This window comes from Cryptomeria japonica, chromosome 10 (genome assembly GCF_030272615.1).
Source record: "Cryptomeria japonica chromosome 10, Sugi_1.0, whole genome shotgun sequence".
NCBI classification, from domain to species: Eukaryota; Viridiplantae; Streptophyta; class Pinopsida; order Cupressales; family Cupressaceae; genus Cryptomeria; species Cryptomeria japonica.
In genome coordinates, this window is record NC_081414.1 from 392,165,938 (window position 1) to 392,310,116 (window position 144,179).

Genomic DNA, 144,179 nt, shown 5'->3' on the forward strand with positions numbered 1-144,179 from the left:
TTGAGTAAATTAGTTTGGAAAGAGGTGCATTCAACACAATATTCGAGACACCAGGGGTTACAAAATTAGTCTTTTGAGATATAGAGGTTGTATATGTGTGTCAGAATCAACAAATTTGAGTAAATTAGTTTGGAAAGAGGTGCATTCAACGCAATATTCGAAACATTCATGGGTTACAAAATTATTAACAAATGTCAAGCCCCTTTATTTTTGGAAAGGAATGAACAAAGATGTTGCAAGGTTTGTGGGAAGTTATTTTGAATGTCAAATGGTGAAGGTAGAACACCAAGACCCAACAAGACTTTTGCAACCTCATGTCGTTCCAGATTGGAAATGGCAGATTATTAGCATGGACTTTGTGCAGGGTTTACCCATGTATAGGAACAAAAGCAATGTCATTTTGGTAGTGGTAGATAGGATTACCAAAGTATCCCACTTCATACCTAGAAATTTGATGGATGGAGCACCTGTCATTGCCCGAAATTTTGTGTAAGAGATATTTCAATTGCACGAGGTGTTGGAGAAGATTATATCAAGCCAAGATGTTAGGATGACATCAAGGTTTTGGCAAACCTTGTTTGTAGCTTTAGGAACCCAATTAAACATCAATTCAGCATACCACCCAGAGACAGATGGCCAACAGATTGAGTAAATCATGTATTAGAAGATCTTCTAAGAATTTATTACACCAACAATACAAAGCAGAAGATTTCTTATCATTGGTGGAATTCATGTATAATTCTTATTAATCAGCCATCAAGATGGTGTCATTTGAGACATTATACGAAAGGAGGTGGCAAACTCCTATCAGCTAGGATAAGATAGAAGATAGGATTAAAGCCATGGTGTTGAGATGCTCTCAGAAATGGAAGAACAAGTTAAGCTAATCAGATAAAGGTTAGCAAAAAATAACGATCGATAAAAGAATTATGTGGATGGAAAGCGGATTCCAAGACAATTTATGGTAGGAGAGAAAGTGCTCTTAAGGGTAAAACCACAAAAAAGCTCCATCAAGTTTGGGAAGTCTTCCAAACTAGCACCAAGATATGTGGAACCATTTGAAGTCCTAGAAGTTACCAACCGAGTTGCATGCAGAATAATTCTCTACCATCAACTCTCATCCAATTACACGTGTTTCATATTTCCTATTTGAATAATTATGTATAAGATTTTGACCATATGATTGATTGGAACTCTTTGCAGGTGCAAGACCCAAGTGTGGTCTTAATTGAGCCACTCAGGGTGCTCGAGGTACGTAATCTTCGCTTGCATAATCGTGAGGTTAAACAATGTAAGGTCCAATGAGACCAATATACAAAAAATAGTGCTACCTAGGAAGACTATGATGAGATCCATCAGAAATTCCCCACCTCTTTAATGTTTTAAATGGTTAAAGAACTCTATGATATGTTATGCTTAAACTTGATACTTTAAATTTTGTGTTGATACTTAATCATTGAGGATGACGATTATCGAGGGGGAGGATATTTTACAAACTTCTCTCATGAAACAATTGCAGCTTTTCCTTTCTTGCACAATAGTGATGAGATGAATGTATGTGAAGCTTTGTGAATACATCAATTAAATGAGTTGCATTGAAATGAATGAATTTTAATTCAAATGAACATGTGATCTAATGCTTTGGTATTTGTATTCTTGATATGGTTTTAAGTTACAGCCTAACTACATTTGTGAATCTAAGTGGATGAAGGAGACTTCACTACCCTCCAAAAGGAGAGGGAGAGTATCATTGGGGAAAGAGGTACAAACATGAGAAGAGGTTGTTGCCATAAAATCCAAATTCAAACCCATTATGAGAAAAGTTGTCTATTATGGTTCAATGATGTTACATAATGGCTTAGTTTGTAGTATCAATATTTTGATGTTTCTAGTGTCAGGACCTTGTGTTCTCTGGATAGACATGTTAGAGTCATCACCATCTTGTTAATACCTTCTATCATCATTTTATTTTATTTGACATGATAATATTCCCTATCTTAGATCATCAATATGAATATAAGTGTATGATGAACTACGTAATATGCATATACATACACTCACATACATACATATAGATATAGATGTGAATATGTGTATATACGTATACCATCATATAAGAACATTGGTATTGATAAATTAAGGTAAGACGTGAATTTAATTTAACATGACAAGAATGGTTTCTTCTCTATTAATATATAAGTCCTAACTCTTGGCCAAATAAGTATCGATGGCCATAGTGATTTGATATAGCCTATGCTAACAAGAGGTCACACAATCTTTTGTTACCATGCGCTATCCATTATAAAGCCAACCCTAGTTGGGTCAAGACAACCAAATGTAAGCATTTAATTGAATGGGACAAAATCTATATCGATGGTAAGAGCTTGATAAGCTCATAAGCATCGCATACCTTAAGAAAAATATCGATAAATTATTCTAGATAATAAATATTAACTTGGTATTAAGGCATACATATATTGTCCCTTGAGTTTGAATAATAGTAGCTCACACTTAACCTCATCACTCATATAACAAATTCTTGATTATGGAATTATATGATTGTTTTGGATTTTGACTGGATAAGGAACCAATATTTGGTTCAATCAAGAAGTTACACACACAAGAACTTCTTTCGGGTTTTCTTTTGGAAAGTAGTAGTGAAAAGTTGGCGCAATAGCAGAGCTAAAGGGCTACTAAAGAGTGCTACAAGGCTTGGGGCTCGCACGAATTGAGCATAGCAAACTTTGAGGTTATATCATCAGTTGCAAATTCAGGCATTTTAAACTATTATATTTAAATGGATGTTTCATTTGCATTGTCGACTTGGAAGCTTGCTTAGCTCAAAGAAGAATTGATAGAAACGATTTCATTAAGATATGTCAATGACCATATAAGGGTCTTGTCTGCACTTATTTTCCAGAAAAAAAGAAAAAAGATTTTTGTGTTTGATAAACCAAGTTGCGAATAGAATAGTTGTCTGTAACTATATAATAAGAATGGGAAATAGTGTAGCGTTGAATTCTTTAATTCTAGCAATCAATCTTAGATACCCCAAGAAGAAGAATAGCTCAAGCTGTAGCAGATAACTTATTCTTATATTAAATTTTCTCGCAACTATGTTCTCGATGTAAAGTGCAAAGAAGTCTGAGTATCTTTTAAATTCTCTTTTCTTTGGAATCTATTCAAGACTCAACTTTAAAGTTATTTTACACTTAGATTGAAACTCTTTGAGCAAGTAAAGAGTCTTTTCTTTCTTGGAGAAGATTAGTAGAGCAAGAGAGAGTATGGTAAACAATCACTCTCAGAATTGAAATTAACAGCTTAAATTCCAGAAGTAATTGGAAGCTTAAATATCAAAAGAACCAAACTACATGATTGTATATTATCCTACTTAGCATAATGATGTATTATCAAGATGCACGTATATGTAGGCATGTAAGTGGAGAGATAGCATGTATATGTATGCATGTAGTATTGAGAGAAGGCACGTACATGCATACATGTAGAGTGCAGATATAGCTCGCATATACGTACTTGTAGAGTAAGAGATAGACTTACTTATCTTATACATACCAAGTCTTAATAGTGCAAAGAATTGTCAATAAGCTAGTGAGCCTATGCTAAAAGAAAATACAATATTAGCTCTGCAATTTGTAAACCTTTTCTGTTCAGGTTCCATGGTAAACTAATTGAGCTAGAAATATCTGATGCTGTGGTGAATGTGAACAATCTATAAGTAATGTAGCTAACTTAAACCCAATCATTTTCATACACTAAATAAGAAAGAAGAATTTGAACAGTCTTGTGTTTCTTAACCGGTTAATGATTGCTCTATCTATCCAGTTCATTGTATGAATATCTTCTAGCTGACAAGGACGAAATGCAGTGAGAGCATGTCCTTATGATGTTATCAAACTTACAGATGACTACACATATGACATGCTTAGTAAGCATCAATAAAACCTTTGGTCAAGGTGGTGCAAAGTTCTGCTTGCACCAGTTAGTTCACTGAGACCAGATACATAACCTAGTTAGAGGGTCATACAAGTTAGCAAGTGTCTATAGTATGTGACCGACTGGAATTGTGTAGGTATCTAAACACCAAACTCAAATAACAACTAGACCTAATCTTGTGTTTGCACCCTTGCGAAAGGTAAGACTACTCGCTGAAAAAGAGGTGTGTTGGGGACCGCTAGATCTGTGGTTGGAGGAAAGGCATCCTAATGATGCTCTCCCTCATTCAAAATATACAGGACTTAAACTTCTATAACGCCCAACATAACTCTCTAGACTCTAAACCTTTCTTTGTCTTTTCTTATTTAAGGTTGGCACGTTAGATTACACTAGAAGATCGTGTTAGAAACTTTTACATTCATATATACTTTCATGTTATCCTTTCAGTTAATACATAATGCTTTCTTGTCAGTTTATATGCAAAAATTTTGATTATGCAATTTTAGATAGCTTCTCCTATATTAAAAATGCATGCAATTTATTTATCTTCTTGCTAGTTAAAAAGTTACTGTTACGGTGAAACTCTATTGCCATGTAGTTTGCTGATTTCAATTTTTTCTTTATTATTTACAAGTTAATTATTAAAATGTTGGCGATTGTAATGTGTTGCAAACAATAATAACAAAAAATTATCAAGAGCTCGAATAAAAGGATGGTAGACTGTTAGAGCTCAATGATTGACACGGGATTTTCCTATCTTGAATACATTAATATTCTTTTTGAAGGTGATTCACTCATAAATCACTTGCCTTCTTGATTCTGGTTTGCTATTTGCCCCTCTCCTCAATTTGATTCACTACAATGAGACTAATATAAAAAAAAATCATCGAAACAATGAAGCTTGTAAACTAAAACAAACTTCAAGCACCCCAAATTAACTCATGTCTAAGTGACAAATCTCTTCACCACCCTATGTAATTAGGTGCCATTTAGATTTATTATAATAAATTATTGGCATGCTTTCCTACCACCCATAATATATGACAGGTAAACTATGATATTTTGTGTAATAAACACAATTAAAAAATTAAATAATGCATTCATTGGCATGGTGGCAAGATTGCCACTACTACTAAATGAGTTTTCATTTAAATCACCTATTAGTATTAGTGCTAACAAACTCTAAAGAGGAAGACCATACTATCCGGTGCCCTAAGCGATGTCGTCTACGTCTGCATCTATCGCCGTTGCCCTAAGGCTGCCTGTGTCTGCCGCTGCCGCTGCCCTAAGGCAGTTTGTTGCTGCGAAACCGTCGTTCCCTGTTCCTCCTGGTGCGGCTGGTGAGACTGCTTTGCCTGGTGCTGTGAATGGGGGCTCTGCGGGGGTTTCACCTGGTGTTGTGAAGGGCTCTGCGGGGGTTTCCTCTAAGGATGGAGATATGGTGCTTCCAACGCCCTCTGCTGCTGATCGGGATGCCTGTGGCTTGGGGCCTGTGGCTGTTACTGTTTGCAAACCTCTGGTTTTCAAGGTGTCTGCTGATACTGATATGGAGATCATCCACACTTCCTCTGTGTTTGAAGCTCGTGGTCTGATTTGCAGGTTTCGGGGTTTTTGGCCAAGCCTTCCTCAACTGCACACTTGGATTTCTCAAAGCTGGGAACCAATCATAAAAGGTTCTGTTAACATTTTTCCTTCAGCCAAGGGTTTTTTCATTGCCAAATTTGAATATGCAGAGGATAGATCGAAAATCTTAGGTATTAATCCTTTCAACTGGGAAGACAAATTTATTTTGATGGTTAAACCCTGGTTCCCGAGTTTTAACCCATCTATTGATTCATTTAATGAGATTCCTATTTGGGTTAGGCTCCCTAACCTTCCTCTTCATCTATGGACGGACTCTTTGCTAGAGGAAGTGGGGGAGGCTTTAGGCGAATTCCTAATGATTGATAAGGATTCTTTCCAAATTTATCACTCTACTTATGCTCAGATTTTGGTTAACATTGATGTCTCTAAAGTGCTTCCAACTGAGTTAGAAATTGAATCTTCCTTGGGATCTTGGGTCCAACCCTCGACTTTGAAGGTATCCGCTTTAGATGTCGAAAGTGCTTCCAGACTAGACATGTTGCTACACGGTGTGAAACAGATAAAAAGAAAAAAAGATCTGCTACTTGGTGGAAGGGTGCATCCTCTGAACACTATTTTGTTAAAAAGAAAAGCTTCTCCCAGGTGGTGGCACAGGTTCAAGCCGATGAGCCTTTGGTTGCTGCCTCTATTCCTCAGGAACGTGTGGATGCTTATGGTGGCATCCTGACTGATCGTTTGAAAAATGTTGGATCTTCTCCTTTAATGGATGACTCTCCCGCATCCCAGATTGCTGTTGGATCTTCTGCTGGCCCCGCCTCTCTGGATGTTGGCTTTGTTCCTCCTGATGATGGGAGGTCCTCTATTCTGGATCCGTCCTCTTGGCAAAAGGCTGCTGCTAGGGTTGAGGAGGGATGGATTACTGTTAAAAGTAAAAAATCTAAATTGTCCCAGTCCTCTTTTGATATGACCCTTCGATCCCACAAGGGTAGGACAAATTATTGATCCTTCCTGGTTGGGTTTGGGCTGCTGGTTTTTTGCAACCTATTGGTTTTTGGTGGGGGTATTTGTTGTTCCCCTTCTTTTGATTGGCTGTGCCGAGTCTCTTTTGTGTTTTGTTTCTTTGAGTGGACTTTCAAGTTCATCTTTCGGTTCGGGTTGCAGGTCCTTCTAAAACCTGTCTTGTAAAGGGTTTCTGGTCCCTTAAAAACTTGTTTTTCCTTAATCAAAAACAAACTCTAAATATATAGCAATAGTCGTTCATAAGGAAAGTTGTCTCCAATACCTAAGCTAACATCAAAAGTGATTTGCTAGAGCTATTTCGGGGGAAAAAAAAAATGAAGGTAGAGAATTTGCTCAAGATCCACTATTGAAGTCAATTGCATGTTAATCGGTTCAAGAATAATCAACTTTTTGCAAGAATTTAATGATCTAGTTCAATGATGTTATTTATCTAATATAAAGCCTAAGAAACGCACATTCATATCAAATAATTAACACAGGATTCAATTATATTGTGAAACTCTCAGATATTTTTGTAAGGCTCCTTCACTTGTAATAAGTTTAGATCATTTTCTATTTGCTTGGAGGTAGAAGAAACAATAACTACCAAGTATCCTTTCCAATTTCAATTTGTAGCTAAAGCACCCTAAGTTCTATCAAACAATGAGAATTGATGGGACATGTTTGGGGTCCATCATTCATCTACAATGTAAGGCCGAATTTGAAAATTAAATAGCAACAAGCATGAGAAAATAGAACAATGAAGGTTTTGGCAACACATTTGCTAGAAGAATGGTTATTGTTAAAGCTTGGTAGGAGAATGCCTATAAAATTCAAGTTGATTGATTGAATAAGGAGTATTTTGATAAGGAAAGGGACCTTCTATGTCAATAGGACGCACTTCAAAAGAGGTGAATTATGTTGGGATCAAAAAGCTAGAGATGAATGGGTAGAAGCTAGTCATAGAAACTCTAAATATATGCATGCATTTTCTAAAGCCAAAGGAATATCAAAGTGAATTAGTCATAAATGACCAAAATGGAAACAACAATACTTCTCAAGTGGAAATTGCAAATGTGGCAGTTAACTTATTTTTTTCAAATTGATGTCGATTGGAAGAGTATATGCAAGACGGGCCTAATTCCCTTCTTGCCTTCATCCCCAAGCTTACTTCAAATGCCAAAAAATTGAATGTTAATGACCCCATTTTCTATTAGATGAAGTTCAATATATTAAAAAGGTTTGGTGAAATGTTCACCCCTTCTATTTTTTTTTGTTTGATAGAATAAGATGGAGATGCAAAAAGTGTTTTGTTTTTCAAGTTCATTCACCAAGTTTGTTGCATACATTGAATATACATTGCAATGAAAGAGAACAAAGAATTCATTTGCATTTAAACCACATATACCATCACTACAAATCAGTAAGCAATTAGCTCAAATAGCTTAAATCATATTGTATTTCAATTTTCAGACCTCAAATAGTCTCCAAACTTGAAATAGAACAGCACCAAACTAGGCACCAAAATGCGACAAGGGTGCTTCTTAGGAAGATTTTCTAATCCTCCAAACTCTGTCAATTATGCTCAAGCATTACCAATATTCAATCAGCTATATAAGACTAATATGCTTGTAGCTTTCCAGCACCCAAAATGCAAACTTAAACTCAACTTCAAAACCCATGTGTCAGAAGGAGTGTACGACCCTTTAGATAGGGTGATTTGCCTTACCAAATCAGCTCTCCACCAAAAATCTCAAAAGAATACTCAAAATGTGATGGCCAACTATGAGGAATACAATGAAACGATACCCATAATGAAATCTATCACTCCCACTGAGTTGTGAGCAGTACTATGATATCCAGTATCTCAGAAAAAGTACACTAGCCACTAAAAAAGCACCCAAACACTACCAAATTCAAACAACACCCCAAGAAAGCTCACACCACACCAAAAACTATATACCCATATCAAAAATCTTCATAAATCTTCAAAATATTCAAACCCATATCATCGAACCAAGCCAAAATCACTGTCAATCTCAAAACAAGTACACCAACCAGTTAGGGTGTATGTTTCACCACCAAAACTAGCAACCAAGAAGAGGGTTTTGGTCCTCAACCAACAAAAGAAGAACTTTGAGAGCCCATCCCAACAACATCTCCTTAAGTTATCAAATCCAATATATACAAATGAGAGCTCAAACTCTATAAATAAGAAGAGAGAATAAATGGGGCAACTCACATTTGAATTTGAATCTATTTCCCTCTCATTTCACCTTTTGAAATAATTTGAAATAATCCCTTCAAGTTCGACCCCTTTTGAGCTCATAAATATTAGCTTATTAAAACATTTTATTCACTCCCAAGTCTTGGCATCACCTTTTTCAGGGGATAAATGAACCTTTAAAAAAAAAAATTTAAAAACCTTGACCTTTGCCTTGGCATCACTGTTGAAGTCTAACTTGCTTTTTCTAAAACAACTTAAAGTGAACCACTTCCCTAGTCGTGAGAAAAAGGCAAGAAAATTTATGAACACATCACCCTTCACTTAAGTCATAAAGTAACTTTATAAAAGAACATAATAAATCAAATATTATTCTATCAACCTTAGAGCACACCAATGCACTGAATTGGAAAGCATTGCACTCTCTAGTGAGAGAAGATAGAAGCCAAGACCAAGTGCTAAAAATAGCATGCACTTACTAGAAATAGTCATATGCTAAAAATAGACTCTACCAGAAAACACTAAAAACACTTGCTAGAGCTTTCCTTAAGACACTATGACGCTTAACCACATCCACTTAGCCTATAGGGACCTAGGGACTAGGCTAATGGAAAGTCAAATTGACTACAGGCAAAAAAGGACATTACAATTGGATTCTCAAGGATTTTAGTATTCCTAAAAGTGTGAATTGCATCAATACTTGTGGATTTTAGGCCTTTAGCTTTTTGTACTACAATCACAAAATCTCATCTAGAGCAATGGCTACTAGAATGAAGCCTATGATGCAAAAAGGTTATATGCCAAGAGCAAGCAAGTCTTGTTGCAAGTAGGCAAATTTTGGATTGCATAATTGTGTATCATGAAACACTACATTCAATACAATAGTCAAAGCAACCAACAATGGCTACAAAACCGGATACTTCAAAACCTTCTAAATACATAAGATGTTGCTTCCTCAAGGAAAATGTTGATTTCATTAGGTTTTAATGGGTAATGGTCTAATGGGATATTAAAATGTGTGACTAAATCATGGCTTTTTGTTTTGGTAAATGAGACCCCTATTAGTTTATTTAGTCATACTAGAGGCATTAGACATGCAGATCCCTTGGCACCTTATTTATATTAATGGCCAAAGCTTTAGGCAAAAAAATATCAAAGAAGCTTGTGAGATAATAATGATACGAGGTTTTGGGTCTACAGCTCAATCTATAGCTATAGTGCACTTACAATTTATGGATTATATATCACTTAATAGATGCTCATTAGTTCAAGAAGAAAAAGAATTTCATGAGATTTTAAAAGATTATGCTAGGAACTTGGGGCAACACATAAATGTTTAAAAACCCAAAACATATTTTTACAACCACTATAAGAATTCAAAAAAGTGCATTATATTTTGGGGATTAATGCAATCTTCCATATAAATATTTAGGTGTTTTTCTTTTCACATGAAGAAGTACTAAAATTCTTGGCAAGATAGTAGAGAAAGGACTCAAGCCAACCTGTCCCTTGGAGTGATAAATGGCTCAGTTTATCTAGTAAATTGTTTAAAATAAAAGCAATCCTAAAAGACATTATATATTATTTTGTTCCTACAATCCCTTATGTAGTTAATCACAATATTGTATGTCTACAAGAAATTGATGTGACATTTAGGAGAAGAAAAGAAAATTTCCCTAGTGAAATAGAGTTAAGTTTGCAATTTGAAAATGCAAGGTGCAAAAGTATAGGAATTTTTGGTACATAATATAGCACTTGGAGCTAGGTTAGCAATTCTTAAAGAACCCTTCATTCTTATTGTGTCATATATTAAGGATAAGTATATGGCCAATTCCCTTCCGGCATAATTCTTTTAAAAGAGGATTTAATAGATTTTTCAACAATATGAAATTTTATTATTGATTCTACAAACATTATAGCTTCAAGATTAACTTGGAACATTAGAAATGGGTAAAAGGCTAACTTTGGGAAGAATTCATGGGCTACTAATGCTTCACTAAGAAGTATTGCAAAGTTAGAGTTAGCTAGATCAACTCTTACATAGGAGTTGGGCCATAAAGTGAAAGACTACTAGTGGGAATCTCACAAAGATCACTTTCTTCTACATAATTGGCATTATCTTTTATATTTTTAAAGGAACAAAACAATTACTAAAATAACATCTATGTTCCAGACATCCTTCAACATTACTTAGATGAAGAAATATAATAGAAAAGTACTTACAAAATGAAGTTGGGATATTCATTAAAAAATGAAGTCCTTATGTGAATAAGGAGCAATTGGCTAGCTACGCTCATATGAAATGCAAAGGCCCCCAAAAAATGTCGCACCTTTACCTAACTTGTCTAGGTATAAAAAATCTTATTTGATGATCTCATAAAGTATAGAATTTTTGGTCCCCCAAGATGTCAATCCCTCACAATCCCTCAAGATGCCCTATTTGTCAAAGGATTTGAATCGATTGAGCACTTACTACATTGTGAGTATATGGTATGCATTTGGTTGCTTCTCTATTCCAAGCTTAATATGCAATCGAGAACCCCTAGACTTTGTATGGTGGCAATTATGTTGTGGACCTAATGGACCTCCTCATCTCCATAGCCTACTAGCATTAACAATAGAAAGACTTAGAACACAATAGAATCAATTGTCAAAGGTGTCTTTTGAAGTACAAAAGAATTTTGGGAAACTATCTTCCTTTAAGAAGCTTATTGTTCAACAACGAGGTTTTAGCTACAATCCTCTCATTCAAGGGGTATCAACTATATTTTGACAAAGCTTCAAAAGGTATCTTGGTTTGGTAGGTGTTGGTTTTATTCTTTGAGACGAATGACGATTTTATAGTAGGGGGAGTAGGGGGTTGTGATTCCTTTGTAATAAGTCTAACAACAATGCAAAGTAGGCAACCCTTCTACCAAGGATCCAAGCCACCTATAAAGCAAGTTATAAGAGGTTGAAATTGGAAGAGTCTCATGAAAACTAATAAATGCAATTACCAAAAGATTGTGTCTAAATTAGCAACTAGTGTAATCCTAGAAAAGGTATTCATGTAAAGGATAAATTCAATTGTGTGAAAGTTTCACATTGTGTCAAAAACAAAACAAGAACTCTAATTTTTTATCTAACAAAAGTGTTTTTCTTAAGGCCTTTTCATTAGTCAAAAGTATTGATGCAAGAGATAGGAATAACCTACATCAATTTATTGAGGATGATCCCCCCAACTCATAATGATATTAGGAAATGACAAGAAATTTTATAATAGTTTACAAAGGCAACGGCTAGTTTGGTTAGCATCATGTTTTTATAGCTCTTTGCATGTATATGATTTATTGTGTCGTCTATAAAAGGGACAAGAAAGCTATCATTTCCCATGCAAAATAAGATATCAAGCAAAGCTCTTGCATGTTTGTGTATAGATATTGGTGGTGCTATCTAGCATGTAAATGATACAACAAAGTATTATTTGTTGTTGGTCGTCTTAACAAGAATCTTAGCTCTCGTTGCACATGGTTCCTCTTCACAAGACCCAATCATTTAGAGCTAACCTCTGATCACGAGCTTAGGAAAATCTTTAATTGTAAATCAGAGGCTAATCTTCGAGCACTAGTGTACTGTTGGCCTTGGCAAGGGATGAGGAGGAGACTTCAAAGGAAACGTAGGAAAAGATGAAGGAATAAGTAAACATATAAGTAATAAATATTGAAATATATGAAAGAAGATATTAGGGATTTGAGTGGATGTGAACATAGATGAAAAACTACAAAAAATCATTTAACTCCCAATTTACCGCGAGTCATTTATGGTTACAATTTAATCAGCAAAAAACTCTTGGGCGAGTTTTTTGAAAAAATCGAGACGATTTATTGGAAAAAAAATTGCAAAAAATTCGGAGAAAAACTCAAATAACTCTACAGTAATGATTTGTTGAGTATTCTTTTACTAAATACTATCATGCAATTGATTACATAACCTTGCACCTCCCCATTTGCGAATTAATGTGTAACTGTGTACCTATTCAAAACAAGTTAAAAATAGGTGCCTTTAAGGGATAGGGCATCTCTTTGGGAAGAATGTGAATCCTTTGGGTGCATTTGTGAGATAAACTTCAATATGGTGTTTTTGCATGATATGGTAGTATCATGTGAAAGTCTCATACTTCAACCATGTTTTTGAAGGTATGGTGTGAAGGCTGACAAAGTTCATCAATGTGTATGAAATGAGCTGAAAATTTGAAAGGCTTTGTGTGCACGTGCCAATGCCAGCTATTGAACAAAGTATTCATTTTATGGAAGATGTGAAGTAGAGGAGAGCTTTAATTCTACAAAAAGGAGATTCAAGGAATGCAAATCCTCTATAATATGTATTGAACTCAAATTCATTTAGAAGTTGCACTTAACTTTTGGTATATGATATGTATTTAACTCAAACTTTGATTTATATATGATGGAAATCAGTAATATGTTCCACAAATTCGGGTGTATATGTATGTTTTTCAAGAATATTTTAAGAATTATATATTTTCAAATGTTCGATAAATTTGCTGAGTTTTTGCAGATTTTTTCCTGATTTTTTGCTTCAAAAATTTTGGGCCAAAAGAGTTATTGCCGAGTAAGAGTTTTTCATCTTTGGATGTGAAGATCTGAGAGGATTTTATGTGGGAAATATGGTTGTGTGGTTCATAAAGGAACTCTTCACCTAACTAGAGTTACACTCTTTCCTAAAGAAAAGCATGCCAATGCATGCAATATAGAGATTGGAGGTGGTTCAAAGCATCAAGTTCCATGGACTGGTGAAGGCTGATGGTACAGCAGTGGATGCAAAGGTGGAGCTCACCCCAATTTCCAGAAATAGAGTTCACAATAGAGCCTTTGAGAACTGGCATCTTGCTACTTTGCGGAGTGATTCAACAAGAGGGCATGAGTAGCATGGTGCTTCAAGATCCCAGTTACTGTTTTGTTAGTGTTTTAGAATGCCTTTTGATGTGGCTATTACGTTGTAGTAGTCTTCTGTTAGGTAGGAATGGTATGGAGTTTATACTTAATGCCATGGTGTTTCTACACTGCTATGCCATCTTCCTAGGTTGTTCAAGCAGTTTTAGTTTCTCATATGTTCTATCTTTGCTGCGCTGCTCTGTTGGAGCCCTGTATATAGAACCCCAATACTCTATTTTCAAAATAAATAAAAGGGAGCAATTATGTGCTAGGATTCAGAAAATCCCAAAGTGCATGTGTAAGATGTCTAATACACTAAAATTCTTGATATTCAACATTCATAAAATTTATATACACATTCAGATAGAAGACACATGCCCCCTATTGCTGACACCAACTACTATAGTAGCACTTACGTCTACACCCACACCTGCAGCTAGCTCCATCTGCACCAGTTATTTTCTAATCCACAAGATTGCAGTGTGACATGCAACTGTGTCTGTGGAAACAGTTCTACATTCCACTGTCCAGACAATTCTTGCCCATACAACTATTTATAATGTAGCACACAGACTCGGAGTCCCTGAGTCTTCAACAAAATATGGATTGCAAAGACGGCACAATGATTTTCCATTTTTCAAGCATAAGAAATCCAAGCTTATTCATCATAGAACAGCACAAGACAGAAATAGAGATGTACAGGAAAAACAGGAGTGCAGTATCAATGTACTAATAGTCCCCGAGGCACAAAAGAAACATACTAAAATACACCCACAGTTCAATCATTAAGTGCTATTTTGATCTTTTCAAATATTTAATAAATGTATGGATATTACACACACAGCTTTGTGCTCAATAAACAAAATGGTAAGGTTCTGAACATGTAGTGCCACTTGTCATCTGAGGTTTGAATACATTGTAAACTCAAGCGAATTAAACTGGAACTCCTGGAGAGGAACTGGATTTCTATTTCAGCACAAGACAGATACATGATGAGAAATGATGAAAATGTTTATGTTTCACTAGCAAAGGATATAAATACTAAAGAAAAAGTGCTATCATTGCATACTAAAATGGACTAAAACAGTCTTTCAAAATATTAAGGCAACAGGAAATACTTACGGATAGGGACCATAAACCTTTACTTGACGAATATGGGTATCTCGTCCATTTTGATGATTAGATAATACAGCAAGCTGCAGCATAAAAGTTTGCACAAATACTTCCCTGAAAAGCATTAACAAGGGAAAATCTGTAAGTCTAAGAAGAATGGAAAACTACAGTATATCAAAATATGTGTTTAATTAAACAAGATCACCATCACAGGTAAAAACCATTTTCAAGATTAATTGATAAGTAAACTAAAGTGTGTTGTGACCACATCACACATCACCCCATCAAGATGGGGACCCCCCTTTTTTCTTAGGATTTTGCCTTCTCTAGGAGTGGTCTCTCTATGCTCTTTTCTAGTGAATGGAGTGGACTAGGTCATCAAGTGTTGCAAGAATGATTCGTAGATGAAGGACTTGAGGATTGAACAAACAAAGCAAAGCCAGGTGAAAGAGCTAAGTGAAGAGTCATTCATAAGGTTGTGTACCTTGCCCCAACTTGAGAGCAAAATTTTCATTAAGACCGTGCACGTTGCTCCCTCATTGGAGCGAAATTTGCCTAAGTACCTTGACCCCGTACCTTGCTCAGGTCTTAGAGTGAATTTTTGATGTGCCTTCCAAAGGATCAAGAGCGAAATTCTTTCACCAAGTTGCGTACCTTCCGAAGGTCCCAGAGCTACTTTTTGAGATCATGTACCTTGCTGAGGTCCTAGAGCGAAAATTTCACCAAGGGCATGTACCTTCCAAAGGTCCCTGAGCGAATTTCCTCCATAGATGTTCTTAATGGTCAAATTGATGATGCTTTCATGTGGAAAGATTGGAAAAACTTTAGGTCAAAACCAACCAAGTGAAAGAAGATTTTGAAGTCATATACCTTCCGAAGGATCCAGAGCGAATTTTTTTATGTACCTTGCAAAAGGACAGAGAGCGAATTTCATCTCCAAGTCATGTCCTTGCTAAGGTCCTAGAACGAATTTTTTCATATACCTTGCTAAGGTCCTAGAGTGAATTTCACCTCCAAGTCATGTCCTTGCTAAGGTCCTAGAGCAAATTTCATCTCCAAGTCATGTCCTTGCTAAGGTCCTAGAGCGAATTTCATCTCCAAGTCATGTACCTTGCTAAGGTCCAAGAGTGATTTTTTTGTACCTCCCAAAGGTCCAAGAGCGAATTCATCAAAGGCAAGCATTTTTGGCACCAAAATTCCATTTAAATTTCGAATTTCTAAAAGGGAGAGCTCTAATGTGTTAAGTCGGCCAGCATTAAGGAAGACAATTTATTATTTTGTTTTTGTCAAAACAAGTCGGCCTTATATCCAAGAGACACATCCTTTACCCTAAGCGCATATATAAGGAAGGTAAATTAATCATTATAATCATCAATTCAAAACATTTTCCTTTCTCCATCAGCAGCAGGTCAGCGAACTCCATCAGAATATTGGCAAACCTCATCAAGCAATAGCGAATTTCATCAGCATAAAGGGCAAATTTCATCATTAGAGATGCAGGTCTGATCTTTTGAAGCAGGCGAATTCATCATTAAGCATCAAGAAGCAGCGAATTTGCTTAGCAAAGAAGCCTATCAGATAGCGAATTCATCTTGAAACAACCCAGATTTGCCTTTAGATGTTAGAATCGCATTCCAAACAGTGAATTCATTAATCAGTATCAGTCCTTTGATTGAAAGGAAATCATCAAAATCAGAGGTAAGGACTGCATTTAAGATCAAAAAATCAGGTCTGATTAAAAACAGAAAATCATAATTCATTCAAGTTAGGATGCATGTGAAGAGTTAGATCAGTCTTATTAGGCATTCGATTAGAATCATTTGAGTGTAGGACTGGTTTAAATCAGTATTTCACCTACATTTCTAAGGTTTTGCAAGCCTAAAATCAATAATTTTCATAACCTTGTCAAGATCCTAACTTGAACATCTTTAATAGGTGAATGATGGCAGCGCCCAAGGCAAGTGGATCGACCTCCCAACAGGCTCTCATCAAAGAAGATCAAAAGAACGATGACTTGGAGACTAAAATCACATCCCGGTGGAGCAACATTGGAGATACAAACCTTGGGAACTTCAATGTGATGAAGTTTCGTGAGGCACCATATATTGGCAAACCATCACCTATAGCCAAGAGGATAATAGAAAGGGGCATCATCAAGGCAGCCAGCTTCCCTCCTACAGTTAGATGTCATGAACTAATGATTGAGTGTGCCAAACACTATGATTCACACTCAAGGACAATTGTGGCCGAGGATGGAACCGTTCTTGCTTACCTATCAAAAACAGCTATAAGTGAATCTTTCCACCTACCAAAACAAAGGGACATGATCTATAGAAGCTTGGAAGGAGCTAAATCAATTTATGAAGATGATCCTAACGCATGCCTAGCAGTCATCAATAGGGATTGGTTGCAAAAGAGTAGACCTCACCTGAATAAGAGATACCTAATGGACCACATTGAATGGACTTCAAAGAAGAATTCATGGATTTGATCACCATGCTTAGCCGAGTTATAGGTTCTTCTCAAGCCTTTTGTTTTGATAAATGGATGTTCTTCTTCATAAAAATAATCATCCAAGGGAAAGGAATGATCAATTGGGCAAGAATCATTAGTAATAGCCTAGATGTACAACTGAGAAGGTTAGTTCCCACCAAGTCATTCCACATAAGCTCATATGTCATATATTCTCTAGCAAGGAATTATGAATATGCGGGACTACCACATAGAGGCGGAGTCGGAAGGAGGCCCAGTGAGATAAGGGTTTGTGATTCCTATAAAATATTGCATCACCCACCTAAGCAACACTATAGAACAGTCAATGATACTTTCACAATGCACATCACTAGGACTCTACAAGGTGGAATCCATCAGAGATTGTCTCCGGAGGCACAAGCACTTGTCAAACAATATGGTGCATGGTTCATTCAATTTCCCAAATTCACATACATAAGGATCCAAGGATGTCCTTCTCCTCCTTATATGTTGCCACGTTATCCAACAAACAGGATAGTACTACTTGAGGTGGCAAGACAATTGTTATCATGTACCAAGTAATTAAGGTACAAGCATGGAGGTGTCATCACTAATTCCATTTCACTTGGAAATTCAATAGAAGTTTGTCCTTCCCTTCAAGTAGCTGAAAGTGCCAAGCAAGAGTTATCTCTCTATTCATTTACACCATTTGCTTCTAGAGATAACTTTGATCCCTATGGTAATGTAGAAGAAATGGCTGGAAGAAAGCATAAACATGTGTTTCAAGTAGAAGACTTTTGGATGAACGCTCAAGATGACTTGGAGATAAAGAAGAAGATGCACTCCTGGTTGCCTCTTGATCTCGTCAGGAAATGCAAAGTTTATAGAGTGGCCGATCAAGCACAAGATAGTGGTAGATATATCCAATCTACCTATGAGATGGAAGATAAAGGAATAAAGATTAATTGGGATGAAAAAGAAGTCATAGATTTGAGGGAATTGATGAATCAAGTCTTAACTTGCACCAACAGATGGGTAGATATCCAGCATCAAAAATTGAAGGAGCAAGATGTAACAATGACATTCAATTTGGAGACAAGGACAGAATAAGAAGAAAGGGCAAGTGTAAGTGAGAGCACTTCTCATTCTAAAGGATCAAAGAGGAAGAATGAACAAGGAAAGAAAGAGGCATCCAAGAAGAAGCAAAAGACAAATTCTGATCAGCCTCCTAGCGCTTCTTCTAGGCATGAGAGAGAAATAAATCAAGGCAAGGATCAAAGGATAGATGAAAGCATGGTCCATGAGGTGGATGTATCAATGGAGTCTACAATACAAAATGACAGGAATGATAGACAAGATAAAGGAAAAATGCCACAAGAATCATCAAACCCAGCCCTTCATATCCAGATTTGTGATGATGAGGAACAGGGAGATAATAATGAAGCAACTTCCCCTCCCAGAAATGTGCCATTGCCTGAAGAAGTGCTAGTAAAAGAAGGAAGATCTTCTATCCTCGACTAGCTCAAAGAAAGCCTTGCCAAGGAGGTAATAATGGAAGAAGAAGAACAAGCATTTGATTTGGAGAGTCTTTTAAATGGACCTCAAGAAGTCATTGAAAAGAAAAAAGCTTCAAAGATGTTTAAAGTAATAAGAGACGATACAGGCTGTAGGAAGATACAGATTGCCATTCCCGTAGTAGATAAGTATGAGGATGAGAATACGGCAGATGAAGATGATTTGGAGACATTTGACTTAGGTCCACTTACTTTTGAGCAAGCCATGGATAAAGCAACCGATTCAGTGAAGGCAATCAATGGGAAGCTAAAGGCTGAAATAGAGAAGAACAAAAGTTTGAGAAGGTGATAAATGCATGGAGAAGCTATTTCCATCTGTTCAAGGAACCATTAAGGCAACAAGATCTGGTTATCACACCTCCACCAATGCTTCCTTATGAGTCGGTGAATCATATGGAAAAGATAAAAAACTCAGCACAACTCTTGGATGCATGGATCAATAAATCTTTCACAATGGCTAATGAGTTTGTGAGAAATGTGATGAAAATACTTGGTAGAGCCATTCGTGTTCTTGAGATAGTTCATAACCTCATGGTAACAGTTGATGACTTGACTCATACTAAAGATGTCACCATCCCAATATTGCAAGCAACAAGGAAGACACCTAGACAGATACTAGCACAAGAGGGGGTAATTAGAAAGGAATCAACTCCTAATCTGTTACAGTGGTCAACTTTGCTTCAAATGAAGAAACTCCTTTTTGAAGACATTAGTAACAGATGTGATCAAGTTGAAGATATCGTCCATCCTATTCATGACAAGGTAATTGAGGTGATGTGCTTCATTTTTGACAAAAAGGCAGAAATTGAAACAAATGTTGACATTCAAGGATTGGAGGACAGGATAAAAGTCATCTTTCAAGGAGAAGGTGGACTAATCACAAAAAAATAGTTGGATCATATGTATACCACTATGTTCCTTATTGATAGGACAAAAGAACTTGAGCATGCATGGGAGACAACACTTCTTGCAGCCTTTGATGAAGTAATCCACCTAGAAGAACGAATGAAGAATCTACCTGAGATTCCAATTTTTGAAGTTGAAAGTATGACGTCCAGATTCATTGAATATGCCAAAAAGGAAAAGGAGAAAGGGAACAAAGTTCTAGAAGAAAGTTTGTTATGATCCCACTTGGCATTTCATTTTCCTATTGGAGGATGCTTCCTCGATTTTCGTGTTGGCACATGCTATCTTCTCATTGGTTGATTCATGATGATGATTATCTTGATAGGGTTTTCATTTGTATCAAACCCTAATTAGGGTTTAGGTGGCAAGATCTTGGCCCTTGATCTTCATTCGATCTCGGCCCTTCATTGTATTTGGGAGTCTTATATAAACTCCACTCATTTTATTTGTAATGGTTAATAGCAATAGCAATAGAATAGTACAAGAATAGAAGAGAGAGTAGAATAATAGTGCTAGAATAGTGGCAATAGAAAGACTTGAAGAACTGTTGTTGTTTGGCTATTGGATCAATAAAACATTGAAGTTATGGTGTTTTTATTCAATCTTTGAAGTCTATTGCATGGTTCCTTATCTTCTCAAGTCAATCTTTGATGTTAGATTTAGTATTGAGATTGAATGATGGCATGTTATATTTGACGTATTGTGAAGCTCGTTATCCATGCCACTAGCTTTCTTGCTGATTGTAAGCAAGCCTTGTGTGGTCAACTGGAACTCTTAAAATTGCTTAAGTTCGATTATTGCTCAATCATTGATATGCATTCAACTAATGGTGTCTATGATTAGTAGTGATTTGAAAATCCCCAAACATCCTTAGAAGATTACACTAGTTCTAGTGCAGTTGTTTGTGTATGGCGATGCTACAACTAGTTGAGTTTCACTTGTGTCATCCTTCATCCATCCATTCTTAGGATAGTTTAGAACTTCTCTAAACCCCCATCTTTTGCCATTTTTTTTAATTATTCAATAGTGTTAGGAAAGAACTTCATTGCATATCATCTGCAAACCACTTCATGAAATCTTTTCGAACCATAAATGCCCCTAGATGAAACAGCAATCACAACGACCAACAAAGTTTATCCACACGTAGTGATCCTACATTTATGAACCTTGGAATCTTCTCGAATGATCCTTAAGCTAATCTTCAGCATCCGAGAGATTTTGTTCAAGATAGGATAAGATACTCTTGGGTATTTTATTTTGTGTTCGCATGTGCCTAAAAAACACATCAACAAAGTGCATGCCAATAAAAATTCTTGGTAAATTCATTGCAATGATAATTGACAAAATGACATCTTTGACATCTATCAACGTCATGAGCAGCCAAACTGTATCCAAGTCTCAATCAGAGGTGTCGGCATCTATTTTGACTGCAATGAAAGCACAAATCCTAAGTCTGATAATGTCCTTCGGAAATTGAACTAGAACTAGAGGATCACACTGCACAAGGCTTAGGAAATACAGGCACAAGGAACTCCTCCTGGCTCTTCTAACATCCAAGGACAATGTGTTTCTTGGAATAAGAACAGGCTGTGACATAGAACTATCATCAAGGTCTAAGTTGGGAATGACAAATGGTAACCATCCAGATATTACTGTGGGAAGAAATAAGTTGGGGTGTCTGTGTGGTTCCTCACCTTGGGAGAACTGCTTCTTTACTGAGCCTGTGACTAGAATATCTACAAGGTGCTTGATGCCCTTGAAAGGCTGAAATGAACTACATAAAAACCAAAAAAAATTATACTCTATATTTTACCCTCTATGAATCCTCAATAAAATGTGTTAATATTCAATGCTCTAATAACCCCACAACCAAAGTAGCCGAAAACTCCTTTATCCCTCCCTGGGCACGCATATCCCCGTATCCGTTCTCATATCTGAAATGGATATGTATTTGATACATCCCAGATACACGTCGAATACTATACCCACAAGTGCCCAAAAAACCTTGATTTCCAACCATGCTAGATACTATGTGATTTGATTTTTTTTAAACTTGATGCAAATCTTCCTAAAATTAATTTTAAAAAACTTCATTCATGCCTTTTTTTTTTAAAATTGGTATAGACAAAACCTACACCAAATGAGAAAGACAAATGAAATGTTTTTCTATTTCAGTGACCCATTTTTTGGGTTAACTATTTCAGTGACCCATTTTTTGGGTTATCTTCCAATGCAACTCTACTATTTTTGCATATTGTAAAATGTTAAATCAACATATCATTATTTGTGTAGCAATTATGTGTCTATATTGCTTTTGAAGTAATGAAAATCTCCTTGAATAACTTAGAAAATTGTGTTAAATATATGTGTATGTGTTTTTTATGAATGGCATATCCAGCCATATCCATATTCGGTCTTAAAAAATGGTCGTATCCATATGCGATACCGCATCTGTCTCCATGCAACTTTGCCCACAACTAATCCATCATTTATACTCCAACCATTTAAATCGTACAATTTACAGAGCAGAAGATGAATTCTCCATCATATTACCATGGCTAGAACAAAAATTTCTAATCTCAAAAGTAAACACATATATTTCATCTGTAACATATCTTCATTTGAATTATTTGGAGTCAGAAACTAAAGTGTCACAAGGAAACAGACAAAACAAATTTAGATAGCCATCATGGAATATATTAGCTCCTTATGTCCAAGAGAGATAGACAAAAGGTTTATGCCTTGTAAGGAAAAAAATGAAACTATTGCCTACAAAATATTTTATTTTTCCATTAAAATCAATTTTCTTGTATTTAGCAACTTCCTAATATAAAGCAAAATCAAGAGAGGAAAATATAGGCAACATAGAAAAGCCAATATCGTAAGAAATAATCATGACTTACCTAGATTCACTTGGACACAATGATATATATGTCCAACCGGTAGGCTCCACTAGTTCCACTGATTTGATTTCCTGCAAGCTTCAATATAGAAGGTTACCATATATTTGAGATGAAATGAAGAATATCCTGAGCCAAACGAAGAAACAAAGAAAAGAATTATTAATGCCAAAATGTTAATGAAAAATCTCGCATCATTTGGTTGATTGCCAATTGCAACAGTCAGAGAAATAAAAGAACTTCAAATTCTAAATAGATTTTAAGATACTTGCTGGTAGATTGCAAGTGTGTCAAAAGATCTTATCATCTTACAGTATTCATTATTCCTGTGTGGTTGTTTAGTAGCTACCAAGTAAATGACATCCAAATGAAGATCAGGAAGTTCCTTTGGTCAAAGATAAACATAAACAGCACTCAGTTAAATGGGATTGGTGCTGCCTTGATAAAAATGTGGGGGGGGGATGGGCTTAAGAGTTTTAAAGATTCAAGGAGTAGCCCTAGCAGTTAAATGGATAATTAAAGTGTTGGATGGAGATGGATCCTGGAAAACACTAATAAGGAACAACATTAAGCTGGTTGTCCCAAAAAATGCTAAGACCTGGAGGTTGCTTCCTTTTTTGTGATCTGTTAGTGGGTTCATTTCCCTGTGACCCCTGCAGGATCCTTGATATTCAAGAGTATCTGGAAGGCTTGGGAGCTTGTCAAATCCAGTATCAATAATAAAGGCATGCTTTTTGGCAATAACCTGATTCACTTTGGAAGATCCATCTAGTGGAATCTTTTCCACAATAGAAAGCCTCTTGCCCTTCTTCAAGGGTGCTCTGCCAAAAATTGGGCATCCAAAGGCATTGAATGTTTTGAGAATATTCTTAGTGAGGGTCAGCTGAAAGCATGGGCTGCCTCTAACTGGCGTACCTACTCCATACTTAGGAATTCTTGTAATAACCTGCATCTTCCCAGGAAATGTATTAAGGATAATGAGATGTTTAAAAAAATATTTGGGCTGATGATTCTAATATTCTAAATGTTAATGCTAGATTGGTTTACAAAACAATGTGCAATAATGATTCTTTAATTCTTTATCTTAACCATGTTTAGAAACTCTCCTTGTCTAATAAACAGTGGCAGGATACTTTTCACAGGCTGTGGAATAATGTTGCTGAGCCAAAGAAAAATTGTTTCAAATGGCTACTAATATTACAAAAGTTACCATACAAAATGAATCATTCTGATATTGATATCTGCAGCATCTGTTGACAGCCGGAAACAATAAATGTCATGCCCCTGCAATGACGCCAATATTCGCACCATTCCTAAGTGAATAAGGTACATCCACGAACAGAAAATTGTCTTATTTAAGACTTCACAATTTTCTGAGATTCTGTTGGACCAAGACTGTCTCTATTCTATCAGATTAACTAACCCTGCACCAACGCATAGGATTATTAACACTGCAACCTTAGTCAAAGACCTTATAAGGAGTGACATTATCAATATGTCAGTATATGATATATATATTGGGGCAGCAATTTATTATGCTAGAAGGCTGTGATTGCATATAGGAGTAAGATCTGATTAATGATTAAGGAGCAGCAAAGTTGTCTCATTAAGAAGCAAGCTTATTCTTTATAAAGCTGCGATCTTGATAGTGATTAAACAACATCATTAAGTTAACAAGGTAACGATTAGGTTTGGTTATGCAGAGGTATCATCATTAAGAAAGGTTGCAACCATTATTAAGGGTCAACATCTCTCAAAAACAAGCATTGATCTAATAAGAATTGTAGACCCAGAAATTAATATATTTATATATTTATCACACAGCAGTACATATCTACCAGATATTGTGGTATGAATTTAATGAATTATCATAGGATTTGGATAGCTCACTATATGTTTCCACTTGATGGAAGTAGAAAGATAAGCAGTTGTTAAAAGCCAAGAATCACAGTCTCAGCAGTATCGAATTAAGACAAAGTCTATATATCGATCTGAGTATTTTGGTATGAATAATAATATGCGACATTCTGATTAGGTTGAACTATTACTGTTTTCTACAGATATGAAATAGGCATATTATTTGGATAATACATGATTACTGTTATATATATTTATATTTAAATATGGTATTATTCTTGTTTACTGTAATCACTGCATAATTAAATAAATACATTGATTCCTTTAAAGCTGCATCCAATCTACCATACCATTATGGAAGGGAGATGTGGGCATATAAGGAAAGCAAGTGGCTGGATGGTCCATTCGAGTTAAGCCAGGAGGCCGAATGACGGATGTACTTCCAAGCCCCTGAACTTGATGGATAGGCTCAAGGCACCTTGTATGATCTCCCGTTGGCTTCATAGCATGGATGAGTCATTGGGTAAAGCCTCAAAGGAAACCCACACGTATTTATAGGATGATGAATAGGGTTCTATTTGTAGCTTGTTAGATTATATGTTTATCTTTTGATAACTAATTTGATTACAGGTTCTACATCAACCTCAGTGTTCCACTTTGCTTGGGTTTTTCAATTTGCTGAGTCTTGGCCGAGTTTTTGCCAAATCCGGGCGTTGAGTCCTAGTTCGAGTCAAAAATCAGCTTGCTGAGTCCAAGCCGAGTCCGAGTCTTCCAACTATGGTTTGGGAAATGTTTGTAGTGCATTTTTTTGTTTTGGGAACTTCTAGAGCTTTGTCCTTGCACATACAAAGTTTATTTGAGTGTTGTTTTTTGAGAGTGGAGCATTTTTTCTGCACTTCACAATGATGCTTACATTTTGTTTCCATTTTGCTTTAGAACTATACTTTCAACTTGTGGACCTTGTTTGTAAACTATAAAAATGCATTGTATATGCACTAATTATAAAGTGTCGTCGTTTTTTTTTTGCTTGAGAGTTCTTTGATGGAGATTGTGTATTTGAGCTTTATCATAAGTTCAAATACACAATCTCCTCAATCTGAAGACGGGATCATCAACCTCAGTGTTCCACTTTGCTTGTGGATCAACCTCCTCTAAAGTGATAGGAGATGTGTTAGTGCCCAAGATCTGTTTGTGATGGAGGTGAAGGTTGTAATGAACATACACAAGATCATTCAACCTTTGCATCGCCAACCTATTGCGCTTTTTGGAGTGAATATGCTTGAACATGCTCCAATTGTGCTCACATCCTAAAGCACTACATGGCTGGCTCAAGATACGAACTGCAATCTTCTGTAGATTTGACACCTTATTGCCAAACATCTCCCACCATGCATCTGAAACGAAAAATAATAAAAATCATTTTTATTCTATATCTTTGAGTTTACAATAATGGTAATAGAATCATAGATAGAAAAGTTTATGATTTAAATTTTAAACTATGCCTTGAATAGATTACCTGACATCATTTGTGTTCGGTTATTTTTACTTATGTCTCATGAGAAAAAGTCTCCTTGTGCATTCCTAAACATCTCTATCTCACAGACTATGTGTGCTCCAAGCCTCCAATTGATGAATCAGATGACATTCGCTCTACAACTTCATAGAGCTCACTCCACACCTCGTCATCGGCCTTGAAATTTGGGCGAAATTGGAATGTCGGATTAAGGTAGTAGGCAGTTGCATGTTTAGGCCTATGAAGCAGATTGTACCATCGTCGATCAATGACCTCCCATATGGGACCATACTTAGCCTGATTCCCTGAATAAATGGCTCCAATGGCCTCCTTCACCCTATCCATGCCCTCATAAATGTAGCCCATTGGAGGCTTCTCTCCATCAGCAACTCGTAGAAGAGCAACAAGAGGCTCTATGAACTATGATCACAAGTTGAAAGTTAAAACATTAACCTTTAAGTTTTAAGTTTAACATAAAAAAGTGTAAATAAAAATAAGGAATATGAAATGGAAATCAGAACAAAAATATAATAGATAACTACCCGCACAATCTCTTTGGCCGGTTGCCAAAAGCTATGCTCACCAAAAACCCGATCAATCGTCTCAATCCTTGCAGTGGTCTTTGCATATGATGATGTCATCCACTCCTCACTTACAAACATGCCTTTCAATCCGGCCTTGGACTGAAGCAAGGATTACATGATAAAATTTGTTGCAAATCAAGTAATTCCTAGATGAGCCAACTCTTTCGTATTTGTGGAATTTCTCATAAGGTTGAGGACCTGTTGGTGTCTGTTTTATCATCTACCAAACATTAGGATAGGATACCCGAAGGTATTCTATCATCTCCTGAAAAATCACTACTGATTCCAAGGTCTATATGTGCGAACAAGCAACTTTAGTGGAATAGCTTCTTGGGTAGTGTATGCTGAAATTTCAAGGGGGACTTACGTTTGACAAGCATCTTGAACTACTGGACTTAGATGGATTTAGCAATTTTAGGCTCTTCTTTTTTGGGGGGAATTTTCTGGGATTTAGACTTTCAAAGAAAGGGAAAAAGGGATAGGGTTTAGGAAGGCTAATCTAATCCTACGAATTCTGGAGACAGTATCAATTGGGTGCTCTCGAGAAACCAAACCTTGCTTCGCCACACTAGGGACAACTACACAAGGCCGGTGCAATCTTCAATGGGTTGTGCTTATGATCGAGATATTGGGATGCACAGGGGATGGGCTCAGACTAACTTTGCACGGTGAGATGGAAATCATCCATACACGAAAAGTATGAGCGGAGATACACCATCAATTGACACTTATCAAATCCTTCATTCGAATTAACAACAATGAAAGCAAATCTAAGTTAATTTTAACTAAGTGTTGAGGCAATTGAAACCATGCAAATCATTCAAATAATTGAGATTCCAAAGCAGCGCACATGCAATATATTATCTGGAAATGACCTTAAGCAACAATACATCAAAAACCTCACACTTTTCAAATGAGAGGAGGCAACCTTATATAGTTTCTCAAAAATAAATGAATGGCAGAGATCAAACAGTGATCAAGGGCCAAGATTGAAAGTCCTAAACCCTAATTAGGGTTTCCCGAAACTAACTACCTGTTGACGTGTATTTTGTACACAATCATACACAGAATAAAATACCCAAGGGTACCTTATCCTCTCTTGAATAAAGTCTCTGATTGCTGAAGATGTCGCAAAAAAAGGATCAATCAGGATGACTCCAATGTTCTTTTATGTAGGGTCTCTACGTGTGGATAAGCACCAGTGGTCGTTGTGATTGCTGTTTCATCAAGGGGCCTTACGTATCCGAAATGCAGGAACAAGATTTCCTAATACTAATGAATTCCAAAAAAGATCAAAAGGGGTAGGGTTTGCAAGGGATAAACTCTAATCTAATCCTAAGAACAACACAATGTAGGCTAGACTTGGCAAGATTCTACCAACTTCAGTATTGCCAAGGAATTACAACTTTACTGAAACTGATGCGATCTTCTAAGGTGAATAATGATTTTCAAATCATCAAGAATCATAGGCACTACCATGAAGGTACATATCAATGACTCAATAATGAATGAAGGTTTATGCAATCCAAATATTTCCAATCGACCACACAAGGTGTCCTTACAATCAGCAAGAAGCTAGTGGTTTGGAATGCGAATCCCACCAAAGATCAAGCCCAACACTTAGTCCTTCAAACTTAAAGACTACTTTGACTGAGAATGATTTAAGAAAGTAAACAACCATGAAGATAACCACAAGAATTGCAATAAAACACCATAACTTCAATATTTTATTGATCTCAAAGCCATCATAAACAACAATTGTTTGAAATTCCTTCTTCCAAGCTCAATCTTGCTACAAAATAACTTGCTTCTCAAAAACTCTAACTATTTCTTATTGCTCTCTCTTAATTCTATATCTCTATCTATCTATCTATATCCCTCAAAATGAAAATGAATGAGGGTATAAATAGCATCCTCAATTACAATGAACGGTCCAGATCAGAAGAAGATCAATGGCCAAGATTATGACACCTAAACCCTAATTAGGGTTTATTACAAATAGCCCCCCTTTTATTGAACAATATTAAATGCATAGCCAAATATTAAATTTGGCACAAAAATCTAGGAAACATAGACCAATGACAATTAAGGTGCCACATCATCTATAACAACCTTTCTTCTACAATCTTATTCCCTTTCCAATGCTCCTTTTTAGCATATGCAATGAATCTAGACACGATTCCTTCGATCTCAGCAATTGGAATCTCGAGAAGATTCCTCATTCGTTCCTCCAAGTGTATGACCTGATCGAAAGCCTTGAGAAGAGCAGTGTCCCATCCAGGTTCAAGTTCTTTGATCTTCTCAATCAGGAGCATGGTGGCAAACATCTGATCCCGTTGCTCATCTGTAATAACATTCTCGTCTTTGCAAAAGATGACCTTGACTCTATCCTCTAATTCTTGCAAATCCACATCTGTCTCAACTGCAATCCTCCTGCCAAGAATAGTACATACTTCAAACACCTTGTCCTGGATCGGATGGATAATCTCTTCAACTTGATTGCATTTGTTACTGATGTCCTCAAAAAGAACTTCCTTCATCTGGAGTAAAGTTGACCATTGGAGTAAACTAAGAGGTCCTCCACCCATTATCTTTTCTTGTGCTAAGACCTTCCTTGATGTTTGTCTGATTACTTGCAGGACAGGAATGATAACATCCTTAGTATGAGCAAAAGCAGCTACAGTTATCATTAGGTTGTGGATGACCTCAAGAACCTGAATAGCTCGGTGAATGGTCTGCATCATCCTTGTTGCAAATTCAATAGCAACTGTATGGGATTTGTCAATCCAAGAGCTCATAAGCTGAACCAAACTCCTGACTCTCTCTGCCTCGCCAACTGATTCAAGGGGAAGTGCCTGTGCAGGGGATACCGCTGGATCCTAACGCCTCAAAGGCTGATTGAGATGGCTAAAGTAGCCTCTCCAAGCACTGACCTCTCGCTCAAGCTTCCTATTCTTTTCCATTTCTTCTCTAAGCTTGTCCTTAAGTGCCTCAAATGAATCAGTGGCATCATCCAACGTCTGCTCGGCTGTGGGTGGACCAAGCTCAAACGTCTCTACATCATATTCCTCTGCGAGGATCTCACCTTCATACTTGTCCACTGCTGGTGCAGCTATCTGCAATTTCCTGGATCCCGTCTCATCTCTGATCATCTTGGACATCTTAGTAGCCTTCCTCCTTTCTGTCACTTCCTGAGAATTTCCAACAAGGCTTTCTAAATCAATCACATTATCCTCGTCCTCGATCACAATCACCCTTGTTCGTCTCTCTTTTAACCAATCTGGAATGGCAGATCTTGTTTCTCTAACCTGTATCTCATTAGGCAATGTTTCTTCTTCTCTGAGAGGAGATGTCACTTCGTCATCGTTCTTGTCTTCATGTAGCTCATTGACTTGGAGAGATTGGCTTGATGAACGTTGAGGTGCCTGTCCTTCTTCCTGTTTATCGTTCTGTACCATTGATTCCATAGATTCCTCCATTTCAAGTGTCCTCTTCTCCTGTCGAGAAGATGTGCCGGATGAACGATCTCTGTTGGCTTCTTGCTTCTTCTTGGAGGATTCTCTTTTCTCAGGTCTCTCCTTTCTCTTTGAGCCTCTAGGATGGGGGTTGCCTTCACTTACGCTTCAAAGGTTGCCTTCATTTGTGTTTCTGGGATTAGGATTACCTTCACTTACACTTGCTCCTCCTTCGGATGGCCTTTCCTCCAAAGTAAAAGTCATAGATATGCCCTGCTCTCTCAACTTTTGATGTTGCACATCAACCCATCTGCGAGTACAAGACAAAACTGGAGCCATCAAGGCATCTAGATCCAAAATTTCAGGTTCATTCCAATCTAGCTTCACTGCTTTGCTCTCTCGGTCATAAGATGATTGGAGATGTCTGCCACTGTCCTGAGCTTGGTTGGCCACTCTGTAAATTTTGCATTTCCTGATAAAGTCTAAAGGCAATCTGGAATGCATCTTTCTTTTCACTTCAAGATCATCTGAGAGATTCATCACAAAGTCTTCTACCTGACATTCATGCTTGTATTTTCTACCAACTGTCTCCTCTATATGTCCATAAGGATCAAAATTCTCTCTCAATGAAAAGAATGAAAATGAATACAAGGCCAACTCCCTTTCTGCATCATCCATGGCTAGAGCATTAGGACATACCTCAACTGAATTTCCTAGTATGATAGGAACAGGAACTCCATTTCCATGCCTGTGTCTGAATGCCTTTGCATACGCTGCCAACTGTCTAGTTACCTCAAGTAACACTATTTTGTCTGTCGGATATCTTGGCAACATGTAGGGAGGTGAAGGACATCCATGAACTCTAATATATATAAACTTCTGAAATTGGATGAACCAAGCACCGTACCTCTTTACAAGCTCTTGTGCATCTTGAGATAGCCGATTGTGAATCCCGCCTTGCAATGTCCTGGTGATGTTCATCGTGAAGGTATCATTGACCAACTTGTAGTCACTTCCTGGAGGATGATGCAAATGAACATAGGAATCACAAACTCTGACTTCCCCGAGCCCTCTCCCGATCACTCCTCTGTGAGGCAGTCCTGCATATTCAAAACTCCTGATCAAGGCATATATGATGTATGAACTCATGTGGAAAGACTTGGTAGCCTTCAGTCTTCTTAACTGCACGTCCAAGCAATGGCTAATCATTCTAGCCCAATGAATTGTTCCTTTTCCTTGAACTATCACTTGGATGAAGTAGAACATCCACTTCTCAAAATAGAAGGCTTGAGGAGCCCCTGTAACTCGGTTGAGTAATGTTATCAAATCTCTGTACTCCTCCTGGAAGTTGATCCTATGTGGTGTGTTCGGAATCTTGCTCAAGCGAGGACGACTCTTGAGTAACCAATTCTTGTTGATGATGCTCAAGCAAGTGTCTGGATCATCTTCGTACATGGACCTGGCTCCTTCTAAGCTTTTATAAATCATATCTTTATGTTCTGGCAGGTGAAGAGCTTCACTGATAGCCTCCTCTGAAAGATAAGCAAAAGTGTCTCCCTCCTTGGACACTGTCGATCTGGACTGTGGATCATAATGGCGAGCACACTCGATCATCAACTCATGGCACTGGACTGCTGGAGGGAAGCCGGCTGCCTTGATAATGCCACTTTCAATTATTCTTCTCGCGACAGGTGATGGCTTGCCAATGTAAGGGACCTCTCGAAACTTCTTCACACTGAAGTTTCCCAAGTTGGTATCTCCAATGTTGCTCCATTTAGACACGATCTTGGTCTCCAATTCTTCGTTCTTCTGATCTTCCTTCATAAGGGTTGGACGACTGGTAGATGCTCCTGCCTTCGGGGTCGCCATCGTGACACCTACACAACATTTCATAATGAGTAATGGATTTTGCAATATAGAAATATAGATTAGATTAAAGATTGAATTTAGGAAACTTCATGATAAATCCTTGAATTATCATTTCCTAAATATAACGATGTAATTTTGGAATTCAAGATTCAAAATTCAAAATTCAAGATTGAGGCTAGGATAATTCAAAATTCAAAATTTGGACAAGGGAGATCTTGCCATACCTTACTTTGAGAGCTAACTCTAACAAAAGGACGCAAAATTAGGAAATTCGCCTAGGCAAAATGAAGATTGAAGTCTTCAACGTGAGCTTCCTCTAGCAAATGCGTCTCCTTTATTAACTTCACCACCTTGAGGGCAAATTCGCTCCACCATAAACAAAGTTCGCACTCCTCTTGATGAGATCTCGCACTTCCTTATTCGCCTCTCCAAATCGCATATGAACAATGATTGAATGATGGTTAAAACATGCTCACATACCTTCATTATATAGGCACTCACCTCTTTGCAATCCCTATAGGCCGACTTGGAAATAAGGCAAATAATAACAAAATTTAAATAAAAAGAGGAGGCCAACTTTTGTAAAAACATTAAAATAAAACCCAAGCGCTCTCTTTTTATTTAATTTAATAATTAATTAATTTTAATGCCTTTGTATTTAATAATTTCGATTTTTAAAAAGGCTAAATTAATCATTAAATGCCTCATGCGCTATTTTTAAATGCTAATTCAATCAAATATTTCAAGTTTTATCGATTTTTAGCATTTAATGCATTTCGAAAATATTGGCAACTAATCATGGGAGGATTTTGGAATATTAACAATATCGCTCTGGTCCCTGGGAGAGGGACAGGAGCGAACTTTGTGTTTGAGCTCAAAATTGTTGACTTTCGACGTTAACCCCTTGTTCATCATCTTCCTAAAGACATTTTCGATCTTGCATGTCCTTGCCTTGACGTGGTCTAGGAAGGAAATGATTGTTTCAATGAATATCGCCCTGGTCCTCCAGTGAAGGACAGGAGCGAACTTTTGTTCCTTGTGCTAATCCTTGATCATATCAACTTTCAATTGCTTTCAAAATGTAAAATAGTGTCTCTTACTCCTTCTTGAACGTTTGAAACGGAAGTGACACCTCAAAATTGGACACACTTGCATATTTCGCTCTAGTCCCTTGGAGAGGGACAGGAGCGCCTTAGTCATTTCTCATCACTTTTCGTGGTCTCTGTAACCTTGCTTTCCTTCGAAGCACCTCCAACATCTTCGCCACCTTGTGCCTTGGCTTGGATCTGACCAAACTTGGAAGGGACGACTTGATAATCTATATTTCGCCCTGGTCCCTGGCAGAGGGACAGGAGCGATTTTACCTCTATAGGCTAAGTCATTCATTTCCAACGTTTAAAACTATCTTCAATGGATTCATTATGCTCCCCTTCACTCATCTCCAACATGAAACTTGTTCTAACTTTGTGGGAAATTTGCTTCATGAGGAAATCGCTCTGGTCCCTTGGAGAGGGACAAGAGCGCCTAGGACAAAATATGTTTCACTTTGCGTCTTGCAACCTTCAAAATTATCTTCAATGGAACGACTACGCCTTCTTTTATTTGCCTCAAACTTAAAACTTTCTTCCCCTTCGCCAAAAACTTGTCCTCTAAGAAAATCGCTCTGGTCCCTTGGAGAGGGACAGGAGCGCCTTGGGCAATTTCATCAAGTTCTCGAGTTATTTACAACTTCGTTCTTTTTTGAGGCATTCCAAACATCTTTACCATCCTGCCCTTTGGCCTGGACTTAACCAAATTCGGAAGGGAATGCTAGATAATGTATACTTCGCCCTGGTCCTTGACTGAAGGACAGGAGCGATTTTGTATTTATTAGCTCAATTGTGTTTCGCCAACTTTCAAAATTCATCTTTGACGGATTGGTTGGGTCGCCCTTCATTCATCTCTAGCTTGAAATTCGCTTTTCCTTGGTCCAAAACTTGTCCTTTGAGAAAATCGCTCTGGTCCCTTGGAGAGGGACAGGAGCTATCTTTAAAATTCGCCCTGGTCCCTGACAGAGGGACACGAGCGAACTTGACTTTTTGGGTAAATTTTCTCCTTCGGGATCCATTCAAGTTATATTCAATAGGCAAAATGCACCTTCCTTGATCTCTTCCACATTGCGAAATCATTTAATCCTGCAAGGATAAGGCAAACTTGGTGTTCAAGCTCCGGTCCTTCAGTGAGGGATAGGAGCGATTTTGTCATTTTAGCATATTTCCTCGCTTGCAAATTACTTCAAACTATATTCAATGGACAAAAGATGCCCTCCTTTATCTCTTCCAATCCAAAAATCGTCTTGGTCCTGCAAAGACAGTGCAATTTTGAGAAACAAGCTCCGGTCCTTCAGTGAGGGACAGGAGCGATTTTTGTCCTTAAGGCCAAATGTTCAACTTTCATTGCAAATGACTAAGTCTGGATGCTCCATTAGGTTGATTACATCTCTTATTGCGTCCTTGATGCCTTAATTTTAATCAACTAAGACCAAAAATGGTCTAAGTAGGCCATTTCGCCCTGGTCCCTGGCTGAGGGACAGGAGCGATTTAACCTTAATCCTTGAAACTTGCCATTTTTAAGTCTCAAAATCTTCAAAAACCCCCTATTTATGTTCAACTGCATCTCCTGGCGACCCTGCACAAGACAAATGAAACAAGTTAATAACCAAGAGGTATAAAATACCAACTTCGCCCTGGTCCTTGACTGAAGGACAGGAGGGATTTTGCCTCTATAGGCCAAAATATCAAGAATTTAGGCTTTCGGTCACTTCACAAGGCATAATTAGGTCATCTCCAAGGCCAGGGGTCACTTATCAAACTTTCCAAAATTTGGTCAAAATTCACTCAGACAAAATTGCACAATTCCATCATCAACACTTAGGTAAAATTTGAACTGGCTTTCAAAATTCCTACTGGACCTAGTCAGACACACCTGACACCCTGACAGACTCATCCTATTTCAAAATTGCAATTCACGCGAGGATGCTCAATAATCTTCAAAATTTGACTGGACTTCGGCTTGAAAATATCAACAGGAAACCCTAAGGCTTAGCCCTAGTCCAGACGACTCACTCACTTACTCAAAACCCTAAAAGCAGAGAGAAGAACAGGCAAAACCGAGCAAAAAAGAGGGGGTCCCCATTTCAATGGGGCGATGTGTGAAATGGTCACAACACTACCCTCGACCAATTACATTTGGGACACTTGTCCTTCTTGCTAAATATGAACCATCAATGAAAATAGAAGGTTGTTGCATTGTGAAGTGTGCCCTTCTAGAAGCTTTTGGATAAGTCAGGTTCATTGAACCTGGACATGCTGACTTGGAGTGATCTGATTGGCTGGAAAATGACGAGGCGCCACCTCAACGTGTTGGATGTCTTTCTTGAATTCTCCAATTTGTGTCAAGAAATCGTCTAAGTATGGAAATTTGATTCCTTCTTGTCGCCATTTGATTCTGCTTGGGAGCTTGTCTTTTTTTTTATTTCCTTCAGGAGATGAAATTCTTCAAGAAGTTGGAAGTTTATCTAACTTTTCCATATTTTCACCAAGTCTGAGAACTTTTCTTTCTTGATGCCTTGAGATTCTTTCAAGTGCCTCGAATTCGGAGAACAAATCCCCTCATGAAGTTTTTCTCATACTTAGCCAAATTTTGGCCCTCTCTATACTCAGACGAACCTTGCTTGTGGTCCCGTCTTCAATTCTGAATTTGGCTCGAAACTCCATTTGTGTTTTCTGTGATGATCCTGCCTTCAGTTGCCAATTTCTGTTGCGTGGGAGGAGGGTAAAAGCTCTAGATAACCCCTTGCAAATATGAAAGGATGGGATCAAGTTGTTCAGGCATTCGTTGTGATCATGTCCTTCTTCTCGATACCCTGACATGCCTTCATTATGATTGAGGAAATTGGAATTTTCTTTGTGAAACATTTCCCATACTTGGCCATATTTTGGCTATCTTCACGCCCGGATGCACCTTGCCTGTGAACTTGTCCTCAATCTTTCGTTTGGCTTGAAACTCCACTTGCGATCTCTATGATGATCCCGCTTCTATTTCCTCCTGCGACCTATAAAACCAAAGGAAAATAAGTTAGAAATCTATCTTGGATTAAAGAAAATTGAGGCTGCAAACGGCTAAGTGTTTGGAAAATTTCACTTCATTTTCATACTTAGCCATGAGATTGGGATTTTCACATGTAAATTCTCCAACCTTCAAGATAACTGTGATCACAATCCAACACCAAGTGTTATAACTCCAAAAATTTCTTATACTTAGCCAAAAAAATGATTTTCCTCCCTTAGAAATTCGAACAAATTCACTAAAAATCATTTCTCAAACTCTGGAAAAACTCAGAAAATACATAAATCTGCATCATGAATTTAATTTCACCTTCAAAAATACTCAAAAATTCAGGAGAGATTCAATAACTCGTCCTTATACTGGTTGTCTTTCTCCAAAAATCTGTGAAACTTTTGTCAAAAAAGTTTATCCAACTTCCAACAATATCCAAAACTTTCTCCAGATGAACTCCAAACTGAAAGTATTTTACTATGCTCTCCTTAATATTTTCGAACTTCTTGGTGTAGAAATGAAGTTTACAACGAAGTATTTGTAAATAAAATTAAATCCTCAATCAGAAACCCTTAAAATCTTCCAAATCATGTTTCCAATTTTAACTTCATTCTTTTGGAAAGTGTTGTCATGTTTCCAAATTCGAAGAAAATATCTTCCAAAAGTTTCCAATTTGGCTATAAGTTCGAAATATTTATTAATCTTCCAATATTCTCTTTAAAAAAACTTTCCATTTTGGATTTAAGTTCGAAATCCTTATCAATCTTCCAATATTCTCCTTTTGAAAACTTTCTATTTTGGATTTATTTCGAGGATTTTTAATAATCCTTGGATATTTTCTTCATTTTGGATTTAATTTTGAAATCTCAGTGGATTTTGTGACATCACTGGCATCTTGTTGATTTTGTTTGACTTTTCAATGTGTAGGTGGACTTTTGAAATTTATCTCCATCTTCTCCAAGGTATGGCGGACTTTGGAGACCTTTCCTCATGGCTCTCTTCAAGGCGAAATTTTGGCTAAGGCATGGGGCGGACTTTGAAGGTCCCTCCTCATAGCTCTCTTTACCCTTGGCGGACTTTAAACTTGGCACCTCCTACCTTGCTCTCTTACCTTGGGCGGACTTTGGTGTTAGCTACCCCATGACCTCTCTAGCCTTGGCGGACTTTGGTGAGTGCTCGCACATGACCTCTCTAGCCTTGGGCGGACTTTGGTGAGTGCTCCCACATGACCTCTCTAGCCTTGGGCGGACTTTGGTGAGTGCTCCCACATGACCTCTCTAGCCTTGGGCGGACTTTAGAAGGCTCTCCACCTTGGGCGGACTTTAAGCATAGCTCCTACATAACCCTCCTAGCCTATGGCGAACTTTAGAATGTTGGCCACCTTGGCCTCTTTAGGCTGGGCGGACTTTGGAGAGTGCTCCCACATCTTCTTTTCTCACTCCACAAGGCATAGGGCGGAGTTTAAGAGGCATGACCACCAATTGACATGCTTGGGCGGAGTTTTGATGTCCTTACCATCTTCACCAACAAGTTTGGGCGGACTTTGGAGAGTCCACAAGACATGGCGGAGTTTTGAAGCCTCTCAAGGCAGACTTTAGGAAGGTCTCCTTGAGGGCGAAGTTCTATGCTCCCTCTTCATAGCCTCTCCAACACGCATGGCGGACTTTAGACACCTCTCAACATGGCGGAGTTTTGGTCTACCTCCCAACATGGCGGGCTTTTAGACATCTCCAACATGGGCAGACTTTTAGACCTTTGCTCTTCAAGGCGGACTTTTGGAGGCTCTCAAGAGGGCGGACTATATATGAAATATAACATTTAAGTATAAGTGGTATACTTTAAGTTATATTTCATATATATTGTCAGGATGTTTGAGAGTGGTTTCAGGTCTCTAGGACTTATAATGCAAAATCTAGTTTTTGGAGGATTCTCCAATTTTCCAGACTTGGTCAAATTTCAAGATCAGGATGACATTCCAGACTTAGCCAAATTTCTTAGAAAAAATTCAAAATTTCACAGCTTAATCAAATTTAACCGGATTAACTTAAAATTTGAAATCCATGCCTAGGTGGATCATCTGAGGCATCACGCCCCCTAAAATCTAGGGAATTGGCTTTTTAGGTCAAAACTTGGAATTTTTGAGTTCCGATCGAAGTTGGTCAGTGGTATCAGTGCAAACCCTAGGTTCCCATTCCGAAAAAGCAAAAAGCCTAAAATCTAGGGATTTAGCTTTTTAGGTCAAAACTTGGAATTTTTGAGTCTCGGTCGAAGCTAGTCAGTGGTGCAAGTGTAAACCCTAGGTTTGCATCCTGAAAAAGCAAAAAGCCTAAAATCTAGGGATTTAGCTTTTTAGGTCAAAACTTGGAATTTTCGAGTCCCGGTCGAAGCTAGTCAGTGGTGCAAGTGTAAACCCTAGGTTTGCATCCTGAAAAAGCAAAAAGCCTAAAATCTAGGGATTTAGCTTTTTAGGTCAAAACTTGGAATTTTCGAGTTCCGGTTGAAGCTGGTCAGTGGTGCAAGTGCAAACCCTAGGTTTGCATCCTGAAAAAGCAAAAAGCAGACAAATAGGGAAAACTTTCTAAAAATAGCCATACCGGGGATCGGGCTAAAAATGCCAAAAATGAAACTTCCTAAAAAATACGAAAAAGCAAAAAAGCAAACTTTCTAAAAATAGAAAGTTGTCCAAATTCATCCAAATCGATTGCGATCTTCGTCCTTTGGCCTTTCTAAGCACTCTGGTGGTGTTCACACTTCAAAATCACATAACTTGCAAGAACTAACTTTCAATCGTCAGGGCCTGAAATGCTCTGAATTGGACAAGGCTTGGTGAAACTGCAGCAAAGAGGTCACAAGACACCAAAAAAACCCTAGAAAGCAAGAAAAGAGAGGGTCCCCATTTGCAATGGGGCGATGTGTGAAAAAGGTCAAAACAGGACCCAAGCATGATTATATCTGTATTTACAAATATTTCTTCCAATCTCTACACATGTTTTAATCCATGGAATTTTGCCAAGATCATCCAATATGAGGTCAATGCAATGAGCAGCACAAGGGGTCCAAAACAAGATGGGGTGCCTCTCCATAAGAAGTTTACTTGCAACAACATAATTTGTTGCATCATCTGTCACTATTTGCACCACTTTCTCCTCACCCAGGTCCTCCAACACCCCACAGAGATACTCGGCATTTTTTATATTCCCTGAAGCATCAATTGGCTTAAAGAACACTGCACTACCTAAGAAAGAAAAAAAAAACGATTTAGTAAAATAAAAATTTAAAAACTTAATCACTAAATCAATAATAAATAAACTTTACAAAAGACAAAGTACAATTACCTGATAAGGAGACAAGAAAATTCAACAGTGTTCTATTTCTTTTGTCAGTCCAACCATAAATCATGATGGTGCAACCCTTCCTCCTCCATATCTCACGTTGCTCAGCAATTTTGGCTTTAACATCAGCAACCTTTTGACTCAAAATAGGGTCTTTTATCTCTTCATCATTAGAGGCTTTGAACCCCTAACCACAAACAGTAATAGCATCTACCATAATTTGCTAATATGGAGACTAAAACAAATTAAATAAATGGAATAAGTATTTACTATTAACTATTAAGTTTTACTCGTAACTTTTAAAATTAAAATAATTAATGTGGCATACTCTTAGAATCTCAATTTCTTTAAAGCAAAAAAATTAAGACATAGAAATCAAAATATTAATGAATACCTCGCTGCATGAAATGAAATGTTGTTGTAGAACCAAAAGTCTCCAATTGTTGTTTTTTGCAGCATCATGCTTCTCCTTATTCCAACCCATGCTCTCAAACGATGGTTGGGCACCCAGAGTCGTGCATAGAACAAAAAGTGAATCTAATGTGGATTTATTTTTACAAATCCGAGGCCCAATGCTCACACAAGCACTACCACTACTTGCAGATGCAAGAAATGGAGATCGAGGATTTGAAGAAGCCTCTCCACCAATGGCTGCCATTTCTTCCATTTACTTCCTCTTTAATTCTTTTTTCTCTTCAAATTCCTCTATTTGAACTTGCACTTCACATATAGCCTCAGGGGGTGCTAGTTTGCATGGTTTGGCATCATGGCATTCTATTTGTGCAATGTGATATTTCAGCCGGTTAATATCTCCCTCATTATATTTTGTTTTGCAATGAATACATGTTACTTCTCCTTTTTTTGATCCAGAGACGCCATGTTTCCAAGCCTTATCCTTTCTAACTAGGGCTGCCTTTGGGGCACCACTTCTACTACCAAAAGGCTGAGACATTATGCTGCAATATATTATAAATGAAAAAAATCAGCATGATGTCTCTTATTCTAATTAAGTTAAAACTTAAAGTTAAATAATAGAAAGAAAAAACAAAACTAGGATTTCAACTTCATATTTTTTCCATCAATATAAAATAAAACAAATGTAGAAAAAAATGGAAATATGAAAGTAAGAAAATCAAAAAATAACAAAAAAATGTAACTTACCTCTTTAAATTTGCTGGAAACCTCTTCCAAATCCTTCTTTAACTTCTTTAAGCGCTTGAATGCAAGCTACTAACTTGCACAAACAATCAACAATTGCAATCTCCTCTTCAATCTATCTGTTGGTCTGCTCTTCAATGCCTCTATTTTTTTGCTCAAAACCCTCTTTTTCTCGCGTCCTTGTGTTTGCAAACAAAAAAAATGACTTTTTAGGGTAAGAGTGAAAATATATTCACCTTTTGTTTCACTTAAAACAAACTCTTTAATTTTTTTTTTCTTTTTTTATTCTTGCTGGGCGGCCAAGTCTTGGGCTCGGGACTCGGCGAGTCTGCCGAGTTTGACAGACTCGGCGAGTCTGTGCAGACCCAGCCAGACTCGACCGAGTCTGAGTCCAGGGTCCTCTAGCCTCGACAAAGGTGACCCACCTCGAGACTCTCTGAGGCTGGGCTAGACTCTGCGAGTCTTGTAACTTTGTCCCAAACCAAAGAATTGCACTACAAACATCTAATACAACCACAATTTCTAGAAAGCAAGGCACCAAATTCAGAAAATAATCTTACCCTGTGTAACCATCAAAAAAATAGCTAGAATTAAAAAAATGACCCTAATCAAAGTCCATACGTGCAAGAACCAGCCCTCTAATATGAGTCGAGCACTCATATTTCATATACTCGTATAGCTTGTTGAGGTGGCAATACATGATATGGAAATCTATTGGTTTGCTAATTGGACATGTGGCATGTCGCATGGCAAAAGAGGTTGTACTTGGGTCAATGTTTTACTATTGACTAGACAAAGAGGTTTGTTAGTAGGTCCAAAACGGAGTGTTCAAAGTACAAGTACAGCTTTCAAGTCAAAATTTAGCCAATACAAAGGTGAAGCACACTATTAAAGTTGAGCGCTCATGTAAAATAAAACTGTTTTCATGAAATATGAGCACTCAACAAGCAAGTACAACTCTATTAATTAAGAGAGGTACTCCTTTTTTTTAAATGTACATGCTTTGACTTAAATAGTCATAATGGAGGATTTAAACAAAATTGTTCAGCTCTTTAAAAAGTTCTTGTAAAATATATAAGTCAAAAAGTTTAGACTTATTTTAATCTTTTAAAAATCACACAATCTCTTCATAAAGAACGTTAAACCTTTATTTTGTTGTGCTTCCTCGTACATTGTGTTCTATGCCTCAAAAATCATGCATGGAACTATGTGCAATAATGTTGAAGACTCATACAAGCAAAGAGAAATATTCAGGCTCCAAATAGAAATGTTGCAACCTAGGCACATTCATGGTCAATCCTACAGATTGACATTTTCAGAGCATAATAACACGAACCATTTTTCAACAAGTTTCTTCCTGCAAAAGATACTTGCAAAAAACAATGCGAACCCTAGTGACCCCCTTAGCAAGCTTCTAGATATGTAATCCGACTTCCTAGCTAATTTGACACTTCTCAATACAATGGTGACCTCAAAATGACTCCACCATTCACAAAAAATGCATGCATGTCATGTCCCCTTCTCAAGGTTAACAGCCTTGCGCACTTTTTTGGGCCCAATCATTGCTATGTGTGGGCGACTTAATGATAATTAAGTTGTCCTTTGTAAGACCTTTTTGGCTTTTGTATTAATCATTAACAGTACTTTCTATTTATTTTAATTTTTTAAGGGAAAGTAAATTTGAGGGCCCAAATTGTAATGCCTATAAAGGGAAAAGCCAACGCCCTCCTCTGGTATCCATTATCTCATTATCTTCAAACAAATTTTCAAATTCAAACTCTCAAGGATGAAACCCCTTGTTGATGTGATCTAGAGGACAAAACCACTCTAAGATTGTTGAGTGGATTGAGGACAGAAACCTTCAATTCCTCTATTTTTGGTTGGATGCAATTTTGTGACGATTTTATCAGCTGCTGGGCAAAATTGTTGGCTTGCTAAACCAGCGCACTCTCTTTCAACTGCTGGCTGTGAACCGTAACATTCATTACAAATTATCCCATCTTCTGTACTGGAGTGATCTGCCCTCTATTGCAATTAATGTTCACTATTATGAGCCTGACAACTAGGTGAACTGATTTTTTTTTTGCTGCTCATATATTTCCTGTGCACTATATTCTTGTTGATATTATGGACTACTATATCTGTTGGCTGCTACTGTGATTGCTGGGTTTTTCCTAAAATTCTGAGTTATTGACTGATTAATGTATTAAAGGACAATCAGGCCTAAGGGCTGCTGCTACATAACTTAATAGCACTTATTGGATAATTATATGATGCACCTATTTTGTTTACTAGCTATTATCAACCTAATCATTGTCACAGCACCCATTTCAGGTGCATCATTCCAATAACAAATACATAATTTAGACCACGCTTGTATTCAGATCATACCTGAGACAATTAATTATTTTTTCAAGGGTTAACTATTATGAATAAATGCTGGCATTGCTGCTAGGGTATTTTCCAGTCATTCTGATTTGATTTCATTGAGTAGGGTATCATACTTATTTTATTCCAGCTCTTATACAATTGATGCAGACTTACCTTAGGGTTTTCAGTTTCTTTTCATGCCATAAATTATCTAGGGCTGGCTCCTAATTTGGCATTTCCTCAGGTTTTGTTAGTTTTTTGTTTCCTTATTTCAAGAAGTCAAAAAAAAACATATATTTCCGAAAATTTATAAAAAGGGACATTGCAATGCAACTAAGATATTTGTGCTCTCAACACGGAAAATAAACTAATCCAAAAGCATTACTACTCTAATACCATGTTAAATTTGCAAAGAAAACTTGCCCAAAACTAGAAATGCTTAAAAATCAACCATATCAAGCAAGTGTCCAAAATAATAAAAAGACACAACTTAGAAGCAATGGTTGTTATATTCTCATTTAATATATGCAGCCTCTTGGATGGAGAATGTCATGGGGACAATTGTCCAAAAGATGAGTTAACTCAATCAAATGAGATAGCAGTGACAATTAATTAGGCAGAAATGGCATCTAATTGCCATCAATTAAGAATTGACGAACCGAAGATGACATTTAATTACCTCCTATCAAAGATGGCATGTCATTATTCCACCTAGGAGAAAAATGTATTTTCCTAGGTAAATGTCACACCACGTTTTTTGATCAAGTTGGCTGTGCCATTTTTTAACTAAAAGTTAGATACTTTGATGTGTTTCAAATTATGATATCAAAACTACAGTTTGCGGACATTAATACTGTGATTTTTCTACTTTAGTTATGTTTGAGTAAAAGGAAAATATTAGTTAAAAATTGATTGGAAAGATATAGATGTAAATTTATTATTTCTATAGTTAAGCATTGATGAAGCAAAGATGAAATTTGATTACCTCCTATCAGAGATGACATGTCATTTTTCTACCTAGTTGAAAAATGTATTTTCCTAGGTAAACAAAATGTCACAGCACGTTTTTCAATCAAGTTGGCTGTGCCATTTTGACTAACTATAAGTTATATACTTTGATATGTGTTTCAATACTGCAATTTTTCTACTTTATTTATGTTTAAGTAAAAGGAAAAAATAAGTTAAATATCGATTGGAAAGATATAGATGTGAATTTATTATCTTTATAATGCTTAGTGAGTGATTTATATTGTGTTATCATAGTATGATTAACAGACTAACTACCTTGTTGGTGAATGAGGTGGATGCAGGAAATTAGTTTCCCCTCCAGAACAAGTAGCAAGAGCATCACCAAAAAGAGGGAAGCAGATATGGGAGAATGACATGTACACCATGACTACGAAAAGTCATGCACACACACACTAAATGATGTCTTGTTACATATATTGTTTGATGTTTACCCTGAGTCCTAGGTGAAATGGTACCTTGTGTTGTAATATCATTTTAGTTTTGGCTATTCTTTGTTCACTTTGGTCATATTGCCTTGATAAGTCCTTTTTCACTTCTCATCTTGCATATTTTATTGTCAATATGTCATAAGCTTTATAGGATTTCATCTCAAGAAGATTGCAAAATTATTCAATTATGAAAATTATGTAAATATGTGTATAAAATTATAAATATATAAATAGATATAAGAAGGCAAACACCTAATAGATGAATATATATATATATATATATATATATATATATAAAATGGATGGCATATGTATATACATATATATGTACACATATATGTACGTGTACGTATATACATGTATATGTACGTACGATTACATATATGTGTACATGTACATATATATATATATGTGTGTGTGTGTGTGTGTGTACGTATACACATATTTGTACATACATATATGTACATATGTATATATATGTATATATATGTACATACATATACATATATATGTACATATATGTATATGTACATACATATATGTATATATGTACATATGCATGTATATGCTGAATGTCGCAAATTTGCAAGTGATCCACATTGTAGCATTGTTGACAAAAAAGCAAGAATGGTGGATAGACAACAATAGTTGTTGTACATGGTCTTCACTGCATCAACATTACAAGTACTACTTTGAAAATAAGACAATCAAATGGAGGGCTGCCAAAGAGGTCCAAGGCACCTACTTTGAGGACAATGCTCCTTGCAAGGCTCTAGGAACACTAGCCCCAACAGGATTGAGTGGCAACACCCTAGACGCACTCCTTGTCATGATACAGGGCAAGATCATGGAGTAAAGCCCCCACTGCCAAGCTCAAATTAAGAACTTTAAAACCACATAGACCTTCATGGTGCACATCAATGCAACCTAAGCATGAGTACAATCTAACCATAAACCCAAGGCCATGCGGTGGGAAGTCGGTGTATGTTTGGAAGGAGTGCTATCTTAAGTCTTCATACAATACAAACAAAGATCTTCGCCAGTCGTACGAAGTGAACAAGGACAAGCAAGGGTCGTACACTGAAGGGATGATGTCATGCAAAGTTAATAGGATGTTGCATGATGAGATGAGTTTGGTGTTTGATGTAACCACTGATCCTTGTCCGTACAATTAGGAAATGATGTTATCAAAAGATTTGCCAAGTATATTGTACGTGATGGAGTTGGTGCCCAAATTGTACAGTGTTAACCTTCCCTGTCTTGACCACTTGTTGTACAATGTGCCGAATAGAAGGATGCTTAGGGGGTACAAGCTAAACAAGATGTCATGTGATGGGGAATTTTAATTGTCAAACAATGCAAATAGGTTGTCGTACATTGCGAGGAGCCAAACTTGCTAGCCATACAATGAACTTACGAACACAAGGTCATACAATATGAATGATTACTGCTTTTAACTACCCTATGATGGAGGAAGAGAGGAAGCATTGTACAATGAGTAGAAGCAATTAATTCTTTGGTTGTACAATGTAAAGGGATTTAGGAACCCATCGTGCAATGTAGCTTGGTCGTATGACATAATCTAACCATTTAATATAGTCGCATTGTGTAATTAGGCTCTTTATGTAATCGGTCCTTATATTATTTTCTCTTTCAATTGCTGAATATTTTTGCCTCTTCCTTTCCACTGTTTCTTTATTTTCTATTTGCTTTTTCCATTTTGTAAATCTTCTATGAAGTTGATTTGACTTGACCAATATTTGTATGCTCCACATTAAATATTTTGCTCTTAGTACTCTAAGATGTATCGTTCTTAATTTTGCATTCTTCTGTAAAAGTCATATACCACTATTGCAATTGTCATCTTTTGCAAACCATGGACTGCATCCTGCACATAAACTGTCCAACTTTGTAAAATTATTTTTTGTTGGTTGCTCTTCACTGAGAGTCATAACTTCGAGAAAGTTACAAGTTGACGAAAATACTTGATAATCCTCCATTTCCCAATGAAATAGGCCACAAAGAAAATTTAACTCTACACTCAATATTCTTTGAAGTCTAGATCTAACGAATCCAAGGAAGCTGCTCCCTCACCGACTAATTGGTTTTTTTAATTGATTATATATCTCCCACCCCTATTCTCAATGGAGATTGTATTCTTTTTCCAGTTGTGATCAACTTTGGCTACTACCAACCCACCTTGACCCAACAATGCATAGTACGCTTTTTTCCTTAACAAAATAACCACAAAGTTCAACAAAAATGATTGGATTCCAATGTCCAATTAAAACTCCAAGTACCTTAATACCTTTCTAGTTTGCACCCACCAATTAAAAAGTTGGGGGCCAAATGGTCGACTTGTCGAGGCTTCTCCACAATGTCTTTTGGAAGTACATTCACGCCAAACCCACCAACAATTGTATTGGTGAGATTCCTTCCAAGTATCTCCACATCCACCACTTCTAGTTTCTTTGGCGTGTTAACTATTAGTAAGGTTGGATCAATCACTTGGTCACCCAATAGAAAAGGTTCAATCATTCTGTCTTCATTCTCACTAAATTCCAATTGGGTTGTAGCATGCACTGTCTAATTATCCCCCTATACAATAGCATTTCGAAGTTCAGAAATACTTTGTAATAAATCCACTACTATAACTAGTACGGTAGTTTGAAGCATAGAAGCAAAAATATTTTGGGGGAAAAATTGGCGAAGCATAAGACTTTATTAAAAATCAAATATTTAAACGGGAAAAAATCGGATCTAAAAAAATCAAAAAATGTTAAAAAAGAAATAAAAACTACTTGTATTTGAAATGTAAAGGTATTTCCTAGCATGGAGATATAGAGAGCAAATAAAATATAGTTTAGCCCATGAATTGTCCAAACGAAAAGGTTGTCTAAAATAACAGAATGCAGTTTACCATGTAAGCTTTGCTACTAAATGATTCTTAGGTAAGTTTTGTATGAAATTGATAAAGTTATTGCTAAATTAACAATAAAACAGCTGAATGATATGGAAGTAGACCTCTAGTCTTGTTATATAATGTGAGTGGATGGTAAAATGTTACAACACTACATTCCAAATTATTATCAAAATCAAAACAATGTTCAATCATAGAGAGTGCACTATCAAATCGAACTCCAAAAAACTTTGAAAACTTAGTAAGACCTTAAAACAACTACAATAAAAATGTTTGCATTCCAGCAGGATAAAAGAAATAAACATTTTATCACTGTGAAATTTTGAAATAGGAAACTTTAAAGAATATATCATCCAAATAAAAATCTAATCAATCGATGAAAGAGAAAACCTTGTCTCATAACAGGTAGAGTCAAATGGGCATGACATATGCATTTTCAAAGATTCAAGGTATAAAATCAAGTCACATTCAAAAGCTTTGCTACTAAACCAAACCTTCAAATTTAGTCAAAGTACTAACTCATATATAAAGTAGAAGTAGAAATAGACATAAAACACATTTTAAAATAGATATGCACAATATCAAAATAAGCATAAAAATCACAATGACCAAGATTTTGATACACAATGATTGGACATCTTGGTGAAATACTAAGTTACATATAAACTTAAACATCATGCTGATGTTTTTATGCAGCCAAGCGTTTCTGTACTACAACTTGAGAGAACGCTAAAATGTTACGAGGACAAAGATGATCTACAAACAACATTCCCTCTTCACTTTTAGTAAATAAGACTGTAAAAAAATGAAACTATAGCATTATCATATTCATCAAGCAAAGCAATGATATAATAGGGAGCCTAAATTAGCATTAAATTCAAGCTATTAACCAAGAATATGGATTATTTCTTTCTAGAGAACAAATTTACAAGGCTATCACAACAGAAAAAAGATAGACCATCAAATGTTGTTTGTTCCAAATAACCAACCAATCTTCACAAAAACAATGTAATTGTACAGAAAATCAAGATAAGTAGACACAACATTAAACCATGATAAAGTAGATATAAATTGGGAAGTAGACACAGTGAACTAAAATTTAACCTCGGAATATAGACCATTCACGTGTCATTAGAGTAAAATACTCTCTCCTTGAATGGAAGCCCCACCAAAATAACATAGATTTAACATTTTTTATCTTGTCAAATTAAATTGAAAGATCCTTGTGATGTGCACATTGAAAATTTTATTTAACATTCAACATAGATAAATAGACACAAAATTAAAGCGTGTTTGATAGTGTATTGACAATATTTACAAAAATCTTAGCATCTAAATATAGATAAAATTAAACCGTGATAAGGTGGACAAAAAATATGAAGTATGAACAGTGAATGAAGGTATAACCTTGGAATACAGACCATTCACTTGTCATAACATTAAAATACTCTCTTTGGATGAAGCCCAACAAAAATAAGATAAATTTAACGTTTTCTTTATCTTGTTAATTTAAATTGAAAGATCCTTGTGATATGCACATTGAAAATTTTATTTTGTATTCATCTATTTGTATGTGTTGGTTGTGTAAATACTATTTATATGGCATGAAGTTATGGAATATATTTATAGTAGTGTTACAGCAAAAAATTGTCTGCCTTTGACTCAAATGCACGACTTCTCAACTCCCTGCAAATTTGCGACTAGTTGTGCCTTCTATGCATGTCTCGACGAGCTCCCGTTTGTAGTTGTGCCCTAAAAATATCGCACAACTATGCTATTCATAAAATATTTCACCATTTCACATGTTTGGAGGGTTTCTCAAGTTGGCGGGAGATTGATTAAGGTTTCAAATGCAATTTAAATGCGATTTTTCTATGACTTGAATGAAAAAAAAAATTGTTGAAAATTGTAATCAGCAATTTTTCAAAAAGACGATTTTTTTTTGGTAGGGGGTTATCATCCATAGGAAAGATTTGCAAAACATCGGGTATGATCAAGATTTCTTGGAATGTTTTGCTTATTTGGATTTAAGTACTTTCTTGTAATATATTTCTTAGATTGTAACCAATTTGTTATTGTACTTGCATTTGCATTTGAGTGGCAATGTTAGTTATCCATAGCATTCCCCACTTTAACCCTTGCTTCATGAAGCCTTTCTTTTAATGTACGTGGATCCACCTTATTTGCTTGGGCATGAGTAATGTCCAATACTTTATTTTGTCTATCAACACCAATAATTGTTCCTTTGTCCTATTTGTTTTGGCAATCTCTTATAAAGTGTCCCCCATTCACTACGTTGCAGGCATTGTATTATAGGATGTCCTTTGGAGTTGTATTGTATTTGATTTTGCCCTCCTTGCTTTTAATTATCACCTGGAGATGCATTATCTAGTTTCAATGGAGTGGACTGCTCCCCCTGCATAAAGAGTACTTGTGTACCCTTACTCTTCAAATTGTATGGGTACTCTTTATTAAATGACCCATTACTTAGCAAATCTCACAAAACATCTTTCTAGGGCAGTTACCTTTTGTGTACCCCTCACTTTTACACTAAATATGCCATAGTTTGTTAGTTATGTTTTTGTTTCTTTCTATCTTCAATTCTTTCATCATCCAAAGCATGTCCCTCCAAAGTTCTTGTACCATTCCCGATTCATTGTCACTGTTGTTATTTGAACTTCCATCTTCCTCTATTTTTCTTTTACTGCACAAGGAAATGTTATCTTCACTTTCTATGTCCATTGCCCAATAGTAGGCTTCAAAAAATAAGACAACGATGTTACTACCTTTATTCTTTTTCTTAATGACTGAAGTAAATCTTAATGAACCACTTCTTTTTTAGACCGTCGGTTGATTTTGTTTCAAATTTTACTAGCAATTCTTCAAGTCTACAATTTTAAGCTCGTACATTTTTGTCCTTCCCATGTTTTGTATTGTAAATTTCTACTACTATTTCATTATCATCACGAAGCAATTTAAACTCATCTTCAAATAGCCCCTTTAATCTCTACCATGTATGTATGGAGGCTGGTCAATTTTTGTGTTACTAATCAATCTTGAAATGATCATAGCCAAGTTGCTTTATCAACCTGCCCATTTGCTGTCCAAATTGTTTCACAAGTCTTACAATACCTAACGGGATCCTTTGTTCCATTGCTACAAAATTGGGCAACTTTTGTTTTTCACCAATAGGGATTACCATAACTTTTCTCTAATTTAAACCTAAAGCCTAGAATCTGCTTGCTATGGAGTTTTGGTTTGAATGTTCCAATGCTTCTCTCGACCATGTAGGATCCACACCTCTTCCCTCAACTTTAGCCTTTAATGCTCTTGTCTCGCCTTCAAATTTTCTTTTATACAATTGAGAACCTTTCAATGCCCTAAAGGCTACTTTCATACAATTCTGTGAAAAAAAGTGACTTCATCTCCCAACTTCCCTTGCTTAGAGAAGGTTGTCTTGACTTTCCAACTTGACTGCATTCTTGTGAAGGGCTCCAACATGGGAATCATACAATTGTACATTTTCCTCAAGTGTTTCTCGTAATCTTCTCCTTCATTCCCTTCACTCAATGATCCTTAAAGATCGCCTAATCTCATGGTCTTGCCCACCTTGTGGCCTCTTCTCGCCTTTATTAGGATCTAAGGGCATGTATCGCTCAAATCTGACCCAATTTATTTGAAGGCAACAATGCCAAATGTTTTTAGCTCTATCTAATAAAAATAAATACATGAATTAATAATAAAGATGACAATGGATACCTACTACAAGAGTAAAATATATATTTATTTGCATATGAAATTACTACAAAAGAAGACCAAAAGTGGTTAGCCAAGGATCATGTCGATATGACTAGATCATATTACTTTTCTTGACAAAACACAATCTATTTAAAAGACCTAATGACTGCCAAGAGGAACACAATCGTCGACCAACCAATATTATCAGAACCTAGGGGATCACCTGTTAGTGTAACGGTGAAAAGGTTGCATTGTTTGTGGTGCAACCCAGGTTCATGTCCCTGCCTGGACCAAAGCGGTATGTTAATATGCCGGTTTGATCCCACCTTGGTAGGAGATATTGATGGCAGCTGATCTTGGAGGACGTACAAGTGATCTTGGCGAACGCATAGACTGACTGACCGTGCTTGACCCCTGCTAGGCTAGGTGTGCTCGCGGACCCTGTTCCTCATAGGTGTGTGCTGCTCGCGGATCTAGTTTCTCGTTGGCGTGTGCTACTCGTGGACTTTTGTCGGACCCACACGGGTCTTTCATGCCTAACGGTTCTATATCGGGCCCTTGCGAGTCTTTCACCTCTACTAGTTCGTGGTCCCTGTTGGGCTACCCTGCTCGCGGTTCTACAATGTTGGTTTCGGAGATATAAGGTTGAGGAAGGCACCAAGGAGAGATAATGGTGTAAGAAAAATGCCATAAAAATTAAGAATGAGGCCCCTCAACAATGTGATCTCACTGGTTCAAGCTCCAGTCAAAAGCAATTACCAACCAAAAAAAAATATTATCAAAACCTAATAATAGACATTGTATGTTGACTATGTCATCTTAATAATAAACACAGTACGATCACTACAATGGAGACACAATAATAAACACAGTACGATCACTACAATGGAGACACTCATTATTGTATTATTATGGAGGATTTGTTTTTGTATAAGTTGACAATACGAGTACGAGATTGGGATCAAGTACACTAGTACAACAATTTTTCTAGATACAAGTACAATTATGTGTGTATATACAAAAAAAATATTAAAATATAAAGGTAATGACTATAGTGACTATACAAAATCTAACATATATAAAATTATTTGATATTTCAGACTAGAAATAAGTTGAATAACAAAATTGAAAATACAATTCATAATTTATTTAGTGTTATATCATATATATTTCTAAGTCAAATCATCGCAGAACTTGAAAATAGTAAACAGGATCAAAAAGATTATATTCCTATCCATTGGAAATGTATAGTATGAAATGTAACCAGGTAGGATACAAGACCAAGATCCACTTTCATACTAACAATGGAATACGAAATCACCTAGAGGAGTTATCTTATTTGACTAACTCTAGTAGAAGAGAGTCAAATGACACTTCCAAGGTTTTTATTCCTTCACTACTATGGAAAGTGAATGAACTATAAAGATATGTTGAAGTGATGCAAAACTATGGCTAAGGTTTGAAGAAAGTAAACACTTAAGTTGTTGTAAATGACTGACAGATAATCAAAAATGTTGTAATAGACACAAAAATGGATAGGGAATCTGACTATGCACCTTTGACTAAGATCTAATGTTGATCTGCTAGGACCAGGACGCCCCAACACCTTGGTCTTCTGAGGCTGAGCTACTATCGAACTGCAAACTAAAGCAGTCTAAAAGCCACTTGTGAAATTTGATGAAAAATGTTGAGGACCAGGGCACCCTAGTGCCTTAGTCTTGGGACAAGGGCGCCCCAGCGCCCTAGTCCTTGAAAACCAAATCTAAATTCTGAGGTTGGATCTATATCAGGCTCTTGATGTTGTCTAAGGTCTTCCGACTCTGTCGAATACCTGTAGCTGCACACAAGAGGAAAGAAAGGGGGTTGTGGATAGGGGTTTGCCTTAGGTCAACCCTCGAGTTTGGAATCAACCCTAATTGAAATAGAAATTGAACTCGAATTGAATTGGAAAGCTTGCCTTTTTGAGAGCAAGGCTAGATCTGGAACTGAAATGCTTGATTGTAGATGATTATACCTTCAATAGGTGATGCAATGTTCTTAGAATAAGAACACCATGTGTCGATGCAATAACATTATAAATCACATAAAATCCATCATGAAATCATATATAAAACATAAATGGAAGATGCCTTGATGTAGTTTGTTGCTCCTTGAATCAAATCTGCTCTTGAGGAAGAAGAATTGCTCTTCAATTGATGATAATGTTAGCATAAGATGTAATAATAAAAATGAATTGAGAGGGATGCCTTATATAGGGATTTCATAATTAAAATCACCTTTAGGCCAACTTAGCTTTGATATATTTTCATGCGGAGCGAGATTTGAATTGGATAGGACCGCCAAATTATCCTCCCAGAATTCGAGGGAAAAATTGCGGGACCAAGTAGCTCCATTGACCTAGTCCTATCAACTTTTTTTCAAATTTCTAAGGATGCAAGATAACAAGGTTCTAATGCCAATTCAGCATGGTGGCTCAAACCATAATGTATAGATATGTGGAATGCATCTTAGATGTTGAAATTGGGGTCACATTAATGATAAATCAAGATAAACTGATAAAGGGTACACCTAGAATTAAGGGCCCAAATGAGAGTGTGGTAAAGTAATAAAGTAAAATAAGACCCATAATATTAATTTAAATATTAATTAATTACAATAAAGGTCCCATACTGCATAGAGGAAAGGGAAATACTAAAATGAGTGCTAGGAGAGTGTGAAATTGGACACACTAATGAAGGTGTACAATTTACAACACTACAAAAAGCATCTAGATCTAAGTAATCACTTGGTTCAACTTCATTTAAACCACAAGCAACCATAGTGCCACTCACATTAGCTACATGAACATCATTTTTACGAGCCTTGTCATCATCTATATTGACTTTCAGAAGATCCAAACAGATGCATCTAAGTTGGCACACAAAGGGTATATCCCAATTCTTCATCACCGCTTCCTTGTAGTCAACTTTCTCATGTGATAGGCAGCACAAGTTAGAATTGATGTAGACCTAATCTTCTTTTTTTTGCAGCCAACCAATTGCACTTTATTGAGTGCATAAAGGAGTGTCTTTCAATTTTACTCAGCAAAAGAAAAACTCGCAACCTGTTAAAATTGGAGACAAAGTCAATACAACTTAGAAACGCAAAAAAATGGTAATAATGTTTACAAATTAAACAGTAAAAAATGCTTATCTATGATAGAATTTTGAGTACAAAAGATTGGAGGAAGATATAACTTTGACCCCAAAGGTACCACCATCTATGAGCGTTCGTCTTGTAATTGTTCAAAAAGCGCAAATAGTATGATCTCTGTTGAAAAATATAGCTAGAATCGGATTCTAACCTGATTAAATTTTAATGTTGCCTTTGGCAATTAAAATTTAAAATATATTGTGATAATTAGAGCGATCAATTATGTAATTGGGCTGGGCCCAAACTCATGTAACTTGTAGATGGGGTAGGCCGAATTTGGGCGGTAAAACACATATGTATTTGAATTTTGAATATTCATAAGTATTGTTTTTGGCGGCAAGATACAAGGCCGACTTGGGAGATAAGAAGACTTGTGTCTTGTATATAACAAAGGCATATTGATGCCTTACAACATAATCACAATCAGCGAATGATCTCTGCATATATGCGATCTGCCATTAGCAAATTTGTAACATTGATTGGTGAACATAACAAACTTGTTATCCGCAACTCAACATCAGCGATCACTAGCGACTATACCTTGCACTTCAGCGAACATCATTGGAGATTGCCAAATAGTTACTTGTCATTATTCGATCAGCATATACTTCAGTTCTGGTTGGGTCATTGTATTGTTGATTACATATGTGCTGAGCGTGGATATTGAATAAGTCTGCCCCTATATTGATCACCTAAAAGTTCCAGATCAGATAATTTTATTTTCTATGCTCTAAGCGAGCTGAATCGTACATGTAACACTGTTGATTATAATTATTTTGATCTGGATCTTTGTTGCTGGCTTTTTTTCCTCCAAGACGGAGGTTTTCCCAGGGTAACCTTGTGTTCGTATATGTGTGCATTTGTCTATTTCTGAGTTTTGTTAATTCTGATCACTAAAATTAACAATCTCGTCATGTGATGAACCTACCAAATTCAATCCCAACCTTATAGACCACTTCAAGACAAGACTAGGTTCTTTGAAATGCTCTTTTGTACCCATCAACAACTTCATTGTCTCTATCTCATATCATTCTCTTACGCAAATAGAGTATTCCCATGCTATAGTATTTGGGAGATAATGCATATGCAAAGAGATGAAAGGCCATGGTCATCTTGTTGTAACAATCAAGAATTATTTTTTTCACCCCTAGAAAAAGAAATTCGGGTAGAAAAAGAAATTTGGGATCATTCTCTTTCTCTGCTATTATAGCCCTTGTTTTTCTATCATGGAATCCATACCATCATCCTCACCTTTGGCTACCCATCCACACCTTCCAGCTGGGCAGACTTGGATGTTAACTTGGATATTGCTTCTTTGTCTTCTAGCTGGGCAGACTTTGATCATGCTTTGCCAACTTTGTTTAGGAGGGCGGACTTGGACAGTCTTATGCCAACCTTTCTCAAGGCTAGGTTGAGTTGGAAGGTGTCTTGACATGTCGAGAAGAGGGCGGAGTTTGATGGTGTCTTGACATTGCTTAATTCATTTGCTAGGCGGACTTCATCTCCCTCTTGCCACACTCTTCTTGTCTAAGCGAACTTGAAGATGCCAAGCCATGTTTGCTTGGCTTAACCTTAACCATATGTAGGAGTTTGCTTGACTTTCGTCATCAGTTTCTTAACTGAAGGTAGGAGTTTGCCAATTGTTTGCCAACTTCTCCTTTGCTTGAGCAAACTTAGAAGACTTTATGCCAAGGCGGACTTGGCAGCATGTTCAAGGCGGAGTTCATGGATAAACTGCCATCCTCTCCATGGCATGGCAGACTTGGAGTAAGTCAAGACATGGCGAACTTTGATCACCATCAGCCATGTTCTTTCCTTGTGCGAATTCTTGATCTTCCATGTCAATGTTCAAACTTGCCATGTCCAACTTGGGTCTGCCATATCAATGCTGGATTATTTGAAACAAAACCCTAATTAGGGTTTTAACTTGCTTTTTGCACTGGGAGACATAATTTTTCAATTTTGAGGACATGGGCACTGATCAAATGGCCTGAGGAATAATCTTCTGGAACAAAACCCTAATTAGGGTTTTTACCCTGCTTTTTACACTTGGAGGCAAAATTTCCCAATTTGACAACATGGGCAGTGATGACATGACCCGAGGAACAAAACCCTAATTCTACTTTCAAAAAAGCAGAAAAAAGCCAAAAAGCCAAAAAGCAAGCCAAAAAAGTTGCTTCCCAGATTGAAATCCGCCCATGATGAGGGAAAGATGGCAAAGTTGGAATGCGCAAGCTGAAGATGCCCAAGCATGTGTAAAGTCCGCCCACTCCACGGGCAAGGCAAGGACAAACTCTGCCCTAGACATTGCACATGAAGTGTGAAGTCCGCTCAACATATGGAAGGCATAAATAAGACAAAGTCCGCCCTGCCCAAACAAGACAATGTTCAACCAGCCTCAAAGTCTGCCTAGGCATAAAAGGGGTCCAATACGAAGTAAAATCCACTAGCAATTACGAAAGATGGCAAAGATGATGCCAAGTCCGCCTTGGCCTAACACACTTCAAGTCCGCCTATGGCATGGAAACATCAAAGTCCGCCTAGGAGGTATAAAAGGCATGACATAAGGAAGGTAAAATTCGCCTAAGTCCAAGCACCATCCAAAGTCCGCCTTGGCCCAACTCTCTTCAACTCCGCCTTATCCAAACAACTCTCAAGTCCGCCAAGGTTGCAAAGAAGAAAAGCAATACACATGGAAAGAAGTTAAGATGGACGTCCAAACATGTGCCTATCCCAAGTCCAAAGAAAACATGAAAATTTGCGTAAGGAAAAATTAAAATTTCCCAAGGTAAATTGTCCAAACACCTTGAAAGTTTGATAAAACACAAGTTGGCAAGACGTATTACACAAAGTTTGCCAAGATGGATAGACACAAACATTCCAAGTTTGCTTAGGCATAAATGGAATATGTGAAGATGCCTGAGAAGGACAAAAATTCACCTATGGCTCAAGGATAAGACATGAAGATGATCAACTTGCCATGCCGAAAAAAAAAAAAAAGACGAGAAAATGGCTAGAGGAAAAACAAATTTGACAAAATAAGCACATGAAATCAAGGGTCAATCAAACGAATGGGTTGAAAAATAAAGTTTGACACATGAAAAATGGCTATGGAATTTTCCACAACAAAAAAAATCAGATTTTGACTAAGTGTTGGAGAAGAAAAAGGAAGAAAGGAGAAGAATAAAGAGGAAAAGTAAGGAGAAGATGAATAAAATCCTTGTCCAAGGGCAGAGTTTGTTCTACTCAGCACAAGCCAGATCCAAAATTGAAGGCAAATCCACAGGCAAAGTGTATCCAAGCATAGAAATGGTCAAAAAAATCTTGGCTAGGTGTTGGAGGATCCACATGAAGGTGTCACAAAATAAAATTGACTAGCCAAAATTTGGCTCTATGGGAAATAATTCACAGAAAAAGTTCCAATTTCCTTCGCTATGGCAAAGGCACAAGGGAATTCTTCTCCAAAATTCAAGAAACTTGAAAGAGTTTACACGCATCAAGAAAAGTCTTCAGGCTTGGCGAAAATTCTAGACTTCTTGAAGGATTTCATGTCCTAAAGAGTCAAAGACAAGCTCCCAATCAAGATCAGATAGTGGCAAGAGGACTGTTCCAAACAAATTTCCATACGCAATTTTTCGGCCCAAATTGGAGAATTCAAGGACATTCAACAATCAGATTGTTCCAAGTCAAAATGTCCAAGTTCAATGAACCTGACTTATCCAGAAGCAACAACCTTCTATTTTACTATTGGTTTATATTTAGCAAGAAGGACAAGTGTCCTTAGATGTAATGTTCTCATTGGTCAAGAGCTAATTAGTTGTACCAAACCCTAATTAGGGTTTTACTTTGTAATCTCAACTGTTGATTTGAAATCAATCCTGGCCATTGAATTGTAATTGGGGAGCCTATAAATTGAGCTCGCCCCTCATTTGTAAATCATGGGAGCATGTTGCAAAACATGTTGAGATAAGTAAATTGTTGCTTACAACTGCCAAAGTAAAAAGTAATGCATTGTTCAAATTGATGGTGATTACCTCTCTTATTTTGGAGTTGGCATGGTTCTTATCCCTCATCATTGTTTAGATTTTATTTCATGTATGTTAGAAGAATGCAAGATCTGATTAGTATTGATTTATTGTGAATTTTCGCTCATACTTTTGATGAATAGATGATTTTTGTTTATTGTGTAAAGTTAGTCTAAGCTCATTTTGTGAAGATTTAACTTCTACTTTGAGTAATATTGTTCAACTATTGGTATTATTCATAAGTATGAAAATCATAAAGCACGTCCCTTGAAGATCACACTCACTTTGTGTAGTTGTCCTAAGCGTGGCGAAGCAAAGTGTTGTTATTAAAGTTACCTAGTCAATACCATCTCTTGAATTCTTAGGAATAGATTAGAATTTCTAAACCCTTGTCTCCTTTTCAGTTTTCTTGAAATCCATGATCCAAAACTCAAACGATAAATCTCCATTGTGAATTGAACTAGCCAAACGTATGTCCCCCTTGTATTTCAGCATACATAACCAAGGTAGCTATCCAACACAAAGTCGCTCGTTCGCACATATAGACCTTGGAGTCGCCTTGTGGTCTTTCTCGCAATCTGGGCACAAGTAGTGATTTTGTTCAGGAGAGGATAGTATCCTTGGATATTTTATTCTAATGTTCGGTATATGATAAAACGTACACCAACACTACCCTACAATTTTGTGCATTGTTTGTTATGACTTGGACAACATTCTCACCACCCACCATCTCTATGGACTCGATGAGGACCTTGGAATTGAAGTTTGTGTCATTCACTTGCACCTCACAATTAACTGCCTTCAAAAACATTGCCCCTTCAGAGAAAACTACAATGCTATTCATTAAAGAATAAAGTTTACAATCTTTCCATTCATCAGAAATGATGGGCACTCTTGTTTCAACCCATGAATCTTCGATTGGTGATGTCTCTACAAAAAAATAAAAACTTTTTCTAATAAGACGGTGTGCACCTTCTCATACCCAAGATGTAAGTAACCAAAGGGTGTTTGATCAATTGTCATCACCATTCCTTACCCATATGGAGATCTCACTAGATTGAAAGGAAAACCATTGTCATAGATAGAACATGCCTTATTTTTACATTGTCCCTTGCCTTATTCCAAAATGCCTTCTCCAATGGGCCCCTTTGCATGAAGAAATAAAGTAATCTTCTTCTTGGGTAGACAATGTCTTCAAGAAAGGATATGGGGCAGCTACTATTGAAGAAGACCCTATAGATGGCTTCCCTAATCCTTTCTTGACTAAAATGATGAGATTTCAACTTTGCTCTCTCATTCACAACATCAACTTCTTCTTGTTCTCTAATATATGCCATAATTTGTTCCTTTGGCAACCCCTTGTTTGCCCCTTGACAAACTCAATTCCTAGGTCCATAACAAAGAGGTGATCTTTCACTCGATTATACAAGCTCTTATACTTGATCTCACAATGACTACAATGCCAAAAACAAGCCCTACGTCCTTAAGTTGTTCAATCACCGTAACATATTTCCATAGAGGGGATTCTTGATCACATTTGAAGTGTCTAACTATCTCTAGGGCCATTGGAGATTAGAAAATAATTTAAAATTTGAAAATGTAACCCTTAAAATATGTATAAACATAATAAAAACAAAAAACAATTTAAAATCTGGCTAGTCGAGTAGCTATTGTTCAATTTCTCATTTAATCTCTGCTATGACAGTTTTTTTATGTTTTTTGGTGGACTTGGTGGCCTACTTGGCACCAACATCATGGTGCTATAGCCTGTTTTTGTTTCCATAGTTCCTAGCCATTACCAAGTATATTATCAAAAAAAACATTTTAAATGTTTTTAAAAAAATCTTGATTTTTGTTGGGGGGGACAAGTTGAAAAATTCCTCAAAAAATTGAAACAATCTGACAAAATACTTGCCTTTCATTAATAAATCTCCTTTGTGCAAGCTACCTTCTTCCCATAGCTCCTAGCAAGTGTTTTTGGCACCTTTACAATCCTTCACCTTTCAAAAAACCTGGCTAGCTTCACAAATGCAAAAATGGCAAAGGGGAATGATCTCGACCGTTTACGTGCTTTGTGATTGTGAAATGAACATTCTTGGTCACTTTAAGGGTTGTTTTCATGGTCTACAGTTCTTTAGGCTTTTAAAATGTATTTTTTAAGTTCAAAGAACTTTCTTTGTTTGAAAATGGTGTTTGGGTTTTGGGCTTGGCTAGAAGCACCTACACATAGCCAAGGACTAATAGGATGCTCAAGAGGGCAAGGGAGTACCTTCCCATCTGGTTCTATACCAGAAGCGATACATGTCAGTTCTAGTAACATAGATTCTTGTATTATTGCCTTTCTTACATCAATTATGCCATACCTATTTGACAATATCACAATATTTCATTATGGGAATACCCATAGAAATAGCCAAGCTAAATCTTTGTGACTCTAATCAAAACATTCTTTTAGACATACAAGTGATTGTTAAACAGAAAACAAATATTTCTACACTTAAGTCATTTCAGAAATGAATTCCCCTATTAAGGGACTATATGATGATTCTCTTGCATATTCTTTCCATTCTTTTTTTGAAACTTTACTGAATATCAAGCTCCCAACTCAAAAGGGGATTGTGACCAAGAAATTGGCAGAATTAGCATAAAACTAAACTGATATAACCTTTCTCGAGAAATTCACATAAAGATCCATATAAATCAAATGGTAAAAAACACTAAACTATTAATAATTGTTTTCCAGAAACAATAATATCACATCCGAATATATAATATGAACAGACATATTATGCTAGGAAGCATTGCAAATGGTTGCTTCTCAAGAAAGAATATTACAAATTAAATTTGATGGAGCAGCACAAGCCAATCATGGTCTTGTAGGAGCAAGTGTAGTGCTAAAGTTGGATAATGGGAAGTTTGTTAAAGGCAGTTTGTTCTTTTTAGGAGTAAGATCAAACTATGAAGCAAAGGCAGTTGCTCTCTTGGAAGTATTAAAATTAGCAAAGACAATGTTTTGCCTGAAGTTGGAGGTAATAGGGGGGTTCAAGATAATCACTAACGGATGCTTGGGTGGTCGATGTGAGATTGAAATTCAAAGAGTATTATAGAAGAGAAAATCAGTAGCAAAAATTTTAAAGAGGTGAGTTTTTTGCATTGCTATAGGAAGAAAAATGAGGTGGCAGATAGGTTTGCAAATTTTAGCATAGACAGCAAACTTTTTCAACAAAGGTTGGCAATGATTATAAATGGTGGAATATAGAAGATCTTTTAATTTATAATAAGCTTCACGCCAAATCATACTTGCCAACCAATTTTAGATTTCCTCCATAAATATTATGTGATATCACTTGCTCGTTAGATTTTTGTGGCTTGAACAGTTGTACTATCAGAAGTTGACAGCAAGTGAAGAGATGGCCAGGCATGTGGAAATGATTTCAATATTCCTGTGATGTTTTATCAATATCAATATTAGAAATCACAAACCAGAAAAACCAAGCGAGCGAAATGGCGGCGTTGGAAGGCAGCTGGATCGGCAGTGGCGATAGGAGCTGGTCTACCGATGTGCGAAGTTCTAGCGCTCAAGCCGCAAAGGTTGGTTCATGGAGCGATGAAGCGGATATTGCCTTTCCCATCGAAACAGGTAGATTGCAATCAGCTCAGAAACCGGTTAATGCTGGGAAAGCAGACATGTTCCAGGGTAACAGATATTCCAAACCGCGGATGAACTATGGAAATCCGTATTCAAGTGGTAACCAGTGCCCTATTGACCCGCATAAATGGAAGGAAAATGGTTTTATTTGGAATAAAAAAGGCTGGTTTCGCAAAGCTAAGCATCCTGCTTCCGAGGCCCCCCGAAACTGGTATCCATCGCCTGAATCTAGCATCTCCGGTGTGGCAATTGAGAGAGGCAACCCTCATTTTGAACCTACTCTGGTCCCTCCGAAAGCTCATGGTAATTTCCAGATGTGGAATGGGCGCTTTGGGCAAGATAACTCAAGGGCGGACCATGCCAGGTCTTGGAGATCCAACTTCCGTCCTAAAATTCGGAACCCTTGGTCGAACCGAGAGAGCTACCCTGACTTCCGAAGACGGTCCTTCCTCCCTCAGCGACCCCGTCATCCTAAACCGGTAAGAAAAACCTCAAGACCTACCATCTTTTTGGATGAAAATAAAATTAATTCTACTAGGTCGAGTTTGCTTGAGTTTTGCCTTTTCATCAAGTGGGGTGGTGGAAAACGAGTTAAGGACAACTTTGAATCTTGGTGTAGAGCACAATGTGGAAAGGATATTAACATTAATATTCTCCCAATTGATTTCTATATGATTGAATTTATGGGCAATGAGGAGAAATGGCAAGCTAAAAACAAAGGTCCATATATCTTGGATGGCATTGAAGTTCACATCATTGATTGGCAGCCCAATTTCAATCCCCGTATGCATGTATTACCGGAGAGCAAGGTATGGATAAGATTGTACAACTGTCCCTCGGATTATTGGCACATTGATGTCATTAAGGATATGTGCAAAAACCTTGGCACCTTTGTATCGGTTGATGACATTTTGGAGGATAAATTATGGGGAAGCTTCCTCAGAATTTGCATTAGCACAGATCAAATCACCAAGATCCCCGATGAAGTCAAAATTATTGGTGCTGGGAAGATCTGGATCCAAAAGATTGATAGAGAAGATCAGTTGCATATTTGTCCTAAATGCTTCTCCTTGGATCACACCGGCATTAGTTGTGATGTTTCGGCTTCGATACAGCAAAGTTATTCCTGTATGCAATTTCCTAGTGAAGAAAAGTTGCCACTGGAACCTCCTAGCTCCACTGATACCTGGGAAGATTTTTGCAACGAAACTCATGATAATGAGAACGTTCCATTGACGGAGGCAACTCCTTTGAACATAGCTCCTCCCTCCTCTAGACAAAGCGAGAGCCAACAAGATCTTCTCATGCTTTTGGAAAAGACTAAAACCTTACAGGCCGATATTGAATCCAAATTAGCGGATTCGCTTCCACCCTCTCCTCTTGTGCCCAGGAATCAACTGGTAATTGAAGATTGCAATTTTCACACTCAGGGTATGGAGGCTAGTACTCTGGGGGAGATGGGAGGGAAGATTTGCTCCTCGATAGGTATTGAATTGGAAGATGGTGTAATTGAATCTTCCTCCTCGGAGGGTGATGAAGACTTTGAACCTGACTCTGAGCTTATATTGGAGGTTACTACAAAAGGTTTTGGGATGTCGGATTCAACTATTGACAAACCAAATTTTAAGCCAAAAGGTGTGCGGGGGCACAAATCAAAAAAATTTATGCTAGCAGTGGCTGGTGCTGCCAGTGGTCAAACCAAACTTAATTTAGGGAAGGGAAATGCCCTTCACCAGGAGCAATGAAACTCTTATCTTGGAATGTTAGGGGCATCAATGCCCCTGACAAATGGCGCTTGATTAAGCGCCAGATTGATGACACCAAAGGAGATATTTGGCTACTACAAGAAACTAAGTGGAGTAAGGCTGAGACTGATGCTAAAATGAGAGTTTGGAAACAGTGGAATGGGTTGTTTAGGCAATCGGATGGAGCCTCTGGTGGCTTGGGAATCATTTGGAATCCCATGATTGTTAGGATCTCTCTTGTTGGGGAAGATGGGTATTGGCAACATTGCCTGGTAACTATTCTTGGTCAGAATGAGAATTTCAATCTTTTCAATGTGTACGGACCATCTTCTGTTGGTGATAAACGTGCTCTCTGGGATCTCTTAACCATCAGACTGAATAGTATTACTGATGGCAGTTGTGTGGTAGCAGGGGACTTCAATGCGATCCTTTCCGGCATTGAGAAAAGTGGGGGTATTCAGAGGACTGGTACGTCCTAGAAGGACTTTTTGGAATTTGTTGAGAAGAATCACCTTCTAGACATTATTCCTAAAAATGGAGTTTTCACATGGACGAACAGGAGAGTGGGTTTTACTAATATTGTTGAACGGCTTGACCGGTTTCTTGTTACTGGTGAGTGGCTAGGACAAAATCTAGCTTTAGAGTCGTCGATTCTCCCGCTTATCGGATCAGATCATTACCCGATCTGTCTGGAGGTCGCTTTGGGACAAGAGGAGGGAGGTACTCCCTTCCGGTTTGAGAAAATGTGGTTCGGAGTGTCTAAGCTATATGATCTTATATCTGTTTGGTGGAATGAACTGATTCTTGGGAACCATTCGAGATTATTCATTCTCAATAAGAAGCTCAAGTATATTAAGGTTAAGATCAAATAATGGAATAAGAGCCATTTCAAGAATATTCATATGGAGAAATTAAGAATTAAGGCTGAGTTGGAAGAAATAACCAACTCTGTTATTACTTCAGGAATGAGTGAGGATTTATTTATCAAAGAAAATACTCTCAAATCTGATCTGAATGAAATTCTTCGGTGTGAGGAAATCCATTGGCGTCAAAAATCAAGGGAGTTATGGCTAAAGGAAGGTGACAAAAACACCAAATTCTTCCACCGGTCAGCCATTGCCATTCGAAATAGAAACAGAATATCGAAGATTATGAGACCGGATGGAGTCACTGTCAGGAACTATGAGGACATTGCACAAGAAGCTGTAAGATTCTTTGATTCCTTGTTGAATGGTGATCACCAAATCGATCATGAAGCAAGAGCCAGAATTCTCAACTCAATCCCATCTATAATATCTGATAGTCAAAATACAGCTCTCTGTACTCCTATTTCAATTGATGAAGTAAGGAAAACTACCTTTCAGCTGAAACCTGATAAGACTCCTGGCCCTGATGGCTTCCCTGCTGCTTTTTTCCATCATTTCTGGGATATCATCACTCGAGATCTACATCTTGCCATAGAAGAATCAAGAAAGAAAATGACTATGTTAGGTGCTATTAATCACACCTTTTTTACTATAATCCCGAAGAAGCAAAACCCTCAACAGATGAGTGATTTTAGGCCCATTGCTCTATGCAACACGGTATATAAGATTGTAACAAAGATCATAGCCAACAGATTAAAGCCCCTCCTTAAACACATCATATCAGATGAACAAAGTGGTTTTGCCCCTGGAAGATCCATTGTGGAAGGCATTATCATTGCTCATGAAACGCTTCACACGGCCAAGAAAACCAAGGATTCCTATATGATATTAAAACTGGATATTCTGAAAGCTTATGATATGGTGGACAGGGATTTCTTATTTGATGTTCTTAATAAATTTGGCTTTTGCAAGGAATTCATCACATGGGTCACGAGTTGTCTATCCTCCCCCAAATTCTCTGTTTTGGTTAATGGCTCATCTCATGGCTTCTTTTCCTCGACAAGAGGAATTCGACAAGGTCATCCAATATCACCATTTTTGTTTATCATAATGGCTGAAGCCTTAGGTCGATCAATCAGAACTCTTCAGCTAGATGATTGTTGGATTGGAGTCAATGTGGCAACAAGGGTTGAAAAAACGACTCATTTGCAGTTTGTCGATGATACCTTTATGTTTGGTTCGACTTCCAGGAGGGAGGCAAGAACAATTAAATCATGCCTCGATGATTACTGTATGGCTTCCGAGCAGAAAATCAATTGGCACAAATATGAAGTGTTTTTTGTCAATACTCCGATTAACTTGCAAGGTGTATTATCAAGGTTTCTTAATCTCAGAGTTGCAAACTTCCCAGGGAAATTTCTTGGAACCCCCCTCTTCATTGGCAGTAACAAAACTCACTATTGGAAGCATCTTATTGATAAGTGCAAATCCAAGCTTGCAATTTGGAAAGGCAAGTGGTTATCCTCTGCTGATAAACTCACTATGATAAAGTCGGTCCTTTCTGCGCTATCGGTTTTTTCCATGGCTTGCCTAAGATTACCGATGGCAATTGAAGATGAATTGATCTCTCTAATGAGAAAGTTCCTTTGGAATTCGGATGACAAAGGGAAATTTCCTTTGGTAGCTTGGAAAAAGATCTGCCAACCAAAACAGGCAGGGGGTGCTGGCATTTGCCAAATCTCGATTATGAATTTAGCTATGGGTGCAAAATTGGTTTGGGAAATTTGTAGTGGTGGGAAGCAAAAATGGGCAAGGCTTCTGAAACATAAATATCTGGACTCCATGGAGCCAAAAAGGATTCTCACTATAAACAACCCCTCCAGAGGCTCGGCCATCTAGAATTTTATTGTGGATAGCAGGGAAATCATAAGTGATCAGGTTACCTGGGATGTCAGGAATGGTAGGGATGCCTCCTTTTGGATTGACTCTTGGGCTGGTGAAGATGCCTTATGTCTCAATCCCTCGCTGCAACCTATTATGGTAGAAACCTGTCACCTTTGGGGGCATAAAATCTGTGATTATGGTTATCCTATCCAAGAAAATGGTATTGCTAAGTGGAAATGGATCTCCTTGGATCCCCTAGACCTGGATCAGCATCAGAAAGACTTGTTTGCCAACATTCTCAGCAAAAGGATTATTTTCCCTTCCCCTGAAAAGGATATTATTAGGTGGTGCGGTTCCTCTGATGGTAAATACAAAGTATGATTTGGTTACAAACTGAAAGAAGCAGCCATAGACAAAAAAGATTGGCCTGTTAATCTTTTTTGGCATCATCACCTCCTTCCCAAAGCAGGCTCTTTTGCCTGGTTGGCTTGTCAAAAAAAGATCTTAACCAAAGAAAGGCTCTATTCAATGGGTATCAATGGACCCAGCAGATGCACTCTATGCCTAGAGCATGAAGAGACTGTGGATCATCTACTTCTCCACTGCAAATTCTCCAATCACTATTGGTGGCATTTCATGGGAAAATTGAGAATCTTCGGCCCCTTCCCATCAGGGTTGGATAAGTGGTTTTCACAATGGCCTAAACTGGCAGGAAAGGCTATTTTTACTGATTTGCTTAATATCCTACCATCGCTTCTGATTTGGAAAATTTGGAAAGAAAGGAATCGTAGAATCTTCCAGGGTAAAGAGATGAGCTTAATGTCTCTTTGTGGGAAAATTGAGATCCACCCGACTGAGCTCCTAAATGAGGCTGCTGAATCCAAATCATTAAAGAAGAATTTGTGCACAGACTGGGATTGTAAGATTAAGCTGGCTCTCCCAAATTTACTCATTCCACCGCTTTTTGGCTTGGGAACCCCGGTGGATCAAGTCAATCCAAGAGTGGGGGTGAAATGGGATGCGCCAAAACCTGGGTGGAGCAAGGTAAACTTCGATGGTGCTTCTGCAGGAAATCCGGGTCAAAGTGGTATTGGTTGTATTTTGAGGGACTCTGATGGTCTCTGTATAAAAGAAATCTTTGAAAAGATTGGAGTTGCTACTAACAATGAAGCTGAATTCAGAGCGGCTTTAAGAGGTCTTCAGTTAGGGAAGGAACTTGGGGTGCAGAGAATTCATCTGGAGGGAGACTCATTAAATGTGGTTAATGCAATCCGTTGTAATAACATCCCCAGTTGGCGCCTTAACCAGTGGCTTCAACCGATTTTGGTGCTGTTAGCCACCTTTGATGAATTTCGAGTTAGCCACATCTATAGGGAAGGTAATGGAGAGGTTGATAGACTCTCTAAATTGGCGCTAGCCATTGGTGACCCCCCCTGATCTTCCACCGGTGTTATGGCATGCTTATCCTGCCAAGTAATGATGGTTTCCAGTTGAGTTTGTCGGCAGTGGTTTCTACCGCTCCTTACAGATGATGGTTCTCTGTTGGGCCAGTTGGTGACGTTGTATTGCCTCCACCGGTTGACATGGCATCCTCATTATCTCATTGAGGGGAGGTGTTCTCCGGTTGGGTCTCTTGCCGGTTGCGCTCTCTTTTTCCAATTAATTTTCTCTCAATCTTAGTCACCGGTTGTGGTGCAAACTGGTGCATTGCTCCCCGATTGCCGCTTTACTCCTTCTCAACCTAATGGTTGTGGTTTCCGGTGGATAGACCGACTGACTGACTTGATATCCTGTTAAGGTTTCTTCTTGTCACCGAGATGTGACTCATTGCCGTCATCATTGATCTGTGCCGGTTTGGGCCTCGTGGCATTTGGAAATAAGTGTACTTTAATTAATATCTAGTTACGATTAGATCCTTTCAAGATTTGCTCATAATCACCTGATGGTTAAAGTTGGTCGACATTAAGTTGACGAGCTTTGGCTCAGATGCTGTTTGGACACTGGCATTTCACGCGCGTGTGTATTCAATTGGCATTAACTACTTGCAGGGTGTCGTATTCTCTGGTTTGATGTCTTGCTATTTAACAATGGAATGCCCTCTTTTTTCCATCAAACAGTTGCCTTCTTTTCTCGGTGACTTGCTATGGAGACCCCGATTCTCCTCGAAGCTACTTGTCGCCAAATGGCTTTCTTGGGCGAAATCGCGGACAGGCGTCTGCAGGAGGTCCTCTTCTCTCGACATCCTCTTATTCTCCACAGACTTAAGAGGATTCTGGGAAAGGAATTCTTTATGGCTTATCACAGGTACAGAGCCAATGCCGATATCCCGACGTTTTTCCTTGCAATGATATTATACATGGGTACTAGCAAGCAGAGAGCAAAACTGTTAACTCAAATGATGTTTAAACATCGCCTTTTGGGGGAGATTGATGCTATATTGGATAATATTGATGCCAATCTGCGAATTCCGCTTCCCCAAAACTACTATATGACCTTAGGCAACGGGGCAGAGGTGAGGAAGCTTGTGATTGTTAACTCCCTGGACTTTGACTCTCTTCAAGCAACCTGGCTTGTCATTACCACGAACATTGAATTCCTTCTTAAAGCGGCTGGCATCCAAAACGGCTTCACGTCGAAATGGAGGGCAAAATTTCTTCGTGATGAAGAGCTAGCAGGTGCTGATGATTTTGGAATTTTGGAGAATGGAGACTTGGTGGTTGGTAATGACTGGGGGTTTGGGCTTGGTGAGGAGTGGTTCCCAAACGACAGAATCGGCAGCTCACTCGAACTGTGGCACTGAATGCCCTATTGTCCTAGATGCGGCTCATGCTCCTGTGGATAGTGCTTCTAAAGACTCCCTTTGACTCCGGTTGTCATTGTTTTCTCTGGTTCCTCTGATTTTGTTATTGTCTGTTTTTGTTTTAAAGCCTCTGTTATCTACCTTTAAGAGGTTGGTATTTGATGTCTTGTACTCATCCATCCTTCATTGCTGGTTTTTCTTTGTTTAAGGAATAGAGCTAAGGTAGGGGGTTTTCTTCCTGGTTCTTTCCCCCTACCGCTCTCACTGAATTAGGCCTTGTATTCTCTTTTTTGATTAATACAAGGGTGCTGCCCCTCTGCAGCTATTTACTTATTAAAATATATATATATATATATATATATATATATTCAACTGCATAGTTTCTCATCAACCCATGTGAGATCCCCCTAGCACTCATTGCATCAGGACTTCCCAGGAGGTCACCCATCCCAGTGATATTCTGACATGGGCATGCTTAACCATGGAGTTTACCCAAGATCAGGACCACTTAGCTTGCCCCAGTGTTCTTGAGGATGGGAATTGTTAATAAAAAGAGCATTTTTCTATCTTTATTTCTGGCTGTTTTGTAGAAGTGGTTTTCTTTGTGATGGCAGATCTTCATTCTCAGTTGTAGAGGAAGAGTCACATTCTAGCAATGGTTAAGGGAGAAGGGTTAGAGTCAGTTGTTTCCATAGCCTTCAATATTGTGGATAAGGAATCATGTCAATATGTGTTGGAGGTGTTTGGAATCCTGGTTGAGAAATTCTTGGATGGCAGAAGGTGGTTTGTCTTGGCTGCAGTCTTCATCTCATGAGCAGTTAGTTAAGAAACTTCATCTAGGGTTGGTGACCCAGCTACTGTTGACTTGATATTGCAAATGTTCTCAGCTTGGCAACTTGTGGTGGAGGTGGCAGATAGCTCTGATTACAAAATGCCTCATGTTTTGGAAATGCAGGATTTTCAGAAAATTTTGATATTTTGGGGAAAGGGATATTTTCTGTGGTTAAAAGATAAGAAAATTATGTGTTATTTGGTGTGGATTTGGCACTTGCTATGTATTACTTAGAGTTATCCTGTGAGAAAGGAATTTAATCATCTCCAACCTATTTACAATCCCTTCATTTCTTGTGATGGAATAATGAGAGCGGAACTGAAAGAAATGGTGGAGCCACATGCAACGATTGTAGAAAGGGGTGATGGGGCAGTGGTTCTTCCTGCTATATTTTGATTTCCTGGTCATAGTGTATGCTAGTAGAGTCTCTTATGCTGATAAGACATATTGTGAATATTAGTGTTATTACTTTATAAGGCCAATTTTATATGTTATAGTTTATCAGCTTTAAGCTAATCGTAATAGTGTTTCACGGGAGTGTACCCCTATAACCCCACAACTAAATTATCTGTAAAAAACATTAACAGATACTATTCACACCCTTAAAAAAGATTTCATCCTGAAAACTCTTAACAAAAACAATGTAAATTGTCAATTTGTATTTTCACTGTCATGTGAGTTCTCAATTCAGCTCTAAGGTAATATAATATGGTTATGTAATGAATATGGTGATTGTATTATCATATGTACAATTGAAAATTTTATATATTTTTTAATTTTCCCTACTTTTTGACTGTCGTCCCAAAAAAAGAGTCTTCCCATCCCCTGTCATCCCTGAAACATGTCTCCGGGTTTCCTACCGTCCACATCTCTGAAACACAACAGAACATAGGTAGTTTTTATTTATAATTTTTTAACCAATGTACCAATGAAAGTAGGGCCATTGATGTAAAGGATGTCCAAAGAATCAGAGGTAGTGGTCATAAATGGAAAAATTAGGAGGAATACTGAAAATCACTGATCGCATGTGCTATAAAACTTTCTTAAAAGGTAACATCCCCATGGATCCAAGAAAGATGAGAGAGGCATTCCGCATTATCCTTGGTAACAGCACAAATAACATGGCTGACGTGATTGACCTTGTAGAGGGTCTAGAAATGGAAGGGACTTGTTAATCACTATCAAAGCCATGCAATTAGATGTGAGTCCCAATTAGAGGAAGGGCAGCATCTTAAGTGAAGGGCAGCATCTCCTTTCATTCTTTGATGAAGTCGTACGAAAGCAATCCTTTAAGGAAGCAAATAGGGATGATGGTAGGTAGGCCAACCATGGGGCAAATTAATTAGGCTAACATTGCCTTCTTCAAACTCTAGGGAAAGGTTGAATTGATTGATAATGGGCATCTTGGGAACACATGGAATTATGATTAAAGAGCCTACACACGCCCCTTCCCCAATTACTTCTCATAAGCTCTAAATATTAGATGTCACACCAATAAAATCAAAATGATCCAAAGAGAGAATAAGTAAAGCACATTCCATAAGTTAGAACATGTGATCATCTAGAACAGTCGCATCCCTGAGGCCACCTTAGTCTTACCATATGCATCTTAGCGATCTAGTTGGCATGTCATTCTGCTTCTCTGGCCTTTTCTTTGTATTCGGCCTGAAGTGTGTGGGAGCTATGGTGTGTGCTCCAAAATGCAAGACCTTGCAGACTTTGGAAATGAAGGGACCGTTATTAACCCCCACCTGCATACCTTCTCTTCATTGGAAAATCCTAAGACGCATCATTTACAAAAGGTATATTTATAATGCCATTTATAACCTTTTCCTAAATAAGTAGGGTTATTATTTAGAAGAAAAACACAAAGGTATACCATGACTTGTTTATGGTATAAACAATTTGTAGCTGGGGAAGCAAGAGAATAGCCAGTGAAAAGAACCTTCAGCTTTATAACCGAGGGCATGCCTGCTGAGATTTGATCCTAGCTATTAACTTATTTGCTGCAGAAAGTACCCCAGCTTACACTATAACATATTCTAACAAACAGCATTCCTATACCCTATTTTAATGTAGTAATTATAATTTCGTTTATTGTGATAGCTATCCTACAATCCAATTTGTCCTTGAACAGGGATCTAGAAGTTGGACCCAAAATATTGGTCCTTAAAAGTAGATTGAATACAGTTGCAACCAAATATTGCAAATTTTGGATAGGTTCTTTCCAAGCCTTTAACATATTTTAAGACAAGTTTACCCACAGTCAATATTACAATAATTATAAGTAGTAAATACACATTAAAAAAGCCATATCATTATCACACGCATTTCTCTACATCTACAAATACAATTCAGACACAACAGAAGTGTATTTTAGATGAATGAGAGATAAGAGGAATCTGCAATCTTATCTTAAAACATAAGATTTATGAATGTTGCAGAATTTGTTCTATGGTATATAAAAAACATTTTAACTAACATATTGGCCCTACTTATTTACTTCAAATTTCTCTATCAACTGAAAGCAAGCTATCTTTCCTACCTATCGGTTTCAAAACATAACAACTCTTCAATTTTCTCAATCAAATTGTCTCCTAAATATGTGCCAAATTCTTACAATGAAACTGAACAATGGTGCATATCTTAAAGATTGATTGGACAAATAAATAAAGCTTCCGATTTATAAAATTTATGTCTTCTTACCTTTAAGTCACGAAAACCATTACCAACTCGGATGGAAATTTTACTTGGTGTGTAACTCTCATCATGCTTAAAATCTACATAAAGTGCAAGAAGCTGCAACATGTCTCAAGTCAAATTACTACGATACAGTACGATAACATTGTCTATCCATCCCACTGGATGCTGTAATAAGAAAAGTAAAAAATCTTCAATTCCAATATTTAATTAGTGATCAGTATCAGTACCTGCAGTTTGACCTTCCTCTGAAATTGTATATTTACTAAATGTGGTTGCACGCCATCTGACCTGTGGTTAAAACAAAGAAGAATACTTAAAATAGAAACCAACAAAACTAGAAACATGATACATAAAGTCTTTGGTTTTTCAACTTTATGTCTTGCACATAGCAAATAAAAATCTGCTGAAAATTAATACATAAAATATTTACAGGTTATTTGAAAGTTTTAATAGATAGAACATAAAAAACTTATGTATTCGAGTTCAAACTTGAGAATAATGAAATTAAAGCAGAAAGTAAAATTTATTTAAAAACTGTTGCATTCTGTAAAGGTTTTTTCTACTGGTTGGAAATAGCTACATTGGTTGTCAATTTAATCACACTGATCACAAGTTCCCATCAGAAAGAATGGCCTGAAGAATGCAAAATCATTAAAAAATGAGAGAGACAAAAGTAAGAAAAATCAAACGTTGCATTTTTTGAGAGAGACAAAAGTAAGAAAAATCAAAAGTTGCATTTTTATATGGAATCATTCATTAAAACCAACATTAGCTCTATGTTAACAGTCCTGCAACGGGATAAATTGGGGAACAAATCAAACAGTCAAGATTCGAATCAGATAAGTTGATAACAACATAAATAATCAAATTTTATGACTCAAAGAGGAAAGCTTAATGTGCTCCATATAGCTCAAAGAAAATCAACAATGTTTTCAAAATGAAATGTTTGAGCCATAGCAACAATAATCTTTTGGGAAAAACTCAGAAAACTGAAAGATTAAGATTTTTTCAAAAAATTGGGGAAAAAAATCTGATTTTTCCAAAAGAAAAAGAGAAAAACTTATTGTTTTTTAAAATTAATAGCATTTTAATAGCCTAGAGATACAGTAGCATAAAAACATAAGATTTTACCCCACTAAACGTGGAATATAAACTTTCTCATTTATGTTCATATCACTAATTACATTGCATTGCACAATGCATGCTACAAAGTGCATAAATGTCATATCCCCGTTCCAGACACCCATGCCAAACCATAAAAGATTGTCTTGGAACAAGACTTCGCAATCTTCTCTAACCCAACTCAACCAAAGAATAAAAACGGCTAAGACTAGTGTATGGTTGACATCCTCTTGGCGCGGTGAACCATTAAACATGGATGGACCAATCAGATCGGTGGACACACAAGATGGTCAACAATATGAAGAAAGAACCATGTAATATTTAAGACATAAGACATTATCAATAAGAAAATGGATAGGCCGATCAATTAAGGCAAGCATATAAGAAGATTACATCAAAACAAACATTGATTCAACATATGGAAGGCGTCTTTGAATATTAATTATCGATTAAGATCAGAAGAAGGCATTGTTCAAATGGAAAAAGACGTATAGCCGGTTCCAATCAACAAGTAAGAATGATTATAAGTGGCCAACGTAAATAGCATAAGGAACGTAACTAATGATCAACAATAATACAAGACAGCATCAATAATATTAAGCATACTGATTAATGAATAATAAATTGATTAAGCATGGAACGTTAATCATCCACTAACCAATGTCCAAGCTAATGCAAACACACTTAGCTAATGAATGTTAAACGATTGATCATAATATTGATTAACGAAGAATGATTAAAGAGACACGATATTAAAACAACGGTTTTACCTTGTGATAAGTTAACAACAATTAAGCAAAGGTGACTAATTGGTAAAAACGACTAACCAATGTGGATTATGTATGCGATGATTAGAGATGGTCATAACAAAAAGTGCGATCTGAAAAGAACGGGTTGTTTAGTAATACAACGATTCTATTAACAAACAAGTTTATAGTCAATGAAAGGGCACGCTTGTAAAGGACATGTCTTTTGCAAGAAGTAGTATAAGAAGGCCTGTAACCATTGTGGAGGGGCCATGGATGGGAAAAAAAAAAGAATAACAAGCTAGGAAGAAATAAGAAAGAATTCGAGAGGGAAAAGATCATCAAGGCTGCCAGCAAGGAGATTATCAAGACAGCCAACAAGGATACGAGACAGAAGTAAGACTCAGTGACAGGTACATATATGAACGATTTCTTATTTAATATTAGAATATAAGAGTCATTTTTTTCTATATTTTTTTTTGATTGGTAAATATTTTTACTTTATATTAATGCGGAAATTTAAATATACAAAATTGCAGTCTTCCACGATGCATAAACGCAGTAAACATCAACACCATACCACCCACAATCATATCTTATGAACTACCCAACCCTACAACTTATGACATCTAAAAGAAAAAAACCAAATCCTTGCTAGCTCTACAAACCCAAATGTTCCAGAAATAATTTAAGTTTTAAAGCAATAACTAACAGCTGAAAACATGTAAGAACATATGAAAAACACTGGCCAACAGGCCACTCACTCATTATCACCCTGGCTCGCCTTCTCCCCTCCCTCCTCAGTGGTCGGCACTTTCCCCTTTGCCTCTTCACCTTTCATCCTTGGGATGCAGTTCAGACATCCGAAGTCAGGGTCGCCCTCCAAACTCGCCAGTAGCTAAATGGCTCGTCCTTCTTCAAACCTGTCTCTCAAGTCCCTGCCAACTTCCATCCTTGCCACCACATGTAGAGCATTTCATCCGCTTTGGTTAATTTCACATAGAGCTTCATCGCTTCCTATCCCACACGGGCACGTTCTCGGCATTGGTCTTTGATTTCATCCTCCGATCCACGAACAAAGGGAATCAACTCCTCCTGGTCATCCCCTTCCTTAATACGAATGCCAACTCGAGGTACCACCCATTCCAGGATTGAAACAAGGTTTATCAAGAACTCCCCATCGATCAGTTTGTTCAATGTGAGTTTTATCTTCTCCACCTCCGGCTCGAACTCACAAGCCCACGCCAGAAGCAAGGAGTACACCTCCATGTTCGTCCAATATCGGTGGTGGACGTAAACCACCTCCTCAGCAAACATGAGACGAGCCGCCGCCCACAACTTCTCCGCTTTAAACCGGAAGAGTCCCTGCATCCGCTTCTCCGATACCTTGCCCAGAAAAGGCACTAGCTCCTTGTTCGTTCGTAGAGTGAAATTAGCTTCCATAGTCATCTACAAATTTGAAACAGCAATTCCTGCAATGCAATGTCATACAATGCTACAAAGATACAATTAATTCTACTTCAAACAAACCCTAGCATGCAGCTCAACGGATAATAAATTCTTCCGCCATCATATAGGGTGGATAATGAGTGCCAAAGATAAGGCATTAATGCCATGAGATCATACGCAAGATTTACTGCCATCCTCCACCCGCTCCAATCGTGCAACCTGCCATAAATAACTACCTTCTTCAAAGAGCAGACGCCAGCTTGGATTATGTACTTGCCAAATTTTGCTCTCGCTTTCATGTTGAAGACTGCACATTTCTAAAAGGCTGCAATTAATACCATTTCCACACGCGACCATCTCCTTTCCACCATTTGGCCGCACAGCTATCCAATTCGCTTCCAATGTTAGATAGCAAATCTGCCACTGCATTTGCTCCCCTCCTTATATGCGAGACACGAAACTCCACAAATACTTTGAGCTTCTCTCGGATCATAGCCACCCATCGGTTTAATTTCCAGCATGGCATGTTGCCTTTAGCTATTGCATTAATAACTATCTGAGAGTCCCCTTCTAAGTGCAGCCATTGGACTTTCATATTTAAGGCTAGTTTTGTTGCTAGAAAGGCCGCGTGGACCTCTGCTTCATTATTAATGTCATCCTGCAATCGTTGTGCTCCTTTGAAAAGGATAAATCCGTTATCATCCCTCGCCACCACCCCAGCACCTGAGATTCCCGGATTTCCTTTTGATGCACCATCGAAATTAATCTTTATCCACTGTTTGCTAGGTGGTTCTCATTTAACCATCTCTGAAGAAAGAGCTGGATCAACCCCTCATTTTTTTCTATATTAAAAATCATGTGTATATCATTTAATATAAACTATTGTGTATGAGCTTAATTAAATTGGTGACATTAATATGATATAAAGTTGAAGAAGAAGCAACTAACATATAATTATTCAAAACAGCATTAAAATGATTACACATAACATTACTATTTGACATTATATATATATTGAATCCAAGGATGAATAAGGCAATCAAATTCAGTTTGCACAAATTGTTATAATACTGTAAATCCTTATAGTTCTAATAACGTAGTGATTGTAATCGAATAATGACAAATAATGATTAATACTGATACAAAATAATACTAACAAAGGGCATTGATGACAATGTAATATAATGCACTAATGTAACATAATTTGTGATAACTATGTCAAATATAATTGATTATTGTAATGGGTTGAATTGAATAACGAATATAACTTCATTGGAATATCACAAATGGTTCATTGTATATGAGGGACTCTCTCTTAAGTATGCCACTCCATAGCGGATGCCTAACCCCTGTCACATGGAACTTGCTCTTGGGCTTAAGAGAGGAGGTGGTTGTGATGAGGGGGAACGACAATAGGACACCTCACTGGGTACGCCACTCTATGATGGATGCTTAACACCTGTCACATGGAGCCAAGAGGGATGTAGCATCTGCTCTTGGGCCTAGATGGAGGATCTCTTGGACACCCTATCCAGCTAGCCTACCCTAGTGTACTAAGAAATGGGAATATAAAGAATGGCAACTAACCTACAATCTGATTTTATCTAACAAATATAGAACTAAAGATAATTAATGCCTTAAAATTTATATCAATTTATAAGTATTACTTCATATATGTTCTCTAATTTTGTGTTGCAGCAAAACAGTATACAAAGCTACTCCCATAAAACTTTATTGCCTATTTTAGATTTGGGCAAATTTAACTTTAAGTTAATTTAGAGTATAACTAATTAGGGGACATTACAATAAATGATAACTAGAATGCTAATTACTTTCAAATTTTCAATTACAATTTACTTTGTACAAAGTCAACCAACAAATTAAGTACCAAGTTCAAGAAAATCAGATGTAGCTAATGATTTTTGTTGCCACACTAGAGGGCTGCAAGTCTTAATGATAAAGCTCCTAAGCCCTTCAACCACACCACTATTAATGTTGGCCTCTATTAGACTATAAAAATCATCAAGATTGAAGAGGACATCATCACTTACAATCCACTCATAATCTAAATCAATCTCATTCAGGTCATTTGGCACTGCATAAATGATAATAGATGCTAAATACTTCAATTTTTCAATTACAGTCCACTTTGTACAAAGCCAATCAACAAACTATGGAGATCAAAAAAATCAGACGTGGCTGTAATGTCCCCTTTTGTTAATTACCCTAGTTTTGCCCTAGATCACTATTCTCAATTAATAAGAGAGGGTTAGAGAGAGTAACTTTATCTTTTTAAAGGGAAGACCTGCAACGAGTTAGAAAACAACCTACAGTTGTAATACATAATGTAAATAACATTTACAAATTAAACTATAAATGTAGAGATCATCAACACAAATCAAATAAATTAATATTATATTATAATCATTTGGAAATATTTTAAAGGAATACTACATATTAATTAATTTAAGATATTATTAATAAAACAATCGTTCATGAAACAATAATATCTGTAATATCCCTACATCTAAATATTAATCCACTAAATTAATTTAATGTCTATATATTTAATAAATTAAATAGAGAAAAGACAAGCAAACACAGTTTTAAGGATAGAGCAAAGAGTAGTCACCACGTGTTAAGGAAGAAAGCAGCAAGTGCGATCCATAAGGATAATGGATTAGACAAGCAAACGGTTTGTTAAGGCAACAAAACAGTTAAGAGAAGTGATTAAGTTTTAGGAAGACACACCACCCTTCAAAGGGAAGGTTCACCCCCATATGACACATCCTTTCAGCGATGGGAGGGAAATATAAGAAGGAAGGACGGGGTGATAGAGGAAGCATCATAGATCATAAAAATATACATCTTCAGAATATCAATACCCAGCGAATCATCAATCAGATCGTACAGAAAAGAAGAGCATTGCCCCACAAGATAGAGAGCAGAAGTTACAAGGGGAACCAGTCCATTTCATCACAGCAGAACTCAAATCATTTCAGATTATTATTATCAGATTGATATTCAGTGGTGGTATGCACGGGGATGTGCTCAAAGTGTATGCTTAATATACGAAACCCGATAATATTCCTATGCAGAATTTAATAATAATAAAAGATAATAATATAATTTTAGCTATTATAATATTTTATAAGAACTGGTCTGCAGTAATATAAATTATAATATCTGAAAATAAATAAAATATACATACATACATACATACACACACACACACACACACACACATATATATATATATATATAGAGAGAGAGAGAGAGAGAGAATATTTTGGTCAGACAAATAAATATTAGAATATCAATCAGAAGAATTCTTAAGTTAATATCAGAAGGAAGAATATGTTTTTCTGTTAAGATAGACATTATCTAAGAAGTTGGGAAATGAGATATTTCCAAGGAGGGGCAGTCTAAATCCAAGTGATAGGTTAAGTCCCATGAGAGGGTGGGGATCAGTGACCCATAAACCTTGAGGGTATAGACCCAAGATAGGTAAGGGTTTGGATCTGTGAACTTTGAGGGAACCTATTGTATTGTGGTATTTAAAATTTTAAACGCTTTGGTAACATAGACCATCCTTTTCTTCCCTAAAGCTGAAGTGGTAAGAAAGGTTGACATTCGCATTAAGAATTATGGATGATAGAATTAATTAGCTAGTGTGATGGGTGAATAATTAAATAGTTGGTAAATCAATTGAGCTATGGAACATCACTGATTTGATTCATGTTAAGATGGAATTGTTTCCTAAATCAATCTAGTTTAAGTCATAAGTATATGGAAATAGATTAATTATGGTTAAAACAGACCTAAACTTAGTAGGGGACATTACATATGGTGAAGGAAGATAGATATGGATTCAATGCAGGGAGCATAGATATATTCAAGGTATTTATCCTTAATCACTTGTTTGACCAAATGCACTCGATATTCCTCTATTCTCTGTTAATTATATTCAAGTTATTACAGTGAAGGAAGATAGATATGGATTCGATAAAAAAAGAATTGAGCTCTGCAGATGGATGAAATGAACAAATGAAGTGATTTAGAACAAGATTGGGGAAAAGATGCCGAAGCAAAGGTCACGACAAGAGGTCCAAATGGAAGACTAGAAGTCAACTTGGACTCCGCACAAGATGAAACAATTGACAAAATCATTGGAATAGTTTGTGGGAATTGAATACAGAACTGGAGGTTGAAAGAAAAGTCAAGACAGAACATCGTAATGGTAGTTCAGAAGCCCACTAAAAGTTCATAGGAAAATGATCGAAGCGAATGCAAGAAACTGATGAAGAGAAGTGAAGGTAGAATTGGAGGATACAGAAGAAGTATAAACAAACTCCACAACCCCGCAAAAGTTAAACAAGGGATCAAGGGTTTCAAGAATCGAGAGTGGAGAAGTATCAAAGACCAAGAGGAAGGAGTAAATAGGAAGAAATCCCAAAGTTGCATGGAGACAGATACAGTATCAGATACAGATACGGTATCGGATACGAATACAGCCATTTTTTAAGACCCCCAATATAGATATGGCTGGATATGTCATTCATAAAAAACACATACACATATATTTAACACAATTTTCTAAGTTATTCGAGGAGATTTTCATTACTTCAAAAGCAATATAGACACATAATTGCTACACAAATAATGATGTTGATTTAACATTTTACAATATGCAAAAATAGTGGAGTTGCATTGGAAGATAACCCAAATAATGGGTCACTGAAATAGATAAACATTTCATTTGTCTTTCTCATTTGGTGTAGGTTTTGTCTATACCAATTTTTTTTTTAAAAAGCATGAATGAAGTTTTTTAAAATTAAATTTAGGAAGATTTACGTCAAGTTTTAAAAAAATCAAATCACATGGCATCTAGCATGGTTGGAAATCAAGGTTTTTTGGGCACGTGTGGGTACAGTATACGATGTGTATCTGGATACTTTCCAGCTACTCTGAGAAATCCAAATGAACCCACAAGTCCATAAAGGATGTAAAACTTGATTGGAAGTTGGCAAAGAGAGAATGAGGGGATGCGAGAAAAGAATAAGATGTCAAGAATGAAAAAGAAATAGAAGTATGGATGGACTTTGCAACTCCACCAAAGTGAAGAGGGGAAAGAAGCAAGAAAATAGGAGAATGTGGGGATGCAGAAAAGGATAGGAGGTTGGGAAGTTGGGATGGAGCAGAAGTACGGACACCCATCAAAATCTTACAAACATAAGAAACAAAGGAAAATGAAGGGAAGATTGGATCCAATAGAATGAAAGGAATTTTTATGTAGGACCAATAGGAAAGATAGGAGATCGCCAGGTCAGACAACCAAAAGAAGCTCAACACTCCACTGAAACTTCGCAACTCCACAGAAACTAAGTAAAATATCCAACACCTTCCCAAACTTAGAATTTTCTTGGCTTCTTGCAACTTCCAGCATCTAATAGGAATATGGTGGATGACGAGGAACAATATTTAATAAGCAAATTTGACTAGGGGAGACCCATTTAGAGATTACTCAAAATAGTTATAAGTGATGGGCAAAGTGAGGCCTAATGCACAAGAGGGTTGAAACTCGAGCAATTTTTTGCATTGTCAAATTAAGTCCCAATAGATAGTACAAAAGAGCAACTCTTTCAATATACCAAACCTCTTGATATACCTCACATTTCTATATACCCAAAGGTACATGGAAGAAATTTGTATGTGGCAACAAAGTGGTACGTACAGGAGAGTACAGTGGCACCATAAAAAATAGCACATGTAAGGTTTGCAATCCATCTAATGGCATAGCTAATCATAAGAAGCAATCTAGAGCACGTAGGCACAGCAACCTGTCTGACACTATGATCCCCCCTATTCCGGATTTATGATCAAACAACAAATCACTAAAAGAAGAAAGAGAGAGAAGAGAAGACAACTACGAGGAAAAGTACTTGCAGTCTCCTTACCACTACAACCTCTATAGCACTCAAATATATCTCTAGTACATTATTTCCCAAGGTATGAGAAGGAAATCCTATTGAAAGCTATCTTTAGTGCACTATAGCAGGGCTTAAGGACTTTACCAAGTATTATCAGATTCCCTACAAGAGTTAGTACTTTACAATAAATATTAATCAAACACATAAAGTTAAATAAGAATTGTTTTGGCAAAAAACAGAACGCAACCCTCTTAACCCTTAAAACAAACAAACAAACAAAAATCAGAATTTAGGGTTCAAGGTTAGGACCATTTTTTTGGCAAAAAATAGAGCACACTTATTAAATTTATTTATTTTTTTTACAATTGAAAATGACGAATAAAGATTAAAACTAAATTTAGTACATCTTTAGTGTAAATGTTAAACAGACTGTTAGAATAGTTTTATTTAATCAGTTCTCTGATCTCTGTATGTTGTTAATTCGATTTTATTCTTCTATCGAATTGCCTCTGCTGGTTTGCAAATTACATATATCTGTGACTGATCTCTGCAGTGATTTTATTACTGTATGTAATAAAATGAATCTTTGGCAATGTCAGTATGGAGTTTCGTATTTATCCGTATACTAGTCGCCTATACTCTGTTATCTTTTTTTTTCATCTGTAGGGAACATGTTTGGCATCTATATATCATTCACATATTGGATCGTGCCTCCACAAGGAGTCACGATCCTATGTGGAACCAGCGTGGTTCCACATAGGGTCGTGACCCCTATGTGGAGTCACGATCCTACCCAACATTGATGTCAACAATTGAAGAGATACTTAGGATGTTTGTTTATGTCTAAGTATTGTTAGTTAAGTCTGCTAACAAATATGCAATCAGTACGATTGTTACTGTACAACGTTCGTCTGAGACTATAAACTTAACACTCCCTCTTAGTCTCAAAAGAATAGGCCTAATACATATCACTTTAACTGAGCTCAACACTAATCTCATGAGAATCTCATCACCTAGGTGTGAAGTATCAACGTGTGATACTAAGGATATACTCACTTTGATATCCATGTTATGGTATGTGCACTGGCATTAATACACTTACATAATGTCTACCATAACTTATCATATTACTGATATTCAAATTGTATGATTTTCAGTTTATATGATCTTCCAAACATTTGTAAGATCGTCACCTTACAATGTTTAAATACAAGTGTTCATTAACTAGAGAATCGTCATCCTTTAGTAATGTACACAAGAAAGATTATAAATTTCATATACTCATTTATATGAACAAGAAGTTTACATAATTAAACATCTTTATATATATCAATAATTATATTTTAACCATACCAAGAAGCCTCCTGAAGTGATCAATTTTCACTCTTGCTAGAGGTTTGGTGAGAATATCAGTTGTCTGATCTCCTGTATCGATATATTCCAACTTTATTACCTTTCTTTCTGTCATATCTCTTACATAGTGATATGGAATCTCAATGTGTTTGGATCTATCATGGAAAACTGGATTGACTGAAAGTTTAATGCAGCTTTGGTTGTCACAATGAATGATTGTAGGTTTTAGGCTTTCACCAAATAATCCTACTATCAATTTCCTCAACCATACTGCTTCTTTTGCTGCCATGGATGCAGCTATATATTCAGCTTTTGTAGAACTCTGGGCTACAGAAGATTGTTTTCTGCATATCCAAGATACCATAGCTGATCCCAAACTGAAACATAATCCAGAAGTACTCTTCCTGTCTGTTACACTTCCAGCCCAATCTGAATCAGAGAATCCATATAGGTTCAATTCAGTGTGTTCATAGTGAAGTCCATAATCTAGAGTACCTTGAAGGTATCTCAATATATGTTTTACTGCTACTAAATGTATTTCTTTGGGCTCAACCATGTGTTGACTGAGTGCATTCACTGCATAACATATATCAGGTTTAGTATTGACAAGGTACATCAGTGATCCAATAATCTGCCTGTATAATGTCAGATCTGCAAACTTGGAGTCTACTACTGCTTCTTTTAGTTTATGAAGATTTGTTTCCATAGGGGATGACATTGACTTACAATTCAACATTCCAAATCTCTTTAGAATGTCAATGGTGTATTTACCTTGATTTAGATAAATACCATCTGGTCTTTGCCATACTTCTAATCCAAGAAAGTAATGGAGTAATCCTAAATCCTTCATCTCAAATTCTGAAGCTAGTTCTTGTTTGCATTTTGTAATGAGATGATCTTCTCCTGTAATTAATAAGTCATCTACATATAGTATCAACATCAGCATTTCACCTTTGACTGTCTTAAAATACAGATTTGGATCAGCAATGTTCTTAGAGAAACCTATTCCCAATAAGTAACTGTCAATTCTTTCGTACCATGCCCTGGGAGCCTGTTTTAATCCATACAGTGCTTTTTCTAACTTGCATACATGTGTTTTTGCATTATTTACCTCGAATCCTTCAGGTTGTTCTAGATATACTTCTTCTTCAATTCTCCCATTCAAAAACGCAGTTTTTACGTCCATTTGATGAACTTTCCATCTTTTAGATGCTGCTATAGCTAGGATTGTTCTGACTGAAGTGTATCGAGCAACAGGTGCGCAAATGTTTCTTCATAATCAATTCCCTCCTTCTGTGAGAAGCCTCGAGCAACGAATCTTGCCTTGTGTTTTTCTATACTGCCATCAGCAGCATGCTTGATTTTAAAGAGCCATTTAGAGGATGCAACTGATTTTTCTTTAGGTCTAGGCACAATTTTCCATACATCATTTTTTAAGATAGATTGATATTCCTCTATCATGGCATTCTTCCATACTTGTTGTTTAAGGGCTTCTTCTACATTTGAGGGTTCAACATTTATGATTTCTGACATTAGAGTCACGTAGCTAGAAAATCTTGAAGGTCTTTTGCTTTCCCTAACTGTTCCTCTTGGTGCTGCATAGGTTTCTGCTTCCTGTACTGTTTTGGTGGCCCATAGTGATCTTTTCCTGGGGTTCTCAGTAGTAGTGTTCTTTTGTCCCAATGTGTTTTCCTCAGGATGCTCCCTCTGCATTTCAGAAATAGAATCTTCCTCCAAATTTATGGAGTTGGTTGAAGTCTCATGTGTAATGGAACTTCTTGTTTTGTTAATAGCTACATCTTCTTCAAATATGACTTCTCTGCTTAATTCTATTTGTCTTTGACCAAGGATGTATATTCGGTAGGCTTTTGAAGTTTCACTATATCCTACAAAAATCCCTTTCTGCCCAGTGGGTTCTAGTTTAGTTCTTTTCTCCTTGGGTACATGAATATAGACAGGACATCCAAATATTTTGAGATGGCTAATATCAGGTTTAGTTCCAGTAAAGACTTCTTCAAGAGTTTTGTCAATGATATGAGAGTGAGGACATCTGTTTTGAATATATACAGCTATGTTAGAAGCCTCCCCCCAAAGTGCAATTTCTAAGTTCTGATCAAATAACATAGCCCTTGCAGCTTCTACTATTGTTCTATTCTTTCTTTCTGCAACCCCGTTTTGTTGAGGATTATAGGGTATTGTGAACTCCCTCTTAATCCCAGCATCTTTACAGAATTCTTTAAATAAGTCTGAAGTGTGTTCCCTACCATTGTCAGTCCTTAGTGTTTTGATTTTTCTACCAGAATGGTTTTCTGTAATAGATTTGAATTCTTTAAATTTTCTAAGTATCTCTTCAGATTCCTTGTTTCTAAGAAAATAAATCCAAGTTTTCCTAGAAAAATCATCTACAAATATTACATAGTATAATGAATCTCCTATTGATGGTTCAAACATAGGTCCACATAAATCAGAGTGAATTAGTTCTAAAACATCCTTAGTCCTTCTAGAGCTGCAGGGAAATGAGCTTTTAATGTTTTTCCCTAGTGCACATCCCTTACAAGTGCCTGAATGAATTTGATTTAATTTAGGTAGTCCTGTGACTAATTTCTCCATAGAGGGTAGAGCGCGAAAGTGTAAGTGCCCTAGTCTTCTATGCCAAATTTCCGTTTGATTTGTGACTTCATGAAATAAAGTTTGATTTGGCTCATTACACAATTCATATAGATGACCTTGTCTGTAACCAATCACTTGTCCTCTTTTGAAGGTGGATGATTTTGGCCATGCCATTACCTTTCCTTCTATGAATGAGACCCTGTATCCATTATCTTCAAGCACAGAAATAGAAACTAGGCTTCTTTTGATTCCTGGTACAAATAGTACTCCGGTGAGTTGAACTGAGATTCCAGACTTTAATTTTATGGTGCATGTTCCGACACCTCTTACCGGATGTGCAGAATCATCTCCTATCGTTACCTCCTCATTAGATTCCTCTTCCATTGAGTCTAGTGATTCTCTGAATCCAGTGACATGCCTTGACGATCCACTGTCTATCACCCAAGTGGTAGATTTGTTTGAAGCTTGACTTGAAAGTGCAGAGTAGAATACAAACTTCTCAGATTCAATTTCTGACTTCCTCCCTACTTCGGTGAATGATGCTTGTTGTTTTACTTTGTTAGAACAATTGAATGACATGTGTCCGTACTGATCACATCTGTGGCATTGAATTTTTGACATGTCTCTCTTACTTTTCCCATGGTGAAATTTTCTTTTCTTGAAGTTTTTCTTCTTACCTTTCTTATGAGAGTCAGTATTGAGAATGTGAAGATCCTGATCTTTAGTTTTATGATTGCCCCCTTTTATTTGCCTTGATTCTTCTAGAAGACAGTCTTCCCTTAGTCGGTCCAAATTCTGTATAATTATCTCTTGCATTTATGCCTTGTTTGAATGATTCCCAAGAATCAAGCAATCCATCTAGAGTAATCATTGATAGTTCCCTTTTCTCGACATGATAATCAAGTTTTTGTAGTTGATCTCTTAGAGAACCTACTCTCATGAAATATGAATTCATTGATTCCCCTTTATTCATGCTTATGTGGTATAATTGTCTTTTTAGAGCTAGGGTTTTGCTCGTATTGTTTATCTCATATGTCTTCTCTAAGGTTCTGTACATTTCATATGCTTTATCATGTTTTGATATAATTGGTATTATATGATCTCTAACTGCGTCGATAATGATTTTAACTGCTTTATCATTTCCTTCAGTCCATATAGATTTCTCTGGTTCAGCCTCGGGTTCAGGTTTGTCTTCTTTCACGAATTTGTCTACTTTGTTCTCTTTTAGCACGATCATAATTCTGACTTTCCAAGATGCAAAATTTGCTGCTCCTTCAAGTCTGTCTTCGAATCTGATTGTGTGCGCCATTTTAATGAGTCTTTGTTTAATTGTAAACTTCTCCCTTAGTCTGTTCGGATCTTTGAATAGTTAGGCTCTGATACCATGTAAATGTTAAACAGACTGTTAGAATAGTTTTATTTAATCAGTTCTCTGATCTCTGTATGTTGTTAGAATTGCCTCTGTTGGTTTGCAAATTACATATATCTGTGACTGATCTCTGCAGTGATTTTATTACTGTATGTAATAAAATGAATCTTTGGCAATGTCAGTATGGAGTTTCGTATTTATCCGTATACTGGTCGCCTATACTCTGTTATTTTTTTTTTTCATCTGCAGGGAGCATGTTTGGCATCTATATATCATTCACATATTGGATTGTGCCTCCACAGGGAGTCACGATCCTATGTGGAACCATAGTGGTTCCACATAGGGTCGTGACCCATGTGTGGAGTCACGATCCTACTGTTGTGACCATTTCACACATCGCCCCATTTGAAATGGGGACCCCCTCTTTTTTGCTCGTTTTTCGCTCGCTTTTCGCTTCGCTTTTAGGGTTTTGTTAGTCAGTCAATTGTCTGGATTTAGGGTCAAGCCTTAGGGTTTTAATTGCCGTCTTTTCAGGCCAGAATCTAGTCAATTTTGAGAGCTTTTGAGCTTTCTTTTGTAGGATGCAATTTTGAATGCAATGATTTCGCCAAAATGGTCTATTTTCAATTGGAATTTTTTTTTTTTTGAGTGCAGAGCTTAAATTTGTCTAAGTGTTGAAGATGAAGTGTGAATTTTTGTCCAAATGAGTAATTTTGACCAAATTTTGACTTTTTTGATTTTTGATCCCGGGCATGGGGAATGATTTGTTTTCGCCTTGTGAAGTGATTAAACTTGTGAAATCATGTTATTTTGACCTGTAAGAGCAAAATCGCTCCTGTCCCTCAGTGAAGGACCGGAGCTACAAATCAAATTTTGCCTTGTACTTGCAGGATTTTAATGATTTGACGATTTGAAGAGGTCCAAGGAGATATGTTTTACCAAATGAATATAACTTGAGGTGCCGTCGTGAAGAAGAATGACCCAAAATGCCAAAATCGCTCCTGTCCCTTAGTCAGGGACCAGGGCGAAGTTCTTTGTAGTTCCCGTCCCTCTCAAAGGGACCAGAGCGAAGTTCTTCATAAGGCAAAATTCCGGCAGAAATCAAGCAAGTTATAAGTTTGAAGGCAAGAAAGGAGGTGAGTTGAACCCGTTGAAGATAAATTGAAGATTATGAAACGTCAACAAGGGACCTAAATACCTAAGTTCGCTCCTGTCCCTCAGGGAGGGACCAGAGCGATTTTTACTTTAGATGATTTTCTTGCTCAATTTGAATGGACCCCAAGGCATGGGTGAATGGAATGGAACATTACGAATCCGTTGAAGATAGTTTTCGAAGATGATAAAGTGAAATGAAGCCCACAAGGCCAGGATCGCTCCTGTCCCTCTCCAAGGGACCAGGGCGATATAATGATTATACTATCGTTCCTCCAAATTCAAGACTTTCTAAGACGGAGAACAAGGTGGCAAGGACGTCTTAAGGCATCTCCATCAAGCACAAAGCATCAAGGGTCGTCAACATTGAACAAATTACATCAAGACCCCAAGTTCGCTCCTGTCCCTCAGGAAGGGACCAAAGCGATATTGAATATATTGGCCAATTCATGCAAAAATCACGTTAAGTCAAGACTTTACAAGGTCGTAAAAGGTTCAAGGCGTCCTTTGAAGGTCATATACCAAGGTGTTGAACGTTAAAATGCTACCAATTTGTACAAAAGGCCTATATCGCTCCTGTCCTTTGGACAAGGACCAAAGCGATTTTTACTAAAACACTCATGTCCCGTCAAAACCAAGACAAGGCAAGGATAGGCAATATCAAGGACGCTATTTCGAAGGCAATGAACAAAGAACCAAGATCAAAAGTTTGCAAATTTGAGCCAAGACACATGGATCGCTCCTGTCCCTCTCCAAGGGACAAGGGCGATGATCCTTCCAACGTTTAAATGTCTTGTGGAATTCAAGCGAAATGAGCATGGAATGAAAGAATAGCATTGTTTGTCCTTCACAAAGACGATTGAGGCTCGAATTTACAAAGGTCAAGGAGAAATTATGAGGATCGCTCCTGTCCCTCTCCAAGGGACCAGGGCGATATTTGCCAAAACACCTATTATCCTTCGAAGATCATAACAAAACAAGTTGCAAAGGGTCTAAAACGCCATTTGGAAGGCAATGAACGAAGAGTTAGAATCAAAAACGATGAATTTCAAGCTAGAAGACAAGGATCGCTCCTGTCCCTCTCCAAGGGACCAGGGCGATATCACATTTAAAGACATTCCTTCGCACAAACAAGTCAATCAAACTCGAAGGACCCAGCTAAAATGTCGATTTGAACGTGGAGATGAAGACTTTGGACGTCAAAAATGCAAAGATCAAGACCAAATTGATGGATCGCTCCTGTCCCTCAGTCAGGGACCAGGGCGATGAGGTATGTATATTTCATTTTCAAATTTTGGCGCCCAAAACAAATATTTTTGAATTTATTTTAAATGCTAAAATTCGATATGTTTTGAAAATTCAATTAAATGGCATTTAAATATTGCGCTTGGTATTATTTTATTATTTTGCCTTGTAAAAATCGAAGTCTATTAATTAAAAATGAAGGCATTTAATAATTAATTGTTAAATTATTAATAAAAATTAAATATTGCGCTTGGTATATAAAGGTCGGCTTTGTTATTTGTTTAAAAAATCGTTTAAATTGCCTTATTATTTACCAAGTCGGCCTATATGGGGGTGAGAGGTAAGCGCTATAAAAGGAGGGTGAAAATCTTCATTTTCACATTATCATTTTTTGCCATTTCACATGCGATTTGGAAGACAAAGGGAGAAGTGCGAAATTGAGTTCAAGTGCGAATTTCATTTCAAGTTAGGGGGTGCGAATTCATATCCAAAGGAAGGCGCAAACATCATCCAAGGAGGTGCGAACTTGGTTTTCACTTGAGCGAATTGATAAAGGATCGATCATTTAAAGGAGATCACGTCAAGGGCATCTCCAAAGGTGGCGAAATTGCTATTCGAAGAGAGATCACGTTGAAGGCCTTGTAACGTCAATTTTGCCTAGGCGAATTTTGTTCATTTTGCATTCTAGAGTTAGCTCTTTCGTGAGGTATGGCGATTTGGTTTTATTGTTTTAAGTTTTAAATCGTCATAGCTTAAATTTTGAATTTTGAAATTTTGAATTTTGAATTCCTAGCTCAATAGTTTTATTTTAGGAAATGATAACTCAAAGACTTATCATGAAGTTTCCTAAAATATTCTCTAATCTATGTTATTTATTGCAAAATCTAGCTTCTCATTATGAAATGTTGTGTAGGTATGGCAACCCCGAAGGCGGGAGCATCCACCAGTCGTTCAGCTCTCATGAAAGAAGATCAGAAGACCGAAGAAGTGGAGACTAAGATCGTGTCCAAGTGGAGCAACATTGGAGATACAAACTTAGGCAACTTTAGCACGAAGAAATTTCGAGAGGTCCCTTACATTGGCAAACCATCACCTGTCGCCCGGAGAATAATCGAGAGTGGTATCATTAAGGCGGCCGGCTTTCCTCCAGCTATTCAGTGCCATGAGTTGATGATCGAGTGTGCTCGTCACTATGATCCACAGTCCAGAACGATCGTATCCAATGAGGGAAACACTTTGGCGTACCTTTCAGAGGAAGCTATAAGTGAAGCTTTCCATCTTCCAGAGCACAGGGACATGATATATAAGAGCTTAGAAGGAGCCAGGTCAATGTACGAAGATGATCCAGATGCTTGTCTAAGCATAATCAATAAGAACTGGTTACTCAAGAGTCGTCCCCGTCTAAGCAAGATCCCGAACACACCGCACAGGATTGATTTCTAGGAGGAGTACAGAGATTTGATTACTATGCTCAACCGAGTTACAGGAGCCCCTCATGCCTTCTATTTTGAGAAGTGGATGTTCTACTTCATCCAGGTGATCGTTCAAGGGAAAGGTACCATACATTGGGCTAGGATAATTAGCCATTGCTTGGACGTACAGTTGAGAAGACTCAAGGCTACCAAGACCTTCCACATGAGTTCATACGTCATCTATGCCTTGATCAGGAGTGTTGAATACGCAGGACTACCTCACAGAGGAGTGATTGGAAGAGGACCCGGCGAGGTCAGAGCTTGTGATTCCTATGCCTACTTGCATCATCCGCCAGGGAGCAACTACAAGCTAGTTAATGATACCTTCACGATGCACATCACAAGGACGTTGCAAGGTGGAATTCACAACAGGTTATCTCAGGATGCACAGGAATTCATAAAGAGGTACGGTGCTTGGTTCATTCAGTTTCCCAAGTTCACTTATATTAGGGTGCATGGAAGTCCTTTACCTCCATACATGTTGCCGAGATATCCGACAGACAGAATTGTGTTACTTGAAGTAACAAGACAGTTGGCAGCATATGCAAGGGCATTCAGACACAGACATCAGAATGGAGTTCCAGTACCCATCATTTTGGGCAATTCAGTTGAGGTATGTCCTAATGCTTTAGCCATGGATGACGCAGAGAAGGAGTTAGCCTTGTATTCTTTTCTATCTTTTGCTTTGAGAGAAAGCTTTGATCCACATGGGCATTTAGAGGAGACAGTCGGTAGAAAGTTTAGGCATGAGTACCAAATAGAAGATTTTATGATGAATCTCTTAGATGATCTTGAAGTGAAACGAAAAATGCATTCTAGATTGCCTTTGGATTTCATCAGGAAATGCAGGATTTACAGAGTGGCCGACCAAGCTCAGGACAGTGGCAGACATATCCAGTCTTCCTATGATCGAGAAAGCAAAACAATAAGGTTAGATTGGAATGAGCCCGAGGTCATGGATCTAGATACTTTGATGGCACCAGTCTTGTCTTGTACTCGCAGATGGGTTGACATACAACATCAGAAGTTGAGAGAACAAGGCATAGCTATGAATTTCACTTTGGAAGAGAAACCAGCCGAAGGTGGAGCTAGTGTGAGTGAAGGCAATCCTAATCCTAGAAATTCAAGTGAAGGTAACCTTCGATGTGCCAGTGAGGGCAATCTCCATCCAAGAGGTTCGAAGAGGAAAGAGAGACCTGGAAAGAGAGAATCTTCCAAGAAGAAACAAGAGGCTAACAGAGATCAATCATCCGGTACTTCTTCTAGACCTGAGAAGAGAACTATTCAAGTGGAAGAATCCATGGAGTCTATGGTACAGAATGACAGGCAGGAAGGAGGACAGGCACAACATGGTTCACCAGATGGATCTCTCCAGGACTATGAGTTAGATGAAGATAAAGAAGACAATGAAATGACATCTCCTCCCAGACAAGAAGAAATAGTGCACAAAGAGATTCAAGTTCAAGAAACAAGATCGATTATCCCAGATTGGTTGAAGGAAAGATTAACCAAGGTGATCGTAGTAGAGGACGAGGACAGTGCAATTGATTTAGAGAGCCTTGTTGGACGTTCACACGAAGTAACAGAGAAGAGAAAGGCTACCAAGATGTCCAAGATGATTCGAGATGAGACTGGATCCAGAAAACTGTAGATAGCTACACCGGCAGTAGACAAATATGAAGGTGAGATCCTAGCAGAGGAATATGATACACAGACATTTGAGCTAGGACCCTCTACAGCAGAGCAGACACTAGATGATGCTACCAACTCATTTGAAGCATTAAAAGACAAGCTTAGAGAAGAAATGGAGAAGAATAGAAAGCTTGAGAGAGAGAGAGGTGCATGGAGGACATATTTCAGTCACATCAATGAACCTTTGGGACGTCAGGATCCAACTAGATCACCAGTGCAAGCACTTCCACTTCAATCAATCAATGAGGCAGAAAGATTCAGGAACATGGTCCAACGTACAAGTACTTGGATAGATAAATCTCATACAGTGGCCATAGAATTTGTAACAAGGATGATGAAGATTATTCATCAAGCTATCCAAGTTCTTGAGATAATCCACAATTTGATGATAACAGTAGCTGCATTTGCCCATACCAAAGATGTCATCATCCCTGTCTTGAAGGTAATTAGACACACATCAAGGAAAGTTTTAGCGCAAGAGAAGATCTTGGATGGAGAATCTCACAGTTTGTTTCAGTGGTCAACCTTACTCCATATGAAGAGTGTTTTCTTCGAGGACATCAGTGTTAGATGTGGCCAAGTTGAGGAGGTGATCAATCCGATCCAGGACAGAGTATTTGAGGTACTTCGTACCATTCTTGGCAGAAGGATCGAGGTCGAGACAGATGTGGATATGCAGGAATTAGAGGATAGAATCAAGGTCATCTTTTGCAAGGACGCAAATGTTACAAATGAGCAATATGATCAAATGTTTGCCACCATGCTCCTGATTGAAAGAACAAAGGAACTTGAATCTACTTGGGACGCAGCTCTTCTAGATGCATTCGATCAGGTCATCCACTTGGAAGAGAGTATGAAGAATCTTCCCGAGATTCCAATTGCAGAAATCGAAGGAATCGTGACAAGATTCATTGCATATGCCAAAAAAGAACATTGGAAAGGAAATAAGATTCTAGATGAAAGGTTGTTATAGATGACATGGCATCTTATTTGTCATTGATTTATGTCTCCTAGATCTTTGTGCCAAATTTAATATTTGGCTATGTATTTAATATTGTTCAGTAAAAAGGAGGCCATTTGTAACAAACCCTAATTAGGGTTTAGGTGTCATGATCTTGACCGTTGATCTACTTTCGATCTGGACCTTTCATTGTAATTGGGGATGCTATTTATACCCCCATTTTTCATTTCATTTGAAAATGGTTAGATATCAGAGAGTTTATTGTATTAGAGAGATTAGAGTTAGAAGCAATTTTATTTTGTAGCAAGATTGAGTTTTGAAGAGAGGAATTCAAGCAATTGTTGTACATGATGACTTGGAAATCAATAAAATATTGAAGTTATGGTGTTTTGTTGCAACTTTCTTGGTTATCTTCATGGTTGTTTAATCTACTTGAATCATGCTCAATCAAAGTAGTGTGTTAATTTGAAGGACATAGTGTGAGACTTGATCTTTGGTAGGATTCGTAATCCAAACCACTAGCTTCTTGCTGATTGTAGGAACGCCTTGCGTGGTCGACTGGAGAATACCTTGAATCCCTTAACCTTCAATCATTATTGTATCATTGGATATGTACTTTCGTGGTAGTGTCCTTGAATTTTGATGTATTGAATATCATTTTGTTACCTTAGAAGATCGCACTAATTTCAATTGAGTTGTTATCTTATGGCAAAATTGAAGTTGGTTGAATCTTGCCAAGTCTTGTCCATACGAAGTCATTCTTAGGGTTAGACTAGATTAGACCTCTTTCAAACCCTACTCTTTTGTTATTTTTGAATAGTTTCTTTAGTTTAGTAAAATCTTGAACTTTCGGAATGCGTAAGACCCCTTGAAGGAAACAGCAAATCACATCATACCGCTGGAAGCTTGTCCACACGTAGAGACCCTACTAACCAGAACCTTGGACTCTTCCTAACTGATCCTTTATGCGAATCTTCAGCAGTTAGAGGCTTTTTCTCAAGAGAGGATAAGATGCCTATTGGTATTTTATTCTGTGTATGATGGTGTATAAAATACACGTCAACACCTACCCAACATTGGCATCAACAATTGAAGAGATACTTAGGATGTTTGTTTATGTCTAAGTATTGTTAGTTAAGTCTGCTAACAAATATGCAATCAGTACGATCGTTACTATGCGACGTTCGTCTGAGACTATAAACTTAACATTTAGAACCTTGTTATTAGTCCAAATAAGAAGAAACGATAAATCATGTTTTGGAAAACATTAAATGGTGATTCACTTTTGTCTAGTTGCCAAAGTGAAATTGAGTAGATTGGCTTTAGAAATGATGCTTGATATATTACAGAAGATGAGAAAATTGATGATGATTTTGGGTAACACTAACTAGCGATTCATTTTGGGATTCAGGTAATGTTGTCATAATATGGCTTGAATCTTATTGGCCCTCTTAATTGGAAAGGAATAATTCATGGAGATGCATGGACGATATGACAAATCAATAAGAATAGTTGACCTGCTATTTGACCATTTAGCATCTTTGCAATGGAAGTGCAGAGCAACTTTTTCATGAAAAGTTATTTACCACTTAACCTTCATCTAATAAATTATTGATATTTAAAGCAGATTTGATTTCTAAGGATGTATGCAGAAAAGGTAACCAAATTCTAGAAATAGAAGAAATAGATATGCTAACTAATGATACATTGCACAAATTTTGTTTGGTTATACTAGTATTTGCCATGGATCAATGGGTTGGAAATCACAAATGGTTGAAGAAATCAATACAAGATTGACAATGAATTGTACTATAAGTCAACTCACTACCTCACAAATCTATTGTCTCATGCAAAGCTTCATATTGGATATACATGGTAAAAGCAGCTTCTGTGATTCTATTGAATCTCACAAGAGGTAATGAAAAATTTGTAACGACTTCCATATAAATGTATCTTAGCATATGAATTTAGCTACTTGTGAACTAGCATACCATATGCACATCCTAGTTAATAAGGTTTCATAGTGTATCCATTTGTCTTAATAGTTATATTGTAGAGAGACCATTTGTCTTAATAGTTATTTTGTAGAGAGACCATATAACCTACTTTCAGTCACTTTCACTCAACTTTTAACAGTATATACATTTCATTGATTGTAATCTTCTCAGAGGTTGTTGTATAGGACTCTAATACTACCTACTCTTTTCGCCATGTCACATTTTTCACACTCACCTTAAAGAATGGTCAAAATATGCAACTAAATGCTCGCTCTAGCCACTTTGAAAAGTAGTATTGTTTGTTTGAAGGAATAATCAAATAGATAACCTTATTGAAAAACAAAAAATTTGTTGATCACGTCAAAAACAAGAAAAATTCATGTAGACAATTTAAACACATTAAATGTGGAGAAATAGTCAAAAGTCATTAACCAAAATTTATTCAAAAAACATGTTTTCTAATGGACAAAATTAGCGGCGATGACAATCCCCCATTAGTCATGATTTTCCATGTTTATTGCTTCTATGGCCTACACCATGTTTATGTACAAGTTTCACATAAATGTTTCATTGTTTTTGTTTATATAACATTTCAAGGTGGTCCTCTTACATTTATGATGGAAACTCTCTACCTCTCAGGTTTTGTACACTATATGTAATCAACATCTTTAAGGTGTTTAGAACTGTATGTTTAATGCATACCTAACTGTGTTTTATTTCCTCTCAAATATATCACCTCACATCCACATGGGATAGATGCTATCAAAAGATCAGAAGTGTCCAACACCTCTCTCATTTTAAAATCTAAATTTAGTTTATGAGAAAAATTTCAACCAATGGCAATTTAATTTATGATTCCTATGCATTTCATTGCTACAAACTGTTTTCCAGCAAAATAATGTATCTACCCCATAGAACAAAAACAATATATATTTGGTATATAAAATTATTTACCTCCATAAACATTTTGCTACTACTAAAACCTACTAAATTTAAGGTATAACAAATAGATAATGCCCCTCTGGAAAACAAAAGAAGTGTCACAAAAAGGAAATGCCAAAGGCATGTTACTAGGTTATCAATTCACCCCCTTGAGCCTAGATCCAAGTCAGGTACACACCCAGTCTAAGTCTCAATCAAGGTCTCTTGGGGATCCACCTCAAGGCCTACAAAATGGACCTTGATGTTAAGCACACAGTTAAGGGGAGGTGGGGGGATGAATCAGTATAACAGTCACTTTTTCAAATTTAAACTTTATTAATCAAATATAGCAACAAGTTAAATGCAATGAACACAAGGCTATAATACATACATGGAAACCCTAAATAGGGAGAAAACCACAGCAATATAATTGCTTTATATGAACAATAGTTTCTTTACAACTTGTAGACGCACCAACACCTCATTCAATTTGTGAGCAGTGAATCGGTATAACAATCACTTTTTCAAATTTAAACTTTATTAATCAAATATAGCAACAACTTAAATGCAATGAACACAAGGACACAATATATACGTGGAAACCCTAAATAGGGAGAAAACCACAGCAATAAAATTGCTTTATATGAACAATAGTTTCTTTACAACTTGTAGAGGCACCGACCCCTCATTCAATTTGTGAGCACCAACTCCTCATTCAATTTTGATCACAAGAGTTACAACTCCTTTATCAATCTGAAATACTTTTCACATAAATCTGCTACAATGTCTTCCTCAAATCTGTCACAAAATGAGCATTACAATCTCCTTTAGGATCTGCACCAATTCCTTCTTCAGCTCTTCTGTGAAATGATCATAATTTCTTCACAAGATTCTATTCACCATTTGCTGTAATGAAGCTTCTTATACCACCTTTGCGTCTGATATAAATCAGACAAAAATCTACTCTCCGTGTATGCAGCCTTTTCCTCTATATTCTCCAACACATTCCAATCTACATTTGCAATCTCCATATATATGCCTTTATATTAAAGAGACATACCTTTTGAATATTGAAGAGACGTATCTTTTTATTAACCCATATCTTGAACTGTAGCTTTTGAAAGTTGTTAAGAAATATAACTAAAACCCTTTGTATCGATTCATTAATAATTGCTATCGTACACTCTTCATGAATCGTAGTATTCTCAAAACACAATGCTCATGCCAATCCATAACAAATGTTGACTAATCATTATTTGTTGTGTAAACATAATTCTAATCAAACTAATCAGTATTTGTTCAATAAACATAATTCTATCAACAAGCAAATCATATTCCTCTTTCTCTTATAACAGTCTCTACAATATTTCTTGTGCATTGAACGTTATCTTGATCGCTGTCTAAGTCATGCACAGATCGCTGCATTTCATATGTCTTATGCATCGAACATTATCTTGTTCTACGTCATGCTCAGATCGCTGCATTTATCTTGTAATGAACTGTTGTCAAGCTGGGAATGAGTTTGATGGTTGTACTAAGAGATCGCTGTCATAAAAATTGATGAAATCTATGATAAATCTAAACGTTTATATAGATCACAAAATAATTATGATTGCTGTTACAGAACTTGACATGATTGCTGTTACAGAACTTGAATCCTCATATTCGATCTGCAACTATTAATGAGTCTTCCTCCATCCCTTTGTACACAGAACATTCTGTGTACAATGTATCATGAATGATGATCTTTGGCTATGGATAGGAATCATACAGTCCTTCACACTTGGCCTGCTGTCCATAATCAATAAGAGTGTCTAATCTTGACATCAACCTTTGCCATTATTAGACATCAATGACAACATCTCAACACTTGATTCCTCCAAATTTACTATACAACAGATGTTAACCTAGGTATGTTCTATAGCACCTATAATGAACTCGAAAGTAGCTCAACAATGTGTTGTATTTTTTCTTTTGTGACCGCTGAGGTTGACTATTCAACCTAAAAAATGAACCATAACCCTAAAATTGACCTCTAAAGACCTTGAAACACAAAATAAAGTAATTTTACCTCAGTTTGAAAACAAACAACACAAACCAAACACACTTGTTGAGCTTTCATTCTTGCTTGTCACTACACAAACAAAGTTGACAATTGATCATTGAAGGTTCCAAAGCAGTTGCTATTCTTAAGCGTGTGTAGGTGCCAATTTGCTGCCAAAGAAATTGTGGAGGAATATTATTGGATTAAAGGTAAGTTTTTTTGGATTTTTTGCTTTGTTTTTCTTTTAATAATAAACTTTCATGTTTTTTTTCATTCTTCTATTTTTAAAAAATTATATGAATTAAATAAACACTATTTGAAATGCGTCGTTTTCAAAACTTGTTATCATAGGGATTATGATGTCAAACAGTTCTACCTCAATGGGCTAACCCTACTCCAACACAAAGCCCATTTCACCATTGTAGAACTATATGACATGATACAATAGGTTCCAATTTGTAATTTTGTGGACATCTCAAGTTATGTTTCACATACATACAAACTTTTTGGATCTCATTTCTACGGCCTTTTTATGATTGGGATTCTAGATTAGTAAAGCTTTCCTCCAAGAATGTCTCCTCTTTCATTTAATATTTTATTTTTTCCAATAACTCTCAAGAAGTTTCTCCAACCAACCATAAAAAATTCAAATATTTTATAGCAGAGCTAAAATGAAGCACAACCCTGGCATAGATATGTTTGGCATCTATCTTGTCACCTCAACCGTAGATCCAAGTTGCAGAGATGAAACTAAACATTTATGATCCTCTCTTTGCCAGCAATGTTGGCATGTCAATTGAGCCATGAAATTGCAATAAGTTTCCACCCGGCTCCCTTGTAGAGCATTCTTTTCTTTCAAACAAAATCATGGACACACCAATACGCTTGCGCTGCAACAAAAGGCAGATGTCTTTTCTGGGATATATCTCAGACCAGTGTCTTTAGTCTATCTGCTTCACCCCTACAGTTTTAACAATGGAAGCTATCCATATGGTTGTGGGGAGAGATTTCATAACCTCTGCCAATCGTCACCAGGTTAATACAAATATTTCATCTCGGTTTTTAGCATCACTGCTCGACCTTGGGGAGCCCAAGGTTCGGTCCTTACTCCTACTTCAGTAATGTCCCCTTTCTAGGCGACAGGAGATGAGCAGAGGGTTGACCTATCACTCGAGTTCCCATAGGTCAACCAGATGGTTAGGGGACTCATTCTGAGGGGCATAGAGCTTTGCAGGGGCTCTGTGAGCCATTTTGAGCGTTTACACAGCAGTTCCTACTTTTTAGGGAGGTCTCCTATTTTTTAGGGAGAACTGGCAGTTGACTGAATGACCACCCGAAGGACCACGGAGTAGAGCAGGAGCCTTTTGAGCAGTTTCTAGAGTTTGGAGTGAAGTTCCTATTTTTTAGGGGGTACTGCCAGTTAGCCTGCAGGACTCAGGTGGCATCAGTGACCACAGTGCTTCAGACGGAAGAGTCCCGGATTGCATTTTATGTATAAATAAGGAAATATTTTTATATTCCCTAAGTTATGGATTTAAATAAATTATATTAAAGTGATATTATAATCACTTTATAATAAAATAACTTATAATAAGTTGGCCCCCTTTTTCCTAGGCGTTTGAGGCATAAAATGTTGTAATAAAAAGGGGAAAACATTATAATAGTAAAATATAATGCCTAAGGAGTCAATTTTTAAAGAAAGGCATAGATTTTATTAAAAATAATAAGTTGAAAAAATGGAAACCCTAAAAGTGACGACCTAGGGTTTGAAGCCTTTTAAAAAGGCATTTGGAGGTCATTCTTCATCATTCTTCTGATCATTTTTTATCTCTCATTTGAAGAATAGCAGCTTTGTGATCAGATTTGCAGCATATAGGTGTTGGAGAATGAAAACTCTTCAATCCTAGGGAAGCTTGGACGAAACCCAAGGCCATAATTCAAGGAAATTCACACAGGATTTCCATTTGGGCTTCAAGATTCAGTCTTAATCAGCATTCTCAGACCTGCAACAGCAAGGAGATCAAACATTGGAGGCAATTAAGGGCAGCAAATAACAATTTTCAGCTCCAGGAGGTCATCCTATACTGGTCATACCTTCTTGGTGACATCAACAGGGTTAGAAAAATAAATCAGCAGCAATAAGGGTTTGAATTATGTAGGAAATTCATTGTTAAGCGTAGCAATCAGCAAATAAGTGGTTTTATCAGATTTTCTCAAGCTTGTATGAGCGGTGTGAGCATTTCTTTGAGGATTACAGAGCAAATTCAGTGAGACTGGAGGAATTGGTAGTAGAACTACTTGATTGTTCAATAATTGTTTTTGATAATTCTAGTGGAAGCAAATAAACCTCATTGGAGGTATTGTCTCAGCTTGATAGCTCCATATTGTCAACCCTAGTGAGATCCTTCAATAAAAAGTGCACTTCCAAGCTAGGTGTTTGGACTCCTTGTATGAAATTTGCCTCTTGTGGTGAAATAAGCACATTTATTGAAATTATAGTTTGCTGTTATAAATTTCAGAATTCTGGAATTAATTTTCAGTCAATTTATTTCCTTGTATTTCGCATTCATTATTCATTCCAAGCCAAAAAACACAAAAAATCAGAAAAACATCAAAAACAAAACAAAATCAACAAAATCCCTTTGCTGGCCAAAGACAAAAATTGGAAACAAAATCAGGCAGAATGCATAAGATTTATGTTCGGAATCTTACAGTGGTATCAGAGCTTTGATTCTGCCAGCATGAGGGTGGAAGTTAGTTGTTTCAATTGCCAATTACATCAAAGGCCAGAATTAAGGATGGAAGATTATTACCTACCTTCCTTCCTGCTACACCAATGAAGGAAAAGGTACCTAGCTGGGAGAAAAAATCGAAGGTTTCATCTCTATCTACAAGGACAATTAAGAAACCTCATTCCATGGCAACAAATGATGCAATTTTGAGCCGCTACAATCAGTAGTGCTCCCTTCCTAAGAAGATACGTGACCTCCTTTCCTTCACACAATTTATGGGTATACCAAGTGAGGATGATGATTTGGTATCCACAAGTTCATATCAGTTGAATGAAAAAGTAGAAGATATGAAGGCTACAAGTGAGGTTTGCAAAAATCTATATGGAGAATTTGATAAATAGGCAGATTCGAGTTATAAATACAAATTGATAGCATCAAGGAGTGACTCACATGAGGCTTCCCCATCTTTGTAAGAAGTCTCACAAGAGGATTCTATAGGAGTGATAAGCATGACTTCCCTTGATGTAGGGCATGAGATTGGCATGGATAATGATGATATGGATTCTTTAAGTGATTACAATGCATCTTCTAGTGTAGTAGTTGATTCCAATGATGACAAAATTCCTACACATGAAGAAAATTCAGAACATGTCACTCCAGAATTGGGAGTCAAACATGAAGATTATGTTGTGGATACAAGGGAACAATTCAGTCCTAATTCTCTGATTTATAACAGTGGTGATTCATTCCCCCCTTTTCATGACTTTGGTGCTTCTAATCATTGGGAAATGAGTCATGATAATTCTATTATGGTGGGTACACATGAAGCATGCTTTGGTCATGATAAGTCACATGGTATATCTCATTTTAGGACTGGATTTAAACATTTTGGAGCAGCTAATATAACTCAATCCCAAATAATGAATGATGGTTGGCTAGAAAGGGCAAGGCAAGCCAAGCTATTGGTTCAACAAGCCAACATCAATCTTCAACATGATCGTAATGTTCACCATTCATTTGATGATGAGAAACATGAGTTGCTTAATTCAAAATTTCCAGTTGAGGTATTTGTTCATTTTCATGATGGTGATAGTGGTTTGATTGATGACTCTATTAGTGGGCCAGCCACTCAAGAGTTGTCTTTAATGAGCTTTGATGACACACATAATTTCTCTATGGGGTTGTCTCATGATTTTTTTGATATGGCAGCGATATCCTTGTTGATCGGTGACTTCATATCACTTGATTTCTTATTGACTAGTGGCTGTCCTAGTTGGAATCATAAGGCATATCCGGACTTATCACTATCTACATCAATTGTCCAGCAGTATGGGAGTGTTTAGATGTTAACCTCTGGGATAGTGAAAGATCCCTGATGGATCTCTTTTGCTAATCTGCTGTAACTTTTATTATTTTAAATTGATTTTTCCTGCTTATTAATATTTTCTTTCAGAAATAGACAGAAGTTGCAGGAGGGTTGGATTCTTTTTGTGTTTTGATGATTTTTCAACAAGTAATAAATGAAGTACAAGTACATGAACAAAGTACTGAAAATGAAGTTCATATACAGCCAAAACAAATTCGATTCAAGGCATATTTCTGAATATAAAATCAAATATTTGACCAGATGAAGATTTCCAATAATTTCAGGAAGATTACAATCAGGAATGAACCCAACCTGGATGCTGAAAGAGTAATATAACCAGGAATGAAGCTACGGCAAGATTCCAGCCCTCCAAGTGTTGCACGTGGGAAGGAAAGTGGCTGCCAGGTACAGCCGTACGGCTGCCAAGTACACCCAACTGGTTAGAAACCCCCAAACCCCACGCTGAACTCTGTCCGAATCACTGAAACCTCCAGAAAGAGTGTCGTACAATCTCCAAGATGCTAATAACTGCAAGCAAATCCAAACCACTGTATTGGGGGCTACGTCCCAAACAGGCAAGGCATTGGGGTTGGCGTCCCAGATGCTGAAAAGCTCTTCTAGAGCCAAAATCTCAAATCCAAGATGTAAAATGTGTAAAAGATGGATGATAATTAGGTTACCATCTCCTTATAACTCCTTCCCTCTAGCTCGAACCCTAAAAGTGTATGAAAAGTGTGCTTAGGCTTATAAAGTCTTATTTCTCATTTTTAGTCGCCAAATATAGAGAAAACGCCACTTTTTTAATATAAAAGAATTCCGTTCATCAAAAGGGTCCCTGACAAATGGGAAACATTTAGAAAAGTTCAAGACCTTTCCAACGAGCTATAACACATGGGCATATGCATCCAGATGAAGCCAAAAACCCCTTATTACTCCAAAATGGCTATAAACATAGCCTTATTTAAATAATTAAACGCTAATTTATGAAATATTTAAATATATTAAAAATATAACCCAAATAGCTGCAGAAGGCTCAAATGACTCCAAAAGCCTGAAACAGAACCTGCCACCTGTCTGTGACTAAAGTCAGAAATCATGGATCCACTGGCAATCTTATCCCTAAAATCTAGGGATGCTCCTAGAAACTAGGAAACACACCCAAATCTCCTGAAACTGAAACCATGGTATGGTCTCGTGGAACCTCAAATATGGAAATTGCCACAACTTCCTAAAAAGTAGGGAATCTCCATAAAAAGTAGGAAGCTCTCTCCAAACACCTGTAACTGCTCAAAAGGATCCTACTCTACTCCTTGGTCCCCCAGGTGGTCATTCAGTCAACTACCAGTTCTCCCTAAAAAATAGGAGACCTTGTCTGAAGGTCCGAAACGGCTCACAGAACCCCTGCAAAGCTCCATGACCCTCAGAATGAGTCCCCTAACCATGTCGTTGACCTACGGAAACTCGAATGATAGGTCAACCCCTACTCATCTCATGTCACCTAGAAAAGGGGACATTACAATCTTCCCTTCCCGAAGATTGCTTGCCCTCAAGCAATCTGCACCTACACGCTGAGAACCAATTCACTGGATCCCATATCAATCTGATAAACGTTACTTCACCCAACTGCTGCGCTACTCTGATATAAACATGCCCAACTACCACAAACCATGAAGTAACGTATGGGAATCCATGTAAAATAATGTACCAAGCAAATCAATACCTGGATCCCAAACCAAAATATAGATTCTGTTGTAGGAGATGAAGTAGGAGAATGTCACATGTTCACTCTGAAGTAACCATATAAACATGTAGAATATCAAAACAATGTGAAAATGAACCCCCATATGCCATATAACCAAAACAAGTGGCCGCCAACCCTCGCTGTCATAACTCTGATCAGCAACATAGATGGTATCAAATTTGTCATCAAACCAATGGCAATCAACAAAAATCACCCCACACTCCATCTCTATCCCAAAGGTATACCTCCGAACACTCCTAAACTGCTGGTAAACTATTGTAGACAATGAAATGTCAGGATATGCCACATGATTCCACCTAGGACAGTCACTAGTTCTCAAAGAATCGAAGAAAATGAAGTCACCAACCAACAAAGATATCGTTGCCATATCAAGTGAAATAGGTGACAAACTCAGAAATGAAGTATGCATGCCAACACTACTCCACACAAACAACTCTCAAGTGGCTGGCCCACTAAAAGAGTCATCAATCAAACCACTATCATCTCTTGGAGAATGATCAAATACCTCAACTGGAAATTCTGAATTAGGCAACTCATGTCTCTCATCATTAGATGAATGGTGAACAACACGAACACATTGAAGATTGATCTTGGCTTGTTGAGCCAATAGCTTGGTTTGCCTTGCCCTTTCTAGCCAAGCATCATTCATCACTTGGGACTGAGTTATATCAGCTGCTCCAAAGTGTCTAAACCCAGTCCTAGCATGAGATATACCATGTGACTTATCATGATCAAAGCATGCTTCATGTGTACCCACCATAATAAAATTTTCATGACTCATTTCCCAATAATTAGAAGCACCAACAACATGAAAAGGAGAGAATGACTCACTACTGTTATAAAAGTTAGGGCTGCTATGGCTTGTTATCCCCTTGCATCCTTCTTGTTTAACACTCATATATTGCGTGCCAACTGTAGGAATCCCTCCTACAACTTCCTCCTCATGTGCCATGATCTGTGAATCATCATTGTGTTCATATGAAGGACTGTTGTTATAAAAATCAGAATTGTTGCCATACCTTTGTGACATGTTTTCAACATTCATAGGTACCACTTCATCCAGTGTAGCATGTTCATCAAATTCCTCATAGAGATTTTTACAAGCCTCATTTATGGATGAGTCAATCGGTTCTTCTCCTTTTCTTTGCAGCTGATATGAATTCATAGCATCTTCAGCTTCATCTGGAATACCCATAAATTGGGTGAAAGTAAATATTTCCTGTACCTTTTTCGGGAGGGAGCAATACTTATGATAGTTGCTCATGACTGTATCATTGAATGCTTTAACAGGGGGGCTCCTCCTTGTACTTTTAGATGTAGTTGTACCTCTAGAGTGTCTTGAAATCTTTGAAGGTGTTTGATCAAATTCCCTCCCTACTTGTTTATTTTTACATAACCCTGTCATGATGATTCTTTTTACTGTCCAACTGAAAACCAAATCCAATCACACCAAGTGAACGCAATTACCACCCCACAGGCTGGCAGGATTAGGCTCTGATACCACTGAAAGATCCCTGATGGATCTCTTTTGCTAATCTGCTGTAATTTTTATTATTTTAAATTGATTTTTCCTGCTTATTAATATTTTCTTTCAGATCAGAAATAGACAGAAGTTGCAGGAGGGTTGGATTCTTTTTGTGTTTTGATGACTTTTCAACAAGTAATAAACGAAGTACAAGTACATGAACAAAGTACTGAAAATGAAGTTCATATACAGCCAAAACAAATTCGATTCAAGGCATATTTCTGAATATAAAATCAAATATTTGACCAGATGAAGATTTCCAATAATTTCAGGAAGATTACAATCAGGAATGAACCCAACCTGGATGCTGAAAGAGTAATATAACCAGGAATGAAGCTACGGCAAGATTCCAGCCCTCCAAGTGTTGCACGTGGGAAGGAAAGTGGCTGCCAGGTACAGCCGTACGGCTGCCAAGTACACCCAACTGGTTAGAAACCCCCAAACCCCACGCTGAACTCTGTCCGAATCACTGAAACCTCCAGAAAGAGTGTCGTACAATCTCCAAGATGCTAATAACTGCAAGCAAATCCAAACCACTGTATTGGGGGCTACGTCCCAAACAAGCAAGGCATTGGGGTTGGCGTCCCAAATGCTGAAAAGCTCTTCCAGAGCCAAAATCTCAAATCCAAGATGTAAAATGTGTAAAAGATGGATGATAATTAGGTTACCATCTCCTTATAACTCCTTCCCTCTAGCTCGAACCCTAAAAGTGTATGAAAAGTGTGCTTAGGCTTATAAAGTCTTATTTCTCATTTTTAGTCGCCAAGTATAGAGAAAACACCACTTTTTTAATATAAAAGAATTCCGTTCATCAAAAGGGTCCCTGACAAATGGGAAACATTTAGAAAAGTTCAAGACCTTTCCAACGAGCTATAACACATGGGCATATGCATCCAGATGAAGCCAAAAACCCCTTATTACTCCAAAATGGCTATAAACATAGCCTTATTTAAATAATTAAACGCTAACTTAGGAAATATTTAAATATATTGAAAATATAACCCAAATAGTTGCAGAAGGCTCAAATGACTCCAAAAACCTGAAACGGAACCTGCCACCTGTCTGTGACTGAAGTCGGAAATCATGGATCCACTGGCAATCTTATCCCTAAAATCTAGGGATGCTCCTAGAAACTAGGAAACACTCCCAAATCTCCTGAAACTGAAACCATGGTATGGTCTCGTGGAACCTCAAATATGGAAATTGCCACAACCTCCTAAAAAGTAGGGAATCTCCATAAAAAGTATGAAGCTCTCTCCAAACACCTATAATTGCTCAAAAGGATCCTGCTCTACTTCTTGGTCCCCCAGGTGGTCATTCAGTCAACTGCCAGTTCTCCCTAAAAAATAGGAGACCTTGTCTGAAGGTCTGAAACGGCTCACAGAACCCTTGCAAAGCTCCATGACCCTCGGAATGAGTCCCCTAACCATGTCATTGATCTACGGGAACTCGAATGGTAGGTCAACCCCTGCTCATCTCATGTCACCTAGAAAAGGGGACATTACAGATAGAGATGGAGTGTGTAGTGATTTTTGTTGATTGGCATTGGTTTGATGACAAATTTGATACCATCTATGACAGCGAGGGTTGGTGGCCATTTATGTTGGTTCATTGCCATGTGGGGGTTCGCCTTCACATTGTTTTGATATTCTACATGTTTGTATGGTTACTTCACAGTGATCATTTGACATTTTCCTACTTCATCTCCTACAACAAATTCTATATTTTGATTTGGGATCCAGGTATTGATTTGCTTGGTACATTATTTAACATGGATTCCCATATGTTGCTTCATGGATTGTGGTATTCGGGCATTTTTATCAGAGTAGCGCAGCGGATTGGTGGAGCGGCGTGTCTCGGATTGGTATGGGATCCAGGGATTGGTGCTCAGTTTGTAGGTGCAAATTGCTTGAGGGCAAGCAATCTTTGGGAAGGGAGGATTGTAATGTCCCCTTTCTAGGCGACAGGAGATGAGCAAAGGGTTAACCTATCACTCGAGTTCCAGTAGGTCAACCAAATGGTTAGAGGACTCATTTTGAGGGGCATGGAGCTTTGCAAGGGCTCTGTGAGCCATTTTGAGCGTTTACACAACAGTTCCTACATTTTAGGGAAGTCTCCTATTTTTTAGGGAGAACTGGCAGTTGATTGGATGACCACTCGAGGAACCACGGAGTAGAGCAAGAGCCTTTTGAGCAGTTCCTGGAGTTTGGAGTGAGGTTCCTATTTTTTAGGGTGAGTTCACTGCCAATTAGCTTGCAAGACTCAGGTGGCATCGATGACCACAGTGCTTCAGACGGAATTCAGATCTGAGTCCCGGATTGCATTTTATGAATAAATAAGGAAATATTTTAATATTTCCTAAGTTATGGATTTAAATAAATTATATTGAAGTGATATTATAATCAATTTATAATAAAATAACTTATAATAAGTTGGCCCCCTTTTTTCTAGGCGTTTGAGGTATAAAATGTTGTAATAAAAAGGGGGAAACATTATAATAGTAAAATATAATGCCTAAGGGGTCAATTTTTAAAGAAAGGCACGGATTTTATTAAAAATAATAAGTTGAAAATATGGAAACCTTGAAAGTGACGACCTAGGGTTTGGAACCTTTTAAAAAGGCATTTGGAGGTCATTCTTCATCATTCTTTTGATCATTTTTTATCTCTCATTTGAAGAATAGCAGCTTTGTGATCAGATTTGCAACATATAGGTATTGGAGAATGAAAACTCTTCAATCCCAGGGAAGCTTGGACGAAACCCTAGGCCATAAATCAGAGAAATTCACTCAAGATTTCCTTTTGGGCTTCAAGATTCAGTCTTAATCAGCTTTCTCAGACCTGCAACAGCAAGGAGATCAGACATTGGAGGCAATTAAGGACAGCAAATAACAATTTTCAGCTCCAGGAGGTCATCCTATGCTGGCCGTACCTTCTTGGTGACATCAACAAGATTAGAAAAATAAATCAGCAGCAATAAGGGTTTGAATTCTGTAGGAAATTCATTGTTAAGGGTAGGAATCAGCAAATAAGTGGTTTTATCAGACTTTCTCAGGCTTATATGAGCAGTGTGAGCATTTCTTTGAGGATTACAAGGCAAATTTAGTAAGACAGGAGGAATTGGTAGCAGAACTACTTGATTGTTCAATAATTGTTTTTGATAATTCTAGTGGAAGCAAATAAACCTCATTGGAGGTATTGTCTCAGCTTGATAGCTCCATATTGTCATTCCTGGTGAGATCCTTCAATAAAAAGTGCACTTTCAAGCTAGGTGTTTGGACTCCTGGTATGAAATTTGTCTCTTGTGGTGAAATAAGCACATTTATTGAAATTATAGTTTGTCGTTGTAAATTTCAAAATTCTGGAATTAATTTTCAGTCAATTTATTTCCTTGTATTTCGCATTTATTATTCATTCCAAGCCAAAAATCACAAAAAATCAGAAAAACATCAAAAACAAAACAAAATCAACAAAATCCCTTCGCTGGCCAAAGACAAAAATTGGAAACAAAATCAGCAAATTAGATAAGATTTCAGTTCGGAATCTTACAACTTCGTCTAACCTTCAAAGCTGAAGTCTTGGTCGACAACATTGATATTGTTGTGGTAGCGGAACCTAGGGCCGAGATACCATGGCTAGATGACATACCAAAGTTATTTGAGCCTAGTGCAGTGGTGGCACCTGAACCTTTCATCATTGGTATGGACGCGCAAGGCTTGAAGCAGCTCAAGCGATGGGCCATGATTGGACGAGAATTTCTCAAATAGGTGGTGGGCATGGTACATGATGACTCTCCTCGGCTGGAAGAATTTGGCAAAGTAGTCAGCACCAAGGCATCCTATGAGAGCAAATTTGCTGAGGTAAAGTTTCTTTTCAGGTTTTTTTTTTTAAGATGCCCTAGTTCAAAGGCAAGCTGTATTGCCCCTTTTTGAGGAATTTATGGCAACGATGATTGACTCCTTAAGGTGGTGTCGTTGGCTTTGTTCTATTTCGGTTATTAGGACAGGCAATGTAAGAAATGAAGGGCTGGTTTTGGCTATGTAATGTCAACAGTGCTATCAAAGTAAAGGTTATGCATTATGAGGTAAATAATGTAGCTAATGACTGGTAAATAGTAGTAGAATGGTTAGTTGTTCGCTACAGTGACCATGCATGGCACCTTGTAGTAGTAGGTTGGTCCCTGTGGTATTCATGACACTTTCTTTGTATTGGGTCAAGTGAATCTAGTGCAACTGCCGTAATGCATCTAGGCTCGAACAATTGTCAAAATCAATGTATATACTCTTTTAAAATTAATACAAGTTTCCGCTACAACGCATTATCAAGAAAAAAAAAACATGAAACACAGTTTTATTGATTTTTCTAAGAGTGTGAATGCCATTAATACACTCTTTATCCCCCAACATACTAAAACTCAGCTTGAAATAACCTTCATCTCTATTTTGACCAGCAAATTTCCCTCCCTTTAACATTTATAATAGCTTTGATAAGGTAATGCTCCAACATTGTAAAAGGAGAAACTTGGACACACTTATTGTTCACTACCACCTCAAAACTAAAGAAACATTTGTGATCATTAAATTTATCAAGCTTTGAATAGACCCTATGGTCAGTATTCTCACTATCGCACCATGTATACTCAATACTCCTTACTATCAATTTTCCATTTTCAAGGGAGTCCATTATGTATAGAAATCCTATTAGGTTCACCCAAAAATACAATTCATTACCTTTCAAAGACATTGGAATCACACCAATTGTCATTTTTTTGTTCATTCATATTGAAGTCATCACCTATAATCCAAGGAACACTGGGAAGGGAAGAGGAAATCCATTTCCATAGCTCACTCCTCTTCCTATAATCATTAGGATCATATATAGAACATATGCAAAATCGGATATCATATTTGATGATAGTCACCAAGACAACCCTATTATAAGGAGAACATCTGAATTCATTGATAAAGAGAACCCATTCAAAGGCAACCAAAACTATAGAACCACTTTTCCCCAAGCATAAATTGTGGAGTAGAAGTTGCAGTTCTTCAATACGAATTTGAGAGCACATTCAAATTGAAAGCTCACTTCTTTAGTTTCTTGTAGGAACAAATAATCTACTTTTGGCCTCTTGTTACAAAAACCTCTTAGAATGTATTTCCTATCAAAGGATTCCAAGCCTCTTATGTTCTAGCTAGCAAATTTTAGCTTCATTTATGCATTGAGAAGGGGAGGGGGGAGGCCTTTGATTTTGTACAATCTAGTCAAAGCATTTAGTAATTTCTTCTTCCTTTCCCTTTTTCCTTTTTTGCTTCCTCGACCATATCATCTACTATACTAAGAGTAGCCTTTTCTTGGCCATGTGTCTCTTCCTAAAACAAAGGATTAACATGATCAAGAATGGTTTTTTGTCTTTTGGATTTACCCATGAAAATTTTGTGAGCAAATTCTTTGGAAACCCAACAATCAATGTTTTGAAGATTTTGGGGAGCAATGGAAGGAGTAGCCAAACTAGCAACCTAAGACTTTTCCCTCAGGTTTTTCAAAAACAAATTCTTAGGCAATCCCCATTGAGGATTACAAACTGAATCAGGCTCTTTATTGATAGAAGAGAATTTCGAATATATCATGATATATTCCTCACAAGATTGAGGATCTTCCATTTTGGTAGGGAATACTTCCATAGTCTCAAACTCATTCTCATCGATATTATTCATATCAGCTTCAATAATTTCAATAAAGGATCCTTATTGTGTGGGGAATATCCCCTTTTTCTAATTTCTTATTAGGGTAATCTTCATTTAAGGCTAGAAAACCACCAACTACAAGTCTATTGATTTTCTTTTCAGATTTCGACAGTCTCTCCTTTGATGATCATCTTTCTTACAAAGGAAACATACGTACAAACCTCCCAAAATTTCCATTCCACATAGTATCTAACTACTACCCAACTTAAAGAAAAAAAATATCTGGAATGCTCACACAAAACTTGAAACGATTAAAACCCTAGCATTAAGATGTGGAAGAGTAAATCTTGTTTTCTCAATTCGCAATACATTTCCTAGAGGCTTAAGAGCCTAATGAGTGAAAGCTCTGTTGCATGATCAGTAGAGGAACAAGCCAAGTGGCCTCCTACCTATCTTACCACTACACTGTGGGCCACAAAAAATATTAGGATTTTCTCATCTAATTTGGTATTTTTATTTCAGAATTTGAACTGTTACTCAATGGTGATTTGGTCTCATATTAGAATCTCACAAATGAGGTTCCAGCCAGTGGCAAGTCCTCCATATCAAAAAAAAAAGTGATTCAATCTCTAAGCTCAAATGGCAATACAATATAAGTATGCCTGTGCACAGTTGAGATGCGAAAGCTCCATCTCAATAAAAGTTTGCACTCCATCATTAGGCTTTATAGATTTTTCATTTTACTATGATCCATCATTTTACTCCTACACTAGTAAGGTCTATAAGCCTTTTTTCATGGTGAATTGTGGCACTCCCCTGTCATCATTGGAATGCACAATCTAACTTAAAATATCTTTTAACATAAAGATTAAAAAACAACTAAAAGCTTGAAAGAGTTTCTATTCTGCCAAATTTACCTGGCATACAAATCTTGCTTAGTCCTGCAGGCAATGGGCCTAGGTTATCATCATGGCAATTACTCTGCCTGACCCTCGGATCATGGCCATCTAAACAAAGGTCATTCAAACTGCAAACTAGTAGTTTCACACTGATATTTATTTTTGCACGCTCTAAAATCAAGGGTTTCTATTGCGAGAGAGGTTTACGTATGAAATGTAATTTGCAAAGGGCAAATACAGCAATTTTCAAAATGCTCATTTGAAATATAAACAATAATACTGTGGCCCCAATTTTAAAAATAACAGAAGCCTTCGTAATGGAATACCGTGTTGAAATACATACTATACATGGTAATTTTCACTAAAAAATCCTGCTGTTTCAAATCCTCACGAGACAGAGAAATTTTCATTGCAGAGCGCAGGTTCAAATTGCCATGGGAAAATTTTATTTTTATAGCAAATCCTCGAGTTAAAAATACCGCAAGACATGGAAATTTTCACAAGCAGCACCAGAATCAAACACTCACAAGACAGCAATTTTCTTGGCAAAGCCTCAATTTCCGATCCCCCACGGGACCTGATGACTATAAAAAGCAAAGCCTTAGTTTCAAATAACCGCAAGAAATAGAAACTGTAATGGCAAAGTTCCAGGTTCAAATTGTCACAAGACATGCGAACATTCAAAACAAATTCTCCACTCCACATACCCGCAACTTTGACAACATTCATAGCAAATTCTCGAGTTCAAATCGGAAACAAGACATGGCCATTTTGATAGCAATTCCTCATGCTCATTTACCGGTAAGTCATAGGAACTTCCACGGCAGAAAGTATGAATGAAACAACAAACTTTTAAAAAACTCACTGCCAATAGGTTTCGACATTATCATCTCTGAGGAGGTGGACACCATTGCCAGGCTTACAAGAGCTGACACTCCAAGCAGCCTTTTTGCTCATCTCTCGCATTTCGCTCAAGTCGGGATTCGTTACGATCTCCGCTCCGTCTGGATTTTCTGCTGACATATTTTTACCTCCAAATTTGGAAAATGCTAGAGCTTCAAAATAAATTCGATCCTTTTTCCGCGTCTTTAAAGTTTTAAATAGCGCGGCTACATTGGAGGGGCTGTGTTAAATTTGTTTCTTTAATAATTGAAAAGGAAAAATAATGTTTCCGCTAAGTAATTAAACAGTTATAGATATTTTAAATATATTAAAATATCTTGAGATTTCATTTTAAAGTTTTTTTTTAATTAAATAATTTTATTTTGATAAATAAATTTTATTATATTTAATTATTTAAAATTATTTTTATTTTTATTTAATTTGGATTCTTTTTTCTTTTCTTTTCTTCTTTTTTTTTTTTTGGGTGGGGGGATAGGTAATAGGTCGAAGTCGTAATATTTTGAATTATTATTATTATTATGTTTGATTAGATTGACCTTAGACCTTAGACCTTCCCCATTTTTATGGAAGGCCAAGAGTCACAACTTAGAATTCATTTTAGATGTCCCTATTGGGAATTGAACTTGGGTCTCCACAGGAGAACCAGTATTTTAATCAATTAAGCTCAACCCCTTGGACTTAATTTGGATTCTATTATGTGTTTAAGAAATTAAAAATTATTTCAAATTAATCAATTAAAATATTTTTTCTTTGGGTTCAATTTTTAAAAAAAATTGATTAATCTTTAAATTTAAAAAATGTTTAGGTCTCTCTTTTCATATGTGTGTATGTTTTACATGTTATTTATTTTAAATTTCACATGTAATGAGCATCAAATTTAAGGTACAAAATAATTTTTTTTTGCTCACGTGTTCATATCATCGCAATCTATTATTTGTTACCATTATAGGAATGTCTCTTAGTGTAACAAATGCAAGCAAAGAAGCAGAATTAAACTAAGTTAATGAAATGTAGTGAGTTTGCTATTGACTATAGTAAATTCAATAATATATTTTTAAAAATGAATAAGAAGGAGGTACCGGTTTAGCTTGATAATTAAAGAATGATGTAAGTGGATAAGCTTTAAAAAGTCTTCGTCTTCGTGCTATCAAATTTGGCAATAGTATCTTTTGGTTAGTAAAGTTGGTTGGAATTTTGCATTGGATTCTTGCCCTATCAAAGAACAAGTTTGTGGGTCTAGGGAAAATTCACGATTATAATTTTTACCTATGCTCTAAATTTATCAAAGCACGAACTATGAAATAATGTTATTATACGTGAGCATATCGAAAGACTCCATACGGTACTTCCTTTTGTCCTAGAAAACATGGACTCATTTCTCCTTTTCTAGATAGATCATAAAATCTAGATAAAAAGGGAAAGATAAAATAAATTAGCATTCAAATTCGAGACATTGACAAAACTGAATAAGATTTCATACCAAGAAAAATTCTTTCTAATATTTCACCCAAGAATATTCCTCATATAAAAGGACAAACTCTTCTAGTGTAAATGCAATAAAAAAAGGTGATCAAAAGTTTCAAGAACATTATGAATACTACAAATTATATTTGAAAAATAATAATTATGAAAAGAAGAACAAATAGGCAACATTGGTTGGAACGAGGAGTACTTGAGCATGTGAATAGGATTTTCTTGTAGGATCCATGGAGGAGGCCAGTGTCCTCCTCCACCCAGGTTTGAATCTCTCTCCCTGTAAGCATCTTAACCCCTTGATGCTCACATTCCTTTGTTTGAGCATTTATTGTGGTGTTGGTTTTAGAATTGGTTTCTAGCTATTTGTTTGTGCAAAATGTGTATGACGATGGCCTTGGTAAGCATCAGGTTGATGGTGTGCCACTTGGCCAATGGATGGAAATCTATCCATTCAAAAAGAAGAGACTGTTGGAAACCAATAACACTGAGAAGGGGGGGTGAATTAGTGTTATACCGGAATAGTAAATTTTAGCCTTAACAAAACATTCATATACCAACCAGTATACCGGTATAAACAGAATAGAAAAAAGTAATGCAACCAATAAGCCAAACACATAAATGAGAAACATAACACAAATTTATACGTGGAAAACCTCAAAGAGGAAAAACCACGGTGGGATTAGTGACCCACATTATCAATTCACTAGCCATATGAAGAGATATTACAATATATGATGGGCCTACACTTGCAGGAAGGCTTACAGCCTAGAGCACATTGCTCATCGCAATAGGAGCCTCATTGACTACATAACAATCCAGACAACAATCCAGAGAAGTATGAACTGCTTAATATAGCATCTCTTATGCTAGAATACAGTTCTGATTTAAGCTTTGTCTACTCCAGTTAAAACCCTAAACCTCAGTACCGGAATAACCCTTACAATGAATTCCTCACATACATAGTCTCTCTAATATATTTTGCATTACATCACATTCATATATCCATTCCACATGTTTATCCTTATTACAAAATGATCTAATCAATTTCCCCTATATACCCTATACAAATTTATATGCCTTATGTCAGCTTACAATATCATATTACATGTCGGCCATATAAATGAATAAGCATTAAAACAATTTGCTGATGTCGGATCCAAGATGTGTCAGCCTCTAATACTGATGACCTTTGCTATACCATATCGGCCTGCATTGTCGATGACCAAAGAGATCTTCTATCCTGTCAGTGTCGGTGTTGGTGTCGGTGCCGGTGTCGGTGTCGATGTCGGTGTCAGTGTCGGTGTCGATGTCGGTGTCGGTGTCGGTGTCAGTGTCGGTGTCGGTGTCGGTGTCGGTGTCGGTGTCGGTGTCGGTGTCGGTGTCGGTGTCGGTGCCGATGCCGGTGCCGGTGTCAGTGCCGGTGTAGAGACTGTGAAGTGCCTGTCGGTACACCATATGAAACCAGAACCCAAATCATGTTGCCATCAATGACAACATAGTGAAACCTAACCAATAGAGTGTAAGTTACCAACAATATCCCCCTTTGGCATTGATGGCAACACTCATGTGAAAAATGGTCATGGTTTCAACCGACGGTTTCATCCTACCCTGCTCCCCCTGAGCTGAATATGCAAAATACTCCAATACTCCAAAATTTCAAAACCTCTGTAACTCCCCCTAATGTATGCAACCCTTCATTCTTTTTCACATGTATACTACTCCCCCTTTGACATCAATGACCAAAAATAGTAAAAAGAATGTCAAGGAATAATAATTGTACACTGAATACCTCAAAAAAATGTCTTACCGGAGCTTGACCAATTTCAAGATTTCCAAGTAAGCTTTCTCTATCAACTCCACATAAGTATCCCAGGCAATTTTGAATGTGTCAGAGATGGATACAAGTCCACTCAATAAATATGCAAGTGATTCCTTCTCAGTGACTTATGTCGGTGTGGGCTTACCAAGCATATCCATGCATTCCTTCTTATGTACACCAAGTGAATCCAATTTTGGACTTACCAAACCTCTGAGACTTCTGGCTCTCCGAATGATCTTATCTCTTTCCTTTTCAAGAGCAAAAATTTGGTTCTCCAAAGTCAAAATTTGTCCATCAATAGATGTTGTCAGTGAAATTAGTCCATCAAAAGAGTTAGCAATACTAGCATTTTTGTCTTGTATCTCTTTTATCTTTTCATCTACTTTTGTTGTAAGAATCTTTGTATCGCAACATACCCTATATATGTTAGTACCTTGTTTCAAAGAATTTTCTATCAAAATTAGTTTCTCCTCAATCTTTTTCTTCTCTCTCTCAATGATCTGATCAAAAGCGGCTCTCTTAGCCAGAGTAAATTTTTCAAGTGCTTGTCGGCTAGAGATATGTTGTAATGATTGAAAATCTTTAGAGATGTGCTCTGTTATTACCTTAATCTTGTCGAAAGGGCTCACTTCATTCTCAATCTTACATTTTGGGACCAATCTATGCAAAATAGTTATGGATTGATCTATAATTCCTTTATATGTAGTTCCTTCCTTCATCAGTTTCTGAGCAACCATCATCATTAGTTCTGTGGGACTCACCTCTGTGATGTTTTTCTTTTCCACTAGAGAAGTGTCAATTGTCAATAATGATGTGCCAGTACCTGGTTCCCTATTTTCTCTAGTGATTTAACTTTTACTGCCTCCTCACTTGCATCGGTGGCTTCGCCACTTGGTGCAGTCTGTGCAACTGTTGGTTCCTCTCTAGGAACAGTATCCTCAACCTGTACATTAGTATCCAGAGGACAAGTGTCCTCAATGTTAGTATCCTATACAATGTTCTCTTCATTAACCAGTGCTTCAGTATTTGTCTATACATTTGTGTTTTTCGATGGCTCAATTTCTACTATCTTGATATTCTTCAAAACTAAGGGTGGAGTACCCACAATCCCTTTACCTTTCCCTTCAACTGGTGCATCTACAGTATCAGTCTTTGTCTCCGGTGAAGTGAAGAATCCTCTATGATCTCCCAAAAAATTTATCCAAGCCTTTGTGTTTCCTTTATTATATCATTCATCCTTCCTAAAATAAGGCTAATTATCTTGTGTTTGCTATTAAAAACCTTTATGTCAACAACCTCTATTGTCTTCTCCATTTCATTTGGAGTTATAGCAACACATATAGCTAAAAGTGTTTGCATCTTAATGTGTTTGTCTTCTTGCATTATAGATAACCTTCTAGAATTTAACATGTTGTATAGCTCTGTCGGTATTTGATTTTCTATTTCAATTAATGATTTCTTATATATATCTAAATATAGAAGAATTGCTTCATCTACCTCTCTCAGTTCATCATCTTCAAATGTATCATAATAAGACATAACATTTTTCAACATCCCATCCTTAGTTATTTCATCAACAATTTCAGCACAAGTCTTGGGTGGTATAATAGTCACATTACCAATCTCCAATGCCAAATCAATGTCACTTTTCTTCCTCCTCCTGGTAGTACCAGATGCAGCTGATGGTGTAGCCTCGGGTGCTTGTTTTTGTGCTGGTAATTTGATGGTGATCTTCCTAACCGATTGTTGATTTGTTTCCACCTTAGGTTCTTCTGATTTCTTCCTCACAACCCTTTTGAATGCTAATGGTGTGTCATCTTTAAGCTCAGAATCTGTAGTCACAGGTTCAATGTGAACTACCAGATCCTTCCTCTTTCTCCCTTTCTCTGGGACAACATCAATGAGTTCCTTGTCCTTAGAAACTTCCTATACAAACTTGCTTGCCTTACCTTCTTGTTTTTCCCTCTTCTTTCTGTTGAACTCGGTTTCAACCTCAAGAGTCTTTTGTTGTGCTATTCCACAAGGTTTTTCTACTTCATATATATCTGCATCAAGTAGAATTTTCACATATGCATCAAGAATTAATGCATCCACCTCATTGCCCATTTCAGCTATCCAAATCTTATGGGGCTTGACTGCCTCCATGAGGGTCTCATCTTTCTTGACCATGAAACATATATCGATAGAGTATTTCTCTACTATATGCTCAGGTACTCTTATTCTAGACCTCATATATTTATGAAAATCCTTGAAGTAACCCCATACCTTATCATCTCTAAGACTTCACAATGCAGCAATTGATTGTTTTAGTTGTCTTCCTACCAGGATGTCAAAATCCCATTGCTTCCTTCCAGAACCGGGAGTATCATTCAAAAAGTATAACATTAAGCAGACCAACAGATTTCCATACTGGAAAGTGCCCTTCTTCTCACCTTTAATCTTCCCTAAATCGATCAATAACTCCTCAAGCATCCAGTCACAAAGATCTAACTTGATATTTTCTCTCGTCATCCTATATGCGGCCAAAATACATGAACTGGAAACTGAATTCAGTCAGTTAGACTGAGTTACCTTGTAGCCTATGATCATGCTTCCAAATTTGATGTCAGTGTTGGTGATGGTGCTCACCTTCATCGATCTCTTGTCTAATGTGGCATCGACGATCTTCCTTACGAAGTCATTTGATACTTTCTTATTTGTATGTGGCCCTGTCGATGACAAGCCTGTAATTGCTCAGATGGCTTCCTTAGTGATTTTTTAGGGTCTTTTCAGCCATATGAATTCCCCATGTACTCTGCTCAGTACATATTTGACTATCTCATCCTCGAACTCCAGAATATCAGTGAACCCTAGATCTTCATGTGTTGATATGTTGGTTTGATTTTACCAAATTCTCCCATGAGTCCATTCATATACATCCCTTTGATCTTTGAAGTGCCTAAGTCCTCTATATGACAATGAATATAGGCCCTAACATCTTCCACATATACCACTCCCTCTGAAATGCGAGAAAATGCTCCAACCAAATCTTCCTGGGTAGCCACATGTGGATATCGTTTGAAAATCAGCCTAGGGCGATCCTTAACCTCTACTACAGTTGGATTTGCAACGAAAATAGGAGCAAAAGATGATCTCGATTCCATGATTCAAGAAAAATACCTTTAGAATGCTTCTAGTGAAAACCTCTAACAAATCCTTCCAGATGTCGGTGTGATCGTTCAAGAAGAAATCTGATCGCCTCTGAATAGCTTCTGATTGTACTAAGTCGCTCTGAATCACTTTGAAATCACTTTGAATGCTGGGTGAATAACAATGAAGTGTAATCGACCTTTTATCCATCAAGAAAACCTTAATCTTCCATTGACGTAAATGACTGTCGATGAAGGGTACCAGATCTCACTCTGAACATATCAATGCTGGATAATCCTCTCCAATATCTGGAACATCTTCCAGAATCTCTTTCAGGGGCATATGCATCATCTTCCATGAAATTTGCCTACTCCTAAGGCATTTGCCTTAGTTACCAGATGAGCTCATTGTCGGTGTAGGAGCAGCCTCTTCTGTCGAATAGGTAACTGGGACATTTCCATCTGATGATTTCTCTTCAGTCTTTCTAACCCATCTCTGAGTGTGATCTTGTCGGATTTCATTAACCTTCTCTATGCCTTTAACATTTGATCCTCCATTGCCAACCGATGGATTTCTACTTCTACAAAACTTAGCAATATGTCCAACTTCATTGCATGCATAACATGTAACATTGTTCTTCTGAATTGCCTTGCTAAAACCAGTGAAATTGCTTGACCTACATTGATTAGCCATATGTCCAAATTTTCCACAAGCATAACATTTTATATTCATTTTGTAGTCTTCTATCTTATGACTAATTTTATTGCATTTAAAACATTTACTTGGAGCAGAATCAGGGTTCTGATTTGCTCTATTTCTACATTGCCTAGCCATGTGACCAGATCTATTGCAAACAAAACATCTACCATTGAATTTATAAGCATTGAATTGCCTTATTGGTGCCTTATGGTTTTAATCTTCATTATCAGTACTAGAACTCTATCCTTGCTCAAATCCAAGTCCATTGGAATCTCCAATCTATCTTTGTCTCTTCAGTAACTCATCAAGTTGTGTTGAGCTGATCTTGAATTTTTCTTTGTACTCACTTGCAGCAGTTAAGTCATCTCTTAGTATTGACATTTGTCTCTCAAGCTCTTACTCATTTCTCTGGGATTTTACCAAATCAGACCTCAACATCTCATTTTCATGAACCAACCTACCACATTCTTCAAACTTGTTCTTCAGGGATACAACAAGATTTTCTTCCTTTTTCTTTCTATCTGCAATCTCCTTAGACATCCTCATAGTCATAGCTTGCATTTTATTCTTCATAACCATGTTCTCCTGACTCAATTTCTGACATTGTTCCTTAAGTGCATTTCTCTCTCCATCATTTTGATTTTGCAAAAGTTCCTTTCTCCTAGCTTGAATGGATGATAGTCTCTCTTGTAGGACAAGAATAAATTCTTTAGCATAATTCAACTCATCTTGTAACTTTAAGTTCTTCAATCTTTTAGCATCATAATCTTCAAGTGTCATCTCAAGTTGCTTCTCCAAAGCCATATTCAATGATTTCGGTTTCAGGATCTTCCTCAAGCTGTTAAACTTCCTCTGAGGCACAAGGCTCTGATACCAATTGTTGGAAACCAATAACACTGAGAGGGGGGGTGAATCAGTGTTATACCAGAATACTAAATTTTAGCCTTAACAAAACATTCATACACCAACCGGTATATCGGTATAAATAGAATTGAAAGAAGTAATGCAACCAATAAGACAAACACATAAATGAGAAACATAACACACAGATTTATACATGGAAAACCTCAAAGAGGAAAAACCACGGTGGGATTAGTGACCCACATTATCATTTCACTAGCCATATGAAGAGATATTACAATATATGATGGCCCTGCACTTGCAGGAAGGCTTACAGCATAGAGAACACTGCTCGTCACAATAGGAGCCTCACTAACTACATAACAATCCAGACAACAATCTGGAGAAGTATGAAATGCTTAATATAGCATCTCCTATGCCATAATACAGTTTCGGTTTAAGCTCTGTCTGTTCCGGTTAAAACCCTAAACCTCAGTTCCGGAATAACCCTTACAATGAATTCCTCACATACATAGTCTCCCTGATATATTTCACATTACATCACATTCATATATCCATTCCACATGTCTATCCTTATTACAAAATGATCTAATCAATCTCCCCTATATACCCTATATAAATTTATATGCCTTATGTCAACTTACAATATCATATTACATGTCGGCCATATAAATGAATAAACATTAAAATAATTTGTCGATGTTGGATCCAAGATGTGTCGGCTTCTAATATCGATGACCTTTGCTATACCATGTCGGCCTGCATTGCTGGTGACCAAAGAAATCTTCTATCCTATTGGTGCCGGTGTAGAATCTATGAAGTGCCTGTCAATACACCATATGAAGTCGGAACCCAAAATCATGTTGCCATCAATGATAACATAGTGAAACCTAACCAATAGAGTGTCAATTGCCAACAGAGACACTTAAAGATAATAACATGGATATTAAATCTCAAAGATGCATTAGTTGATAAAACTAAGGCTCTACCGGAAGGTGTTGGTTTTGTTGCTAATTATATGTGTGATGTAGAAGAAAATGGATTCGTAGAAGGACAAAAAGGTAAGATTCCTCATCATAACCCTAACAAATTTATCCTCTCTCCCACTCCTAAAATGGTTGAATTTCTTAATCAAGAGAAAAATAAACTAAAAGAAATCACAATTTTTTTAGCCGCAATGGATTCATCCATAGTGCCAACTAGGAAATTTTTAGATGCTTGATTTAAAAATGTATGGATAAAAAAATGGGTATTCAAATATTTTTATGTTGTATGATTTGGAAAGCTTTATCTTGATTTTTTTCAAAAATAATAGTATGTGAGTCATTGTTACCAATAAATAGTATTGGAATATCGAAAACTGTATTTTTAGGGCCGTTAAGTGGAAGCTCGATGCTATGAGCGATGAGGTTATGGCCTTATCATGCCTCGAGTGGATTATTGTCAAGAATGTTCTACCTTTTCTTTGGGCTCTCTTACCACAAATGCTTGCTTCTCTGGGGAAAATTGTGAGACGAGATGAGGCAAGGGTTACCCTTCCTCACTTAGATGCTAGGATTTTGATATCTCTTAACCTGGGTATTGAAATCCCTAGCTCTGTAGAAATCAATATCAATAATGAAATTTTTACATGTAATATTGATGTGATTGGAGGCATTAACACATGTTATCTATGCAGGGAGGGATGCAACATTTAATTAAATTTCCCTGTTATTTCTAATAGACCTAGTAATATTCGTACCAAATCTAAACACAAGAGGCATCCAAAGGTCCCTCTCCTGTTGAGGGTCTTAACATGATCATTGCTTTGATACCTAACCCTAACCCATTTGACATGGGTAATAATCATACCATGGATAATGAGCCTGAAGGGAATAAGGTTGGCCTTGTTGCTAACCTTAAATTTTGACCAGTGCCATTCGTTAGGCCTTGAATGACCTAGTGGAGATACCATATCCTAACAAATGCCCTAGTTGCAACCCCTCTCTTTTGGAGTCCCTGGAAGTGGGAAAGTTTAATGTTGTTCCTCTTCCCTACTTTTCTATTTCAAAGTCTATTTCCTAGATTCAAGAACCCTCAAAAGTAAAAAATGAGGTGTATGGACCTAATGACAATTCCAAACACGATAGGCCCAGGAGGAAAAATGCACAACAAATTGTTTTGGATAAAATTAAAAACAATATTGATCTTAAGAAGGATAGCGTGGAAGATAAAATGGTGTCTTGTACGCCACTTAATTATAAAAAATTTAATAAGGAGATGTTGAGTACCAAAGAGGGCCAAACTACTAAATCGAGTTCTATGGTTAAATCCATTATCCTTTCAAATTAGAAAGTAAGAGTCAGTTTGGTTCGGGTTTGCAAAGACCTAGTAGTCTTGCATCCTCTAAGACACTATATGCCCTATATCTATTCAATAGGTTTAGTATCCTTACTAACCAAGTGGCTAATGAGGCCATTTGTGGTGAGGAAAACACTTCAAATGGCCTCCTTATTGGGTAGAGATTTGAGGCATCTCGTGTCAAGGAGGATGGGTAGGCTACCATTCCTATGCAGATACCAAACCATTTGTCTTTATGTTGTTCTAATTTGAGCAATAGAGTATGTGATAAGACCCCCCTTGAAGTAAATATTATGGAGGAACTTCTCAAAGGAAAGTCCAGAGGTGGTTTGCAAATTAACCCTATTTTTCAAATTGAGGATCTGTGTAGCCCTAAATATCAAGCTTTGGTTCCATATAATAGCGCCTCTTGCTTAAGGCCTAGTGGGGTATCTATTGTGGATCCTTATGGGACAACGACAAATGACCCTAACCTGGTAGTCATTAAGAGAAAGAAGAAGTCCAAATCGAAAGATGAATCCAATCATAAGTTGATACTAGTAGGATATGGATTTTTTAATGTAGTTAAACATAAAAGGAAGAATAAAAGTAAAGAATCGGCCTCTCCCATTCATAAAAGAAAGGAGATATAGGATAAACTACCTAAATGCTTTGAAGGCTTTGGGAAGTCAATGGACATCTTTGAATAAAGTTACTTATAAAAATGAATTGCATATCATGGAATGTAAGGGGGTTGGAATCCTTGGATAGAAAATATGTAGTCAAAAGATTCCTTAATTCTGTCAAGAATAAGGATGCTTTTTTTCTTCAAGAAGTTAAGGCTACATAGTTTACTATTGACATTAATCTAAAAGGTATATGGAAGGATGCCACACAATTTACCACTAAGCATGATAAAGACAAAGGTGGAGCAGTGATCCTTTTGTCCAACAAATGGATTAACTATATTATTGATCATGGATCCTCTCAATATAATAGAGTAGTGTGGGTTGCCATTTAAAAATATTATCTTAATATAGGACTGTGCTTTATATATGCCCCCAATGATTACAAAAATAGAATAGAACTCTATAAATGGATGTATACCTTGCCTGATGTACATTGGGTGGTAGGTGGGGATTTAACATGATAGAACACCAAGAGGAAAAATGTGGAGGCAACAAATTTAAATGGAAGAGCAATGAAGAACACTACTGGTCTAAGTTGAAATATAAGTTAAATCTATTTGATCCACCAAAAGAGAAGAAACAAGAGTATAATCTAAATATTTGGTTCACGTAGTGTAACTTTTAGTAGGGTAGGAGAAGAATCTATTGTAGATGATATATTCTATGTAAACAGAGATGTTTAGTTTTAGTAACGATGAGAATGGGTGCAACATCGAAGTACATCCATATACTCTTTCTGACCATCACCCTATTCAATCTAAAATTGTTTTTAACGATGACATGAGATCTAAATAGAGTAGAGACTACAACGTTTTGCTCAATACTAATCTGTTAAAAGATGAAGACTGCAATTGTGCCATATGTATGATTAGATAGTTAAATAAATAGGGTATGATGGATAGGTAGCCAATAGACATATGGGAGAAAAACATAAATAGTTGGAAAATCCTACTCTAGACTATTGGGAAGGAAAACAAAAGATCTAGGAGGACTAGGGATCAACTCAATGAGGAGCTCTTCATTGTGGAGGCTCACTTATAAAATAACCCCCAACGGAAGGAAATAAATGATAACTTAACTATGATAAAGAATAATCTAAGAAGAGTATAGTCCAGGAGAATTCAAGGACTAAGGATTAGATCTAGAGTGATTTGGATGCAGATTGGGCATAAGGGGTCAAAATTCTTTTTTTAATGTGTTAAGATAAAAAGAGTTAAGAGAAAGAATGGATAAAATCGAGGAGAATGGAAGAACAATACTTGATCAAGATGAAATTAAAAATGCATTCTACAAATTCTACAGAGGAATGTTCACTATAGAAACCAATAATGATAAATTTCAAGAGGCCAAGGAAAAGTGGAAGAGTCTCATTCCTAGGAAAATCTCTTTTGAGGACAAGCAAAAAGTTGACAAATAAATTGCTTTAGAATAAGTCCAACAGACAGTCAGTGTTCTAAGAAATCACAAATCACCAAGGCTCGATGGGTTGCCCATTAAATTCTACAAACACAACAACAATTGGATAGGTGAATTATAAATACAAGTATATAGGGAAGTCATTGGTAAAGGCCCTATAGGAACATAGATTAATAGAGGAGTAATTAAATTTCTCTCAAAGGATGGAGATAGGGCTCTAACTAAGAACTGGACACCAATCACTCTCTTAAATGTTTCTCGTAAGATCCTACCCAAGATCATTGCATTGAGGTTAGTGGACATTTTACCCAAAGTTGTGAAGAATACACAAACTAGCTTCATTAAAGGGAGATAAATATTAGAAAACCTATTGAAAAGTTGGGAAGCTATGAATTGGGCTAAGGAAACCAATCAAAATACTACTATGTTCCTATTGGACTTTGATGAAGCCTATCATAGAGTTGAATGGCCTTTTTTGCTAATCATGCTATAAGCATTTGGGTTTCCTATCTCTTGTTTCCATCTAGTACAAACACTAATGAAGGATACAACTACTCAAATAGATGTTAATGGCTCATTGACAGAGAGGTTCCATTTGGAGAGATCAATCAGATAGGGTTGTCCATTAGCACCTACATTATTTGTCATTGTTTTTTATGCTCTTTATTATTTACTCAAAGAATCCTCCACACCTCTTAGGGTAAGAGGAATAACCCTTCCAAATAATGAGGATCTCTTAAATGTTTGATTTGTAGATGACACTACATTATTTCTTGTAATGAAAGAAAACAATGTGGATTCTCTTATTAAACAACTTGATATATTTTGTGATTCTTCTAGTGCTAAACTTTCTATCTCCAAATCCAATATGCTAGGGTGGGAGGAGCACCCCCCTTATTGATTTTCTAAGTGTGGCTTTCGATGGGGTGGTCCCACTAAACATGTGATATACCTAGATATCCCTTTTGTTATCAATCCATGTTTGAAGGAGATGTGTTTATGGATCAAAGGAAAAATTGATGGTAAGCTTAATAGATGGAACAAACAATTCTTCTCCCTTGCAGGTAGACTTCAAGTTTTCCAAACAAACATTTCATCCTAAAGTATCTACTACTCTTCAGTCTGGTTGTTTAGTAGTTACCAAATCAATGATATTCAAAAGTATATTATGATTTTTTTGTGGTCAAACAGTAAAGGAAATAAGAAAGCACACTTAGATAAGTGGAAATGGTGTTGTTTAGATAAGAAGCAAGGTCTAAAAGACCTCAAATCTCAAGGTGTTTCCTTGGCAACAAAATGGATCTTCAAAGCATTGGAAGGAGAGGAACCTTGGAAAATATTGGTTGGGAACATTATCAAGTTGTCTACTACTAAGGAAACCAAATCTTGGAAACTTCTTCCTGTAAACGACCTCCTAGCTGGTAGATTGTTGGTATTTTGGTATGGTTTTGTCATTGATGTCAACACCTACTGGAACACTAGCACTTTGGAGATCTAGCAACATTCACCGGCAAGCAAGTAACTATTGCACAGTTACTGGTATATGGTTCACCGACAGGATATAATGTTCACTGGCACTTGGAATGATATGGAAGACACTTGGTAATGTCGAAGACATCGTGTGGACACTTTGTTTTGAAGAATTAATCATTGGTATATTCATATTTGCATATTGGCTTTTACCGACAATTAGGTCTAGGGTTACACCGACGAGTTTATCTTTTCCAGATCAGCATGGCACGCTATGGAGATGATTTATTATTATTGTAAATGCATTAAGCCAACATGTTCAATCGGTTATTGCATCGGATATTATATTGTTTGTAAAATGTTTTTTGTAATATCTTGTAGAGCCGACCTACTAAAATTGGTCTTAGGTTATGGTATAAATGTAAGATCTTATTTGTAAGATCAAATGTGGAATGCGAAAAAAGGTTTGTGAGAAGGTATATGCGAGATTAAGCAGAGGTATACACGAAGACATCATTTGAAGGTGAAGCTAGGTTTTTGTAGAAGCATATCAACATTACACTGGTACTGAATCCAACATATGTAGATGTTATTTTGTGCAGTACATTCTTATTGGATTTAACCATCCAACTGTAGTCAGTGTGACTCCCATTTTGTGATTGAGCAGTGAGCTCTAGGCTATTGGCCTTTCTGCATGTGCAGACCCCATTTATGTACACTTACTATCTACAATAGTATCATCTGATTCTGGGTAAGGTTTCCCACCGTGGTTTTTCCCCTTACAGGGTTTCCAAGTACAAATATTGGTGTTATGTGCTATGGATGACTTTATGTTTATGTTTCATGCAATAATCTTTACCGGTATAGCAATTTACTATTAACACTGTCTACCGACATACTTAACTGGTTTACCAGTATTAAGCATTAAGTTGGTTAAATGGTTTTTGGTTTGAATTTATTAGAAAATTGATTCACCCCCCCTCCCCCCCTCTCAGTTGTCTCCGGGACCTAACAATTGGTATCAGAGCTCAGTCCTCTTTTGCAGAAGTTTAACAACTTGAGGAGATCCAATGTCTACTAATTATTTCAGGAAGGACAATCCTAAACTTTATGGAACCAACTATGGGATTTGGAAGATCAGGATGGAGACACATCTGAATTGCATTGGTAAAGACATTTGGGAAGTTACAAAGAATGGTTATACTACTGCTGTAGCTGGTCAGACTGCTCCAACTACCTTAGCTAAAGACGAGGAGAATGATTGCAAAGCAAGAGAAGCACTTCTGAGCGCATTATCAGATCAACAAATCATGGGATTATCAAATAGGTCTACTGCTAAAGCTATTTGGGATTATTTGGAAACATTGAATGAAGGAGATTCCATAGTCAAAATTGCAAAACTTGAAAGCTTCCGAGTCAGGTATGGACATCTGAAAATGGAAGAAGATGAAAGGATTTCTACTTTTATGGAAAGAGTAAATGAAATTGTTTTGGGTATTAAATGTTGTGGAGGAACCTTAAGTGAGGATGAAATTGTTTCAAAAATCTTAAGAGGATTGCCACCGGCATATAAAATGAAGGTTACTGCTATAAATGAGTTGAGAACAAGGCCTAATACATCAATAACTAGGGATACATTGATTGGAAAACTTTCAGCCTTTGAAATTGAGGAATTTGGTCCTGTTGCTTCTATAAAGACAAATTTGGCCTTTAAAGCATCAACATCATCTGCTCCATCATTTGACAAATCAGACTGGAAAGCCTTTTATGCAAGAGAACTTGAAGAAACAAGGAAGGAGAATGAAGAGCTTGAAGAACTTGAAGCACTATTTGCAAGGAAAATGCCAAAAGGTCCTGTTGGAAGTAAGTATGAAGGTAAAGCACCCTTTAAATGTTTCAACTGTAATAAGATTGGTCATATGGCTTCGAGATGCCCTGATAGACATGCTATACTAAGAGAAGAAGCTAGAAGAACATACAAGCCTAATCCTGAATATCAGAGATACAGATTTAAGAAGAACAAAGACAAATCTTGTTACATTGCTGATGAAGGTGTGACTGATGATTCTGATGAGGATCCAATAGACAATGGATGGGTTTTTGTTGCTATAACAGAAGATCAACCGGCACCTACTACTCAACCAGTAGAACAAGACCTAGCAGCTAAAGTTGAAGTAAAGGATGAATGGATCATTGACTCAGGATGCTCACATCATATGACATGAGACAAAGGTAAATTATTGAACTTTCAAGAATACAATGGAGGTTTAGTAAGATTTGGAGATGACAAATCCTGTTCAATCAAAGGTAAGGGTTCAATATCTCTTGATGGTAAGCATAACACTGACAATGTCTACTATGTTGAAGGATTAAAGCATAATCTTTTAAGTGTTGGTCAATTAGTTGAGAAGGGATTTCAGTTACAATTTAAAAATGGAAAATGCAAAATCATGAATAGAACTGGTTTGGAAATTGCAACTGGTAATCAGACTAGAGGTAATATCTTTCATTTGAATAACAGTGAAAAGACATGCTTGATTGCAAATATAGATGAAAGTTGGTTATGGCATAAGAGACTATGTCATGTAAACTTTGATTGCATGGTAAAAATCAGTACTTCCAAGGCAGTTAGAGATCTACCTAAAATTGTGAAACCTCAGAATACACTTTGTAAGGAATGTCAATTTGGAAAACAAGTTAGAGCTAGTTTCAAAAGTATTCCAGAAAAATCCAATAATGCTCTTGATTTAATTCACACTGATTTATGTGGTCCAGCTAGAACTAAAAGCTTACAAGGTGATAGATACTTAATGCTAATTATTGATGATTATTCTAGAATGTGTTGGGTTACTTTTCTTAAGGAAAAATCAGAAGCACTTGGAAAGTTCAAACAGTTCAAAGCAACGGTTGAAAATGAAATCGATAATAAAATCAAATGTTTAAGATCAGATCAAGGAGGATAATTCACATCTAAGGACTTTAATACATTCTGTGAAGTGAATGGAATCAGAAGACAATTATCAGCACCTCGGACACCACAGCAGAATGGAGTTGTTGAAAGGAAAAACAGAACTATCTTGGATGTAGCAAGAAGTATGTTATCTGAAGCAAATCTACTACATGTGTATTGGAGAGAAGTAGTTAGCACTGCTATCTATACATTCAACAAAGTTCACATCAAAGGTGAAACCGGTAAGACCCCTCATGAACTATGGTTTGGTAATACTCCTACTCTTAAGTATTTCTGAAATTTTGGAAGTAAATGTTATATTAGAAGAGATGAGTATATTGGAAAATTTGATCCTAGAAGTTTTGAAGGAATATTTCTTGGTTATTCATCTAAGAGCAGGGCATATAGATTTTTTAATAAGAGATTACTGAAAATTGTTGAGAGTACAAATGTAAAGATTGATGAACAATTCAGAGGAACTTCAAGGTATATAGACTCTGAACTGGCAACAAAAATTGTGATAAATGAACCTACACTAAATCCACTGGTACAGAATGAAGATCCAGTTACCTCGGTACCATCAGAGGATTCCACAGTAATTGAAGAACAACAGCAAACTAAGACACCCCGATATGTAAGATTGAATCATTCTGAAGATCAGATAATTGGAAATAAATTTAAAGGAGTTACGACAAGAGGAAGATTGTCAAATGAAGAGGTATGTCTTATTTCTCAAATTGAACCATCATCTATCAATGAGGCATGTGAAGATAAATTTTGGATTAAAGCTATGGAAGAAGAATTAGGACAAATTGAGAAAAATAATACTTGGACATTAGTTCCCCGACCTAAAGATAAAAATGTAATTGGAACCAAATGGGTATTTAGAAACAAACTTAATGAAGATGGTAAGGTTGTCAGAAATAAAGCAAGACTAGTGTGTAAGGGATATTCTCAGAAAGAAGGAGTTGATTACAATGAAACCTTTGCACCGGTAGCTAGAATTGATGCAGTCGGATTATTCTTGGCTTTTGCAGCTCACAAGAACTACAAAGTTTATCAAATGGATATTAAATGTGCATTCTTGAATGGAGATCTTGAAGAGGAAGTCTATATTGAACAACCTGATGGATTTTCTTTGACAGATGACAATGATATGGTTTGCAGGTTAAGAAAAGCTCTGTATGGATTGAAACAAGCCCCAAGAGCTTGGTATGCAAGGTTGGATAAGTATCTTTTAAAGATTGGTTTTACTAAAGGAAATGCAGACAACAATTTATATTACAAAATAACTAATGATGACATCTTGATTATAGAAGTATTCGTTGATGATATAATCTTTGGAGGAGAAGATGGATTATGTAAGGAATTTTCTATTAAAATGCAACAAGAATTTGAAATGTCTATGATTGGAGAAATAAAATTCTTTTTAGGATTGCAGATTTCACAGACTGATAAAGGTATATTTTTGAGTCAATCCAAGTACTTGAAAGAATTACTAAAGAAATTTGGGATGGAGAACTCTAAACTGGTAAGCACACCTATGACTACAAATGACAAATTATCTCAAAGGGATGAATCTACACCTGTTAATCCAACTAGATACAAATCTATGATAGGAGGTTTACTGTATTTGACACAAACCAGGCCTGATATTATGAATGCAATATGTATTGTTTCTAGATTTCAAAGTAATCTTAAGGAAAATCATGAATCAGCAGTAAAAAGGATTTTTCGGTACTTACAAGGCACTGCAAATCTTGGATTATGGTATCCTAGAGATGAAAAATTTGATCTATGTGCATACACAGATGCAAATTGGGCAGGAGATGTGGATGATAGAAAAAACACCACTGGAGGAGCATTTTTTCTTGGAAAGAGATTAGTTTCTTGGTTGAGTAAGAAACAAAGTTGTACATCTCTATCAATAGCAGAATCAGAATATGTTGCAGCAGTAACTAACTGTACACAAGTACTGTGGCTTAAGCAAATGTTGAAAGACATAAAGGTAAAATGCAAGGAACCTATTACTATATATTGTGATAACACTGCAGCAATTGATATATCAAAGAATCCGGTATTACACTTTAAAACTAAACATGCTTCTATCAAACTGAATTTTCTAAGGGAAAAAGTTGAAGAAAAGGAGATAAACTGGTTTATGTGAATACTAAAGAACAACTTGCAGATATTTTCACAAAACCTTTGCCTAAGGAAACTTTTGAATATCTCAGAGATCAGCTTGGAGTCATACCACCATCGGTAGAAACTTAGACAGTTGATGATTGTCATCAACCAACAGAATTGAAAGACAAATCTTTTACTCCGGTCTTTGATGAGGAAGCTACTTCTCAGGGGGAGTAGTTGGTATATTGAATTGATTGGTATTTTGTATATGAACTTTGGCATTTGATGTCAAAGGGGGAGAGATATCTATGGAAAAACACATTATCTTTGAGGAAAGATTGATAGAAAGATTGGTATTGAAAATAAATCTTTGGATAAATACATGTTGCTCCTAAGGGGAGAGATTGTTGTTTAGGAGAGATTGTTTATTTTTGGTATTTGGCATTTCTGTTTTGGCACTTTGATGGTTTTTCCATCTTGTGTTGCCATCAATGCCAAAGGGGGAGATTGTTGGTATTTTGGTATGGTTTTGTCATTGATGTCAACACCTACTGGAACACTAGCACTTTGGAGATCCAACAATATTCACTAGCAAGCAAGTAACTATTGCACAGTTACTAGTATATGGTTCACCGATAGGATATAATATTCATCGGCACTTGGAATGATATGGAAGACACTTGGTAATGTCGAAGACATCATGTGGACACTTTGTTTTAAAGAATTAATCATTGGTATATTCATATTTGCATATTGTCTTTTACCGGCAAATAGGTCTAGGGTTACACCAACAAGTTTATCTTTTCCAGATTAGCATGGCACGCTATGGAGATGATTTATTATTATTGTAAATGCATTAAGCCGACATGTTCAATCGGTTATTGCATCGGATATTATATTGTTTGTAAAATGTTTTTTGTAATATCTTGTAGAGCCGACCTACTAAAATTGGTCTTAGGTTATGGTATAAATGTAAGATCTTATTTGTAAGATCAAATGTGGAATGTGAAAAAGGTTTGTGAGAAGGTATATGCGAGATTAAGCAGAGGTATACACGAAGACATCATTTGAAGGTGAAGCTAGGTTTTTGTAGAAGCATATCAGCATTACACCGCTACTGAATCCAGCATATGAAGATGCTATTTTGTGCAGTACATTCTTATTGGATTTAACCATCCAACTGTAGTCAGTGTGACTCCCATTTTGTGATTGAGCAATGAGCTCTAGGTTGTTGGCCTTTCTGCATGTGCAGACCCCATTTATGTACACTTACTATCTGTAGTAGTATCATCTGATTGTGGGTAAGGTTTCCCACTGTGGTTTTTCCCCCTACAGGGTTTCCACGTACAAATATTGGTGTTACGTGTTGTGGATGACTTTATGTTTATGTTTCATGCAATAATCTTTACCGGTATAGCAATTTACTATTAACACTGTCTACCGTCATACTTAACTGGTTTACCGATATTAAGCATTAAGTTGGTTAAATGGTTTTTGGTTTGAATTTATTAGACAACTGATTCACCCCCCCCTCTCAGTTGTCTCCAGGACCTAACATAGATTCCCTATTGCCCCTATAGATCCACAATATTAAAACCATATGGAAAGCTTGGGATAGTGTGAGGGGTCTTGTTGGAATCCAATAACACTGAGAGGGTGGGGGGGGTGAATCAGTGTTATATTAGAATGAGCAATTTTAGCCTTATTAAAACATGCATAAACCAATCGGTATACCGGTACATACAAAATTGAAAGAAGTAAAGCAACCAATAAGCCAATCACATAATTGAGAATCATAACACACATAATTATACATGGAAAAACTCAGAGAGGAAAAACCACAGTGGGATTTTTGACCTATAATATCAATCCACTGGCCATATGAAGAGATATTACAAAATATAAGGGGCTTGCACTTGCAAGAAGGCTTACAGCCTAGAGCACACTTCTCAATCACAAATGGAGCCTCATTAACTACATATAAACCCAAACTACAATTCAGAGAAGTGTTGAACTACTAAGATAGCATCTTCTATGCCAGAATACAGTTCCAGTTTAAGCTTTGTCTGTTCCGGTCTGAAACCCTAAACCCTTTACCGGAATAACCCTTACACAAATATCCTCACATACATAATCTCTTTGATATATTTCAAATTATATCACATTCGCATATCCATCATCATCTTATATCAAAATGATCTAATCCAATTGACCTATATACCCTATACACTTTATCATGCCTTATGTCAACTTACAAAGATAATTACAATATTAAATTCCATGTCGGCTAGATAACATAAATGCACGAACATCAAAAACAATTGTCGATGTTGGATCCAAGAGATGTCAACCTCCAATATTGATAACCATATTCTAAACCATGTTGGCCTGCATTGCCGATAGCCAAAGAAATCCTTTCTATCATGTCGGTGTCGGTGTCGGTGCCGGTGCCGGTGCCAATGTAGTGTATGTGAAGTGCCTGTCGGTACACAACTAAACCAAAACATGAAGCCAAAACAAAATACCATTCTACCATCAATGACAACATAGTGAAACCAACCAATTGAGTGTCAATTGCCAATAAAATCCCCCTTCGGCATTGATGGCAACACTCATGTGAAAAATGGTCAAGGTTTCATCTGTCGGTTTCATCCTGCCTACTCCCCCTGAGCTGCATATTCATTAAAGCAAAATGCTCCATACTCCCATAACTCCATATCTCCCCTAATGTATACAACTCCTTCAATTCTTTTTTACATCTATATCACTCCCCATTTGACATCAATGCCATCAAAAATTCTAAAAAGAATGTCAAAGATCAAAAATAAATTGTACAATGAATATCCCAAAAATATCTTACTGAAGCTTAACAAATTTCAAAATTTTCGGATAAGCCTTCTCCAATAGCTCAAGATAAGTATCCCAACCAGTTTTGAAAGTGTCTAAAATAGATACAAGCCCATTTAATATATGTGCAAATGACTCTTTCTCATTTACCTTTGTCAGCGTGGGCTTTCCAACCATATCCATACATTCTTGCTTATGTACACTGAGTGAATCCAACCGGGGAATCACCAAGCCTCTCGGACTTCTATCTCTTCTTATAATTTTGTCTCTTTCCTTCTCAAGAATAGAAATTTGGGCTTCCAAAATCAAAATTTGACCATCAATGGATGTAGTCAATGAAGTCAATCCATCAAAAGAATTAGCTATATTTGCAATTTTCTCCTGAAATTCTTTTATCTTCTTATCCACAATAGTTGTAAGTATATATGTGTTACAACATACCCTATAAATATTTATACACTAATTCAAAGAATTATCTATCAGTTTCAGCTTTTCATAAATCTTCTTCTTCTCAGATTCAATAACCTAATCAAATGCATCTCTCTTAGCCTGAGTGAACCTCTCCAATGCTTTCTGGTTTGAAATTTGCTGTAAGAATTGAAAATCCTTTGAAATGTGCTCAGTAATTGTCTTAAGCTTGTCGGATGGGCTCGCTTCATTGTCAATCTTGCACTCTGGGACTAGTCTGTGTAAAATAGTGATTGAGTGATCAATAATCCCTTTATCTGTAGATCCCTCTTTCATTAATTTTTGTGCTGCCATCATCATGAGTTCAGTAGGACTCATCTCGATTATGTTTTTCTTTACAACCTGTGAGGTGTCAATTGACAACAATGATGGACCAACTACTGGTTCCTTTCCGGATTCCCCTTTCTTCTCCTTTGATGATTTATCCTTTATAGCTTCCTCACTTGCACCAGTGGCTTCATCACTTGGTGCAATCTCTGTAACTGTCAATTCCTATGTAGGAACTTTAACCTCAACCTATACATTTGTATCCGGAGGACTATTATCCTCAATATTAGTATCTTGTACATCATCAACCTTTTCACTCTCGATATTAGCCGGTATCTCAACATTTGTTTGTACATTTGTATCTATCGGGGGCTTGATTTCCACTATCTTAATGTTTTTGAAAAATGAGGGTGAAGTACCCATAATCCCCTTTCCTTTTCCTTCAATCGAGGTTTCTGCAGTGTCTATCTTTGATTCCGATGAAGTAAAGAAACCTTTATTCTCTCCAAATAACTTAACCCATGCCTTTTGAGTCTCCTTAATTATTTCATTTACCCTTCCTAGCATCAGACTGGTTATTCTATATTTGCTATTAAATACTTTTCTATCTGCCACCTCAAGTGTCCTTTCCATTTCCTCTGGAGCAATAGTAACACAAACATATAATAACTCTTGAATTTTAATATGCTTGTCTTCTTGCATTGCTAACAGGTTTCTAGCATCTAACATACTATATAATTCTATTGGTATTTGGTTTTCAATTTCTATTAAGGCTTTCTTATAAATATCCAAGTATAATAATATTGCTTCCTCTACCTCTCTTTGTTCATCATCCTCTAAACGATCATAGTAAAACTGTGCATTCTTTAACATGCCATCCTTAGTGATTTCATCTACTAACTCGGCACAAGTTTTAGGTAGAACATTACCAGATTGAATTGCCAGATCGATGTCACTCTTCTTCTTCCTCTTTGCAGTACTAGATGTAGCTGAAGTGGTTACTTTTGGTGCTTGCTTCTGTGCCGGTATTTTGAATGTAACCTTCCTAACCAGTTGCTTTTTAGCTTCTAATTTTGTTTCCTCTATTTTCTTCCTTACAACCCTCTTGAATGCCAAGGGTGTGTCATCCTCAGATTCAGACTCTGTAACAGGCTCAATGTGTACTTTTGTATTCTTCCTCTTCCTGCCTTTTTCAGGGATAACATAAATTAATGCTTTAATGTCCTATGAGACCTTCTCAACAAATTTGCTAGCCTTTCCTTCCTGCTTCTCTCTCTTCTTTCAGTTGAACTCTGTTTCAACCTCTTGTGATTTTTATTTTGCAGTACCACGGGGCTTCTCTGTCTCATCAAGAGGTGCATCAATCAACATTTTTGCATAAGCCTCAAGGTTATGTGCATCCACTTCATATCCCATTTCCTCAATCCAAATCTTCTGGGGCTTAACCGCTTCCATAAGTGTTTCATCCTTCTTCACCATGAAGCATATGTCAGTTGAATATTTTTCAACAATATGCTTAGGAACGCTTTCCTAGACTTCATAGATTTCTAGAATGCTTTGAAATATCCCCATACCTTATCATCTCTCTGACTGCCTAAAGTAGCAATTGACTATTTCAATTGTCTCCCTACTGGGATATCAAATTCCCATTGCCTCTTCCCAAAACCAGGAGTATCATTCATGAAAAATAACATTAAGTAGACAATTAAGTTGCCATACCGGAAAGTTTCTTTCTTTTCTCCCTTAATCTTTCCTAGGTTTATTAATAACTCATCTAACATCCAACCGCATAGATCCAATTTCACATTATCTCTCATTATTTTATATGCAGTGAAAATGCAGGAACTGGAAACAGAGTTTAGTCGGTTTGACTAAGTTACCTTATATCCGATGATTATGTTATCGAATCTGATGTCCGTGTCAGTAATAGTGGTAATTCTCATAGATCTCTTGTCAGATGTCATGCTAGTGATCTTATTCACATAATCATTCAAAATCTTCTTATCTGGATGTTGCCCAACCGATGGTAAACCAGTGATTGCCTTGATGACTTCCTTGGTGATCATGTAAGGTCTATCTAACAAGATAAACTCCCCATGTAATCTAATCAAAACATACCTAATTATCTCATCTTTGAATTCTGGGATGTCCAGAATGTCAGTAAACCCTAAGTCTCCAATGTGCTTGTATGTTGGTTTGATCTTTCCAGATTCTCCCATCAACTCGCTCATGTACATGCCCTTTATTTCATATGTTCCCAAGTCTTCAATGTGACAATGTTTGTATGCCCTAACATCTTCAACATAGACAACTCCCTCCAGAACACAGGAAAATGCTCCAACCAAATCTTCCAAGGTAGCCACATGTAGATGCCGCTCGAAAATTGGTCTGGGGGGCGGTCCTTGACCTCTACTACAGTTGGATTTACAACAAAGATAGGAATAGATGATGATCTCGCTGCCTTGTTTAAAGATAAATACCTGTTAATCGCTTCCGATGAAAACTCCTAACAAATTCTTCCAGTCGTCGGTGAAATCGCTCAAGAGGAAATTTGATTGCTCTGAAATGCCTTTGATCACTCTTAGTCACTCTTAATCGCTTTGAATGCGAGGTGATCAATAATGAAGTGAATTTGACCTTTTAACCTCTGAGAAAAACCCTCATCATCCATTGACATAAATGACTGCCGATGAAAGATACCATATCTCGAACAGAACATATCCATGTCGGAAAAGCATCTCCAATGTCTGGAACATCTTCCAGAACCTCTTCCCAGGGCATATGCAACATCTTCATGAATTTTGCCTACCCCTACGGCATCCGCCTCAGTTACCGGATGAGCTACCTTCCGGTGCGGGAGCAACCTCCTCTGCTGGATAAGTAACCGGTGCATTTCCATCTGATGATTGTTCTTTAGTCTTCCTAACCCATCTCTAAGTATGCTCTTGCCGGATTTCACTATCCATCTCTTTCCCTTTCTCATTTGATCATCCATTACCAACCGGTGGATTTATGCTTCTACAAAATTTAGCAATATGTTCAACCTCATTACATGCATAACATGTAACATTGTTCCTTTGAATTGCTTTGCTAAAATTGGTGAAATTGCTTGATCTGCACTGATTAGCCATATGTCCAAACTTTCCACATGCATAGCATTTAACATTCATTCTACAATCTTTTGTCTTATGACCATACATATTGCATTTAAAATATTTACCGAGAGCAGAATTAGGGTTTTGATTTGCTCTGTTTCTACATTGTCTAGCCATGTGACCAAATTTATTGCAAACAAAACATCTACCATTAAATTGCCTTACCGATGCCTTATGATTTTGATCTTCATTAGCAGCACCATAACTCTGTCCTTGCTCAAATCCAAGTCCACTGGAATCTCCAATCTGCCTTTGTCTCTTCAACAACTCATCTAGCTGTGCTGAGCTAATCTTGAATTTTTCTTTATACTCACTTGCAGTAGTTATATCTTCTCTCAGAATTATCATTTGTCTCTCAATCTCTTGTTCATTACTCTGGGATTGTACTAAATTAGTTCTCAACATATCATTCTCATGAACCAACCTACCACATTCTTCAAATTTGTTCTTCAGGGATACAACAAGATTTTCTTCATTTTTTCTGTCGGTCCTCAATCTCTTTAGACATTCTCATAGTTATAAATTGCATTTCATTTCTCATAACCATGTTCTCCTGACTCAATTTCTGGCATTGTTCCTTAAGTGCATCTTTCTCTTCATCATCTTGACTTTGCAAAAGTTCCTTCCTCCTAGCTTGAAAAAATGATAGCCTCTCTTGTAGGACAAGAATGAATTCCTTAGCAGAATTCAATTCATCTTGTAGCTTTAAGTTCTTCAACCTTTCAACATCATAATCTTCAAGTGCCATCTCAAGTTGTTTCTCCAAACCCATATCCATGGATTCCGGATTCAGGATCTTCCTCAATCTATTAAACTTCCTCCAAGGCACAAGACTTTGATACCAATTGTTGGAATCCAATAACACTGAGAGGGGGGGGGGGTGAATCAGTGTTATACCTGAATGAGCAATTTTAGCCTTATTAAAACATGCATATACCAACAGGTATACCGGTACATACAAAATTGAAAGAAGTAAAGAAACCAATAAGCTAATCACATAAATGAGAATCATAGCACACAAAATTATACGTGGAAAAACTCAAAGAGGAAAAACCACGGTGGGATTTGTGATCTATGATATCAATCCACTGGCCATATGAAGAGATATTACAAAATATAAGGGGCCAACACTTGTATGAAGGCTTATAGCCTAGAGCACACTTCTCAATCACAAATGGAGCCTCACTAACTACATATAAACCCATACTACAATTCGCAGAAGTGTTGACTGCTAAGATAGCATCTTCTATGCCAGAATACAATTCTAGTTTAAGCTTTGTCTGTTCTGGTCTGAAACCCTAAACCCTTTACCAGAATAACCCTTACACAAATATCCTCACATACATAATCTCTCTGATATATTTTTCATTATATCACATTCGCATATCCATCATCATCTTATATCAAAATGATCTAATCCAGCTGACCTATATACCCTATACAACTTATCATGCCTTAAGTCGGCTTACAAAGATAATTACAATATTAAATTACATGTCAGCTAGATAACATAAATGCATGAATATCAAAAACAATTGTCAATGCCAGATCCAAGAGATGTCGGCCTCCAATACAGATAACCATATTCTAAACCATGTCGGCCTGCATTGCCGGTAACCAAAGAAATCCTTTCTGTCTTTTCGGTGTCAGTACCGGTGTAGTGTGTGTGAAGTGCCTGTTGGTACACAACTGAACCAAAACATGAAGCCAGAACAAAATACCATGTTGCCATCAATGACAACATAGTGAAACCAACCAATTGAGTTTCAATTGCCAATAGGTCTCATCACTCATAATGGGGTCATTGTTGAAGATGGCAGTATTTGTGGGGAGAGGTCTATTTGGCGGAATCTATTCCATAAGGACAAACCTCTTGCCCTTTGAAAGGATGCTCTACTAAGAAATGGTATGTTAAAGGAATTAGAAACTTTAGGATATTCTTATTGATGGACAATTCAAGTCTTGGGCCTCTTTAAGTCTAGAATTTGACCTCTCTAGCTCAAGTTGGAGGACATAATATGTCATTAGGGATTCTTGGACTGATTTTTGTCTTCCAAGAACTTGTTCCTGGGATGGGATGAGGTATTTTTTATATAAATGGACTGATGGTAATGTTTTAATGAAGACCAATGCTAAATTAATTTACAATTCACTATGCAATAATAATGATCTTATTAAACATCTTAATAACATTTGGCATGTTGATTTTAGTAGCAAATAATAGAAAGATGTTTTTGTTAGAAATTGGAATTGTTATGTGGAGCCTAAAAAAGTTTTCTTTAAATGGTTGTTCCTTTTGTAGAGACTGCCTTACAAGGATTTTGTGAGCAATAATGATCTTTGTTCTATGTGCAAGAACCAGAGAGTATTAAACATATATTTCTTGATTGTTGTATAGCCAGAGAAATTTTGAAACAATTTTGTGCTGACATCAAAGGATGGAATGATAATATTACTTATTTCGAGATTGTTTTTGGTCTTATAAAAAAACATGAATAAGGAACTTAATCTTATGGTTTTTTTTTTCTTTCTGTTGAGATATATGGAAAATTTGGAAAATCAAGAATGATAAGATTCAAGGGGTTAGACAGGCGCTTACTAAGTCTTTCAAAAGACTCGTCACTTTCAATGTTTTATTGTAGGTATCAGTCACAATGAATATTTCAAGATTTAAGTTTGAAAAGCTCTTACATGATGGAAATTTAAGAATTAACATATCAAAAGTGTCATATGAGCACACATGGGTGAACACCAAATAAGACTACAAACGTTTTGTGAAGGGGTTTCAAGAATTTGTTAGAGATACAATGAGAAAATTGATTCTAAGGAGAAGTATAAAGGTAAAGAACTAGTAGCAATAGATAAGAAAGGAGAAAAAGGAGGATCAAGGAACTATATGAACACAGGAGAATGCTCGACCATGGAGGTTGTTAGTTCTAATGAAGAGATTTCAAACATAGACCCCCCAATCAGCTGGGTTGATTGGGATAGTTATAGTGAGTAGGAATTTTAAGTAGCATACATAGTAAATTTAATTTTTGTGTACTTATGAAGATTGAATTTAGTTATGGTATATTGATCATGTATCTACCATGTGCATAGATAGTATATAGTCAGTAGATAGGAACTTATTTTGTAGAAAACCCTGCGAGGTTTAACTCATATTTTTTTATTCTTTTTAGATGCAGTCATAGACTACCTAAACTCTCTTGTTAATGTCAGTGCAATATTTATTTACTATAATTAATAAAAAATTAAGAAGAACAAATAACAAGATTCTTGATCAACATAAACCATTTAAAGAAAGCCTTTTTAAATTCTAAGTATTTGTACCTAGAAGTTTCAAAGACAAAAGCCTAAAACTTTTTGTTAATATTAATATTACATTTGGTTCTAACATGAGCAAGCACTTCTTGGGAGGTAGTTAACAACCTGTTAAGATTGGGTGCCTTTTTTTTAATAAGGAAAATCCATCAACCTAGTGTAAGTTCATAATAATTCAAACATTTAATTTTATCTCAACAAGAAACTTTACTTTAAACAATAATTCATTCAAAACAAAGAAAATTATTCTTTGGCAGTTAGGGATATAATAGATGTGAAATAGATTGAATTTTTACAAAACCCTCCATAATAAATACAATCAAAGATATAAATTCATTTGATATTCCAAGACTTAACACACCAACCATATCAAAGCAAGAGTCTTATAAATCTAAAGAACTATCCACTTTTTGTTAAAACATACATTTTCATTAATAAAACCCCCCACAATCTCTAAATCCCTTCAAATATTGATAAATTCATTATACTCTACAAGGTTTTACTAAATTATTCAAACAAGATATTTTTTATTAAGGAAAAAATAGGTTTTGAGGGGACCCAAAACCTTGTACAATAGGTTTTGAAGGAACCCAAAACACTTGGATTTTTTGAAACCCGCTTACAAAATGCTACAAACAAATACATCAAAGGAAACCAATAACCCACCCACAACCAAACAACAAATGCTAATCATTAAAGAACCAATAGTGAAAACAAATGGCCGAAGCCAACAAACCAAATTACTTAAACAATCATAATAAAAGGTTTTTTAAAGCTCCCTTAACCTCAACCATGGTTTTTATTAAGGCTTCCATAACCTTAACATTTAGTAACATAAAAATATTACAAAATAAGCTTACTAAGAAAATGATATTTGCAGAGGCTCCCAAAACCTTCATTTGAAAAATCGTCTTATCAATTACCAAAATGTCAATCTCCACCTTGTTCTCCACCTCCATAGGAGAAGAAGGACAAAAAAAAAGAATGAAGGCATCAACAAAACGAATGTAACCAACCACAAATATAGCAACAAGAGCCGACAAATTTCAACTTCCAACCTTTCCCATAATGTCATTCTCCACCTCAATAGGATCAACTAAAGAGGAAGAAATAAGTTAAGAAGACCAAGCCTTAGCACCTCCCACAAGAAGATTCTCCACCGCTAAAGAAGAATAATCCATCTCAATACAAGTATCACAAAGGAGGGATAGAAAAAAGCACCACGAGCCTACATAAGAAATTTGGTATCTTATAACCATAGGGCTCCATCTAAACACACAAGGATGTGTATCTTCTCAAAATCAACAAGAACCCTTAACCAAAAACAAACAGACCCACCAAAAATGGCTCTAAGAGGAATGGAGGCTAGCAAATCAAGCATGGGAAAAACAAACCCACTAAAAGCAAAATAATAGGGATTAAAAAAATACACAAGTTGAAAAACATACCCCTCAAGACTAATAGGAGGTTAACACCAAAAGAGGTAGAGAAAGTGACAACCAAACCAGCCAAAGACTAAACCCTAG

At 36.9% G+C, this 144,179-nt stretch overlaps 1 protein-coding gene across 2 annotated transcripts; it reads right to left on the reverse strand.

Moving 5' to 3' along the window:
• Nucleotides 1-14,296: 14,296 nt before the first annotated feature.
• LOC131038569 (anaphase-promoting complex subunit 10) lies at nucleotides 14,297-113,863 on the reverse strand. Of its 2 annotated transcripts, XM_057971055.2 has the most exons (6): nucleotides 113,600-113,859; nucleotides 72,932-72,992; nucleotides 72,708-72,800; nucleotides 22,661-22,731; nucleotides 14,815-14,919; nucleotides 14,297-14,658 (listed from the first exon to the last, which is right to left on the reverse strand). In XM_057971055.2, the coding sequence occupies exons 1-6, from the start codon at nucleotides 113,755-113,757 to the stop codon at nucleotides 14,589-14,591; spliced, it is 558 nt and encodes a 185-aa protein (XP_057827038.1). In that variant the 5' UTR covers nucleotides 113,758-113,859; the 3' UTR covers nucleotides 14,297-14,588. The 2 variants fall into 2 exon arrangements, with proteins under 2 accessions (XP_057827038.1, XP_057827039.1); XM_057971056.2 differs by lacking the exon at nucleotides 72,708-72,800 and having other exon boundaries at nucleotides 113,600-113,863.
• Between the last annotated feature and the right edge of the window lie 30,316 nt (nucleotides 113,864-144,179).

Excerpts from the sequence above, each read along its gene's own strand:
- LOC131038569 (XM_057971055.2), bottom strand. The coding sequence starts at position 113,757 with ATGTCAGCAGAAAATCCAGACGGAGCGGAGATCGTAACGAATCCCGAC. Across the intron at positions 72,801-72,931 it reads AGAGGAAGGTCAAACTGCAG|CTTCTTGCACTTTATGTAGA; the intron begins GTACTGATACTG and ends GACATGTTGCAG. Across the intron at positions 22,732-72,707 it reads ATGGTTTTCGTGACTTAAAG|GAAATCAAATCAGTGGAACT; the intron begins GTAAGAAGACAT and ends TGAAGCTTGCAG.